The following is a 144,179-nucleotide window of genomic DNA, read 5'->3' on the forward strand; positions in this document are numbered from 1 at the left end:
AAATGGCGGGCGCATACGCAGTGCAAGTACATTTCGAAATAAAAAAATAATAAATAACCCCCCCCCCTTATCACCCCCATAGGTAGGGACAATAATAAAATAAAGAAAATATTTCTTTTTCTTTTTCCACTAGGGTTAGGGTTAGAACTAGGGGTAGGGTTAGGCTTAGGGGTAGGGTTAGGGGTAGGGTTAGGTTTATGGCATGTGCACACAGTGCGGATTTGGCTGCGGATCCGCGGCGGATCCGCAGCGGATTGGCCGCGGATCCGCAGCGGATTGGCCACGGATCCGCAGCGGATTGGCCGCTGCGAATTCGTAGCAGTTTTCCATCAGGTTTACAGTACCATGTACACCTATGGAAAACCAAATCCACTGTGCCCATGGTTCGGAAAATTCCGTGCAGAAACGCTGCGTTGTATTTACCGCAGCATGTCAATTCTTTGTGCAGATTCCGCAGCGTTTTACACCTGTTCCTCAATAGGAATCCACAGGTGAAATCCGCACAAAAAAACACTGGAAATCCGCTGTAAATCCGCAGGTAAAATGCAGTGCCTTTTACCTGCAGATTTTTCAAAAATCGTGCAGAAAAATCTCACACGAATCCGCAACGTGGGCACATAGCCTTAGGGTTAGGGTTGGAATTAGAGTTAGGGTTGGAATTAGGGCTAGGGTTAGAAATAGTGTTAAGATTAGGCTTGTGGTTAGGGTTACGGATAGGGTTAGGGGTGTGTTGGGGTTACAGTTGTGGTTAGGGTTGGGATTAGGGTTAGGGTTGGGATTAGGGTTAGGATTAGGGTTGGAATTAGGGTTATGGGTGTGTTGGGGTTAGGGTTGTGGTTAGGGGTGTGTTGGGGTTAGGGTTGTGATTAGGGTTATGGCTACAGTTGGGATTAGGATTAGGGGTGTGTTGGGGTTAGTGTTGAAGTTAGAATTGAGGGGTTTCCACTGTTTAGGCACATCAGGGGTCTCCAAACGCAACATGGCGCCACCATTGATTCCAGCCAATCTTGCGTTCAAAAAGTCAAATGGTGCTCCCTCCCTTCCAAGCCCCGACGTGCGCCCAAACAGTGGTTTACCCCCACATATGGGGTACCAGCATACTCAGGAAAAACTGTGCTACAACTGTTGGGGTCCAATTTCTCCTGTTACCCTTGCAAAAATAAAAAATTACTTGCTTAAACATAATTTTTTGAGGAAAGAACAATTATTTTTTATTTTCACGGCTCTGCGTTATAAACTTCTGTGAAGCACTTGGGGGTTGAAAGTGCTCACCACACATCTAGATAAGTTCCTTGGGGGGTCTAGTTTCCAAAATGGAGTCACTTGTGGGGTGTTTCTACTGTTTAGGCACATCAGGGGCTCTGCAAACGCAACCTGACGCCCGCAGAGCATTCCATCAAAGTTTGCATTTCAAAACGTCACTACTTCCCTTCCGAACCCCGGCATGTGCCCAAACAGTGGTTTACCCCCACATATGGGGTATCAGCGTACTCAGGAGAAACTGGACAACAACTTTTGGGGTCCAATTTCTCCTGTTACCCTTGGGAAAATAAAAAATTGTGGGCTAAAAAATCATTTTTGAGAAAAGAAAAATTATTTTTTATTTTCATGGCTCTGCGTTATAAACTTCTGTGAAGCACTTGGGGGTTCAAAGTGCTCACCACACATCTATATTAGTTCCTTGGGAGGTCTAGTTTCCAAAATGGGGTCACTTGTGTGGGAGCTCCAATGTTTAGGCACACAGGGGCTCTTCAAACGCGACATGGTGTCCTCTAATGATTGGAGCTAATTTTCCATTCAAAAAGCCAAATGGCATGCCTTCCCTTCTGAGCCCTGCCTTGCGCCCAAACAGTGGTTTACCCCCACATATGGGGTATCATCGTACTCAGGACAAACTGAACAACAACATTTGGGGTCCAATTTCTCCTATTACCCTTGGGAAAATAAAAAATTCTGGGCTAAAAATCATTTTTGAGGAAAGAAAAATTATTTTTTATTTTCACGGCTCTGCGTTATAAACTTCTGTGAAGCACCTGGGGGTTATAAGTGCTCACTATGCATCTAGATAAGTTCCTTGGGGGGTCTAGTTTCCAAAATGGGGTCACTTGTAGGGGAGCTCCAATGTTTAGGCACACAGGGGCTCTCCAAACGCGACATGGTGTCCACTAACGATTGGAGCTAATTTTCCATTCAAAAAGTCAAATGGCACGCCTCCCCTTCCGAGCCTTGCCGTGCACCCAAACAGTGGTTTACCCCCACATATGAGGTATCGGCGTACTCAGGAGAAATTGCCCAACAAATTTAGGATCCATTTTATCCTGTTGCCCATGTCAAAATGAAAAAATTGAGGCTAAAAGAAATTTTGTGTGAAAAAAAAGTACTTTTTCATTTTTACGGATCAATTTGTGAAGCACTTGAGGGTTTAAAGTGCTCACTATGCTTCTAGATAAGTTCCTTATGGGGTCTAGTTTCCAAAATGGGGTCACTTCTGGGGGAGCTCCAATGTTTAGGCACACAGGGGCTCTCCAAACATGACTTGGTGTCCGCTAGCGATAGAAATAATTTTTCATTCAAAAAGTCAAATGGTGCTCCTTCCCTTCCGAGCCTTACCATGTGCCCAAACAGTGGTTTACCCCCACATGTGAGGTATCGGTGTACTCAGGAGAAATTGTCCAACAAATTTTAGGATCCATTTTATCCTGTTGCCCATGTGAAAATGAAAAAATTGAGGCTAAAATAATTTTTTTGTGAAAAAAAATTACTTTTTCATTTTTACGGATCAATTTGTGAAGCACCTGGGGGTTTAAAGTGCTCACTATGCTTTTAGATAAGTTCCTTGGGGGGTCTAGTTTCCAAAATTGGGTCACTTGTGGGGGAGCTCCAATGTTTAGGCACACGGGGGCTCTCCAAACGCGACATGGTGTCCGCTAAAGATTGGAGCCAATTTTTCATTCAAAAAGTCAAATGGCGCTCCTTCCCTTCCGAGCCCTGCCGGGCGCCCAAACAGTGGTTTACCCCCACATATGAGGTATCAGCGTACTCAGGACAAATTGGACAACAAAGTTCGTGGTCCAGATTCTCCTTTTACCCTTGGGAAAATAAAAAAATTGTTGCTAAAAGATCATTTTTGTGACTAAAAAGTTAAATGTTCATTTTTTACTTCCATGTTGCTTCTGCTGCTGTGAAACACCTGAAGGGTTAATAAACTTCTTGAATGTGGTTTTGAGCACCTTGAGGGGTGCAGTTTTTAGAATGGTGTCACTTTTGGGTATTTTCAGCCATATAGAACCCTCAAACTGACTTCAAATGTGAGGTGGTCCCTAAAAAAAATGGTTTTGTAAATTTTGTTGTAAAAATGAGAAATCACTGGTCAAATTTTAACCCTTATAACTTCCTAGCAAAAAAAAAATTTGTTTCCAAAATTGTGCTGATGTAAAGTAGACATGTGGGAAACGTTATTTATTAACTATTTTGTGTCACATAACTCTCTGGTTTAACAGAATAAAAATTAAAAATGTGAAAATTGCGAAATTTTCAAAATTTTCACCAAATTTCCGTTTTTTTCACAAATAAACTCAGAAATTATCGACCTAAATTTACCACTAGCATGAAGCCCAATATGTCACGAAAAAACAGTCTCAGAATCGCTAGGATCCGTTGAAGCGTTCCCGAGTTATTACCTCATAACGGGACACTGGTCAGAATTGCAAAAAACGGCAAGGTCATTAAGGCCAAAATAGACTGGGTCATGAAGGGGTTAATCCAGAAAAAAAATTCAACACTTTTTTGGAGTGATATATAACACCAAAATGTACCACAAAACACATAATACTTTATTGATCACACAATATATATTAATTTTTCACCCCCCAAAAAAAAAACTGGCGCAGCTTTATATTTTCCAAGGAACTGCAAAGCCCTACTCCCTGTCTGCAAACTGTATTCTGCCACTCTCCCTGGTCCTGCAACTCCCTCATCCCTCCCTAGACTAGATGCAGAACATGTGTGAGTCACATATGTGAATCAACACTACAAGCCTCTGATTTGTTATACTGCAAACATGTACGCCTGGACAAGCACTCTCTCCATCCAATACGAACTGTCACAGAGCTATGCAATGATGTCAGTATGCCGAGCCTGCTGGCGACTGTCCTTTTATAATCACTGATGATGTCACATGGCCAGCCAATCACAGTAATGTCACTACCATGATGGCTTCAGCATTACAGTGACTTGCAGGCAATCCCTGCATGTTTATTGGCTGTGTAACAGGCGGGGCGGAGCGGGGATTCGAGTTTGAAATCGAGCAGCGGTTAATGCTTGCCATGTAATGACCACATCTGAGCACTCAGATACTCGAGTGATATCTCAGTGTCACCGAGCACATTCGCTCATCCCTAAATTCTACACTACAATATGTAAAATGTTTAGGGGTGCGCATTCATAGAAAATAATATTCTCACTGCATTTTAAATAGTGTATAGAGGACTGGAGACAGAAGAAAGAAGATGATAATACGGTGAAAAGAAGGCATCTTTATGTTACGCGACAGGTGGCAATCCAAACACTCACATCTGTCTATTTTTCACAACTGTGAGATTGCTTTTCCTATGTCTGTGATCAATCTTTATAAAACAAATGACACTTTAGGAAAATTAAAAGGGAAATGAAATGTTGGTACCATAATTGTCATTAACACATGGGTTGTGAAAAACTGCGCCATAGAAACGTCTGTGAAAATGTAACTTGCTGGAGTGAAGGAAACTTTTCAGTCACTTTGGAGATCGTATTTAATATGGCAGAGTTGAGTCACTTGCTAAATTAAACAATTAATTGACTCTGCTTAATGAGAAATGAAATGTATTAAGAAAAAAAATGATTCCCTTGGCTTATCATGACATGATGTGAATGGTTCTGATATAAAACCGCTGCATAAAACATATTATCTAAATAGAATAATTAGCTGCTCTGTAATAAGTAAAATTACAATGATTAATTTCATATGTTTTAATGGCAGAAGTATTATATTATGCATTAGTATTATGTAGTAGAAGTAATTTTAATTAATACGGTTTTATGTGGATGACAAAGTATAATTCTTTCCGCTTTACTAAAATAACTAGCTTCCAAAAATAAACACTGCACCCTACAATTCTTCATCATTTTTTTGCTGCTTTTGTGTGGATCCCTAACCATAGAGACAATACATTATATAAGCACTAGTGTTGAGCAATACCTTCCGATATTCAAAAGTATCGGTATCGGATTGGATCGGCCGATATCCAAAAAATATCGGATATCGCCGATACCCGATACCAATACAAGTCAATGGGACACAAATATCGGTAGCGATCCTGGATGGTTCCCAGGGTCTGAAGGAGAGGAAACTCTCCTTCAGGCCCTGGGATCCATATTCATGTAAAAAATAAAGAATAAAAATAAAAAATATGGATATACTCACCCCTCCGACGGACCCTGGCTCTCACCGGTGCAAGCGTGTGCCTCCGTTCCTAAGAATGCAGTGACGTCGCAGTCACATGAGCGGTCACGGGACCAATCACAAGACCGCGACGTCATCGCAGGTCCTACACTCACTGCATTCTTAGGAACGGAGGCTGCCGATTGCACCGCTGAGGTCCAGGGTCCGTCGGAGGGGTGAGTATATCCATATTTTTTATTTTTATTCTTTATTTTTTGCTTGAATATGGATCCCAGGGCCTGAAGGAGATTCTCCTCTCCTCCAGACCCTGGGAACCATATGCACCGCACACGCCTGGGAACTTATAGGAACTTCCGATTCCGATTTCCGATATCACAAAAATATCGGAACTCGGTATCGGAATTCCGATACAGCGAATATCGGCCAATACCCGATATTTGCAGTATCGGAATGCTCAACACTAATAAGCACCTGACCCCACTATCACAATAGTTGACACCTCAGTGCAACGGCCCATGATTGATTGGCCCGATGATTATGTATCATTTCACACTTATATATCAATCTCTGGTTATGCATGGATGTGTGAGCTGTTGGGTTTTCCAGTGCCATTTTCTGCTTTGGTGCATAATGGGTATGTGCCCCACTCTAGGGCTTCCATATACAGAATTGGGGTTTCTTTATCTGAGACAACCCTTTTATAATTAAAGTATTAAGTACTCTATACTCTTTTATTTAAGTCCTATTATTATGAAGAACATTTGAATTCATAATTTCTTACACAAAATGGTTATTCCCAAAATTAAAAGTTATGACTAGTGATGAGGGAGTATACTCGTTACTCAGGTGGTCTCCGAGTATTTTGGCGTGCTCGGAGATTTAGTTTTCGTCGCCGCAGCTGCATGATTTGCGACTGCTAGACAACCTGAATACATGTGGGGGTTGCCTGTTTATTAAGGAATTCCCACATGTATTCAGAATGTCTAGCAGTCGCAGATCATGCAAACTAAATCTCCGAGCACTCACAAATACTCAGAGACCACCCGAGCATGCTCGGGGAAACCCGAGTAACGAGTATACTCGCTCATCACTAGTTATGACCTATCCAAAAGATAGAGGATGGGGCTCAGATTGTTTGGCCCTTGAAAATGGTCAGTACAGAGTTCAGAGATTGGCTATATCTGGCATGCACTGACAGTACTCCATTAATTTCACAGCCTATTTTTTAGAATTAATTGGGGTCTATCTGGTCAGACCCCCAAGCGATCCTGATGTTGTCACCTATCTTTTCAATAGGTGATAACTTTTGATGCTGGGAATTAAACTTTAAAGGGAACCTGTCAATTCCAATAATGTTATAAGCCTGCAGATATAGGGTTAATCTGCAGGTTAATAACATTATAAAGGTGCCTGGTTGCCATACTGTAAGTGCGGTACCTGGCAGAAAATGAACTTTATTTCTCCTGGGAACTGCCGGCTTTAAGTCATTGAGACATGCCTGGAGCAATACAGTTTCCGCTCACAGCGCTGTGCACACCCCGGCACTGAATGACAGCTCACTCAGCAGTGCATCAGTGCAGAGCTGGCTGTCAATAAGTCCCGGTGTGTGCTTACAGTCATCACTCACAGTATGGTGAACACTGACTGTAATTGCTCTGGACTTGCGTGCATGACTGAAAGCTGGCTGCAAACAGAAGAAGAAAAGTTAATTTTCTCCTGGGTGCCGCACCTTCAAGTTCTGCGGCCGGACACCTTCAAAACATGATGAAAATGCAGAGTAACTCTATATCTGTAGATTAGTAGTGTTATCGGACCTCACAAATTTATTTGAAGGTTACATTCACCCATGGCATTTTTGCAGCTTTTTTGTGTGTTTTTATTTATTTCTATTTACAGTATCAGCAAAGTGAATGAGACTTGGTGAATAATGGTGAATAGCGCTCCTTAGCCGCTGGTGCCGCTGGTGATTCCATCCTTGTTCTTGTATTTTATTTATCTTTGATAATAAAGATTTTTCTGGATTTTTCCACATTTTTCTCGCTGGATTTCGAATCCTTTTCCTACTGAAAACTTTTCAAAAAGCCTCTTACAAATGTTACATTACAAAGGGGAGGACAACATTCAGAAAAATAAACAAACATACAAGGCTATGAAAAGTATTTACCCCTACTGCATATGCGTAATAAAGTAAAGGTTCATACCGTTGGTTCAACCTTGGTAGCTACACAGGGACTCAAGAGGAAAGGGGGCCACTACCACGTCCAAAGTAGGTGGAATTCTGCATTATGATGAGCTATTGGACTACAAAGGACCCATATATTCTTATACAGGGGTCCCCAATTGTCTGTGTCCGCTCCTCCTTAAACTTGATGTAATATTAGGCAAAGCAAACTCCAGTAACCCCATAACATAGTTCCTACATTTTATTTATGAGAAAAATAACTCAATAATGTGTGTCGCCCATGTGAAAAATGAAGTTACAATGTAATATGTCAGTAGACATGTGTCTTTTACTAGTTCCCGGAGAAACTGCATCCTAGCTCGAAGAAAAAACTCCACCTCAGCATGTACCATTAAGCACACTGCGAGCCAGCTGAGAGGAAGAGAAAATTGTATAGTAATAGAAAGTGAAATCGTTCACACCACTGAACAAGAAGACAGGAGAGCCAAAATGGTCAACAATAAAACACCGGGGATGTAGCGTTCTGCAAAACACACGGCTGCCCACAGGGAGGCCCACACTTTATTTGAAAGCCAGTATACCGGAAGATGACATGATTGCCGGTGCAGAATGGAAAAAGGAAAAAAACTCCAGGACAAATATAGCCTGTTCTGCCGACAATGGAAAATAATGAAAGGCTGCATATGTCTACCTATGTAGAAAAAGATTAGTATGTATATACAGAGTGTATAGCGCACCATATGGCTACAATTGCATCACATTGGTATCCAGTTGAATTCCATCACTGTTTAGAAAATTGTGACTATGTATCGAGTGTTACACTTTCTTATATACTACAGTGATGCTTGAAAGTTAGTGAAACCGTCAAAATGTTCCATATTTCTGTCTAAATTTGATCTAAATCTACATCAGATTATAGAACATGTTCTAAAAGTAGATAAAGAGAGCCAAATAGAATAAACAAGTCAAAAATAGTAGACTTTTTCATTATCTAAATGAGGAAAATCATCCAATATCACGTCTGAGACTGTCAAAAGTCAATGAACCTTTATTATTGGCAGATGATTTGAAAGAGAAATTAGAGTCAATTAGCCAGGTGTGAGGGGGTGACCTGTTTTTCTAAGACCAGAAATCTATCCAAATCTGATCTTCCCAACACATGCTTTTGGAAGTATATTCACATGAGCAAAAGAGATTTTGGAGGACTTCAGAAGAGTTGTAGATGCTTATCAGGCTAGAAATATATACAAACCAATCTCTAAAGAGTTTGGACTATATCAATCCACAGTCAGGAAAAATTCAAGGCCACAACTACCCTCACCAGGGGTGGTCAACCAAGAAAGATCACTCTAAGAGCAAGGCATAATTGTACACAAGGTCTTAATGTAACCCAATGAAACTAAAGGTTTTGTCGTGATTAGGGTTGAGCGACCTTTAGTTTTTTAGGGTCGAGTCGGAATTCGAGTCTCCCTCTCTCTCTCTCTCTCTCTCTCTCTCTCTCTCTCTCTCTCTCCCCGTCCCAGCACAGAAAATTTCGTTTTGCACATTCCAAATCCCTACTGCGCACAAGTGATAACATGACGATAGGCGTTCACTCCCCTAAGACCTATGTCATCACTCTGCCCACGCTCATTAATTGGCTAAAAAAAATGGCGCTAAACGCGTCATACGAAACGCGACTTTGGCGCCAAGATCGCGTACCGCATGGCCGACCCCGCACAGGGATCGTGTCGGGTTTCATGAGACGCCGACTTTGCCAAAAGTCGGCGACTTATGAAAATGAACGACCCGTTTCGCTCAACCCTAGTCGTGATTCCTCTGCTCAGTGTGTCTTGTACACAGTAAATTACAATTTTGCTGCCCTATGGAATCAGGGTCATACTGAGCTGTAAGTTTGGTGAGTGATAGTTCAGTAGTCCAATCTAGTGCTTGCTGAGCTGTCAATATTTGATAGAAAGCTCAGACGCCTAATCTGGGACTGGATGGTGCTGAGCTTCCTTCTGGTGTTCCCAGTTCTTTGTGATTATCTAGCTATTTACCTAAGCTGTCAGACCCAGACCTCTGCCAGTCATGGCTTTCAGTTCAGTGGTGTGTTTTCTCTTTGCTCTGAACTCAGACATTCTGATCTTTTGCTGCCGGACCTTGGATTTACCTTTTGACTACCCTTTTGCATTACTTATAAGCAATGGATGGATATAGATGTGAGAGACGACAGGTATTTAAGAGAATTTTTGTGAAAGTGGTAATACTAAAAGTTAACCTTTAATCAATATTGTTAAAAACACAAAACACTAACAAACAAGTAAATCCCTAGGGATAATCATTGTGTAATTGGAACAAAACACTGTAAATATACCTGAAACACAATAAGTGTACTATGCCCCCTAAGAGGAGCTTGATAGTGATTAGCGAATATGTTCGGAAAACGATAGCCAAGTATAAATTCGGCACTAATATGGCACATTCGGATTCGGAACACAAGCAAATTTTATAAAACTGGGAAAAATCGGTAACATTCGGTAAAAAGTGTGGGAAAATATTTGCGTTGTCACAAAAGTATTTTCAGCACTTTAGCAATGATAATGGTGGTGTATCATGAGCAATTGGCACATGTTTGATGAGGGGAAGGGGTTTGCAGAGCTTAGAGGCACGGCTTTCTTGTAAACAGTCATTTTTTTTTCCTAACATTGCGGCTAGCCAATCAGGGTGCAGGAAACACCCACTATGTCCTGACACAACAGCTGGTGTCATTGGGTGCTCAAATTACATGTCCTTCTCCATATAGATAGCGGACATCTTGTTTTAGCTCCATTTTGACACTGTAACAGTGCAGAGAGGCTGTTCCTGATGCTGGTACTGTTAACAGCAAGATTTTAACTAGTTGGTTAGGTGGTTGTATATTAGTCAGCTAGTGTAGCTAGCTAGTGTCCAGGAAGGCTGTTAAATTTACCTTCCAGCATTTTTATTTTTTTGTGGCCATTACTGAGGTTGTTGTGAATTCCGTTCTTGGGCTCCCTCCGGTGGTTGTAAATGGCACTTTTGTGAATTCTGCCCTTGGGCTCCCTCCGGTGGTTTTAAGTGGAACTGCTGCTCCTTGGATTTAGCTTAGCAGCTGCTTCCACTGATCGTCTCTCCTGCTCTGCTATTTAGACTGGCTCTGATCTTCAGCCTGTGCCAGCTGTCAATGTTTCTTGGTTGGATTCAGATCTCTCCTTGGATTTCCTTGTTAGCCGGTCCAGTTCAGCAAAGATAAGTCCTTGCATGTTCATTTGTTGTCCACTTGCTGTGGACTTAATCGTTCAGCTCATTTTATGTTTGCTCTAGTCCAGCTTGTCAGTATTCCATATTCAGTTAAGCTGGAAGCTCTGGGGAAGCAGATTTGCCCTCCACACCGTTAGTCAGGTGTGGAGATTTTTTGTAAACTCTGTGATGGAATTTTCTAGCTTTTAATACTGACCGCATAGTATCCTTTCCTATTCTGTCTATCTAGTTAGAAGTGGCCTCCTTTGCTAAATCCTGATTTCATTCTGTGTATGTCATTTCCCTCTCTACTCACAGTTCATATTTGTGGGGGGCTGTCTGTCCTTTGGGAATTTTCTCTGAGGCAAGATAGCTTTCCTGTTTCCAAAGTAAAAGGACAGCGCTCCAACCAGGTGTTTATAGTCCAATAAGAAAAATCTTTATTTCAGCCATGGTAAAAAAACAGCAACGTTTCGACCGATCAACCGGTCTTTTTCAAGCATAAAACATAGTGTGCTGGGCAATCTTAAGTAGTGTGGACACCACACAGGGAGCCAATCACCACTAAGTGCCCACCCATTTTCACTTATCTTTATATACAACTTTAAAAACACATAAATAACAAACATCAGACCAATGTATATACATTGGTAAAATAAATACATTTCATCACCGTGCAGAAAACTACAATATCAAAACAGTACTCCTGAAAAAACGTGGTGTTTACCTCCCAACTTCCGGGGGCTGTCTGTCCTTTGGGAATTTTCTCTGAGGCAAGATAGCTTTCCTGTTTCCATCTTTAGGGGTAGTTAGCTCTCCGGCTGTGACGAGATTTCTAGGGAGTGACAGGAACATTCCACGGCTACTTCTAGTGTTGTGTTAGGTTCAGGAACTGCAGTCAGTAAAGATGCCATCTCCTCAGAGCTCGTCCATGTTGCTCCTTAACCACCAGGTCATAACAGTACAGCTGGCCAGCAATGTATTGAATGCATCTCAAAAGAGGGGAAAAAAAAGTTCTGAACCATTTTTTTTCTCTGCAGCCTGTTTTGTCTTTTTTTTCCCCTTAATCTCTGGGTGGTTCAGGATTTTGGCGCTGACATGGATGTTCAGGGTTTGTTCTCTCATGTGGATCAACTTCCTGCAAGGGTACAGAGTATCCAAGATTATGTTGTTCAGACTCCGGTTTTGGAGCCTAGAATTCCTACTCCTGATTTGTTTTTTGGGGATAGATCTAAGTTTTTGAACTATAAAAATAACTGCAGATTGTTTTTTGCTTTGAGACCTCGTTCCTCTGGTGACCCCATTCAGCAGGTGAAAATTGTCATCTCTCTGCTGCGTGGAGACCCTCAGGATTGGGCATTCTCCCTTGAGTCAGGGGATCCGGCATTACTTAATGTAGACGCATTTTTTCAAGCGCTGGGATTACTGTATGATGAACCTAATTCTGTGGATCAGGCAGAAAAGACCTTGTTGGCCCTGTGTCAGGGTCAGGAAGCGGCAGAATTATACTGCCAGAAATTTAGAAAGTGGTCTGTGCTCACTAAATGGAATGAAGATGCTCTGGCTGCAATTTTCAGAATGGGTCTTTCTGAAGCCCTTAAAGATGTTATGGTGGGGTTCCCCACGCCTGTTGGTTTGAACGAATCTACGTCTCTAGCCAGATTGATCGGCGCCTGCGCGAGCGCAAGGTTGTGCACCATGTGGCAGTGTCCTCTGGGCAGAGTCCTGAGCCTATGCAATGTGATAGGATTTGGACTAGAGCAGAACGGCAGGAATTCAGACGTCAGAATGGGCTGTGTTTTTACTGTGGTGATTCTGCTCATGCTATTTCTGATTGCCCTAAACGTACTAAGAGGGTCGATGGGTCTGTTACCATTAGTACTGTGCAGCCTAAATTTCTCTTGTCTGTTACCCTGATTTGCTCATTGTCGTCCTTTTCTGTCATGGCATTTGTGGATTCAGGCGCTGCCCTGAACTTAATGGACTTAGAGTTCACCAGACGCTGTGGTTTTTCTTTACAGCCTTTGCAGAGCCCTATTCCCTTAAGGGGCATTGATGCTACACCATTGGCCAAGAATAAACCTCAGTACTGGACTCAGCTGACCATGTGCATGGCTCCAGCACATCAGGAAGATTGTCGTTTTCTGGTGTTGCATAATTTGCATGATGTGGTTGTACTGGGTTTTCCATGGTTACAGGTACATAATCCAGTGCTGGATTGGAAATCTATGGCTTTGACTAGTTTGGGGTTGTCAAGGGGTTCATAGTGACGTTCCTTTGATGTAAATTTCCTCAACCCTCTCTTCTGAAGTTCCTGAGTTTTTGTCAGATTTCCAGGATGTATTTGATGAGCCCAAGTCCAGTTCCCTTCCTCCTCATAGGGACTGTGATTGTGCTATTAACTTGATTCCTGGCTGTAAGTTCCCTAAGGGCCGACTTTTCAATCTGTCTGTGCCAGAGCATGCCGCCATGCGGAGTTATGTTAAGGAGTCTTTGGAGAAGGGGCATATTCGGCCCTCTTCGTCACCATTGGGAGCAGGATTCTTCTTTGTTGCCAAGAAGGATGGCTCCTTGAGACCCTGTATTGATTATCGCCTTCTTAATAAGATCACGGTCAAATTCCAATACCCTTTACCTTTGCTTTCTGATTTGTTTGCTTGGATTAAGGGGGCTAGTTGGTTTACTAAGATTGACCTTCGAGGGGCGTATAATCTTGTTTGTATTAAACAGGGTGACGAATGGAAAACTGCATTTAATACGCCCGAAGGCCATTTTGAATACCTTGTGATGCCATTCGGGCTCTCTAATGCCCCATCTGTGTTTCAGTCCTTTATGCATGATATCTTCCGGAATTATCTTGATAAATTCATGATTGTATATTTGGATGATATTTTGATTTTTTTCGACGATTGGGAGTCTCATGTGAGACAGGTCAGGATGGTATTTCAGATCCTTCGTGCTAACACTTTATTTGTGAAGGGGTCTAAATGCCTATTTGGAGTTCAGAAGGTTTCTTTTTTGGGTTTTATTTTTTCTCCCTCGGCTATAGAAATGGATCCTGTTAAGGTCCAAGCCATTCATGATTGGATTCAACCCACTTCTGTGAAGAGCCTTCAAAAATTTTTGGGCTTTGCTAATTTTTATTTCCGTTTCATTGCCAACTTTTCCAGTGTTGTTAAGCCCCTGACCAATTTGACAAAGAAAGGCGCTGATGTGATGAATTGGTCCTCTGCAGCTGTTGAGGCCTTTCAGGAGCTTAAACGTCGATTTACTTCTGCCCTGTGTTGCGTCAGCTGGATGTTTCTCTTCCTTTTCAGGTTGAGGTTGACGCTTCTGAGATTGGGGCAGGGGCCGTTTTGTCTCAGAGAAGTTCCGATGGTTCTTTGATGAAACCGTGTGCCTTCTTCTCCAGAAAGTTTTCGCCTGTGGAGCGTAATTATGATGTCGGCAATCGGGAGTTGTTGGCTATGAAGTGGGCATTTGAGGAGTGGCGACATTGGCTTGAGGGAGCCAAGCACCGCATTGTGGTCTTGACCGATCATAAGAATCTGATATACCTCGAGTCTACCAAGCGGTTGAATCCTAGACAGGCTCGATGGTCCCTGTTTTTCTCCCGTTTTGATTTTGTGGTCTCGTATCTTCCGGGATCTAAGAATGTTAAGGCTGATGCCCTCTCTAGGAGTTTTTTGCTGATTCTCCGGGAGTCCTTGAGCCGGTTGGTATTCTCAAGGAGGGGGTGATTCTTTCTGCCATCTCCCCTGATTTACGGTGGGTGCTTCAGGAATATCAGGATGATAAACCTGACCGCTGTCCAGTGGGGAAACTGTTTGTTCCTGATAGATGGACTAGTAAGGTAATTTCTGAGGTTCATTGTTCGGTGTTGGCTGGTCATCCTTGGATTTTTGGTACCAGAAATTTGGTTGCTAGGTCCTTCTGGTGGCCTTCCTTGTCGCGGGATGTGCGTTCTTTTGTGCAGTCCTGTGGGACTTGTGCCCGGGCCAAGCCTTGCTGTTCCCGCGCTAGTGGGTTGCTTTTGCCTTTACCGGTCCCTGAGAGGCCTTGGACGCATATTTCCATGGATTTTATTTCAGATCTTCCTGTCTCCCAGAAGATGTCTGTTATCTGGGTGGTTTGTGACTGGTTTTCTAAGATGGTCCATTTGGTACCTTTGCCTAAATTGCCTTCCTCCTCTGATTTGGTTCCATTGTTTTTTCAGCATGTGGTTCGTTTGCATGGCATTCCGGAGAATATTATGTCTGACTGAGGTTCTCAGTTTGTTTCTATGTTTTGGCGGTCCTTTTGTGCTAGGATGGGCATTGATTTGTCTTTTTCTTCGGCGTTTCATCCTCAGACAAATGGCCAAACTGAGCAAACCAATCAGACCTTGGAAACCTATTTGAGATGCTTTGTGTCTTCTGATCAGGATGATTGGGTGGCCTTCTTGCCGTTGGCCGAGTTTGCCCTTAATAATCGGGCTAGTTTGGCTACTTTGGTTTCGCCTTTTTTTTGTAATTTTGGTTTTCATCCTCGTTTTTCTTCAGGGCAGGTTGAGCCTTCGGATTGTCCTGGTGTGGATTCTGTGGTGGACAGGTTACAGCAGATTTGGACTCAGGTGGTGGACAATTTGACGTTGTCTCAGGAAAAGGCGCAACGTTTTGCTAACCGCCGTCGGTGTGTTGGTCCCCGGCTTCGTGTTGGGGATTTAGTTTGGTTATCTTCTCGTCATGTTCCTATGAAGGTTTCTTCCCCTAAGTTCAAGCCTCGCTTTATTGGTCCCTATAAGATTTCTGAGATTATTAATCCGGTATCTTTTCGTTTGGCCCTTCCTGCCTCCTTTGCCATCCATAATGTTTTCCATAGATCTTTGTTGCGGAGATATGTGGTGCCCGTTGTTCCCTCTGTTGATCCTCCTGCCCCGGTGTTGGTTGAGGGGGAGTTGGAATATGTGGTCGAGAAGATTTTGGATTCTCGTTTTTCGAGGCGGAGGCTTCAGTATCTTGTCAAGTGGAAGGGTTATGGCCAGGAGGATAATTCTTGGGTTGTTGCCTCCGATGTCCATGCCGACGATTTGGTTCGTGCCTTTCACTTGGCTCGTCCTGATCGGCCTGGGGGCTATGGTGAGGGTTCGGTGACCCCTCCTCAAGGGGGGGTACTGTTGTGAATTCTGTTCTTGGGCTCCCTCCGGTGGTTGTAAATGGCACTTTTGTGAATTCTGCCCTTGGGCTCCCTCCGGTGGTTTTAAGTGGAACTGCTGCTCCTTGGATTTAGCTTAGCAGCTGCTTCCACTGATCGTCTCTCCTGCTCTGCTATTTAGCCTGGCTCTGATCTTCAGCCTGTGCCAGCTGTCAATGTTTCTTGGTTGGATTCAGATCTCTCCTTGGATTTCCTTGTTAGCCGGTCCAGTTCAGCAAAGATAAGTCCTTGCATGTTCATTTGTTGTCCACTTTCTGTGGACTTAATCGTTCAGCTCATTTTATGTTTGCTCTAGTCCAGCTTGTCAGTATTCCATATTCAGTTAAGCTGGAAGCTCTGGGGAAGCAGATTTGCCCTCCACACCGTTAGTCAGGTGTGGAGATTTTTTGTAAACTCTGTGATGGAATTTTCTAGCTTTTAATACTGACCACATAGTATCCTTTCCTATTCTGTCTATCTAGTTAGAAGTGGCCTTCTTTGCTAAATCCTGATTTCATTCTGTGTATGTCATTTCCCTCTCTACTCACAGTTCATATTTGTGGGGGGCTGTCTGTCCTTTGGGAATTTTCTCTGAGGCAAGATAGCTTTCCTGTTTCCATCTTTAGGGGTAGTTAGCTCTCCGGCTGTGACGAGATTTCTAGGGAGTGACAGGAACATTCCACGGCTACTTCTAGTGTTGTGTTAGGTTCAGGAACTGCGGTCAGTAAAGATACCATCTCCTCATAGCTCATCCATGTTGCTCCTTAACCACCAGGTCATAACATGAGGTCCACAGACAAAGCCATTAGGGCACATGTCCTACAAGTGTGTTGTGCACTGCTTCTATTGTGCTCCATCCACAAGTATAACATTCTAATTAATATTTTTTCACTAGTTAAATGTGAAACAGCCTGCTGTATCCCACCTTGTCATTTAGTGCTGTTTTTCTGCTGATAAACAGGATACATCCCGCTATATCCAACCTTTTCATTTCGTGGCGTTGAAATTGTTCTGTGTGCAGAGCTGTTGCACATTAAAATTAATTTGTTTTATTTGTTTTACAAACATGATACAGCTGCCAGGATCTGAGTTTGAAATTGTTTTCAGCCTATCTTCTAGATTATGTGCATCTTTGGCATCCAATTTCTCATGGGCATCTTGTATACTTAGCTTGAGACACGCATCTGTTACACCTATCTTCTGACAAGCATCAAGCGATCTCTGGTAATTGGTGCTGGGTAAATGAGTAATCATTGTTGGCTGGATCCTAGATCTCGTACTTCCCATAGCCACTCTGTTATTGATCCTGTTGTACGCTCCGATTCCCGCTGTCATCATGGCCCTTTTCCTGATCAGTTCATGTAAGGACACGTCGGCCATATTTCTCCAGCATTAGTAGATAAACGTGTGCACAGCATATAGTTTGTGGTGCTCAGGTAGGTTCCAACACCTTAATTATGTGTAAAAAAACCTGGCACTCAACTTGTACGTGGAAGTAAATTTATTTTCCAGCAACAAAAACCAGCAACAAAACGTTTCGGTCATCCATTAGACCTTCATCAGTTACTATAGGTGCAATAGAAACAATATACAGGAAAAAAAATATAAAGTAAATAAAACAAAAATAAAGTATGTACAAAACTGGACTTCCAGTATATATATATAACATGGCGGGGTATATGGTACAAAAATCGATACAGGGAAACAAACAGTATAGAACCAACCAATCTTGGCACAATATTCCTGAGAAAGAGAGTGGCTAGATAATAAGAGAGAGATCAGAGATCAGCTATCCTCCTATATTCTAGATTCTGCACTTGCGTCCACCTTCCCCTTGGTAATCGCCATTAATATGTAATCATTTTGTGCTTTATACCTATCAGGCTGTCTCATATAGATCACCCCTCCATATTCATTAAGGGTATGTCTTTCTCCACTTACACTAAACACCGCACCTACACTCACCGGCCACTTTATTAGGTACACCATGCTAGTAACGGGTTGGACCCCTTTTGCCTTCAGAACTGCCTCAATTCTTCGTGGCATAGATTCAACAAGGTGCTGGAAGCATTCCTCAGAGATTTTGGTCCATATTGACATGATGGCATCACACAGTTGCCGCAGATTTGTCGGCTGCACATCCCAAAGATGCTCCATACAAAGCAGGATGGATCCATGCTTTCATGTTGTTTACGCCAAATTCTGACCCTACCATCCGAAAGTCGCAGCAGAAATCGAGACTCATCAGACCAAGCAACTTTTTTCCAATCTTCTACTGTCCAATTTCGATGAGCTTGTACAAATTGTAGCCTCAGTTTCCTGTTCTTAGCTGAAAGGAGTGGTACCCGGTGTGGTCTTCTGCTGCTGTAGCCCATCTGCCTCAAAGTTCAACACACTGTGCGTTCAGAGATGCTCTTAGGCCTACCTTGGTTGTAACGGGTGGCGATTTGAGTCACTGTTGCCTTTCTATCAGCTCGAACCAGTCTGCCCATTCTCCTCTGACCTCTGGCATCAACAAGGCATTTCCGCCCACAGAACTGCCGCTCACTGGATTTTTTTTCTTTTTCGGACCATTCTCTGTAAACCCTAGAGATGATTGTGCGTGAAAATCCCAGTAGATCAGCAGTTTCTGAAATACTCAGACCAGCCCTTCTGGCACCAACAACCATGCCACGTTCAAAGGCACTCAAATCACCTTTCTTCCCCACACTGATGCTCGGTTTGAACTGCAGGAGATTGTCTTGACCATGTCTACATGCCTAAATGCACTGAGTTGCCGCCATGTGATTGGCTGATTAGAAATTAAGTGTTAACAAGAAGTTGGACAGGTGTACCTAATAAAGTGGCCAGTGAGTGTATATGGCTCACCACTTATGTAAATCTAACCCCTCATTGCAGAAGTGTACCCCTATATGCCTATACTGGCATGTCCCTTCCAGGCACCATCCACCACATGGTATGTGATCTCTGATCTCTCTCTTATTATCTAGCCACTCTCTTTCTCAGGAATATTGTGCCAAGATTGGTTGGTTCTATACTGTTTGTTTCCCTGTATCGATTTTTGTACCATATACCCCGCCATGTTATATATATACTGGAAGTCCAGTTTTGTACATACTTTATTTTTGTTTTATTTACTTTATATTTTTTTTCCTGTATATTGTTTCTATTGCACCTATAGTAACTGATGAAGGTCTAATGGATGACCGAAACGTTTTGTTGCTGGTTTTTGTTGCTGGAAAATAAATTTACTTCCACGTACAAGTTGAGTGCCAGGTTTTTTTACACATATTTCTCCAGCAAACCTGCACCTTACCAGCAGCAACTGTAGGAAAGAGGGCGTTCCAATGCCTTGGACAATCTTCTAAATTATAGAGGCGTCATCCACACTAAAAAAAAATTATTTAATGTTACTAACCGAATACAAAAGGGGAGATCTCAGTTTGAAATTGTTTTAAGCATCTAGTCAATGTTATAAAGGCCTCATTGACAGGCCTCCAAAAATTTATTCTATTACTAATGTCATACAGTAGGAGACATGTCACTTTGAAATTGTTTGTAGCATCTACTCAATGTTATACAGGCCTTATCAACAGGCCCAAAAAATTATTCGGTTACTAACGTCATACAGTAGGGGACATCTCACTTTGAAATTGTTTGGAGCATCTAATCAATGTTATATAGGCCTTATCGACAGGCCCAAAAAAATTCTTCTGTTACTAAATGTCATACAGTAGGGGACATGTCACTTTGAAATTGTTTGTAGCATCTATTCAATGCTATACAGTCCTTATCGAAAGGCCCAAAAAATTCTTCTGTTACTAACGTCAAATCACTCTGAAATTGTTTGGAACATCCAGTCAATGTTGTACATGCCTTATCGATAGGCACGCCCCAAAATTCTTCTGTTACTAAACGTCATACAGTAGGGGACATCTCACTTTGAAATTGTTTGGAGCATCTAGTCAATGTTATACAGGTCTTATTGACAGGTCCCCCCAAAATTCTTCTCTTACTAACGTCATACAGTAGGGGACATGTCACTTTGAAATTATTTGTAGCATCTTGTCAATGTTATACAGGCCTTATCGACAGGCCCCCAAAAATTATTCTGTTACTAATGTCAAACAGTAGTTGACATGTCACTTTGAAATTGTTTGGAGCATCTAGTCAATGTTATAAAGGCCTCATCCACACCAAAAAAAAATCTGTTACTAATGTCATACAGTAGGGGACATCTCCAAAAATTTTTGCAGCAGATCTACTTTGTCATACAGGTCAAATTGACACTGAAACAATTCTTTCTGCTGTGAGTAACGTGATTAATCACGCCACAAGTCACCTTCAAATTTTGTGCTGCTGAAATTCAGTTGTGCGCAGAGGTTGAAATCTATTTTCAGTTGCTAATAGTGTGCTCCTACCACACTATCTGAGCAACATGACTGGGAAAAAAACAAGGTCGTGGAGGAAGGGGGATTAGACTTAGTGTTCGAGGGTGTATGTGGGGTAGTTATTAATGTTTCTGAAAGCACTAGTGATCTACTAACGTGACGTCCTATCCAAAGACAACTGCGAATTTCTGTTACTGGATGTTGTAGCATTTAGTGTGCTGCATTGTTCTTGCGTAATTGCAGTCTCTGATATCTTTAGTGGGGCTTATGTGCCTGCTGTTGCTGCTGCTGGAGATGTTAGCAATAATTTGTGGAAATGTGAACAGTCCTGCTTGCGTGTCCATCTGCTGGGTTGGGTGTAGTGGAAGACCTGTCGGTCACTATTATACTATTTCTGAACATTTCTGTGCCTGAAAGGCTATCACTGCGATTCAAGCTGTGTGCCTTACTGCTGTGTTGGGGAAAACCACTGTCAAGATTGTCTTCCAGCATGTTTTGATATACTCATAGGAGAGTCCCTTTCTAGGGGGGAAACGACAGGCAAAATTTACTTTTGTATTGTGGCTAGAACACACTGGCAGCCCAGTAGTCAGCATTATTTGGAATCATAACTATACGGGTAACAATCATGTGCTGCAATAAGGTGCTCATGGGTCGGTGTCTTTCATGAGGTCCAACTCCACAGAGTGTTGGTGGTGGTATAACACTCAAGCTTTCTTCGTCCATCCCCTCCTGACAACCACAGACAACATAGAGGTAATCATTATCGTCTTCATCTCCTAACTGTTGCGTGTACATCACCTCTTCCTTCTCATCCTTTTCATGGTCCTTCTCCATTTGTTCCTACCATGGCAAACATCTGTGAGACGACAGACCTGAACTTATAGATATTGTTAACCCTAAAGGTATCATCCTCTGCTTCCTCCTCTTCCCCCCAGGGCCACCACCACCACCTGTCCACCCGCGCTATTTAAAGTGTGCTCCAGCATGTTGTAATAGGGATATTGATGTCGGCATCATCACCGCTAACCATCTTAGTAGCCATTTGGAAAACATACAGAAGGGCGCAGAGGTCCTTCATCTGTATCCAGTACGCAAGTGTGAATTACACCTTGTCCATACTGCGTTGTGCCAGGCTATGAAAAATATCATCCTGCACTAGGTCTCGGCACTGCTGCCATAGTCGATGCAACATGTGCAGAGTTTAATTCCATGGTGTGGTCATATCACATATCAACCGGTTAACCGGTAGTCAGAAAGATCTCTATACCAATTAAAGTGGAATGGTGGAAATCCACACAACAGTGATTTCTGCAGCAGCACATCCAAACAAAAAGAACAAGCAGTCATAAGGTCCCATAAAAATGTATACATTTTATTAAATACAAAAATAATACTGGGATTGATAGGAACAATGCGCACAGTCAGTGGCCACACATCAAAAACAGGCTTCTAGGACACACCCCTTGAGATTGGCACTCCGAAACACGCGTCGGGGTGGGCTGACGGTCCTCCACTTCTGCATCTATTAGGTACTTTACCGTGACCATTGCTTTGTGACTGCGTGTATGATATTAACCATTTAATCATGTAGGCACTAGCCTTGATGTGCTTGCAGTCCTTTTGATACCTGCCACCATAGCTATGAGTTGTAAAGTCGATGCAGGGGTGGTTGGTCCTAGAAGCCTGTTTTTGATGTATGGCCACTGAGTGTGTGCATGCTGGGAGTAGTAGTTTTACCACAGATTACTGACACTGCATGCTGGGAGTAGTAGTTTTACCACAGATTACTGACACTGCATGCTGCGAGTAGTAGATTCATCACAGATTACTGACACTGCATGCTGGGAGTAGTAGATTTATCACAGATTACTGACACTGCATGCTGGGAGTAGTAGATTTATCACAGATTACTGACACTGCATGCTGGGAGTAGTAGATTTATCACAGATTACTGACACTGCATGCTGGGAGTAGTAGATTTATCACAGATTACTGACACTGCACGCTGGGAGTAGTAGATTCATCACAGATTACTGACACTGCATGCTGTGAGTAGTAGATTTATCACAGATTACTGACACTGCATGCTGGGAGTGGTAGTTTTACCACAGATTACTGACACTGCATGCTGTGTTAGTAATCTGTGATAAAACGATACTGATGTTTACACCACGTGACCCCGGACATTTCCACACATCTCAATCCAGGTTGTAAGCTTCGTCATTTCAGGAGGGAGCACATCAGGAGTGCAGACCTCCCGACCGTCCTGGATCCAGCGGGACAGTCCCGATTTTGAGACTGTCCCGGTCGGGATCTTACTTTTCCTGGACTGCACTGAGGTTGTACCAGCCTCAGGAGAAACTACAGAAGCAGCGCAGTGAGCATGGACACGTGGGTCACATGACTGCGATAAGTCAGAACTTGTCTAGTCGGGAACCTGAACCCTGCGCCCTCTACTCGAAGTATCACACACGTCGCCGCTCTGTGCGCAGCGTACACCAAGTACTTCTGTTATATACAGTCTGCTCCGCACACCTCGTACACATGCGGCTCCACACACCTCGTACAACACATCTCCGCTCCATACACCTCATACACACGCGGCTCCACTCTGTACACCCCGTACACACTCGGCTCAGCTCCATACACCTCGTACACACATGGCTCTGCTATATCCACACTCTGCTGTGTCTGCAAAAGATGAGACAATTGTGTCTTCTCCTCATAGTCCTGTATGCTCTATTCTGGCTGCTGTCTGAGTCCTTCTGTGTGCCTGCTTCTTCACTGCTGTGATATGATATGCAAGGTACACTGGGTCTAAGAGAGTAGCCACAACGGAGCACACAGGAACTGCTGCTTCTGGAGGTCACTGTTCTTCTTGCTATGGCTGCCGAAATTACCTCAGGAGTAAGTAAGCAGGGCGATGAGCTGAGCTCTCTCTGAACAATGAGAAGAGGGAGAGACAGAGAGGGCGTGTCCTGATACAAGAAGGGGCGTGTCCTGATACAAGAGGGGGCGTGTCCGCTGCTTCTCACTAGTACAATGCAGGAAAAGAAGATCCCGGCCGGGACAGAGGGACAGAGTCTCAAAATCGGGACGGTTGGGAGGCATGAATTAAGGCAGAGGTTGAGGGCGCAGGTGGATGCCCTAGAGGAGGTGTAGGAGGCAGAAGCCCTGCAGGAACTGTTACATACAGATGTTTGTTCCGCAAGCCCTGAGGATTCCACGACTTGGTGTTTAGTGACACCTTGGTGTTTACTGCTTTAGTTCTCCATCCCCTGGTGTGTACAATTTTAGTTCTTCAACCCAAGCTGTTTAGTAGTTTAGTTCTCCAATCCCTGTTGTCTATTAGTTTAGTTATCCATCTTATGGTGTGTAGTGGTTTATTTCTCCGTCCCCAAGTGCCCTGCAAGCCTCATATCATTCTGCAGTCTGCTATGTACCGTAATACATAGAAGCTGCAAAAGTCAAACAAAGCAAACAATCTAATAAAACCCTATTGTAAAAATGTACTTCAGCTAAAAATACACACATGTAAAGGGAATCAGCAGGTTTTTGATATGTAATCTTATGGCAGCATGATGTAGGGGCAGAGATCCTGAATTAAGTGATGTATCTCTTATTAGGCTGGGGATTGTTGTTTCAACACAATCAGCAAGAAATTATCACTACCCAGAGAACAGCTTCCTTGCATCCTGGTCAAACTTTGCCCCAAAACTGTTAATCAGGAGTGTGGGCAGGGTTAACTTTCTGAGCTCTGCTACAAATAAGAATTCTGATTGTATCACAACTGCTGCACCCAGTAAACGAAGTTATACATTGTTGGAATCAGGGTCTCTTTCTCTACATTATGCTGCTCTTAGATGAGGTAGCAAAAACCGGCTGACAGATTCCCTTTAAGCCCCCCAAACATATCAAGAGCATCAGAATTTCAGGTCTTCTTTATACTTTCTGTAAATGATTTCATATATAAATACTCAATTCTATATGATAGATTCAATCAGTAATTTTTTTCTAAGATCAGAATAACATTTTTATTTATACAGAATAACACTTTTGTTTATACACTTGTTACAATGGCGGCACTCCAACTCCTCTCAGCTTTAGAAAGGGACTCAGAATGTTCTGTATAACCTCAATGGCTTGTTCTGAGAAAACGCGGCGTAAGTCCAGTAGCAGGTAGTCAGGGTAGAGTGTATGGAAGAGTCGCATCAAGAAGAAGAAGAGCAGAAGGAAGATGACAATACAAAAAAAACACTGCAGAAACTCCAGCGCCATGTTACATATCCTGAAAAAGACTCAGTGTTAAGGCTCATGCATACATACCATATACACTCGAGTATAAGCCGAGAATTTCAGCCCCAAAAAATGGGCTGAAAGTGCCTCTCTCGGCTTATACTCGAGTCATGGTCGGCGGGTGAGGGGGAGCGACGACTGTCAAATACTCACCTGCTCCTGGCGCTCCTGACTCGGTCCCTGCATGTCCCACGGTGTTCGGGTGCTGCAGCTTCTTCCCCTGTTCAGCGGTCACTGGTACCGCTCATTAAAGTAATGAATATGGACTCCACTCCCATAGGGGTGGGGCCGGATATTCATTACTGTAATGAGTGGTATCAAGTGACCGCCCATTAAGGGAAGAAGCTGCCACGCCCGGAGACCGTGGGACATGCAGGGACCGTGTCAGGAGCGCTGGGAACAGGTGAGTATTTCATATTCACCTTTCCACTGCCTCCCCGTACTAGTGTGCGCGCCGCCCTCTGCCTGAACAGTTACTGTGGAGAGACGGGATGTTGAGGAGCAGCGACGAGAGGTGAGTATGTAATTTATTTATTTTTGTTAGTGCAGCAGCAGCAGCATTACATGTGGCACAATGTTATATGCAGCATCTATGGGGCCATCATTAACTGCATGAAGCATTATATGGGGCATCTATGGGGCCATAACTGCATGAAGCATGATATGGGGCATCTATGGGGCCATAACTGCATGGAGCATTATATGGGGCATCTATGGGGCCATAACTGCATGAAGCATTATATGGGGCATCTATGGGGCCATAACTGCATGGAGCATTATATGGGGCATCTATGGGGCCATAACTGCATGAAGCATTATATAGAGCATCCATGGGGCCATAAAGAACTGCCTGGAGCATTATATGGGGCATCTATGGGGCCATAATGAACTGCATGGAGCATTATATGGGGCATCTATGGGACCATAAATAACTGCATAGAGCATTTTATGGGGCATCTATGGGGCCATAATGAACTGCATGGAGCATTATATGGGGCATATTTGTATATGGAGCATCTTATGGGGCCATAAAGAAATGCATAGGGCATTATATAGGGCATCTATGGGGCCATAAAGAACTGCATGGAGCATTATATGGGGCATCTATGGGGCCATAAAGAACTGCATGGAGCATTATATGGGGCATCTATGGGGCCATAATGAACTGCATGGAGCATTATATGGGGCATCTATGGGGCCATATGGGGCCATAATGAACTGCATGGAGCACTATATGGGGCATCTATGGGGCCATAAATAACTGCATAGAGCATTATATGGGGCATCTATGGGGCCATAATGAACTGCATGGAGCACTATATGGGGCATCTATGGGGCCATAAATAACTGCATAGAGCATTATATGGGGCATCTATGGGGCCATAATGAACTGCATGGAGCATTATATGGGGCATCTTATGGGGCCATAAAGAAATGCATGGGGCATTATATAGGGCATCTATGGGGCAATAAAGAACTGCATGGAGCATTATATGGGGCATCTATGGGGCCATAAAGAACTGCATGGAGCATTATATGGGGCATTTATGGGGCCATAATGAACTGCATGGAGCATTATATGGGGCATCTATGGGGCCATAACTGCATGGAGCATTATATGGGGCATCTATGGGGCCATAATGAACTGCATGGAGCATTATATCAGGCATATTTGTATATGGAGCATCTTATGGGGCCATAATGAACTGCATGGAGCATTATATGGGGCTCCTGATTCAATATGGATATTCAAAAACACTTAACCTACTGATGCATCAATTAATTTTACTTTTATTGGTGTCTATTTTTATTTTTGACATTTACCGGTAGCTGCTGCATTTTCCACCCTAGGCTTATACTCGAGTCAATAAGTTTTCCCAGTTTTTTTGCAAAATTAGGGGGGTCGGCTTATACTCAGGTCAGCTTATACTCGAGTATATACGGTAGATCAAGATCAGCTGAATTAGCTGATGTCGGCGGGATAGGCTGACAGTCTAATGTGTATGGGGGCTTCCCAGCTCTCCTCCAATAGATGATGTCAGAGAAGAGAAGGATCCGGCCTGCTGAATTTTAGGGGATGATCCTTTTGGTCTCTGAGAGATAAGTTGGTGCAGGAGGAATCTAGGAGATGCACTCACATAGAGAACACTGGTCCGTCAAGTAGAGTTGCCAACCATCCAGAAATTCCAGAACAGTCCATACAAATAGGTCTCTTTTTTGCTCTGTCCGTAAAAAAAAAAATTGAAGCAGTCCGTGATTTTTTAAAATCTGAAGAAACTTATACAGATGATTTTGACTGTAATTTTCATCATTTTACATTTAACATAGAATGCAGCTGATGTCTTCATATCAGAATTATGGGCTGTCGACAAATATCACTTATAATCATATGGATTTCCTTTGGTTTTCCAATGTGTCCGTCAAAAATATTGTCTGTCCATAATTTTTTGATGACCCATCCTGAAAAACTAAAAAGTCATGCTGGCAACCCAGGTCGAGAGAGATAGCATGCAGCCAAATGATCTTACCTTTTGTGAAAAAAACCCTGCTCCTTCATTTGTGCCTGTTCTAGCTGCTTCTCCTGGAAAACATAACAGATGCTCTGAATGGCTAAAGCCACTTTCCATAAACTGAACACTTCTGCCCCTCAGTTCAAAATATGAGTTGGGGTCTGCAAAGCAGTAGTGATGAGCGAGTGTACTCGTTGCTCAGGTTTGCCCGAGCATGCTCTGGTGGTCTCCGAGTATTTGTGAGTGCTCGGACATTTATTTTTTGTTGAGGCAGCTGCATGATTTGCAGCTGCTGGACAGCCTGAATACATGTGGGAGTTGCTTGGTTGCTAGGAGAACAAAGCAGAAGGAGGTAGGGGATCGATGCATTGCAGAAGACATCTTGAGAATAGCCAACTGCCACCCCTTGCTTCAAAGGTGATGATGTTATGGCGGCTGAGGGTCATGTGAAGGATGAAGAATCACCACTTTAGGACCTGCAGGTATCACGTTAGTGATGGTTCTAGATACTGTATAGGAAACTATTGGTTATTTCATTCTGCTGACACAATTCCAGCTCTGAGTATACAGAGCGGCAGCTGTAACCACGCTTCCGGGGATGAGGTTACAGCCGCCATACAGAGCAGTGACTGTAGCCGAATGCTGCCGGAGAGAATACAGTTAATTTTCTTCCCGCACCATTCAGATACATGCAGGTTGGTAACACTATTAGCCTGCTAATTAAGCCCATATGTGCAGGTTAGCACCATGTTTTCTGGTGACAGGCTCCCTATAAAATTTGGGTTAACCCCTTTAATAATTGGGTGACTGTAATTACTAGTTAGGTTCGTTTATGGTGGGTCACAAAAGCCACCATTATAAATCAATGTTATCAAAATGATGGGTCTCCACTCACCAGATTGATCTGCATTATCTCACACATTATTGTATCGCTGGCTCTTGTGCTCTCAATAAAATCGCACTCCTCAATTTCCTTCCTCCTAAAAGAGAGGTCGGTTATACAAACCATGCGGTCTCTTTACAGACTCATCACAGTCACAGGTGCCCTTAAGGAAGGCTATACTTCTACAGCCATTTATCAAAAGATAACATAGGGTAACTGGCATTGATCCAATAGATAAAATAAATAGGTGTACTCCTCATAAAACAACAATTTTTGTGCATCTTTTCTTAGAACTTTCCATTTTATCCCTGTTTGATTCCTCCATGAAATTTACCAATGAACTGACAAATTAATATTACTATACCATTTGAACAACCTGGTACATAAAGTGTGTTAACTAACAAATTAAAGCTGCACTCTGAAACGCTATGATATGTATATTGAATATGTGAAATTGGAACGACATAACAGCTGTAGAAAATAAGTCATAAAATGAAGGTACTTAGCACGCTGATATTTGGAGTACATGCCTTATGACTGAGCACTCCTCCTCCCATCAGCCCAGGGAGATTTTAAAAAGAGCTTGATCCTACCTGGTTTATCACCACAGAGAGGAGCCAGAAAACTGCAGCATCTGATTTCTCCTACTCCTGCACTGTTTAGAAGCACCTTCACCTTCTTGGAAGCTTTCCTGCATTAAAGCTCAGCTGTGCACTGTTAGCCGCTCCCATCTCCTATATAATGTGGGCCCTGGCTAGCACTCATTATCAGATATAGCTTATGCTGCATGGTTAGGAGATGGTGGTTTGTTGTTGTTGTTTGAGAAGTCGTTTGGTGGATTTATCTGAGACTGTTGCTAGGTTTTGGGTGTGTGTTAATTCCTTTCCTTCTCCTACTTTGGTTTTACCCAATCCTCCACTCCCCAGTGTTTACCTCTGTTGCTTGTTTGAGTATGTTTGTATGATTGGTAGTTTCCTTTATCCCTGTTTGTATTACCTTGTTAGTCTGGTTGGTGTATTACAATACGCTATTACTTACCTCTTCACTGGGTTGGGTGAAGGGTACAGACTGAGGGCAGATTCAGGAGCTAGGGAAACGTACTTGGCCCAGGTGTCTTCACCATCGGAAGTAATCTGGGTAACAGGGCGGGCTAGGGCACCCCTAGCGTTAGGAACAGGGAAGGAGCCCTTGGCCCCCAGACACCCAACAAGAGAGTCATGACATCTAATATATAAAGCTGAATGTGTGTGTGTATGTGTGTATGTGTGTTGTGAATTCTGTTTTTGGGCTCCCTCTGGTGGTTACTGGTGGTACTGGCTGACTTTTGTCTTGCACCTGTTCCCATCAGGAATCTGGGAGTTTCCTATTTAGTCTGGCTTCTCAGTCATTCTAGTGCCGGCAATCAATGTTACCAGAGCACCTCTGTTGCTTGCTACCTGCTCCAAGTCTGCAATTCAGCTAAGTTGGATCTTTGGCATTTTTTGTGTTTGTTTGTCCAGCACGCATTTATATTTCTCTTGCTGCTGGAAGCTCTAGTGATCTGAAATTACTACTCCGGTGTCATGAGTTGATAACGGAGTTAAAGTAATTTCAGGATGGCTGTTTAGGGTTTTGAGGTGACCGCGAAGTCCTCTTTTGTATTTTCTGCTATCTAGTCAGAGGGCCTCTCTTTGCTGAATCTATATTCATACTGCGTACGTGTTTTCCTCTTACCTAACCGTTATTATATGTGGGGGGCTACTATCACTTTTGGGGTTTCCCTGGAGGCAAGCCAGGTCTGTGTATTCCTCTACTAGGAGTAACTAGATCTCCGGCTGGTGCGAGGTGTCTAGGGATAATCGTAGGCACACCCCCTGGCTACTATTAGTTGCGTGTTAGGTTCAGCGTCGCGGTCATCTGAGATTCCATCATTCCTAGAGCTAGTCCGTTTTTGCCTGAGTCCCTGCCATTGGGAACCATGACATATGTGTGTTTGTCCAGGATTGGCATCTGCACCTTCGCAGCTACAGCCACAAAATTTTGCACAGTCACACGTCTGGACCCCGAGAGCATCATAGGCTATGTTGTGAGACAAAATTTTAACCCCGTGCATTCCAATTCACCAAGCAATTTTGCCCCTATCTACATAATGGGGAAAAAGTGAAAGGAAAAGTGTTAGAGGCAAATTGACAGCCAGGAGGAGATGGCATACAGGTATATACTATATACAGGGGAGATGATATACAGCTATATATTATATACAGGAGGAGATGACATACAGGTATATACTATATACAGGGGAGATGACTTACAGGTATATCTAATATATAAAACTGAATGTGTGTGTGTGTGTATGTGTGTATGTCCGGGATTGGCATCTGCACCGTCGTAGCTACAGCCACAAAATGTTGCACAGTCACACGTCTGGACCCTGAGAGCGTCATAGGCTATGTTGTGAGGTGAAATTTTAACCCCACGCATTCCAATTCACCAAACAATTTTGCCCCTATCTTCATAATGGGGAAAAAGTGAAAGGAAAAGTGTTGGAGGCAAATTGACAGCTGCCAGATGTGAACAAGGGGGACTTAAAGAGTGAGAGTGATGGCGCCAAAGAGTATATACCGTACAGTTGCTAAGGTGGGGCCCCGACATGGGATACTCACCACACACGGGGATATGAACACACACACAAAATGCGCCACACACTACCACGTGCTTGAACACATATCACCCTCAGCACACATTTCACCACACATACACCAACCTCGCCACATAAAAGTCGAAACAAAAAGTCGCCGCTCAAAACTCGCCACGCGCAAAACTCGCCACATGCAAAACTAGGCTCACGCAAAACTCGCCACACGTACAAAAGTTGCAACACATGCAAAAGTTGCCTCACACAAAACTTGCACATACTCAAAACGCACCACACATAAAATTTGCCACGCGCAAAACTTGCTGCACACAACGTGCTACACTAACCTGTCACATGCAACTCGACACAGAAAAAGTGGCAACACGCACGTGGCTACGCAAAACTCATCTCACAAAAGTCGCTACATGCATGTCGCCACACGCAACTCAACACACACAACTTGACACATGAAACTCACCCTAAAACACACACAAGTCTGGTATTATCCTTCAAAAATAAAAATCTGATTTATAAGCAGACAAAATACAAGAGCAACAACTGTACCATATAGGAATCCGGCAGCTGTCAGTCACATGACCAGTCTATTATGTGTATGTGTGAGCTAATATATACTGCCAGGGGGGTGGGCTTCCTGTTGGCTGGGGATTTATCAGGCTGCCAATTTAGCTTACAAATACTGAGGTAAAAATACTGACCAAATAACGTGTGAATGAGGTCTAATACAGGAGGAGATGACACACAGGTATATACTATATACAGGAGGAGATGACATAAAGGTATATACTATATACAGGAGGAGATGACACACACAAATATATTATATACAGGGGAGATGACACATAGGTATATACTATATACAGGAGGAGATGACACACTGGTATATACTATATACAGGGGAGATGACACACAGGTATATACTATATACAGCGGAGATGACACACAGGTATATACTATATACAGGAGGAGATGACATATAGGTACATACTATATACAGGGGAGATGACACACAGATATATACTATATAGAGGAGGAGATGACACACAGGTATATACTATATACTGGAGGAGATGACACACAGGTATATAGTATATACAGGGGAGATGACACACGTATATACCATATACAGGAGGAGATGACACACAGATATATACTATATACAGGAGCAGATGACACACAGGTATATACTATATACAGGAGGAGATGACACACATGTATATACTATATACAGGAGGAGATGACATACAGGTACATACTATATACAGGAGGAGATGACACAGGTATATACTATATACAGGAGCAGATGACACACAGGTATATACTATATACAGGAGGAGATGACTTACAGGTATATACTATATACAGGAGGAGATGATACACGTATATACTATATACAGGAGGAGATGACATACAGGTATACACTATATAAAAGAGGAGATGACACATAGGTATATAGAGGAGGAGATGACATACAGCAGGTATATACTATATACAGGGGAGATGACATACAGGTATATACTATATACAGGAGATGACATACAGGTATATACTATATATAGGAGGAGATGACACATAGGTATATACAATATACAGGAGGAGATGACATTCAGCAGGTATATACTATTTACAGGGGAGATGACATACAGGTATATACTATATACAGGAGATGACATATAGGTGTATACTATGTATAAGGTAGATGACAAACATGTATATATTGAGGGGAAAATGAGAGGTGTGAGGTGAAAATGAGGGGCGTGAGGTGAAAACGTAAAGGTGTGAGTGCAAAATGAGAGGAGTGAGGGAAAATAGTGGAGTGATCGGAAAATGACAGATGTGAGGTCGAAATGACGAGTGTTAGGGGGAATGAGAGGAGTGAGGGGGGAATGAGAGGAGTGAGGGGGAAAATAAGAGGAGTGAGGGGGAAAATGAGAGGTGTAAGGGAGAAAATGAGAGATGTGAGGGGGAAAATGAGAGGCGTGATGGGAAAATAAGAGAAGTGAGGTGCTATAACTAACCACAGATATTTACTATGCCCAGGCAACACCGGGCTCTTCAGCTAGTTGCCTATATAATTGTAGGCTTTCAGCCCAGAAGAGGCATCTTGTTAGATTTAGGGTCCCAACAAAGAGGTGCGCCTTGTTGCTGGCAGTTGGGCTCACATGAATTCGCCAAATTATGCCCTAAGTACCTTTATTTTCTTAACTTATTTTCTACAGCAGTAATGCAATTCCAGTGTCATGCACTCAATGTATATATAATAGCATTTTAGAGTACAGCTTTAATTTGTTAGTTATATATAGAGTGGCTCTCTTAGCTTGTCCCTGTTCACATTTGTCTTTTTCTATTTGGAAAAGCCAGTCAGGTTTTTTTTTTAAATATATTTTGATATGTATAAAATGTGCTAACCATTTGGTTGGAAATGGAACAAATACATAATCCTATATAGCACTCGGTATCTGTGCTATTTTGCTGCCATTTGTGCTTCCCTGTTTTTTTATGCCTCCCTCAGTTGCCTTGTCTACTGTCAGCACTTCTTGCAGTTCTCTCAAGAGCTGCTTGCATGTATTGTACTGGCTGAGTACGCCAGAAGTTTGGGTTGTAACTTTCCTTCTCTGATTTTATCCTACCCTCTACTCAGCTAATCAACACAACAATTCTACCAGAGCGGAATTCTGCAGGCAATTATCAAATACATGAAATGTCATTTTCAAATACCGGCAGGCGAAACAGTGCTGCGATCAAAGGAAGAGAACTGCCCTGAGAGGTAAGTATGAGGTTTTTATTTTATGACGGACAGTGAAGGTGTTGTCCAGTAGTGGAAAACCACTTTAAATCTGCATTGCTAATGTGCTGTAAGAAACAAGGAGTCAAGTGAAGTAACGGTGGGAATAGAGATAGACATTGCAGTAAACCTGGAAGGAGTAGAACATCGGGAGAATAGAAGTGCAAATATGCTATAAGAAATTAGGATCCAGTTTGATGAACACCTAGATGGGCTGCACTGCAGGAGTAAATCAATTCTTCAGAAATAATGATGAGGAAAAGGCTTTTTATTCACGTGTTTCAACTCCATACTAGCATCTTTTTCAAATGAAAAAAAATGTGATAAATGAATGGAAGAAGAAGAGCTGACCTGTTGATGTGGAGCAGTCAGTGACCACTCTGAGCCAGCGTCAGGTTGAATAGGCAGGTATGGTCCTCTGTTAGCAACTATCTGCCTGTTAGTTTTTAGGCCCATGGTGGTGTGGTGCTCCTGAGGGTCCAGTCGCCACAGAGGTACTGCACCTCATCCAGAGGTGTGGTACTCTGCTCTCGGGGAAGGAGGGGACACTACTCAAGGCCCACACACTTGCATCCAACATCACATCACTTTAGCCTGGCAAGATGGGCAGACCCTAGAGAAAGGGGCGGGATCTCGCTCAGGCAAGAAGAGTAGTGACAGTTGGAGGGAAAGTGGGAGTCTGTGAGAGGAAGTAGATGGAGTGAGATGCGCAGAAGGGAGCTCCCAGAGAGAAGGAGCAAGAGAAAGGTGAAGCTACAGAAAGAAGAGAAAGAAGGGGTCCTAGGGGCACGGGTAGTGAGAGCTCCACCCGTGGGGCCTGTTTTCACGCCGACTATAGTTGGGTGGAGGGACCAGTCCGCAGTGGGGGAACTGGCCCCCAAGACTAGTGGAGAACTACAAGGCTCAGCTAGCAAGCCAGAGGCTGTGCTATCTGTATATTCGCTAAAAAGGCAGCCACATAGGATCAAGGGGACCAGAAAGACATCGCCCAACAAGATCCGGGGCTGCTGGCTTGGGACACTGTGTGGTGAAGGCACAGGGTAGGAGAGGTGAGAGCCAGCACATTGAGACGGACAGGAAAGGAACATAAAAAGAGGGTTCTGGAAAAGTGCACCCAAGTTACCAGAGAGCTGGCTGAGCCACAGATAAGGAGGACACAGCACTCCAGCTGGGGACTGCATCAAAGAACCATGGGTAAAGCTGTGGAAACTGCACCTTGCTGTGCCCTCAGAATTATTACTGCATCATCTGCCCTACACTACAACACCCACCATCACATTTTACATCATAACTGCCCTGGGGACTCATTCTACCCGTGGAGAGCTGTACCAACTCTGCTGCATCACCATCTTCCCCAGAGGACCTGAACTGCAGCGTCGGCCACCATCTCATTGCCGAATACCATGGGTGGCGTCAGGAACAATTCCCTTTTTCCCATAAACTTTATTTCATTTCATTTTCATTTTTTATTGGACGCCCAGGGCCACGGACCGGGTCACTGCTGTCGTGACCACCCCCTTAAGAACCATCCGACCCGGCTCAGAGTACCCCACGGTCCTAGTGGGCGCGCCAGTGGTCCTGGATAACCCCTTTAAAGCAATCTTTCCTTGGTTAAGAAAGTATGTAACACTTTTGGCTAAATTGGCAATTGAATAAGCATAAGTTTGTTGAAATGGGAACGACCATTTAATGATGAAAATGGAAGGTATGTCAGTTGTTCATCAGTATTTTGCACCTATGCTTTCTCCGCCATTATCATGGGGGCTGTTGCTTCCTGCAGCATAAGTATATTGCTATTGGGATCAAGTATGGGTAATTATGGCTGCATATTTCTTTGGAGGCCAATTGTGCCCAATTTCTGCTATCTGGATATTACTCAGACACTCGCTTACCAAATATTATTTAACTTTATAGAAATATGTAATACAAGAACAATGAATGAGCCACAGAGTGATTACTGACATTGCAATTTCCTGGTAGGATTCTTCCAGCTGGCACTGTAATTCTTGGATTTTATTGCTTAGAACCTAGAAAAATATTGAAGTTTAACAAGGAGTCTCCCAGCAAAGTACATAAGTTCTATCAGTATTATAGTAATATACTTTACCTCTTTCATAGATATGTATTGGTCCATTGTCACTTTCATTTCTTCTAAGATGGAGTCATTCTAGAATGAATAAAATGAATATACTAGAATATGACCAATTCTCCGGTGACCAAATCTGTGACCCAATATTGAGGTTACGCTGAAGACACTCACTTGGAAGGAACCTTGGAGACAATTGATTAGACCGAAATGGTCTGTGTAAGGAGTGGTGTGTGTAAGGAGGAAGACTGGGCTACGGGTGCCTGTATTGTGTCGGGTCCAGAACTGCTGTTGCTACACCCAGTGTTGCCGGGGGAAAGAATGAGAGACTGGACAGGTCCCATGACCCGGGAGAGGGAGCGTGGCTCAGCGAGCAGTGTGCAGGAAGCGTGGGAAAGAGCTTGCAGTTTCCCACCGGCAGCGTGAGCAGAGGAAAGTGTGCGGTGTGTTCCGCAGCGTGAGAGGCAGCATGGAGTCGAGCCCTTACAGAGCTTAAGCGAGCGCTCCAGTCAGACAGTGAGTGTGCAGAGCGCCGTGCGCCCGGCTGGTAAGAGGGCATGCAAAGGAGCGTGTACCAAGTGCGGGACCCCGAGGTGCGTTTCCCACTGCTGAAAGTAAAGCCGCAGCACCAGCACGCATGTTGGACAGAGACTCCTGCAGCGCTCTCCACTTTGGCTGCACAGATTTATGGACTAGGGGCTCAGCGGGTAAAACCAGTGACCTCCCGTTGCCGCCAGAAGCTGGACTGTGAGTTGCTGTAATTTATCTTAGGACACCACGCCGGCTGTTGCTGGTACTACAACCCCCATCAGACTGTATTCAGATGAGGACCAGAGAAGACCACGATAAGTGCCATTTACATATTAGACTGTCGCGTTAACCCTCTGTTTACCCCCCTTGGCACTTATCGTGGTCTTCTCTGGTCCTCATCTGAAACATTAAACATTGTTTAATGTCACTAGCTCCCTGTGAGGAGACCATTGCCATCCTTCTTTTAACCAATTAAACAACTTTGTTATGCAGCCTTGTTCTGCAATCCCTGCATTACTGCATTCCCGCACCTGCTTACATGTGCACAATGATCACAACAAAGTATAAAATATAGTTATGCACAAGTGCTGTATAAATGGAAGGCTGGCCCTCAGAATTAGTTCTTCTAGTTACCAAGGAAGCCTGGTCCCAGTTTGTCTACAGTGGTTTCATCATATAATGGTTTTGAAATCCAGGACATTGATTACTGTTTCAAAAATAACCATAATTTTAGAGTACAGGGTCTCCCATTGAAGATGGAAGAAGAAACTGACCACCGACTGCTCACTGACCTCTTGACAGTTGTTCTCCTTTTCATTGAGCTCCAGACTCATTTCATCCAAAGAGCTCTGTGGAACAAATGAAATACTGTATAACCGATGAAGCTGAAAACGATATCGCACAACTCCTCAATACAATCAATACACTATAAAAACATTTTTCAGATTTTTACAGCACAAAATTAGGATGAAATAATCCAACACTCATGCATTATCTTGATCCATTTAAGAGAACACAATTTCAAGTATTGACCAACGTCCTCTTAGAAGCAGGTCTACTGTATAGTGAAACCAGCCATTTGTGAACTGCACTATCTTAAATATACAGTGGCTAACTTTAGTTCACATCTCAAGAAATGGAGTTTTTATTGCTGGACTCTGTAAGTTTTTCTTAAATGGTCAACAAACTGTGCATAAAATAATAAAATAAGGGAATATAAGAAACGCTGTAATATATCTTATCATAGAAATATGCTTGTTTTTCCATAAAAGAGACATTTCTTTCAACCACCCCCTTGTCTCCTGAACTCACTACTTGATCTGAAATATATCTGAAATCCTGTCTTCGTTCAAAGAAAATGGCATCAGATTGCATGTGCTTATTGAAGAGGTGAAGCATTGTGAGAAAGTTAGAGAGACACAATCAGACCGTGATGCTGAGTCACTGCTCATCTACAAGCCGTGATATTGGATAGTCAAAATCCAGGAGGATAAGTCATAAACAGAAAGAAGAGATAAAGGCATAGTCAGCTAACGGTCCAAGGTCAGAAAACCAGGAGGATAGTGGATCAGAGCAGAAGTGGTTAAACAGATGGATGGACAGAGCGAGGTCCAAGGTCAGGCAACAAAAGATCAACACACAGAATGCAAGGCACAGAGAGAGACAAACCACACAATAGCTGTTTCGAGAAAATACATGTCAGGTATGTTTTGTTTTCATAGGAAAAATGTCACAAGCAGAGATATCTGCCACCAGCGTACTCCATTTTCCTCAATGTAAAAACATGTACTGTTGACTTGCATGTATACGGATGGTCAAGGGGAAGCTTATTAAGTATCTGGCTGACAGGTTATATGACCTGGTTAGAAAAAGCATGAAGGTAACTCCTTGAAAGTTTTGGAAAATAATCTCATGCTCTAAAACATTAATTTTGGAAACATGTTCAGTTTTGTGTGGATCATTAGTGACACCAGAAAATGTATGACTGAATGAAAGACTGAATGACGTCAACCATTATCTAATCCTTTGCTGTTGGATCTCTTAGTTTCCACTAGCTACTGTACCAAAAATCTACATTAATGGGGTAGTTGTTTCCACCACAAGGACACCTTTTGCTAAAATATCTTCAGTTTTGACAAGTTCTTGAATCTTTCCCCATTAATCTAACCTCTAGTTCCAGGAACTGTTGCTCCAACTTGGTGACATCCTTACGCAATGAACTGTTCTCCAGTTCAGAGGCATAGATCTATGAAATAAAGAATTATAGACATAAAAAAATCATAATACTAACTTGTTAGGTGACTTTCATACATTTTATATTTATTAAAAAAATGAATCTTTAGCTTGCACCATCATCTCATTTTTAAATCCAATATTTTGTGCTGATTAATTTCCTAATAAGTCTTTAAAGTGGCCCGAGCTCAGGTTTTATTTGCTATAGAGCTCCAAACCACTACAATTAGATGATAATATTTAGCTGTTGGTTGTGGTATTTTTTAACATCTTGAAGCATCACAACATTCCTGTACATCAAGGATTCCATTACATAAAGGCTAGATAATCCATATACATAGTGTGCTTCTGGATGATAGAGTAGGTACAGAAGCTGCACCTCTAAGCAGAGGAACTTGGAGTTAATCAATACACTGTAAGCTTCATTTAGAACCAGCTGAAGGTAGCCGGTATATTTTACTTGCAAGAGATCTCTCACCAGATTTCACAATACATTTTAAATACATTATTAAATAGATATCTTAGAACCAATGAGGCTGGTGTACTTGGTGAAAATCCATGGCTACATAATCCTTTATGAAAATTTTATGCTAAACTCTGCCTACATTGCCTGATTGACAGCCCCTCAGTGTCCCTCCTCCCTGCTGAGATCTCACACTGCTCGGTATAATCTGCAGCTGCCAGTCAGTCTGAATAGGTGGTGATTGAATATGCATGGATTCATGAACTCTTTTATTCTTTAGCTGGACTGGTTAAAATACTGTTCCTAATATTAGGATTACACAACCAGCCTGACATGGGTTTTCAAAGTAAGCACAGCAAATCAAATAGATTTATTGAATAATGTAGAACAGAGTTTTGTATTGTGAAATCTCATGACAAAATTTATGACGATGATTTGGAGCTGTGTGTTAGAAATATGGGTCTACAATTTCTTAGTATAAAGCTATATTATGAAATTAATCGACACAGAACATTTTTAGAAACACTGAAAAAAACATACATGGAAGACAGATTCCATTTAAGGGCGAAATGAAAAGAGGAAGCTTCATGTAAAGAAAAAAAAATGTCAGTAATAAGAAAAGCACAATGCTTTACCCAGGAGAGGTGGGATAATGCTGTAAAAACACAGGTTTGAGGAATGCCTACCTTGGTTAAGAGTTGATCGGCTTTCTCTTCCATCTCAACACATCTTTTCTCCTGGCCGAAAACATTGTAGTAAGTATCTGACACAGTCATATACTGTTATAACTTTTATTAACATATGAAAATAATTGAAAAAAAAATGACAAACCCAGAGATAAAACCCCCATCTGGTATACTCTCTCCATACAAAGAAGGCAAAAACATGCCTCTCCCCAAAGTGGATACCATTCGTTTCTTAGGACTTCAGTGGGCAGTCCTATTTTGTGACTGACAACAGTCATCCACTGGACACCAATGTACAAAAAGAGCATTGATTTATATGATTAAAAAACAAGTTATACTGAATCTCTTCCCCAAAACCTATATATCAATCTTCTCAGCTCCTCCTACTATGATGTCCACATGTCAAATCTGACAGGTGTACTTTAAATCGACACCAAGAAAGTAGTCATGGAGTTTTGTCCCAATGTAATGCGCTTCTTTAACAGGTACATATTGGTATATATTCTATACTTGTAGATATCGATCATACCAGTTGCTTCTTCCCTTGGTAAGCCATTTGCTCTGAATTTTTGTCCATCTCCAGCCTTTTTTTCAGCTTGTTTGCCTCTTCTAACAGATCCAGGAACTCAGCTGTCTCTTTCTGCAGACTATACAGAAAAGTGCCAGGTAAGAATATCTTTCATTTACTGGACTGGTACAGCTACAACAGGTTGAACTTAGGGATGGGCGAACTCGAACGATAATAGAGGTGTCTTATAGATGCCTCTCTATTACTAACCGGTGGGCTTGATGTCAGCTTACATTACAAACCTCACATCAACCCCACAAATATTATCTCACTTGCCACCACACCAGGGCAAATGGGAAGAGCTGGTCAAAATGCCAGAATTGGCACATCGAATAGATAAACCTTTTCGGGGGCAGCTGCAGGCTGATATTTTTAGGCTGGGGAGGGCCAATATCCATGGACCCTTCCCAGTCTGAGAATATCAGCTCTCAGTTGTCTGCTTTACCTTGACTGGTTTTTAAATTACTTATTTAATTTTTTTTTTAAACCCACAAGGGACCCCTCTATTTTTGATAACCAGCCAATATAAAATTGACAGCTGGGTGCTGCAGCCAACAGCTGTCCACTTTACCTGCGCTGGTTAGATAAAATAGATGGGTCACCATGGCATTTTTTCTTTTACTGTATATATTGCACAGGGGCTGACTGGTGAATACTCTCACCATTGTATGCCTACTATCAGCGAGACCAGGCGTATGATGATGAGAGTAGTATTCTCATCATCCGACGCATGTGACCGTCGGAAACCTTTTTACCACCGGTCATAGCTGCTGGCTCACATGCCATCATCTGTGTGACAGCGAAGGAACCGCAGCGCTATGATGGGCGGTAACAAACTTACCCCCAATCAGAGCCTGTGTTTCTTGTTTCTGACACACAGATGACAGCTTGGGAAACACCAGATATTCCGGCCTCCCCATTCATTTGATGGGTCTGGGTTCGGGTTCGAGTTCTGGCATCGTTCTGTTACCTGAACTGAACTCTTTTTTAAATGTTTTGCCGAACCCAATGGACCTGAACATCCATGGGTCCGCCCATCACTAGTTGAACTTAATTCTGTTCATTTTTATTATTATTGCTTTACATTAATTTTTATCACTTAATATTGAAAAGAACCAAGTTTGTTGGCTTTTGCTAATCCATGCTATGATAGGGCTTATTGTAACATGTACTTTTATCAGTAGCAACTAATCAATCCCATATCATTTACTATTTTTCACAAAGTTTATAAATCACACTGCTCCATATATTCAGCCCCTGTACCTTCATCAGCAGCTTATAACACAGACCCCCTAACAGTTTGATGTCCCCACCCAGCATGATGCCCCTACAAAGTCCAACACAGTATGATGTCCCTACAAAGCCCCCACTGTTGTGGATTCTGTTTGTGGGCTCCCTCTGGTGGTTACTGCTGGTACTGGGTGACTTTGGTGGGTTGCGGCCTTTGGTTTCCACCTGTCCATCAGAGGCTGGGTGTTTCCTATTTTACCTGGCCTTTCTGTCATTCCCTTGCCGGCTATCAATGTATTCAGATGTGCTCTGTTTGGTTCCTGCCTACCTGCTCCCAGATCTTTCAGGATAAGCTAAGTGCTGATTTTCAGTTGTTTGTTTTTTTGTCCAGCTTGCTTATTATGTCTCTATGCTAGCTGGTAGCTCTAGTGGACTGAGGTTCTCCCCATGTGCCATGAGTTGGCACATAGTTACATAGTTACATAGTTATTGAGGTTGAAGGAAGACTTTAAGTCCATCTAGTTCAACCCATAGCCTAACCTAACATGCCCTAACATGTTGATCCAGAGGAAGGCAAAAAAAACCCCATGTGGCAAAGAGTAACTCCACCATGGGGAAAAAAATTCCTTCCCGACTCCACATACGGCAATCAGACTAGTTCCCTGGATCAACGCCTTATCAAAGGCGGTTCTTGTAATCTCAGGATGGTTTTTTGATTAGGGTTTTTTGCTGACCGCTCAGTCCCCTTTTGTATCGTTCTGCTTTCTAGTTTACAGCGGGCCTCTATTTGCTAAAACTATATATATCATCTCTATGTGTGTGCCTTCCTCTCATTTCACCGTCAATACATGTGAGGGGGCAACTATATCTTTTGGGGTTCATTCCTCTGGAGGCAAGTGAGGTCTTTATTTTCTCTGCAGTACTAGTTAGCTCTTAGGCTGGTGCGTGGCGTCTAGAACCAACGTAGGCACGCTCCCTGGCTATCTCTAGTTGCGTTTGTCAGGCGTAGGGCAGCGGTCAGCCCAGGTTCCATCACCCTAGAGCTCGTCCGTTATCTATTTGTACTTTGCTTGTCCTGTGCTATCCCTAGCCATTGGGGATTCATGACACCCCACATCTTATGGTGTCCACACACAGCTCCCCAGAATATGATGTGCCCACACAGTCATATAAACAGTATGATGTCCCCTCAAGCAGTATGACGTCCCCACAAAGCACCTCACACAGAATAATGTCAACCGATACCTTATGACATCTACACACAGCTCCCCTCAGAGTATAATGTCCTCACATAGCCCCCCAACAGTATGATGTCTCCGCACAGCCCTCCACACAGAATTATGTCCCCACACAGCCTATCCCACAATATGGTGTCTTCATGCAGCCCCCCACACAGTATGAAGTCACCAGTTACCCATAAGTACTGACAAATGAAAAAAACTAAAATAAAACTACTCACCTAACCCCTTTCCATTGCTGCTCTGGTCTGGTAGTGCACTGAGATCCGCACAGCAGATACACAAAAAGTGAAATTGTGCTAGGAACAGAGTAATACACCAATATTGATAAAAAATGTATTTTTATTTAACAAATATAAAAAGACAACTTGGAGAGACAAACACCAAAATGACAGATATAAAAGACTAACATTTTGTTGGTGAGTTAATCAGGGAAAGAGTCACAGATACACAGAGATATATATATATATATATATATATATATATATATATATATATATATATATATATATACGGTATATACGTACATGAATGCATAGTCTACTGATGGCCATATATTGATCATACATATACACAGTATAATTCAACAATGTACACATATAGGTACATATATCTGTGAACTTAACTAATTTTCCAAAGGAAGAATTTTAACCCTTTAAAGTATGGCACACATATAGAAGTTTTCCAGTAAATAAGGAGTGAAAAAGTATATGGAAGTACAAGTCAAAGGTTCAAATACCTGAGTGCATAAAAGTAATCCGCTCACCCACCAAAAGACCCGACGCACGTTTCACCATTGCTTCGTCTTTTATGCCTGTCATTTTGGTATTAGTCTTTTAACACTGCCTTTTAATATTTGTTAAATAAAAATGTATTTTATTATTAATACCAGTGTATTCTTTTCCAGGCAGATTTTCCTTTTTTGAGTATTTTTATATCTCTGTGACTGATGGGGACCAAAAAATGTATATACTAATACTAAACTTCCGAAAATGTGTTAGTTAATAATGTCATACACACAGGTTCAATGGCTAAAGAGAGAGCTGATACTGGTAAAATTGAGATGACAGGTGGAGGGCAGCCACTGTATCCAGCATTCTGGTTGTCCCAGCCAGAAAGCAGCACCAAAGGGTTACATTTGGCCTGCAGGTCACACTTTGCCCAGTTCTGGCTTAGAACCATGTGAATATAGGGACAAATTTAGAATTAATTGCTAACAGTAGACTTTACTGAAATGAAAGAAAAGTTTATTGAGACCCTAAAAAACTCTAGAATATTAGACATTTCCCTGCCATGTCTAAGGAGTCTCTATGGAGTTTCTTTTCTTTCCTACCTCTTGTTCTCCTCCTGCAGTGATGACCGCTTCTGCAAAAGTATCTGCACTTCTGTTTCTGCTGTATCCAGGCCCTCTTGTAGATGTTCGTGCAATATCTTCACTTTTTTCCATTGTTTTACCTTTTCTTTGAGTTTGTGAGTTGTTGTATCCCTGTGGAGCGCAGGACCAGAGAAGATGCAGGTAAATACAGACAGTCACTCGTGTATGAAGAAGAGATGAGCACGTACAAATCCTCCAGGTTTGTCTGCAGAATCCAGGAGTTTGTCCACGGGAGCCATGAGTAAATGATTAGCAGTCTCTAGGGTTAATCTAATAGATATCAGCACAGATAAAAGAAGTATGGCAGAAATTGTAGCCAGAGACTTAAAGGCAAAATTACCCAGTGTTAAACGCAGTTATTTTTTATTTTTGAACATATTATTTTTTACATTTGCCATAATAATATCTATATTAAAAAAATCTGAAATCTCGGCCAATCACAGTAACTAAAGCTGGAGTTACACTAAACGACTTACCAACGATCACGACCAGCGATACGACCTGGCCGTGATCGTTGGTAAGTCGTTGTGTGGTCGCTGGGGAGCTGTCACACAGACAACTCTCTCCAGCGACCAACGATCAGGGGAACGACTTCGGCATCGTTGAAACTGTCTTCAACGATGCCGAAGTCCCCCTGCAGCACCCGGGTAACCAGGGTAAACATCGGGTTACTAAGTGCAGGGCCGCGCTTAGTAACCCGATATTTACCCTGGTTACCATTGTAAAAGTAAAAAAAAAAAACCAGTACATACTCACATTCTGATGTCTGTCACGTCCCCCGCCGGCGTCCACAGGGTTAAAACTGCTTTCGGCAAGAGCGCTGCTAATATGCATACGCTGCTGCCGAGAGCTTCCCTGAATGTGTCAGCACCGGCAGTAACAGCGGTGACGTCACCGCTGTGCTCTGCTTTACGGCCGGCGCTGACACAGTCAGTGCAGGGAAGCTCTCGGCAGCAGCGCATGCATATTAGCAGCGCTCTTGCCGAAAGCAGTTTTAACCCTGTGGACGCTGGGGGACGTGACAGACATCAGAATGTGAGTATGTACTGTTTTTTTTTTTACTTTTACAATGGTAACCAGGGTAAATATCGGGTTACTAAGCGCGGCCCTGCACTTAGTAACCCGATATTTACCCTGGTTACAAGTGAACACATCGCTGGATCGGCGTCACACACGCCGATCCAGCGATGACAGCGGGTGATCAGCGACCAAAAAAAGGTCCTGATCATTCCCATCAACCAACGATCTCCCAGCAGGGGCCTGATCGTTGGTGCTGTCACACATAACGAGATCGTTAGCGGGATCGTTGCTACATCACCAAAAGCGTGATGTTGCAACGATATCGTTAACGATATCGTTATGTGTGACTCAGCCTTAAGTCTAATACTAGACTTCTGGCTCTTTTCACCAATCACATGGCCATAGACAGCAAAACACCAGCTGTGAGCTCTGTATACAGGAGAGCTTTTAGGGCATGTTCTGAGCTAAGCAATGGACTTTTTTCTGGGATGGGATAGAAATCTAGCCGTGAACATCACCTATTGTGGAAGGTGGATACAGTGCTAACTACAGTACTATACGTATATAGAGAGGTGTTACCTTTTATTACAATTCTGGCTGTAATGATAATGAGACTGCTGAAAAGTCTTGTGTACAGAAGTGATCTCATGAAGGTATAAACTGATGCCTTAGATGTCTGCATTGGATATATTGAAATACAACTTGTCTAATTCTTTTTCCCCCTAAAAGTTATCTGTGGGAAAGAATCAGGAGACTCCCATACAAGTTAGAGAGTAGCTCCCTCTCATCGAAATAGAAAGCTTATTTGCTGCTCTTATATATATAAATGTATATATATATATATATATATATATATATATATATATATATATATATATATATATAGTAGTATAGTGACCAGGGCCGGACTGGGACTAAAATTCAGCCCTGGCATTTGAAGTTACACAGGCCCACTTGTCACATGGTGACTGTATAATATCTTTGTACACTTGTAGGCAGGGCCGGTTTTAGGCAAAGTGGGGCCCTAGGCAAAGTTTAAAATGGGTCCCCAAATGCTAACATATTGCACATCACACAGAAGCCTTTCTGTTGTATTTACGTGCGCTGAGTTCAGGCCGCTAAACGAGTTTGATCGACAATACTGAAGTTGTTCAACGCTTGTTTCCCGGCCTCTTTCCACCAGCTGAGGAATAATGATGAGACAGAACGATCACTAATAGATCACCATACAGTATCATGTTTTCAGCAGCACATCTACAGTTTACACTGGCAATGTGCTGCTGACAACAAGGCTTTTTGTTCCAGCAAAAACAATCCGAATATGCAGCATTTTACTTGTTTAGTAAAATACACCCCATAGTCCTCCATATATTATAATGTGCTCCATAGTCCTCCATATAGTATAATACACTCCCTATAGTCCTCCATATATTAAAATACACTGCTCAGTCCTCCACATAGTATAATACACTCCTCATAGTCCTCCATATAGCATAATACAATCCTCATAGTCCTCCATATAGCATAATACAATCCTCATAGTGCTCCATATAGTATAATGCACCGCCACAGTCATCCATGTAGTACAATTCACTTCCCATAGTATAATGCACCCCATAGTTCTTCATATAGTATAACGTATTCCCCATAGTCCTCGATACAGTATAATGCAGCCCACATATAGTATAATGCAGCCACCCCAGAGTATAATGCAGCCACCCCACAGAGTATAATGCAGCCACCCCAGAGTATGTAACCCCCATAGAATATAATACAGCCCACCTCCCCATAATATATAATGTAGCCCCCCATAGAATATAATGCAGCCCCCCATAGTATATAACGCAGCCTCCCCCATAGAATATAATATACCCCCACAATAGTATATAACACAGCCACATAGTACATAACATGGCCTCCCCCATAGAATATAATATACTCCCCATAGTATATAGCAAAGCCCGCATATTATATAGCACAAACCGCATAGTATACAGCACAGCCTGCATACTATAGCACAGCTCGCGTAGTAGATAACACAGCCCACACAGCAGTATTCAGCACAGACCACACAGTAGTATACAGCACAGACCACACAGTAGTATACAGCACAGCCCACGTAGAAGTATACAGCACAGTCCACACAGTAGTATACAGCACAGCCCACAGAGTAATATATACAGCACAGCCCACAAAGTAATATATACAGCACAGCCCACAAAGTAATATATACAGCACAGCCCACAGAGAACTATATACAGCACAGCCCACAGAGAACTATACACAGCACAGCCCACAGAGAACTATATACAGCACAGCCCAGAGAGTACTATATACAGAACAGCCCACAGAGTACTATATACAGAACAGCCCACAGAGTACTATATATAGCACAGCCCACAGAGTACTATATACAGCACAGCCCACAGAGTACTATACACAGCACAGCCCACAGAGTACTATATACAGCACAGCCCAGAGAGTACTATATACAGCACAGCCCACAGAGTACTATATACAGCACAGCCCAGAGAGTACTATATAAAGCACAGCCCACAGAGTACTATATACAGCACAGCCCAGAGTACTATATACAGCACAGCCCACAGAGTACTATACACAGCACAGCCCAGAGTACTATATACAGCACAGCCCACAGAGTACTATATACAGCACAGCCCACAGAGTACTATATACAGCACAGCCCACAGAGAACTATATACAGCACACAGTAGTATACAGCACAGAGCACAGCCCACAGAGAACTATATACAGCCCACAGTAGTATACAGCACAGAGCACAGCCCACAGAGAACTATATACAGCACAGAGCACAGCCCACAGAGAACTATATACAGCCCACAGTAGCATACAGCACAGAGCACAGCCCACAGATAACTATATACAGCCCACAGTAGTATACAGCACAGAGCACAGCCCACAGAGAACTATATACAGCACAGAGCACAGCCCACAGAGAACTATATACAGCCCACAGTAGCATACAGCACAGAGCACAGCCCACAGAGAACTATATACAGCACAGAGCACAGCCCACAGAGAACTATATACAGCCCACAGTAGCATACAGCACAGAGCACAGCCCACAGATAACTATATACAGCCCACAGTAGTATACAGCACAGAGCACAGCCCACAGAGAGCTATATACAGCCCACAGTAGTATACAGCACAGAGCACAGCCCACAGAGAGCTATATACAGCCCACAGTAGTATACAGCACAGAGCACAGCCCACAGAGAACTATATACAGCCCACAGCAGTATACAGCACAGAGCACAGCCCACAGAGAACTATATACAGCCCACAGCAGTATACAGCACAGAGCACAGCCCACAGAGAACTATATATAGCACAGAGCACACAGTAGTATACAGCACAGAGCACAGCCCACAGAGAGCTATATACAGCCCACAGCAGTATACAGCACAGAGCACAGCCCACAGAGAACTATATACAGCCCACAGTAGTATACAGCACAGAGCACAGCCCACAGAGAGCTATATACAGCCCACAGCAGTATACAGCACAGAGCACAGCCCACAGAGAACTATATACAGCCCACAGTAGTATACAGCACAGAGCACAGCCCACAGAGAACTATATACAGCCCACAGCAGTATACAGCACAGAGCACAGCCCACAGAGAACTATGTACAGCCCACAGTAGTATACAGCACAGAGCACAGCCCACAGAGTACTATATACAGCCCACAGTAGTATACAGCACAGAGCACAGCCCACAGAGAACTATATACAGCCCACAGCAGTATACAGCACAGAGCACAGCCCACAGAGAACTATATACAGCCCACAGTAGTATACAGCACAGAGCACAGCATACAGAGAACTATATACAGCCCACAGCAGTATACAGCACAGAGCACAGCCCACAGAGAACTATATATAGCACAGAGCACACAGTAGTATACAGCACAGAGCACAGCCCACAGAGAGCTATATACAGCCCACAGCAGTATACAGCACAGAGCACAGCCCACAGAGAACTATATACAGCCCACAGTAGTATACAGCACAGAGCACAGCCCACAGAGAACTATATACAGCCCACAGTAGTATACAGCACAGAGCACAGCCCACAGAGAACTATATACAGCCCACAGTAGTATACAGCAGAGCACAGCCCACAGAGAACTATATGCAGCCCACAGTAGTATACAGCAGAGCACAGCCCACAGAGAACTATATGCAGCACACAGTAGTATACAGCACAGAGCACAGCCCACAGAGAACTATATACAGCCCACAGCAGTATACAGCACAGAGCACAGCCCACAGAGAACTATATACAGCCCACAGCAGTATACAGCACAGAGCACAGCCCACAGAGAACTATATACAGCCCACATCTCTTCTCTTCCTCCCCTCACCTCCTCCGAGAATGGCCCCACAGTCCAGAAAAAAAAAAAAACTCTCCTCACCTTTCCTCGTGCCCAGCGTTGCTTCCTGGTTCCTGCTCCTGTCTCAGCAGCTGCAGTCTGCCCGGGACACAGCAGGTGCGCGATGATATGACATCATCGCGCACCCGCAGTGTCAGAGGCAGAGCGGGGAATGATGGGAGAGGAGCGTCTGTAGACGCTCTCTCCTCCATCATTGCATTCAACTGTACCGGCGTCTATACGCCGGTATAGTTGAATGCGACGGCGGGGGCGGCGGATTGAGCGGCCCACCACTGGCACCGGCCCTTCTGGCATTTGCCAGAAGTGCCCTATGGCCAGTCCGGCCCTGATAGTGACCCCTGTGGCAGCTAGGAGGAGCTGTGTGTGCTCCTTGGGATATGCATGGAGGCATATTTGTCATTATAATCGTGGTGAAACAGTGACTAGCAGTGTTGTGAATGGCCGATATGTGTCGCAGAGGGAGTCTGCGTGGTAAGTCTGATGCAATGTTGTTCTGGGACCTGTAGTCCCTCAAGAGTGTGTATATCTATGGTGTAGTTGTAAGGGAGACTTATTAGGCTAGTTGTGTGAGGTGGGCGGGACAAACTAGCCACACAAATGCACTCCCATCTAGGGGAGTGGTTAGTACTATATAATGTGACTGAGGTTTGGTCACATGGGCTCTGAGTGTGGATCTGAATGGTCTGTGCTGGAAGGTCCTGGAGAGAGCCCCATGTGTTGGGAGTGTCGGCTCCCTGAAGAGCACATGGCGGGGGCTCTGGACCTCGCATAGACCAGACTGTGGAACGGATGGAGATCCGTGTTGCACTGACTGGGGTCAGAGTGAGAATGTCTGAAGGATGCCTCTGAGGAAGAGAGGTATCCGAGAACCTGTGTGGCAATGGCAGGTAACGAATGGAGATTCGTGTTGTACTGACCGGGGTCAGAGAAAAGGAAAGACAGAGTGTGAATGTCTGCAGGATGCCTCTAAGGAAGAGAGGTATCCGAGAACCTGTGCGGCACCCACAGGTAACGGGAAGGAACCGTGTTGTACTGACCAGTGTCAGAGTGAAAGAAAGAGAGAGACATTGTGTCTGGGGCACCTCTGAGGCCAAGAGGTGTCCTGGAACCCGTGAAGGTTGCCAACAGGTAACGGTCTGAAAACCGTGTGTAATGCTGACCGGGGTCAGAGACAAACTGTGGTAAAGTCCAGATACTGTTCAAGCTGTTACTAAGTCCCTGTGGATGAGGTTTATGTTGTGCGAAATTAACCTAAGAGACTGTGTTTTTGATAGAAAACCGTGCCTGAGTGCATTAATCCCGTGCCAAGTGAGTGTCCCCCAAGACACGTAGTAGGCGCTATGCTACAATATATATATATATATATATATATATATATATATATATATATATATATATATATATATATATACATATATGTAACTTTTGGAAGGCAAAGAAGTTACAGTGCAAGGGCAAATGTTTTTTTATTCCCTATTTTTCAGTATTACTTAGACATGACACAGGATTACACTACTTATAATGGCACATTGACTTTATAAAGGGAGAATGTTGATGACAAAGTGGTTGTGTCCAATTGAGCTTTTTGTGTGCTAAACATAGGCATAGATAAAGCTGACATAACAGATGTTCGGGAAGCCACATGAAGGAAAGAACATTATTCTTTTTTGTAGGGAATATCAAGTTAGCGCCTAACTGCTGTCTTATTTCTGCTGACTCTTTATTTAGAATATGTGGTATATGCGTACAATAGGCAAGAGGTGGTGAGTTCTCCTTCAATGGAAGTCTTCAAACAGAGGCTGGACAGACATCTGCCTGAGATGGGTTAGTGAATCCAGCACGAGCAGAGGGTTGGACATGATGACCCTGGAGGTCCCTCCCAACTGTAACATTCTATGATTCTATAATATACTACTATTTATTTCATGAGTGTTGGTCATGTAAAAAAATAAAAATAAAGGCGCTAGCCGACTTTTGGAAAAGTAATAAAATAGCAGATGTTATAAAATAATTAAAAACAATACCCTACTCACTCCTTAATTATGCCTCCTTTGCTGATCCAGCACAGATGCTCTGTTGGTCCCCCTGGCCTTTACATATCACAAGTACGTTCTCTACCAGGAGTACAGGACGCGACTATTGAGGCCTCTGTGGCTTATATGTTAGTGAATTATAAAGACCAGAAGAACGCCAGGGCTTCTGCACAGGACCGGAAGACATTGAAGATAGTGATTTTCTTTTGCTGATTTATAACATTTGCTGCTGTTTTATTTTTTCTAAGGTTGGATTATTTGCACTTCTAAGGTTCAGGTAATAGTTGTCTGAGTGGTGGGACCCATTCCTGACTTTTCCTTGGGCACATTAAGTTTATTTTCCACCCTCTGAATGAGTATTAGTATTTCAGGGCACAGCTTCTGTATCAAAGCCCATCAATTTGCCAGGGTATATGTGAGGACTGACTTACAAAGTTGTATCATCCACATCTAGGTCGGAAGTGACTGAAGTCATGGTCTCCATCTAGCAATGACAGAAAACAATTATTATTTTATTATGACTATGAAAATAAAGAATCTGAGACCGAAAAGTGATTCTCACTGGTGGACAAAGAAAGGGGGAGGATGCACAGGGCTAGGAAGGATGGGATGTCCAGAAGTGTAAAGGGGTTTTCCAGTGAAGACAGGTTATCACCAATCCATCGGATAGCTGACACTTGATTGCCGGAACAATGGATTTTTATGTGTGCTCAATCGACTCTCGACTCATTCTCTATGGATCTGCCGGAATAAAAGTCAATGGACGGGTGATAACTTATCTTCACAGGACAGTCCACGTCAAGTGGCAGAACTGGGAACCTTTATCCCCAATAGGCCACTTTTACTCTCATTTGAATGGAGCAGCAGTGAGCAATCATCACTGATCACTGATCCATTCATTCTCATGGTTCTGCGAATCGGCGATCAACTTTTCCGGCAGCTCCAAAGAAAATGAATGCAGCATCGGTCGAGCATGCGCTCTATTATAAAAAGGATAAAAGTCCACTCTGCAAATGGGGCACTTTTGATTTGGTCCAGCTTTATTTGTACTAAGTCAAATCTTCCTGACCATACAAAGCATGTTTTGGGAGTCGTGCTAATATCTAGCATTTACAAGTGTGCAGAATTATTAAGCAAGTGAGTATTTTGATCATGTCATCATTTTTTTGCAGATTTTCCAGTTCCAAGTTGTATCATCTTGAATGCTTATTGGTGTGGAACATATCAGGTGATGTGTATTTGCCTTTGTATTAGGAAGGTATGTCCTAAGGATACATCACCCTTTATCATACGGTGAAGAAATATTATGGGCCAAAAAAGAGATTTAACTGACTGAAAAGTCTAAAATTGTTAAAAGTCTTACAGAGGGATAAAGTGCTACAGTAATTTCAAACAGTAAAGTAGCATGATCATAGAACCATCAAAAGTTTTGTTGCAAGTGGTCAACACGATCACAAAAAAGTAATGTTGAAAAAAAAAAGCCAAAGATATGAGACCAATCAAACACACAGAGATGAGAAACCCATTATCCTCCAGTGCTGTCATATTACAGAGCTGCAGCCTCCCTGGAGTGCCCAGGAGTATAAGGTGTTCAGTGCTCAGATACATGGCCGAGGTAAGGAGGCTGAACTCCGACCACCACTGAACTAGACACAGAAGGAGAAATGTCAAGACTGGGTCAACAAATATCTGAAGACAGATTTCTCAAAATTGTGGGGACTTATGAGCTGAGAGTGACTCTTGATGGACCAGATGGACGTGCCTGTGGCTGGATCGGTAACGAGCACCGACCTCCACTTCCACTCAGAAGCCAAGAACTTAAATGTGGAGAACTGCTATAGGCTGGTGTTAGCATAAATTAGCTACTTGGACCGTTGGACTGAAAATGGACTCCAAATCATTTCCAAATGCTCCACCACATGCATCGAAGTCTCCACTGCTCAGTTGCCATCAAATGCCTTAAAGATGAAAGAATGATTACATGACCTAATGATCACCAGACCTAAACCCTATTGGGAACTTATGGGCCTTTCTTATATGGGAGATTTACAGTTAAGGAACACAGTCACCTCTCCGCACAGTGTCATTTCATGCAATAAAATGCAAATTAATTATGTAGAAAACATACAATGTGATTTTCTGGATTTTTTTTTTGGTTTCTGTCTTTTAGAGTTGAAGTGTACCTACGATAAAAATTACAGACCTCTTCATTCTTTGTAGGTGGGAAAACTTGCAAAATCGGATGAGTATCAAATACGTATTTTTCCCACTGTATATTAGTAACGTAGTTATTAAGGTTGAAGGAAGACTTTAAGTCCATCTAGTTCAACCCATAGCCTAACCTAACATGCCCTAACATGTTGATCCAGGGGATGGCAAAAAAAAAAACATGTGGCAAATAGTAAGATCCACTTTGGGGAAAAAAAATTCCTTCCCGACACCACATACGGCAATCAGACTAGTTCCCTGGATCAACGCCTTATCAAGGAATCTAGTGTATATAACCTGTAACATTATAGTTTTCCAGAAAGGCATCCAGTCCCCTCTTAAATTTAAGTAATGAATCACTCATTACAACATCATACGGCAGAGAATTCCATAGTCTCACTGCTCTTACAGTAAAGAATCCGCGTCTGTTATTATGCTTAAACCTTTTTTCCTCCAGACATAGAGGATGCCCCCTTGTCCCTGTCTCAGGTCTATGATTATAAAGATCATCAGAAAGGTCTTTGTACTGTCCCCTCATATATTTATACATTAACATAAGATCACCCCTTAGTCTTCGTTTTTCCAAAATAAACAGCCCCAAGTGTAATAACCTATCTTGGTATTGCAGACCCCCCAGTCCTCTAATAACCTTGGTCGCTCTTCTCTGCACCCGCTCCAGTTCAGCTATGTCTTTCTTATACACCGGAGACCAGAACTGTGCACAGTATTCTAAGTGTGGTCGAACTAGTGACTTGTATAGAGGTAAAATTATGTTCTCCTCATGCGCATCTATGCCTCTTTTAATGCATCCCATTATTTTATTTGCCTTTGTAGCAGCTGCCTGACACTGGCCACTGAATATGAGTTTGTCATCCACCCATACTCCTAGGTCTTTTTCATTGATGGTTTTGCCCAGAGTTTTAGAATTAAGCACATAGTTATTCATCCTATTACTTCTACCCAAGTGCATGACCTTACATTTATCCCCATTAAAGCTCATTTGCCATTTATCAGCCCAAGCTTCTAGTTTAAATAAATCATCCTGTAATATAAAATTGTCCTCCTCTGTATTGATTACCTTGCAGAGTTTAGTGTAATCTGCAAATATTGAAATTCTACTCTGAATGCCCCCTACAAGGTCATTAATAAATATGTTAAAAAGAAGAGGGCCCAATACTGACCCCTGTGGTACCCCACTGCTAACCGCGACCCAGTCCGAGTGTGCTCCATTAATAACCACCCTTTGTTTCCTATCCCTGAGCCAGCTCTTAACACACTTACACATATTTTCCCCTATCCCCATTATTCTCACTTTATGTATCAACCTTTTGTGTGGCACCGTATCAAAAGCTTTTGAAAAGTCCATATACACTACGTCCACTGGGTTCCCTTGGTCCCTTACCTCTTCATAGAAATTGATCAGATTAGTCTGACATGAACGGTCCCTAGTAAACCTGTGCTGATACTGGGTCATGAGGTTATTCCTCTTCAGATACTCCAGTATAGCATCCCTTAGAATGCCCTCCAGGATTTTACCCACAGTAGAGGTTAAGCTTACTGGCCTATAATTACCGAGTTCAGTTTTTGTCCCCTTTTTGAATATTGGCACCACATTTGCTATACGCCAGTCCTGTGGTACAGACCCTGTTATTATGGAGTCTTTAAAGATTAAAAATAATGGTCTATCAATGACTGTACTTAATTCCTGCAGTACTCGGGGGTGTATCCCATCCGGGACCGGAGATTTGTCAGTTTTAGTGATTTTTAGACGCCGCCATACTTCCTGCTGGGTTAAGCAGGTGACATTTAATGGGGAATTTTTGTTATCATTGATCATATTGTCTGCCATGGAATTTTCTTGTGTAAATACTGATGAAAAAAAGTCATTGAGCATATTGGCTTTTTCCTCATCCTCATCCACCATTTCACCCAGACTATTTTTAAGGGGGCCAACACTATAATTTTTTAGTTTCTTTCTATTTACGTAGTTAAAGAATATTTTGGGATTATTATTACTCTCTCTGTCTCAATCTTTGCTGCCTTGATTTGCTTTTTACAGGATTTATTTAATTTTCTATATTTATTTAATGCCTCCTCACTACTTACTTCCTTTAATTCTCTAAATGCTTTCTTTTTGTCCCTTATTGCGCCCCTTACAGCTCTATTTAGCCATATTGGTTTCCTCCTATTTCTAGTATGTTTATTCCCATACGGTATATACTGTGCACAGGTCCTATCCAGGACGCTAATAAACGTCTCCCATTTTCTTTGTGTATTTTTATGTCTCAGGATATCGTCCCAGTTTATTGCACCAAGATCCTCTCTCATCCGTTGGAAATTTGCCCTCCTGAAGTTTAGTGTCCTTGTCACCCCTCTACTACACATCTTATTAAAGGATACACGAAAACTTATTATTTTGTGATCACTATTCCCCAAGTGACCCCCAACCCTTATATTTGATATGCGGTCTGGCCTGTTGGTTAATATTAGGTCTAGCAGTGCCCCCCTTCTTGTTGGGTCCTGAACCAGTTGTGAAAGGTAATTGTCTCTCATAGTTGTCAAAAACCGATTACCTTTGCTGGAACTGCAGGTTTCTGTTCCCCAATCTATTTCAGGGTAGATGAAGTCCCCCATAATAATGACTTCTCCTTGAGTCGCAGTTTCATCTATTTGCTTTACGAGGATATTCTCCATTGTTTCCGTTATTTTTGGAGATTTATAACAAACCCCTATCAGTAATTTTTTTTTTTTCCCCTCCCCTTATCTCCATTCACAGGGACTCTACATTTTCATTAAATTCACCTATATTATCACGCCGGATGGGTTTTAAGGACGATTTTACATATAGACACACTCCTCCCCCTCGCTTATCCATTCGGTCATTTCTGAACAGACTATAGCCCTGCAAGTTAACAGCCCAGTCATGGCTCTCATCCAGCCACGTCTCAGATATCCTCACCATGTCATAATTATGCTCTAGCAACATTAATTCTAATTCGTCCATTTTGTTGGCGAGGCTTCTGGCATTAGTATACATGCACTTTATGTATCTCTCTGTACCTCTATTCTTTCTTAAATTATTAATTGATCTAACCCCACCCCCCATGCCACCGCCACCCCCAACTTCCTTATTTGTGCCCAGGTCTCTGTCTGCACTATCTTCCCCTCCTATAAAATGAATACCCTCCCCCCTTTCCCTAGTTTAAACACTCCTCCAACCTTCTAGCCATTTTCTCCCCAGCACAGCTGCACCTTCCCCATTGAGGTGCAGCCCGTCCCTAGCGTAGATCCTGTAGCCAACTGAGAAGTCGGCCCAGTTCTGCAGGAACCCAAACCCCTCCTTCCTACACCAATTCTTGAGCCACTTATTAACCTCCCTAATCTCCCGTTGCCTCTCTTGTGTGGCACGTGGTACAGGCAGTATTTCGGAAAATACCACGTTGGAGGTCCTTGCTTTCAGCTTGCAGCCTAATTCCCTGAAATCATCTTTAAGGACCTTCCACCTACCTCTAACTTTGTCATTTGTGCCAATGTGCACCATGACCGCTGGGTCCTCACCAGTTCCTCCCAGTAATCTGTCCACCCGATCAGCCATGTGTTGGACTTGAGCACCAGGTAGGCAGCACACCGTTCAACGATCCCTGTCTTTGTGACAGATTGCCCTATCTGTTCCCCTAATAATTGAGTCCCCCACTACCAGCACCTGTCTGGCCTTCCCTGCTCTCCTATTTCCCTCCTTACTGTAGCAGTCACTCCTCCGGCTTTCAGAGGACATGCCTGGCTGCAGCAGTGCTACACTTGAACTGGCACCCCCCTCATCTGCCAACTTAGCAAACTTATTGGGGTGTGCCAGATCAGAACTAGCCTCCCTGGCACTCTTCCCTCTACCCCGCTTCCTAACTGTCACCCAGCTTACTGCCTCACTGTCCTGCAGCTCCATCCTACCATCCACTGCCTCATCTATTTCATTGAGCGTCTGCTCAGTGAGCAGAAGACTCCTCTCCATATTGTCTATGGATCTCAGTGTTGCCAGCTGCACATTTAGATTCAGAATCTGGGCTTCCAAATGCTCAATGTGCTCACATCTCGCACAGCAGTATGCACCCTTGACCGGCTGATCAAGGACTGCATACATGTGGCAAGATGTGCACTGGCTGGCATTAACAATAGCGGAGCACATTTCCTAATGGGGATTGCACCAGACAGAAACGTTAAAAAAAAAAAAAAATGCAAAGTGTAATAATTATAGGGGATAACTCAGGAGACTCTTTGCGTGGAACAAGACAACTACAGGACACAGTTTTATAAGTGGTAAAGTCTATATTATCACACGGTGATTCAAACAGGTGCAGAGAGAAATTCAAGTCCACAACACTTGGTGTAAATATTAAACTCAGCTTAGCAGTCTATAGGAAACTTCAGAGGAAAATGCAATCACGCAGAAAGTCTATGAAGCACAATTATTCTTGAGGATACTTGACACGAATAAGTCCTTGCCCAGTCCAAAACACAGATAGATAAACTTATAAGGCAGTTCAAATAATATCTTAGCTCAACCAGGGAGGCCTGGGTAATAGTCTCAGGTTTTTGCAGAGCAGCAGCAGCTTACATGTCCAGCAAATGCAGATGGAAGTAAACATGAGCAGCAGATGAAGGAGGATTACTGGAATTGGTGTATGCAGCAGAGTAGCAGGATCACCACACAGGTTCACAGGAGCAGGTAAATAGCCAGGGAGCCACCAGAGGTCAGGAGCTGGATGCAAGGCAGAATACTCTAGCACAGACTGAAGGCTGGGGTGGAGTTTTATAGCAGGAAGACACAGTGCACATGAGACCAAAGACGCCATCTTGGAAAAGGGCAGTAATGCACAAAAGATAATAAAAAATGTTCAGAGTCCTGGCACAAAGTATTAATAAGATACAGACAGCAATTCAGTAATTCCTCCCTTGGAAACTCCCTGAATCCAAAGTCACTGAATCACAAGTCACACTTACCGCCGTTCACACTTACGCTCAGGTCACACTCAGCTCGTTCACACTCGCTAAGCTGAAGATTTAAAGATTTTTTTTTTCTCCTCAGCAGCAATCCACCTTGCTGTTCAATGCACTTCCAAAAAGGTCACTGATATTGGTTTTTGAAATGTCAGAAATGTATTTTTGCACGTTTCGAGTAGTTTGGTTATTATTCTCACTGCAACATATGAAAATAAACAACTGACATGGGAAAATATATCTTTATCAGTTAGTTGCTCAATAATTACTGTATGCACACATAGATATTCTCCTAAGGAAGACAAAACCTCACTTTTACTTCCTTAAATATTCAGGTTTCTCAACGTTTTGGAATGACCGACTGTAGTTGTTCAATAATAAAATTAATTGTGTAAATGACAAATTGCATAATATTTGTGCGCACCGTATAGGTATGGTATATTGTAGCAGTCCGTTATGTTTGGCTTCATGCAATACATCAGCTTTCTGTCTATACAATAGAGATATCATATAAGATAGTAAAGTAGTAAATTATAATAAAACACAGGAAAAATGTAAGATTGGGGTAATAGTCTTGAAAATAAAAACAGAATATGCCCAATTTAATGTTTTACTTGTACCCTATACTTTGACATGTGGATATTGAAATGTCTCTTTACAATTATGCAACATTCAGAATAAATCTGAACTCCTAGTAGAGGCAGTGAGAGTCCTGATTACCTTCAGGGGCTAAGTGACAGTCATAGGTATAGATGTCCAGATAGAGACAAAGCTGTCACTCATCGGGCGGGCGGGTGAAGCAGGACTCTCACTGTCTTTTCAAGGAGTCCAAACAAAATCTACTCTGCTTATTACTCAGAAATCCAGTTTCAAGTGCGAAAACCTAAGTATCATAAGGAATAGCATTCACTAATTTACAATTGGCACTCAAGTTATAGAAATGTGTAAAGAGGACCATCACTGTGTAGAGTTTCTCACATCTTTCAGTATTGTAACCTCTGGTAGTTGCAGTTTCCGGTAGTAACAGTTGAAGTCTGTGCTTGATCCTGACCACTACACTTATGGCCGACTCTACATACCTACACAGTACAATGATGGTGGATGGTATCCATAATTACTTGTGTGAACAGCTAATTATCAGAAAATAACCCCTTATTTACAAGCATGCTCCTGGCCTCAAGGACCATAAGTGCATAACGGTGATTTCTACCTTTGGGCCACAATTTCCACCGCGTTTTCTTAATCTCCTGTATATCCGGACTTCCATAGTTGTTGTCTCGAGCTCCACCACCGGGAGACAATTCTTCTGGGAAATATTCCACTTCATAAGAAAAATGCTTATTGTGAACCCTAAGACTAGGTTAACATGAAGGGTTTTTTTTTAGAGGATTTTGACGCAGATCCAATCTAAAATCCATTAAAAAAACACTTTAAATATTCTTCCTATACATTTCAAGGAAAATCGAAATTAGGGGGACTTTTCGGAGCATTTTTCTCCACAAAATGTTTACATTTTCTCAGTAGGAAAAAAAAGTGAAGGAGGGTTCGATGTGAAAATCTGCTCCAAACTTGACACTGTCAGGTCAAACGGCTGCAAAGCACCATGTATAAAGACAAAAATCTTCAAAAACTAAAGAAAAGGCAGAGTTCCCGGAGACTGATTACTCTTGAAAAACTTGTTGGATTTCTCAGCCAATATAGAAACAACATCTGAACATGTCCTTTCCCCCTATTCCCTTCATGCCAGTTTCCTTCTTTAAAAAAATTTCTAGTTTTGGCACGAGAAGCATTGGTGCAAAAATGTTGGATCTAAAAGTCCTTTTGTGCTGACAATGTCAGTACCCTTTAAAAGCGAGCATGGCTCATAAAAGGGGTGAGAAAAATAATGTTTGACAGAAAACTAGAACACGTTGTCACTGAAATCTACATGTGGCCAAAGTGGGTGTAGAAGTCATTTTCTCACATGTCACATGCCTCCTAATAAATTTGGTGCACCTGACTCCAATAGATTATGGCTAACGATGAGAGGTATGTATGTAACGCCACTCTGGTGGAAGATGAGGCCCCTAATCAATTTGGCGCATCTTACACCAACAAACTTTTCTTCAGGACTGAGGTCAGATGCACAAAGCTTTATAAATCAGTGAGCGGGGCTAAGCAGCAACACCAGACATGGCCAAAAGAGGAAATGAGTCTCATCTGTAAACACTACCTGTTGCCTATGGCAACCAATCAGAGCTCAACTTTCATGTGCTTTTAGCAGTTTAAAAAAAATGAAAGCTAAGCTCTGATTGGTTTTCGTGGGCAACACAGAGTGTGAAAGATAGATGGATGGACGGATGGATAGATAGATTATAGATACCGTGCCTTGCGAAAGTATTCGGCCCCCTGGAACTTTTCAACCTTTTCCTACATATCATGCTTCAAACATAAAGATACCAAATGTAAATTTTTGGTGAAGAATCAACAACAAGTGGAACACAATTGTGAAGTTGAACGAAGTTTATTGGTTATTTTACATTTTTGTGGAAATTCAAAAACTTAAAAGTGGGGCGTGCAATATTATTCAGCCCCTTCACTTTCAGTGCAGCAAACTCACTCCAGAAGTTAATTGTGGATCTCTGAATGATCCAATGTTGTCCTAAATGCCTAATGATGATAAGTATAATCCACCTGTGTGTAATCAAGTCTCCGTATAAATGCACCTGCTCTGTGAAAGACTCAGGGTTCTGTTTGAAGCACAGAGAGCATCATGAAGACCAAGGAACACAACAGGCAGGTCCGTGATACTGTTGTGGAGAAGTTTAAAGCCGGATTTGGATACAAAATGATTTCCAAAACTTTAAACATCCCAAGGAACACTGTGCAAGCGATCATATTGAAATGGAAGGAGTATCATACCACTGCAAATCTACCAAGACCCGGCCGTCCCTCTAAACTTTCATCTCAAACAAGGAGAAGACTGATCAGAGATGCAGCCAAGAGGACCATGATCACTCTGGATGAACTGCAGAGATCTACAGCTGAGGTGAGACAGTCTGTCCATAGGACAACAATCAGTCGTACACTGCACAAATCTGGCCTTTACGGAAGAGTGGCAAGAAGAAAGCCATTTCTCATAGATATCCTTAAAAACTGTCGTTTAAAGTTTACAAAAAGCCACCTGGGAGACACCAAACATGTGGAAGAAGGTGCTCTGGTCAGATGAAACCAAAATCGAACTTTTTGGCAATAACGCCAAACGATATGTTTGGCGTAAAGGCAACACAGCTCATTACCCTGAACACACCATTCCCAATGTCAAACATGGTGGTGGCAGCATCATGGTTTGGGCCTGCTTTTCTTCAGCAGGGACAGGGAGGATGGTTAAAATTGATGGGAAGATGGATGGAGCCAAATATATTCTTGAAGAAAACCTGTTGGAGTCTGCAAAAGACCTGAGACTGGGACAGAGATTTGTCTTCCAACAAGACAATGATCCCAAAGATAAAGCAAAATCTACAATGGAATGGTTCACAAATAAACGTATCCAGGTGTTAGAACGGCCAAGTCAAAGTCCAGACCTCAATCCAATCGAGAATCTGTGGAAAGAGCTGAAAACTGCTGTTCACAAATGATCTCCATCAAACCTCACTGAGCTCGAGCTGTTTGCCAAGGAAGAATGGGCAAGAATTTCAGTCTCTCGATGTACAAAACTGATAGAGACATAACCCAAGCGACTAGCAGCTGTAATCGCAGCAAAAGGTGGCGCAACAAAGTATTAAGTTAAAGGGGCCGAATAATATTGCACGCCCTTTTAAGTTTTTGAATTTCCACAAAAATTTAAAATAACCAATAAATTGCATTCAACTTCACAATTGTGTTCCACTTGTTGTTGATTCTTCACCAAAAATTTACATTTGGTATCTTTATGTTTGAAGCATGGTATGTGGGAAAAGGTGGAAAAGTTCCAGGGGGCCGAATACTTTCGCAAGGCACTGTATAATAGATAGATAGATAGATAGATAGATAGATAGATAGATAGATAGATAGATAGATATGAGATAGATAAATAGATAGATGGATAGATAGATACATGCAATAGAGAGATAGATAATAGATAGATGATAAATAGATAGAAACATAGATTAGATAGATAGATAGATAGATAGATAGATAGATAGATAATAGATGATAGATAGATAGATAGATAGATAGATAGATAGATAGATAGATAGATAGATAGATAGATAGATGTCATGTCAGCAGCACTAGTATTCTGCCCTCCCTGCGCCTTTACACCCTCAGAGAAGACTATCAATAACTGTACGGTCACCGGACTGTCACAATGATTTCGGGCTATACTTGATGAGCAATGGTTTCTGCAGCAGTAATTTCTCTCCGTGCTTTCGCTGAGCACATAAGATTGGATTTTTATACAAACTCGAACCGAAGACTACATCCTGGACATGATTGTATCCCAGCACCTCCTGGCGAGGGACGTCAATAAAACTACATAAACATATGAAAAAGAGCAAAAAAAAAACCAAATCTCTGTTAATGCCGAATTGAATTTTTCCTATTTTATTACCTAAACTTTACCAGCTAATATCTCCACAATGGAGGGAGAAATTAAAAAAAAAAAAAGTATGCAACCCTATAGCCATTATTCCATGATGTGGCCAGGTTAGCATACTCAGTCTGGTGAAAGGTTCTCCTTGATGAGGTTATATGTGTGCCCCGTTTATTAGGGTATGTGCGCATGTTGCGGATTCTCTGCGGATCCGCAGCGTTTTTTGCAGTGCAGAAACGCTGCAGATCCGCAATTGATTTACAGTACAATGTAAATCAATGAGAAAAAAAAATGCTGTGCACACTTTGCGGAAAATCCGCTGCGGAAACGCTGCGGTTTAAAAGAAGTAGCATGTCACTTCTTTTTTGTGAATCTGCAGCGTTTTTGTACCCATTCCATTATAGAAAACCGCAGGGGTAAAAAACGCAGCAAATCTGCAGCAAAAACGCACAAAAAAACGATGCGGAACCGCACAGAAAACCGCAGGTGCGTTTTCTGCCAGGAGAGGCAGAATCCGCACCAGAAATTCCTAAGCCGAATCCGCAATGTGTGCACATAGCCTCAGTGCTATGGAGTGTCAGGGCACATGTTCCACCAGCCGTATCATTCGGGTCCTTTTGGGCTTCTTGCAGAACCAAGGAAGAGCGTGGAATACAAGTCCATTGTTAGGCCGGGGTCACATGAGCGGATGTCCTCTCATGCATGAGAATCGGGCCGATTATCCAAATTACACTCTACTAAAACTCCGTCAGTGCGTGATTCGAGTGTCAGTGCGCCGTGCTCCGACCCTCTCGCATAAGAGAATCAATGCACAGGTGAGGAGGAGACGGAGAAGGTAATTCCTCCATCTCCTTCATTGCCGGCGTCTGCGGAAATTGGACTGCACTCAGATGACATCCGAGTGCAGTCCGCTGTTTCACTCTCACCAATGGACTTGTATGGGTGAGTGTGTTCCGATTCTCGGATGCTGTGATTGATTTCTCATGCTGGATCGGCACTGCACCATAATATAACACTGGGCCGAGTGCTATCAGATAAAGCACAGCTTAGCACTCGACCGTGTCTTCAGATTTCTAATATTACCAAGTAAAGATCGGAAATTAACCCTTTCTGTGTAATACTTCCAACCCAGTGCAAAATATTCAATTCGGGGGAAAAAATGTAATAGTTGCAATTTAATTTCCAATTACTGGATTAATGCAACCTGTTTTATTAATTAAGTGATTTTGTAAGGAGTGATGAGGCAGCAATTTTATTCATAGATCTCTTCATTTTGCTGACTCTGGGAAGTTGGATAATTATTTGCTATGATGGCAGGAAGCATTGTTTTATTACTTCTGTTATGTCTGCTGATTATACGGATCTTAGCTCAATATTTGCATTACTTTCAGATGAAATTATCGTAGCACGAAGTCTACAGAATATTTTCTGGACGGACTATTTGCGACTCGTCTTATCTGTTTTATTTTAACTCCAAATTTGTTATTTCTAAGCAAACACTCTTTTAGGTAAATATCCATTTATAAAAAAAAATCTGCAGAAAAATATATATTTAGGCTCCACGTGCATGTCTCATTGAAACAAAGATAACTCGAGTTACTGTATCAGTTAAAATGAATATTTTTTACTATTTTTTGCTGCTAATGGTAAAAATATGAAAAAATAAAACTTTCTAATAAAAAGGCGACTGCCTAAATAATGACCTTCTGCTCATCCAACTGAAATCCCAAGCAATCATTTGTGACCACCAGAGCAGCTATTATAACATTTCGGGCCCCATACAGCTCCATAATCAGGGCCCCTGGCATCCATTCTAAGATTTCCTTTTTCTTCTTGATCTCTGAAAGGATAAATTCTATGACACCCAAATTGCCTGTAGCCTCCATCTTGCTGAACCCATACAATCTTCTCCCTGCACAGGGGATTTAGGCTAGGACTCCTCACTGACAGTTTGAGACCCACAAAATTGCAGTAAAACTAGAACACAGTTCCCCATTAAAAAAAAAAAAAGGTTGATAGGAAAACGATGACGTTGTTTTATCTATCGTTTACACAGTTAGAAGATTTGTTGTCTAAAGGGTTTGGGGTCCGTCAGTCCACTGTCAGACCAATTGCGTACAAAAGGAGAAAATTAAGACTATTATTACCTTCTCCAAGAGTGGTTAACCAATAAAGATCACTCCAAGAGCAAGCTGTATAATTGCCTGCCAGGTCACAAAGGAACCCAAGGTAACCTGTAAGTAGCTAAAGGTCTCACTCACATTAGCTATTGCTAATGTTCATGAGTCCACCATTAGGAGGACACTGAACAATAATGGTGTGCATAACCGATTTACAAGGAGAAAGCCATTACTCTCCATAAAGAACATTTGCAGTTTAATAAAGACCACCTAGATAACCCAGAAGGCTATTGCAGCATTTGTTTTGTAAATGGATGAGGCCAAATAGAGCATTTTAGTTTAAAGGAGATGCATTATGTTTGGTGAAAGAAAAGCCTCATACTAACTGTGAAGCATGGTGGTGGATTATGGTTTGGGCTTCTTTTCCTGCATTTAGGCCAGGCTTGTCATCATCGAGGGAACAATGAATTGTGAATAATACCTGCAAATTCTAAATAAAAATGTCAGGACATCTGTCCATGAGCTGAATCCCAAAAGAACATTGGTCATGCAGCAAAATAATTATAGACATTTTTTTTTCTTACTTAAGTGTTTGAAATTGGGGCTAATGACTTTTGACGAAAGCTGCACTAAAAAATTGTCCCCACTCAAATTATCTACCTTCTATTTCCATTTCCCCCTCCACCACTACCATCAATATCATTAGCAAAAAAGGGACCCTTTATGAGTCTTACCCCTATATAATGACCTTAGAGTGTGTATGGACGACTGTTACATGGCATCATCTTCTACTGTGGCCAAGCTTAATTTTAGGGGTGCTGAGCCTATTGATTTGCTCTTCAAAATAAGCGGCGGTCAAAGTATCTTTCACACAAAGCTCTGCCGTAAAAAAAGTAGCATTGCCGCATGTTTATGAGTTATGGCTGGTTTTAGACTATAAATTATGGAGTTATTAATTCATGGTCCAGGGGTTTTTCTGAAGATCAGACGCCATAAAGCCTGGCATAGTCATGACTCTACTCTATAAATTACTGTGTTCGGCCCATTCTGTCCACCTTTCCGATTTATACTAATATCTCCTTCCCTCCACACCATGACCTCTGTTGGCTTTTATTAAAATAATCATCCCTGGACAGTCCCGGCATGGAAGTCTGAGCGAAGATGCAGCCGGTGGAGATGAATTAGACCATTGTGTATTAAATGAAGTATGTTACAACTGTCAGGCGGACGGCACGCCTAATGTCATTTCCAAGACTTTAAAAAGGTTTCCAGCTGAAGGCGCGAAGGAAAAGCCATGCAAATCACTGACATGAAAAATGAAGGTCAGCGCTTCTGAGTAAGAAGAAGGCTTAACGTCTCTTTCAGTAGTTCATTTCGGTAAGAGTGCGGTGACAAAGTGTGCAACCGGCGCAGGTTCATTTCCATCCTGCAGGCTTTAATGCTTGCCTTATTAACTCTTTCCTCTTTATGCCAGTAACCGATATCACATGCAGAAATTGTTCGTCTCTAGACCTATAGAGGTGCGCCTCGTTCTTTATGTTATATTAGACATTTTTTGCTTTCTGTTTTCAGTTCCAGTTTCTAATTTAAGTGGTAACCTCTTCTTGACAATCCCTTTCCATTTGCCCCTTTAGAATATATGGATGTAATAGAGTGAGGTCCTCTATTTGATACCCTTCTCCATTAGTCAGAGGGAAGGACTGCCCGTAAAGGGAATCTATCACCAGGTTTTCACCATACAAAGTATGGCCCGCCATATATATGTCCCCAATACACTCTGCAAGGCAAAAAAAATAGTTATTATACTCATTGACAGCGCGATCCATCTGATGGGCGTCTCTGGTTTTGATCCGGCATCTCCTATCTTCTTGTGATCACGGTCCTCCTTCCCTGCTTCATGTGGATGACACATCCTACGTCACACACACTGTCCCCAATACACACCTGCAAAGTCGCACCTCTCTCTACCCTGAAGAGGACAGAGTAATGTACTGTAGTGTGCCTGCAACGGCTTTACCTATGGGTCATCGGCACTCTTTGGCCTTTCCCCCACATGCGCCCTACCGAACTTTGCTTGGCCCTCAGCAGGACATAGAGAAGTGCCTCTGCCTAGGAGCGTAATGGAGGACACTGTGTGGATGATGTAGGACGCGTCATCTACATGAAGAAGGACAGGAGGACGGCGATCGTTAGAAGAGAGGAAGCCAGGGATGCCCATCGGACCGGACCACGTTGTAGGTGAGTATAATAAAAGCTATTTTTGTGCCTTGCAGAGTGGATTGGAGACATATATACAGCATACTAGAATGCTGTAACCAAGGGCTGAAAGATGATGGCCGTACTTTATATGGGGAAAGCCAAGTGACAGTTTTCCTTTATGAGGAACCTGTCACCAGAAAAAACGCTATTAACATGCAGATATGGGGTTAATCTGCATGTTAATTGCGTTAATAACCTGCCCCTGCCTGTAACAAATGCTGCGGGGAGAAATTGAACTTTATTCCACCTGGCAGCATTTGGGCACCGGCGCGGGTTCTCAATTGGTGCTCTCAATAGCAACACAGCCCTCTTCAAAAGTGCGGGCTCATCACTGCAGCCCAGGAGCAGAGAGACAAAGACACACGCCCAATTTCTGTCATCTGTTTTGCCATCTCTGCTGCTTGAGATGGATTACACCTGACAACAGGGAGTGGAGCAATTCAGAAAGGAGACACTGGTAGGAGAACTGGTAGGACAACATAGTGTTTTACATAAAATGATTTTCAGATTGTCTATCACATTGATTCCCAACCTTTGTTACCTCTAAAGAAGCCACACTCAGCTCTGATAGAGGGTCGCAAGCTACTGTACATCCAGGGCCCCATGAGTAGTAACATCCAGCTCCTGCTTGCCCCCTTCCCCTACAGCTGTGGCACCCAAGTCCTTGTTACCAGTACAAGAACAACCAAAGCTTCCCATAGAAATCACATGGAGCCAGCATCCTTATACCCAGGGGTTCCCATCTTACCCACCTTTGGTATTTTTGCATCGAGCACTCTCACATCCAGCTTCAGTCACCTCCTCTGACTCAGGATCATCCTATCTCCGGCTTCCCTTATCCCTACACTATATGCACATCCATATCTGCTTTCCTGTGCAAAGCTAATCACAAAAGTCACCACTTGGAGTCCTGCTCTTCATAACTATTTTCTAGACCTGGTGTTGATGCCCCAAGCTGACAGACACGAGTAACACATTATGGGCCCGCGAGTCACATGGGGACCCCTGGTCTATCACATTATCAAATTGTCTTAAAGTACAGTGACCAATAAGAGTATTAATGGAGGTTTCTGCTCCAGATTCCACTAGTGATATATCTATTATGTCTTGGAGAAATACTGCACCGAAAAATTCCCCTAAACTGCTTCCCTTTTGGTTTATTTGATTTTTTCTTTGTGGCACAGTAACACAAAAAATTTAGGCATACTTTAGCGTATGAGCAGACTGCGTTTTTTAGATACTGGCACAGCCGGCAAATTTTCCCAAGCGATGCCACCATAATACTTTTATATAAAACACTCTTATAAACATAACAATGTTTTTTTTAATTGCAATTTTTGGAAAGGCATTGTGGTTTTAACCTGAATAGGAAAGCCGCTATAAATGATGCTAAATCCACAAAGAATCTCCTGTAAATGAACTTTTATGAGATTTGCAGAGACAATTTCCTGGTAGGTATTTGTCAAAAAGACCTTACCTTCTTCGCACATGAATAGCAGTGCATGCGGAAAATGCAGTCCCCATATAATAAAGGTATGTGCTTGGGATGTCATGTATTTGCATTTCTAACATGAATCTGCATCATTTATTATAGTACATACCAAGCGCATCTACATATCACTGTAATTAAATGTTAATGATCTGCATTTCCAGGCATATCATACCGATAAGGCTTTTCCTGGCAGATAAGTTATCGTACGTCTCAGGCTTCAAAGCAAGACAAATATATTTCACCCACAGATGTCTGATTAGAAAGATATTTATCTTCTTAGATTAGAATAAATTGCCTGCAGCCGTGTCTTGGGTTCCTGGTTGTGTGAGGTGACAATAGCGGTTTCTGAAGGTTGGAAATGTGATTGATGGAACATTGTGAATTCAGGATAAAGCTACGTGGCTGGTGCGGAGAACATGCGGGATGCAATAATTACATGCAGCGTAGATTGCTCCTCCAAAGTGAGATAGATGTGTCTGTATCTGTTGTCATAAGAATCAATGATAAGAGTGTCAGAAAAAAGGGGGAGACGTTACCTGGAAATAACAGGTTTCATTGTGTTCTAATATTACTGGATAAATCTTATGACAAGCAGGAATTAGTCGTAGTATAGTAGTAGTAGTGCCGACAATGCTGCCATGATCAATACCACAATACACATTACTAGAAGACTTGTAGATACAGTAAACTGGAAATAATGGAGCTTCTGAATTATTTTGTCACATACAAGGAGGTGAGTACCCTAAATTTACACCTCCCCATGGAGATCCAGTGGTGACCACAGAGCAGAAGAGCTGGAGGCACGTCCATCTTTGCAATTGGCGAGAATGGGACCAGAATAAACCATGCACGTCACTTTAAAATCATGTAACTGGGGTTCCTGCAACCCCTTTACATCTTCATAGGTGCATCGGAGACCTGCCCAGGCGTGCAGTCAGGGATCTGGAGACGTCCAAGTGAAGCCAGCGCATGCGCATTACATGATTTGCGCTGCTGGTCTCTGGTTTCACTGTGATGGCACAAGACTTCGAGTACCGTGTAGATGACGTTGTGACTTCATCCATTTTCATTCAGATAGAATAGACAGCGCTTGAATTGATCGTGACAGCATGGATCGCAATCTGTATCCGCCCATTGAACCAGACCACACAATTTACAGTCAATGTGTGGTATGTATAAACCACATGTCGGGGAACCTATGAGGATATGAAGGGGTTGCCCCGTACCCCATTTACATTATTTTAATGGTGTTGGGTATGGTATATAAGGCAAAAAACTGGTGACCCTTTAAGGGTGTCTTTAAATTATATATATATATATATATATATATATATATATATATATATATATATATATATAAACAGATTTACTAAAGAAGACTGTCCTACTATTTACAACACTTTTATTATTTATACCATAAAAAGGGGGAGTAAGGAATATATAGAGTTACAGGGAGGGGAGTGGACGGTGGGGCTGACCCTGTCGCAGTCTCACACACTTCCCCTACCTTGCCGCAGAGACTAGCACCCTAGTATTGCGATATGGCGATATGTAAACACTAAAATATGTGATAAGGTGACAATATCCGTGAAGACAATAATATATCTACTATATAATTGTCTAAGGGGTACTTCCGTCTGTCTGTCCCGGAAATCCCGCGTCGCTGATTGGTCTCGCCAGCTGCCTGTCATGGCTGCCGCGACCAATCAGCGACAGGCACAGTCCGATTAGTCCCTCCCTACTTCCGTCCAGTCAGTGCCCGGCGCCCGCTCCATACTCCCCCCCCCAGTCACGGCTCACACAGGGTTAATGCCAGCAGTAACGGAGCGCGTTATGCCGCGGGTAACTCACTCTGTTACCGCCGCTATTTACCCTGTGTGACCAAGTTTTTACTATTGATGCTGCCTATGCAGCGTCAATAGTAAAAAGATCTAATGTTAAAAATAATAAAAAAAAATAAAAAATCATTATATACTCACCTTCCGCCGCCTTTCCCGCTCCTCGCGACGCTCCGGTGACCGATCCATGCAAGCGGCAGGTTCCAGTGGCAAGGATGGTATGCGACAAGGACCTGCCATGACGTCACGGTCATGTGACCGCAACGTCATCACAGGTCCTGCATGCCTGCGTGAGAAGGACCTGCCATGACATCACGGTTACGTGACCGGACCGCGGCGTCATCACAGGTCCTGCCCTCATACCAACCCTGGGACCGGAAGCTGGACTACAAGGGGCCCTCGGAAGGTAAGTATATGTTTATTTTTTATTTTTAAACCTGTGACATACGTGGCTGGGCAATATACTACGTGACTGGCCAATATACTACGCGGCTGGGCAATATACTATGTAGCTGGGCAATATACTATGTGACTCGCCAATATACTATGTGGCTGGGCAATATAATACGTGGCTCTGTGCTGTATACTACGTCGCTGTGCAATATACTACGTGGCTCTGTGCTGTATACTATGTCACTGGGCAGTATACTATGTCACTGGGCAATATAATACGTGGCTGGGCAATATACTATGTTGCTGGGCAATATACTACGTCACTGGGCAATATACTACATGGCTGGGCAATATACTACGTGGCTGGGCAATATACTACGTGGTTGGGCAATATACTACGTGGTTGGGCAATATACTACGTGGCTGGCAAATATACTATGTGGGCTGTGCAATATACTACGTGGCTGGGCAATATACTACGTCACTGGGCAATATACTACATGGCTGAGCAATATACTACGTGGACATGCATATTCTAGAATACCCGATGTGTTAGAATCAGGCCACCATCTAGTATATATATATATATATTTATATTTCATACAGAGCTACATAGCAGAAAAGGCGGTAATTCAATTGTCGGCTTTTGCTAAATCATTACTGAACTTGGCAGGATATGAGACATGGTTTACATACAGTAAACCATTTCATATCCGTTAGATTTGTACATATCCCTCACTACTAATGTTAGAAGTGTTTGTGTGTAAAATTTGGGAGCTAACTATCCACTCTTAAAACGTTACCTCGCCACTTTAAAGAATTCCACAACTGTGACAGAGCAGGTCTTAGGGTTTTGGGTATTGATGCCCTTAACATTAATATTCGTGGTGGAGGTTTGTCCAAGAGATTGGGTAGGCTAGAGACAAGATGGATTTGGCAACTCAATACAGTTCAACCATCTGGTTTGAACGAAAGCCTCTTGTTTGCGCCCTTCTTGTAGTCGGTTTGGTTGCTGCGTATTGTAAAGTTGTGCTCTTTCCTGCATCTGCTGCTTTTAGTTGTGATTTTAATATTTCTCCTCTCTCCTATTTCTAGTGATATAATTGTGTTTCTGCGTTCATACGAAGATGGATATGGATAGCCTGTATGCTGAATTATGTAGTCCTGGCCCTGTTCAGTGATCTGTGCATGTTATATTAAAAATGTATATGTTATAGTGTTGCATATGGGTATATGTTCGGATTATGTTATCTCTGTTTATATATGCATTGGTTGATTTGCATGTTTTTGGGCTCTAATGAGCGTCATAATAAATAAATAATTTCTGATGGTGCTTGTGATTCATATTTATATAATTCCATTAGCATTACTATTATTGTCATTCCATTATCATTAGGATTATTATTACTATTGATATATATACTTTCTTCATTATTATTGTTATGTTGATTAATTTTGTGATATATTTTGGATATTGATGTCATTTATCTGTATTCTATATGGTTTGTATAATACTAATGCATTAATGACAGGGGCTATATGCTCCGAATGTATATATATATATATATATATATATATATATAAATATATATATATATATATATATATATATATATATATATATTCCATTACTCTATGTTGCTCTATTGTTATACTTAATAGCCCCTTTGAGTATGTTCTACTCTATTGTTGCCCATATGGTTGTGCCGTATGCATAAATGTGTCGGTCATACATATGTGGGCATAATTTTCCCAAAGGTAAAATGGCCGCGGCAGAGTTTTTACGCATGCGCAGATCACTAGTAGGCGGCGCTTTCCGGCTGTCCTCTGACGTTTTGGTCGCATGGGCCCGTGCGTACCAGCGTCATCGGACATGTTTGGATTGTGAGCACCGATTGGTATGTATGCAGACCTGTCAACTATAAAAGGAGGGGGATATTTTACTTCGGCACGCCCCCCTTGAGGAAGGATATTCCGAAACGCGCGTCGGGTGGGTGGGAGTCAGCACGGTGCATTGCTCTCTGGTATCAGGTATGATAATGTTCTGCCAAAACTCTCGTTATGTTAAGATTTGTTTAGTTACATTGTTTTCTACATAGGAATGGTACGGCTCTTTGATTGTCTTATGCCGGTACCACAGCTGACTTTGGCTTCAATATTAGTGATATACTTGTGCCGCCCTGTCTCCCTACTGCCGTGTGCAGGCGATTGCTGATTTTATCTTGTGTTGTCATTTTAGACTGGTTGTTACTCTAATAAAGTTTTGATGGATTTATAAATTGTTTGGACTAGTACACTGTTTTTTCATGTGGTTATCTAGTTCCTATAGTGTGTCCTGCACATCCAGATATTTGGGCTTCGGTAATTGCTATTGATATTATAATGATCTGCTGTGTAAGAAGCCTTGTATGTTTTCCGCTTTTCTAGACAACCTATCAGGCAATGGCAGCAACTATGAATGCCGGTAAGCAAGGAAAAGGAAGTTCCAGCAACTATAATACTGACATAATGCTGAAGGAAAGGAACTTTTCAGTCAAGACACATTGATGGCAAGTTACAGAGCATGATAATAGAAACATTTCCTAAAGTGGCGTAACTTTCATGAATTTGATGGGTGAACACAGCCACACCAAGTACCACCCATGCTCTGCCCATCTCTGCCTAGGTTCATGTGGATGTATCTGGCCAGGACTAAAGCATAAATGTCAAAAGTTGCACATTTTTTGCTCAATTTCTTAGTATAAAAACATTGTGACTTATTAAGGTGATTTACTCCAGAATTCCGTTGTAAATGCCATAATGAATCAGGATTAATATGTTTTCTACATACCGTATATGTGTATTTCATATTATAAAGGTGTGCACTGAATGCACCTATGGCATGTGTGTATTGTATATCTTTATGAAAATTTGCGTTGTATATATAAATGTTTGGACAGCGTGTGGGTATTGTACATCTATATACAGAACAAAAGCATTTAATATAGGTGAAAGTTCCATATACTGTATAAGGCCTCCTTCATTTGCCCATGTTTTCAGTACGTGGGGCATCCGTTCTTTTCATTAATGCCACACGTACCTGTTGCAACCTATGCTGCTGGGCACATGCCTTTCAGGCCAATACAAGTCTAGGAGAAGCTTTGTAATTTATTTTTCCTTTGCCATACCGGAAAAACACTGATGACACACTGATGATATACTGAGGACATACTGATGGCACACCGATGGCACACTGATGGCACCATTATGGCATCAGTGTGTCATCAGTGTGCCATCAGTATGCCATCAGTATGCCATCAGTATGTCCTCAGTGTGCCATCAGAGTGCCATCAGTGTGCCATCAGTGTGTCATCAGTGTGCCATCAGTATGTCATCAATATGCCATCAGTGTGTCATCAGAGTGCCATCAATATGCCATCAGTGTGTCATCAGAGTGCCATCAGTGTGCCATCAGTGTGCCATCAGTGTGCTATCAGTATGCCATCAGTATGTCCTCAGTGTGCCATCAGAGTGCCATCAGTGTGCCATCAGTGTGTCATCAGTGTGCCATCAGTGTGCCATCAATATGCCATCAGTCTGTCATCAGAGTGCCATCAATATGCCATCAGTGTGTCATCAGTGTGTCATTAGTTTGCCATCAGCGTGTCATCAATGTGCCATCAGTGTGTCATTAGTGTGCCATCAGTGTGTCATCAGTGGTTTTTTTTCGGTATGGCAAATCACACTGATGACACACTGATGGCACACTGATGACACACTGATGACACACTGATGGTACACTGATGGTACACTGATGAAACACTGATGACACACTGATGGTACACTGATGGTACACTGATGGCACACTATGACATACTGATGGCACAATGATGACATACTTTTGGCACACTAAAGGCATACTAATGACCCACTGATGGCACACTGATAGCACACTAATGGCATACTAATGACACACTGAAGACACACTGATAGTACACTGATGACATACTGATGGTACACTGATGGCACACTGATGGTACACTGATGACACACTGATGACACACTGTTGGCATACTAATGATACACTGAAGATACACTGATAGCACACTGATGACACACTGATGGCACACTGATGACACACTGAAGACACACTGATGACACACTGATGACACACTGATAGCACACTGATGATATACTGATTATACATTGATGACACACTAAAGGCACACTGATCCAAAATACTGATAACCCCTGTACTGTTGCTTCCGGTACAGCTATGGTGAGTATTTGGTCAGTATTTCACATCAGTTTTTGTAAGTCAAGGCCAAAGAAATAAAGGTGCACTCTGTAGCGCTATAGCATGTAAACATGAAATATCTTACATTTGAATTGCACTACTGCACTAGATAATAAGGAAAAATGGAGGTGGGGGAGTAGCAGCGGCAGAGGAGCAGGTCACGGGAGGCAGAAGCTGGCAGCTGCGGCTCACACGTGTACCCAATATTAAAGAAAATGAAGTCAGATGCACTGCGAGAAAGCAGAGGGATGGTGATTATAATTGTTTATTTTTTTATGTGTACGCCGTGATGGGGGCCATATATACCAGGATGGGGAGGTCATGTATACCTGGGGACATATATATCTGGATGTGAACTTATATATCAGAATGAGGTGGCCATATATACAAGAATGGGGATCATATATACCAGGATGGGGGACATAACCCCTATAACAGTGTCAGAAGCAGATCCCCCCATAACAGTGCATCATGACCACATTTTTTGCTTGCATTTTTTTTCTATTTTCCTCCTCTAAAACCTAAGTGCGTCTTATGGTCCAGTACGTCTTATAGTCTGAAAAGCCAGTAATTTGCCCACTTCATGCAAGCCCAGCAGTCGACAACAAGGCGATCTATGTGCTAAGCATCTCCATTTTTTCTTATTATCTAGAGCAGTAATGTAATTCATATATCATATACAGGTATTTCATGTTAACATGCTATAGCGCTACATAGTGCAACTTTATTTGTTTGTTATGTATGGAGATGAGATGGCTACTCTTAGTTTGCACCTGTACACACCAGTCTTCTGTTTGGAAGTGACAGTCAGTCTTTTGAAATTTGTAAGCCCAAACCAGCAGGGGTAAAAAATAAAGAAGTGGTGACGTGCTTCTTTTACAGTTTTTCTCTGGTTGTTCCACTCCTGGTTTTGGCTTACAGATACTGATGTAAAATACTGACCAAATACTGATACTGTGACCGTAGCCTTCTGGCTTTATACGGACGTGTGAAGGGGCCTAAGTAAGAGTAGCACTGAGGGACTATGGAAGATGGCATTGTCCAGATGGGTCTGATAAGAAATACTCAGGTTTCTTTCTTTTACTTGAAATAAAATGTACGTGCTGTTATACTTCATTCCCTTTGTAGGAAAGGAAAGTCCAGGACCCTTCAAATAAAGTCTGTGTATTCACCCAGTGCAACCACCAGGCATTCCCAGAGAGTTAGTGTCTGTTAGTTATATCATCACATGTGTGCATGAGCAATAGGTCCAATCATATATACAATTTACAAATCAGTAATATGACTACACAGAGATCATATCACAGAGAGTCATATTACTGATTTGACTACATAGAGATCATAAAAAGTATCCATTATCATCAAGCTTTACTATAGAGAAGGAAAACATACCGGTGCGTAAGGAGGTAAACGGCATGTGACAGTTGGACGGGCGCATGCGCTAGCTGCGTGAGCTTCATGGTGCAAGACAGTAATGAGACCCTGGAGGAAAGGCGGCCACCACACTCAAGAGATCAAGGCACTTGATAAAAAAAGCAAAGAGAAGAAAGTGAGGGTCTCAAAAGTACATAAAACTTTTATTAACCCTAGAACGCGTACCTGGGGCCTCGCAGGCCTGCTAGGTTAATTGTTTTCTATTATCTGTAAAACTACATTAGTTAGAATTTTGAAACTCAAGGTAATCCTCAGGTATATAGTTGTTAGTAATATCCAGTTGTTCATATATTTTTATGTTATAGGCATCTCGTATAGCAACGCTTTTTTTGTGACTACCCCAGATTCACGTACCTGGGGCCTTTGAGGCCTGCTTTGGTTTACATGTACTCCTCAGTCTTTTTGTCTGTACTGTTGTTGGGGAAGAACTTATGACTCAGTCTTTATGACTATTGGTCGATGGCTGTTGCTGGGAAGAGTGTGGATTCTGCCTGACATGGTAATGTGATCCTGGAAGGGAGTTTCCCCTCACAAAGTAACGTGATTATGATGTCAGTACAGGTCCTTTAGTCCTAAATCCTAGTTGCTGGAGAGACTTTGGAGGAAGAAGTCAGCTTTCTTTGGTCTGTAACAAAGAACCTTTCTGAGCTCCAAAACCAGAGGCTTCTACTGCACTTACAAGAAAGTGATCTGTTGAAGGTAAGAGTAGGGGGGCTGTACTTTACCCTAAGCACACAAACACTAACAAAGTCTCTCGGTTTCTGCAATGAGGCAACAATGGTGTCCTATAAAGCCAAGAAAGAAAAATCTGTGATATTACTGAGCACAATGCATCACGATGAAAGTATTGACACCAATGACAGGAAACAAAAACCTGAAATTATACTTCATTATAATAAGACAAAAGGAGGTGTCGACAAGATGGACGAAATGATTACTGAATATTCGTGTAAAAGGCAGACTAAACGTTGGCCTGTTGCCCTTTTTTCCAATATCCTTGATGTGTCATCCCTCAATAGCTATATTGTTTATTGTCAAACTAATCCAGAATTCCATGCCAACAGGAAGGACAATAGACGTATATTTTTGACAGAACTTTGTTATGAACTTTTGATGCCTACTATGCTAGAGAGAAGCAGCACAAAATGCTTATCAAGGCAAATTACAGAGGCAATGATCCGATGTGGAATATGCTTTCAGGAACAGCCAGAGCAAAGAGAAAAAAAAAGAAAGCGCTGCTATATTTGTCCAGCAAAGAAAGAAAGAAAATTAGAGCGTTTCTGTTCTACTTGCGGACAAAATGTATGCAGGGAACATTCTGAAGAAAAAATAATATGCAAGAATTGTCGGGGGAATATGTAAAGTGGAAAATAAATATTCCTGCACCAAGTTTGCTACAGACTTTATGTAAAAACTTTTTATAAGAAAAAATGTATCCATCATAAAAAATTGTACTGAGTGAATATATTGGGCGTGCCCGTTTAGTTACATTTTTGTTGTTTTATGTACATAATTTTTTTTTTGGAATTATACACATCTTAGGCTATGTTCCAAGTAGCGCTGGGGTTCACCAGAATGTGATCCATAATGGATCTGACCTCCTGGTAACTCCAGCTAAGGCTGATGGAATGCCGGGATTCCACCAGCCTTAGCTGAGGTCACCAGGAGGTCAGATCCATTACGGATCCCCTCCTGGTGGACCCCAGCGCTAGTGGGAATGCATCCTTACTTTGCAAATTTAAAATAAACTTTGAAAAGTATTTTTATTTGAGTTATTCCATGTTATTTGCACACAGGCCTAAAAGGCCCCAGGTACGTGAATATGGGGTAGTCACAAAAAAAGCGTTGCTATACGAAATGCCTATAACATAAAAATATACGAACAACTGGAAATTACTAACAACTATATAGCTGAGGAATACCTAGAGTTTCAAAATTGTAACTAAAGTAGTTTTACAGAAAATAATAAAAAAGTAACCTGACAGGCCTGCGAGGCCCCAGGTACGCGTTCTACCAGCCTTAGCCGGGGTCACCAGGAGGTCAGATCCATTACGAAATCCCATCCAGGCGGACCCCAGAGCTAGTGGGAATGCATGCTTACTTTCAAATAACTTTGAAAAAAAAAATGTTTTGAGTTATTCCATGTTATTTGAAAACAGGCCTCAAAGGCCCCAGGTACGTAATAGTGTAGATTTCTATGGTCACGCATTCTAGGCAATGAGACCCTGGAGGAAAGGCGGCCACCACACTCAAGAGATCAAGGCACTTGATAAAAAAAGCAAAGAGAAGAAAGTGAGGGTCTCAAAAGTACATAAAACTTTTATTAAGTACTCAAAAAAGCGCCACTCCAGCATTTCTTTTTTATTTTACAGCTGGAGTAATGTCATTAATCTAAGTTCCCTGCACCTGCACAGAGGTGACTTCGCAATGTAAGTCTATGAGAGCCAGAAGGAGGCCAGAAATAGGGTCTCATAGACTTATATTGAGAGCTTGTGACCGTTACCTCTGATGTCCGATCAGTCACAAGATGGCGGTCCGGGACCGGAGCGGTAGCAACAACAGGTGAAGACAGTGGCTGGTGAGTATAATACTAGTGTCAAGGAACTTAGATTAGAAGCACCATTCCAGTGCTGAAATTAAAAAAAACGCTGAAGTGGTGCTTTAAAATACCTCCAGGTACATCCAAGAAACAAGATGGGATGGCCATGAGAGAGAAATCACTCAGAAACTCTGCCACTGACCCGACAGGAACCTAAAAGAAATCTAGAAACCATATGTAAAGGAATACTTGTAGTCACTGCCCCATAGGTAAAAAAACAATAAATTACAACTCTAATTCAAGTGTGTAAGTATATCCCAATTACCAGCCTGTAGCAGCACACAATGTGCCAACCAAACAACCAAAATATCAAAATCGCCTTTTAATCCCAATCTTAAATAATAAAGACTGAATCAGAAATGGATCAACAGCAGGAGGAATGAAGTATCAAAAAGTATCAAAGTCATGATGGCGATCATACATGTGAGGGGACGCTAAATAAAAGTGTTAGAGCTGGAGAAAATCTCACACGTTTCGCCAACAGCCAGTGGCATCCTCAGGGCTGTTTTTTTCAAAAAGGAAATAGACATCGAAACACAACTTGAAAGACACCATTATAACATTATAAGATCCACTATGAGATCCAGCACTGTGTTTTGTTTCAGCAGAAGCCACAGTGCAGATGTGAACAGCTTAAAATATAGTCACACTTTTCGTGTATTATTAGCTGCTGCCTTTCTCCATTATACATTTAGAATATGTGTAAAATCTTATCTCCCTCACACCTGACATACACTTTTGTAGCAGAAGGAAAGGTAAATTCAGAAATTAGTTCTATAGAATCTATTCCAAGTACAGACGTATTCCTAATGTACCTGTACAATGATTGCCGGAAACAGAGGGCAGGCGCCAGGCTGGAATATCAACTTATGAAGCACATGGTATTGAGAACAATGCAACCATCCTATCTACATCAGCCGCTTCTGAAAATAAAGCATTGAGCAATGGACACAATTCACATTCACAAATCCAGCACTATATAAATTAGGACTGTGCAGACATACATCAAAAGTAGAGGGTTGCAAATGGGAAAGCCCAGACAGATGACACAAAGTATTCCATGTGTGCAAAGCCAACAGGTAAGTGGACATGCACAGAACAAGCGGTGGATACCGCGTTCACCACGCTGCCTTCTATCCTGACCTTTTACAGAAAGCTAGCTTACTCTCCGGGACACTGTGTCCACTTTTTCTTTCCCTTTCCCTACGCAGTTGACACATTGATGAAGGTCGTGTGAGACCGAAACGTCTGTACTTATTTATGGACTGCAATTGAAATCAAGAAATTTGTTCAAAAATTCCTTTGAGTGCCAAATTTTTGATATATTTAGATTTGACACAAGGACATACCTAAATTAAATCTATTTCAAGAAAAAAAACTATACAACATTTCAGTTTGAATCTGTACAATTAAGCTTGACCGAACTTCACATATAGGCCCCGGTTCGTTGTTTGCCATTGTTTAGGGTTCCTTTTCTTTTTTTTGTCTTGCAGCACTCGCCTTCCAAATGGTGCACGAGGGTCATAAATTTGGCTCAAAATCAAATATTCTCTTTATTTTTGGTTTCTTTTCTTTTCTATTCTTTTTTTGGTTTATTTTCATCCTTAAGGGTATGTGCACACGTTGCGGATTTGCCTGCGGATCCGTAGCAGATTGGCCGCTGCGGATTCGCAGCAGTTTTCCATCAGGTTTACAGTACCATGTAAACCTATGGAAAACCAAAATCCGCAGTGCCCATGGTGTGGAAAATATCGCGCAGAAATGCTGCGTTGTATTTTCTCCAGCATGTCAATTCTTAGTGCGGATTCCGCAGCGTTTTACATCTGTTCCTTTATAGGATTCCGCAAGTGTAAAAACGCACAAAAAACGCAGGAAATCTGAAGTAAATTCACGGGTAATCGGCAGGTAAAACGCAGTGCGTTTTACCTGCGGATTTTTCAAAAATTGAGCGGAAAAATCTGCACAGAAATCCGCAACGTGTGCACATAGCCTAACTGTTTTTTTGTGTGACTTTTTAGCTGCAAAAAATATCTCAAATCCTTTGAAATGTAGCATGCTGTGACCATTTGTTAGAAAATAAAAACTCCTCCAAAAACCTTACTCCAGGCAGGGACTGAAGTAAGATGTGCCAACAAAAGTGACATTTGAAAAAAAGCTGCATATCAAAAATCTTTCTAAGGGTATGTGTCCACGTTCTGGAAACGCTGCGTTTTTGACGCAGCGCTGAGCCGCAGCGTCAAAAACGCAGCATCCAGATGTTACAGCATAGTGGAGAGGATTTAATGAAATCCTGTCTCCACTGTGCATTAAAAAACGCATGCGTTTTTCCCGCAAAAACGCACATGCGTTGCGTTTTTTCAGAACGCAGCATGTTGCTACAATGAGCAAAACACGCAGGAACACCGCAGGTGACCTGCCAGTGACCTCAGGTGCATTTTTGGTCAGGATTTTACCTGCATAAAATCCTGACCAAAGCCTGAAGCAAACCTGACCGTGGACACATAAGGGTATGTGCACACGTTGCGGATTGGCCTCCGGAATTTTCTGCACAGAATCTGCATCTCTTGGCAGAAAATGCAGGCCAAAATGCTTGAGGATTTAATGCACATTGATGCGGATTTCTTGTGGATTACTTGCAGATTTGTTGTGGATTGTCATGCGTTTTTTGATGTGCAGATTTGCCGTACTCAATGTATAGTCAATGGCTGCAGAAATGCTGCATTTCCATACAAAGAATCAACATGCTGTGGAAAAAAAAACAACGAATCCACGCAGATTTTTCCGCAGCATGTGCACAGCAATTCTCAAATTCCCATTGACTATCATTGTTACTGTACTACACTGTGGATTTGATGCAATTCCGCACGTTCAAAAATGCTGCGGAAACGCATCAAAATCCGCAACGTGTGCACAGCCTAAAGCCTCTTTCACACGTCCTCATACTTCCGGTACCAGAAAAACCAGTACCGGAGATATCAATGTCCGTGTGTACAGGTGTGTAATACTCATGGCATAAATGTGCCACCTGTGTGCCGAATCAGTGCCACACGCCCCGTTGCCTGGGATGCGATACTGTTCGCGCTGTTTCCCTGAGCCGAGTGCTGAAGACAGCTCGCATTAATGTCCCCTGCTCTGCCTGCGATCCGCGCCAGCAGGGGAGAATGTTGAGAGTTGTATTCAGCTGATAACACCGAGAGCCCTACATTATGCTGCTCTCAGATTAAACAGCATAAACCTGCTAATGGATCCCCTTTAATAACACTTATTGAAATGTAAGCGCCCCTTTACATGATCACATCTACTAATCAACACAAATCATGTGAAATAGCTTGTGCACACTTCACACTGCGCATGCGCCATTTACTGAAAATTTCACATCAAGTTGAAGATCATTGGCCAAGAAGGATATAATAAAGAGAATAATCAGATAAACTGGACCTTGATCACGTCTAATGAACAAAATAGTCCTACACCACAGCAGAACTTAAATGACCCCATAAAAAGTCAAAAAGACGCATCGGGTGAAAGCTTCAGCACTGCATTATCTTTTATTTCACAGAAACCTCTTATCACTATTATTAGCTGCTGTTTTCCTCCTTTACGTATTTAGAATATCACCGTCCCATCTTTATATATATAAAATCTTATCTCAGAGCCCAACAAGACTGAGACACCTTTTTTTTGCAGCATCATGATCGAAGCCAACTGCAGAAATTAGTTCTCCAGAATCTGTACATCTGAGGAAATGTTTTATTAGAGGAATTGTAATTCACTGCCAACTAATTCCGTTTGATAAATCGCCTGCTTCATTTGCCAACTTTATTCAGAAAATATGTAACTGGCAGAAAGAGGTTGATGGGCCTAAAGAAATTACAGTATTGTGCTGACTCACACAAATGTGCAAGCATTTATTAAAAATATGAGTGCTGCCGTTCCTGTAAAGCTTCCCCGACACTGCGGAGAGCGCGAGGATTAGAAAAAGCAATGATTAAATTGCTTAACAGCATCTGATTTCCTGGGGGATCTTCAGTGCAATGTTTTATTATCAATATTCTATCAGAAAATATAATAACCGAAATGTGATCCGCATTGTCCAGGAACACGTAAACTACAAGTCTCATTATCAGTTGTATCAGATATTACAGAGTATTGTTATCACCGTACAACCGGACCAACGCATTTATGGAGATTGTCACGAGCAAAAGTTTGGATACTGACAAAGTTTCATTGTTTTGCTCACCGAGCCACTTAGTTATCACTGTTCCCTGATGACAAGGTGCTCCATCGTGCTCGAAAAATCAATGTTCATCACCAAATTGCTCTTTGATTGTTTGATGAACTTGTTTTTTGGAGGATGTTAAGATCCCATTCGTTATTCGTGGCTGTGTTCTTAGGCAAAATTGTGAGAGTGCCCCCTGCATGGATGAAAAGCCCCCACACACATGAATGGTCTCAAGATGCTTTATTGTTGGCATGGCACAAGGCTCATGTTAGCGCTCACCTTGTCTTTTCCGGACAATCATTCTTCCGGATGTCTGAAACAGCCCTAAGAGATTTTCATCAGAGAAAATAACTTTACCCCAAATCTTCTGCAGTCAAATCCTTGAACTTGTTATTTTTTTCTGATGAAGGCCCCTCTAAAGATAGGAAGAAGGAATTTAGAAGGTTATCCCCAGTGGACCAGTGGAGACACTGATGATGATGTCTGAAAAGCACAGTAGAAATTAACGGCGGACAATATTCTCCAGACAGTCTTTCCAGCAGATGTCACAAATATCTCTGATGAAACCATCTTCAGACTATATGAAACATCTGGAAGAATGATTGTCTGCTGAAGAAAAGGTGAGTACAACATCTTGAGATCATTCATGTGTGGGGCGGTTTCATCAAAGGGAGCGGGCTCAATCCCAAGTTTACATTAGAATGCTTAGTGGTTAAAGAACGGGATCTAACCATCCTTCCAGGGCAACTTGGTGATAAACAATTCATTTTTCATGCATGATGGAGACCATCTCACAAAGCAAAAAGTTATAGTACAGTACTCGAGTATAAGCCGACCCGAGTATAAGCCGAGACCCCTAATTTTGCCACAAAAAAATGGGAAAACAACAGAGATGCCGCCAAAACCCACATGCTCCAGGTATCATATCCCTTCTTTACTCACACATCAACTCTCCAACCCACAGGCGGTGCCTGAGCTACACCTCTCACTGGGAGTCTGATATTGGTTCAACCCTGACGGACTCGGAATGGATCCAGATTTGGTCTTCCTCCACTGGAGGCTTGCTTAACACCCTCATGCTAGAGACCAAATACAAAGTACTTACAAGATGGTACTTGACCCCAGCTAGAGTGGCGAAGGCAGTCGCTAATTACTCTCCAAACTGTTTTCGGGGATGTAACTCTATAGGAGATATGCTTCATATTTGGTGGCTATGCCCAACGGCTCAAAGGTTTTGGACCAGGGTATACTACTTGATTCTCTCAATAACAAATATCAACCTTAGAAAAAAAACCTGGGAAGCCCTACTAAACAAGCGTATCCCCAATATTTCTAAATATTCCCGAGCCCTTATCACGTTTATTTTCTTAGCAGCCAAACAAACTATAGCCTCGGCTTGGAAAAAACCTGGCTTGGATTTGTCGGGAGTTAAAACTCGTCTATCATGGTACATGGTAAACGAAAAATTATCAGCTATACTCACTGACAAAGTAGAGAGATTCAAACTTACTTGGCTCCCCTGGGCAGAATACGCCAGCTACACCCCTTTCGCTATTCCGGTATCTCGACTATCTAACCGTAGTCCTCAGGCTTCTGATTAAAATTACCCAAATGGGTATGGATTTATTATAACCTCTTCTCGGGTCCCCCTTCCCTTCCCCCTCCCCTAACCCTTGTCCCCCCTTTTGTGTGTGTTTTTGTCGTTGTTACACTCGTCCTTTGATATGACTCCGATATGCAAACTTCAATAAAAATGTATTGTTTAAAAAAAAATGGGAAAACTAAATGACTCGAGTATAAGCCTAGGGTGGGAAATGCAACAGCTACAGGTAAATTTCAAAAATAAAAATAGATACCAATAAAAGTAAAATTAATTGAGACATCAGTAGGTTAAGTGTTTTTGAATATCCATATTGAATTAGGAGCCCCATATAATGCACCATACAGTTCATGATGGGCCCCATAAGATGATCCATATTAAAATATGCCCCATACAATGCCGCACAAAGGTTAATAATGGCCCCATAAGATGCTCCATAGAAACATTTACCCCATACAATGCTGTATAAAGGTTGATTATGGCCCCATAAGATGCTTGATAGAAAATGTGCCCCATACAATGCAGCATAAAGGTTGATGGCTCCATAAGATGCTCCATAGATTATGTCCCATACAATGCTGTATAAAGGTTGATGGCCCCATAAGATGCTCCATAGATTATGCCCCATATGCTGTTGCTGAGATTAAAATTAAAAAAATCACATACTCACCTCTCGTCGCTCAGGTCCCCGGCACTTGCGATATTCACCTGTCCTCGTTTCACCACTGCGCGCCGCTCTGTCTTCCAGCTCTCTGACTGTTCAGGCAGAGGGTGGCTAACTACGTAATCGTGCCCTCTGACCTGAACATCACAGGCAGAGGACGCGGAAGATGGAGCGGCGCGCAGTGGTGGAACGGGGTCAGGTGAATATCGTGCAATGCTCACCCTCCCTCATTATACTCACCTTCTCCCGGCGCAGTCCCTGCCAGCTTCTCACTGTCAGATGGTCTCCGGGAGCCGGCAGCTTCTTCCTACGTTCAGCGGTCACATCGTACCCACTCATTAAAGTAATGAATATGCATCCATATTTATTACTTTAATGAGCGGTACCACGTGACCGCTGAACACAGGAAGAGCTGCCGGCGCCTGGAGACCATCGGAGATGCATTGACCACGCCAGGAGCAGGTGAGTATGTGACAGCCGCCACTCCCCCTCCCCCGCCGACCCCCTGGGACATCGACTCGAGTATAAGCTGAGAGGGGCACTTTCAGCCTAAAAAAACAAAACCACAGAAATTGTGATAAACTCCAAGCACTGATTAGGCAAGAATCGGTAGTCATCAGAGAGGATTTGACCTAGAAGTTGATATCCAGCATGTCAAGGTGAAGGGGAGAAGTCTAGAAAAATAAGGGTCAACACTGTAAATATTGAGTCTTTGCAGAAACTTGATGCATTTGTCAATAAAAGTTTTAAAAATAATAAAATGCTTCTAATTTTACTTCAGTAACTATAGAAACATCTAATGAAAAGATCAAAAAACACGAAAGCGATAAACTTTGTGGCAACCACAATTTATGTCAGTCTCAAAACTTTTGGCCATGGCTGTTTCTTCCCTTGTTAGTTTAGATTTCCTACAAATACAACTCTATATATTCTTCTCCTAATCCATAGATCACCATACCTACAATATGTAAATGTCATCAAAGAGGATCTTTAAAGGGTCAGGGCGATTTTACTAATCAATGTAATAGTATGGCTGTATAGGTCAGAGAACAATAATACAAATGATGATACCTGCTGCGCCATTGGTGAGAAATGAAGCTTTGAAGCCCCATGCAAATAAGCCCGGAAGTGCACTGGGGGCGTATCAATGGACTGAGACTCTGAGAGTGTATTAACACTCCCTGAATGCACTTCTAGACTAATTTGCATGAGGATTTCTCAGCATTGGCACATCGGATAACTACAACATCTTTACTGTTGTTCTACAATCTGTACAATACTAGAGTCAGTTGTAAAACTCCTGTTATGTCACAGTATCAACATAACTTAATTAGCACCAAACAAAAAAATGCTAATTCAGCGGGACTAGTCTTTCAGAATACTATCTTGCAGAGATTTTTACACAAATAATATTTATCACCTAGCCAGAAATATCTGTCTGCTGAGACCTTCACCAATAACTGGCACATAGGCCTAGAAGTCTCAGTCCTTTTAGCTGAGATTGGAATTGAGAATGAATATACCAAGCCACCATTCTTCCTACTATCACTGAATAGGGGTTAATAGTGGCACATGGGTGCCTCTGCTCCAGCTATTGTCTACCAGGCTGCCAAACTCTGTATTCAGCGCTCTCCATCAATCCCATAGGCAATTAATGGAGCAGCAACGAGCATGTATGACCATCGACCATACCAACCCATTCGTAAAAATGGTGGCTCAGAGTACCCTTTCTAGTGATCACAGGGGTCTCAAAAGTGTCAGATATCTAAAATTTTAACTGTTCATAGTAGGTATAGGCGAGCACTAAAATGCTCAGATTCTCATTACTCAAACGAGCAATTTCTAATGCTCAGATGCTCATTTCAAGTAACGAGTATATTGGGAATCAATGGGAAATCTAAGCATTTTTCCGGCAGACCCTACAAGAAGGTCTGGCTGCAGTAAAAATGTAGAAATGGATGGAAAAAGTGAATGGAAGGAGAACAGCATGAGGAAGACCCCTAGAAGCAGCTCTGACTCCCAGATCCCTGCTGAGAACAATGGTGTCACACTTTTACTCCACTTTAAGGACTGACAATAAGACATTCAAAATCTATGAGAAATTGGAGTTTGCAGGAAAAAAAGTTAAGAAACATTGTTTCCTGTATAATAACTTGTATAATATATGAGTACAAATTTAAAAAGAGTTTAAAAAAATAATTTAAGCAAACCAAAATTGATTTTTTTATTAATTTATATAAATTTTTTATTTAAAAATTGGAAATTAAGTAAAGAACTGCCAAAAAATAAATGGAAGAGGGACTCAGATATACAGACATTCTGATCAAATTGTCATATAGTGGTACTCCTAGACTCATAAAGACTATGCAATAAGTGCAAAGCCTGCCAAAAATTACAAGCAGGGTCATCCATACACTCTTGAAGGCACCAACTGTAGTGCCTCACTCAAATATTGTGAACAAAGTGTATATGTGGTACTCCTACTCTCATAAAAGCTCTGCACACAGGCAAAGCCTGCCAAAAATTACAAGCAGGGTCACCCATATACCCTTCAAGGCACCAACTGTGGTACTTCATTCAACTATTAAGCCAGTGTAGTTGTGGCACTTCTACACTCTTAAAGGCTTTGCATACAGCGTAACACCATGAAAAAATGATAGGGAGGGTAATACAGTCATCTATAGACCCTTGAAGGTAACAACTGGTGGGCCTCATTCAAATACTGAAGATTAAAAACACTTTATATGCTGCTGTCAACTGGTTGTGTCATTCTGTGCAAGCCGGGTGTAGCCTCCCTCTTTTAAGCTGGAAATTACGTTTAAAGGCTTCCCCAATGCCTTTGGCTGTGAAACCACCCCATATCATCAGGCTTCCTAAACAAAACTTGACAGCTCCTTTGATTTATTGATCTGTTAGCCTCTTTTTCCCTTGTTTCTTCAAGACTCATTTACACTCATCAGAGCCTAGACTATTGACTTTCATCTCATTGCTTCAAATCATCCATTTCCAATCTTCTACTGTCCACTTTTCGTACTTTTTTGCAAACTCGAGCTGACGTTTCTTATGACGACATTGAAGTCGAGGCTTCTTCACCTTTTTTTGGGCCACCATTCCAGACTTGCATAATGTGCATCATATGGTGCTTGCATAGATGTTTTTGATCTCACTGTTATGAAGCATACGAGCCACCTTCACTGCCATGTTTTTCGAGCCAGAACTGATAGACCTTGTGATGAGCCAACTTGTTGACTCCGATATTTTGCCTGGACATCCACCTCTTGGCTTTTGAATGGATGGATGGACTTCATTTTGCTTACTTACAACTGTCATGGCACTCACATAATGCAGTTTGGCAATTATCTTGGTTATCTTGATAGCCTGCTATCGATGAGCTGATTGATGCTGTTTCTCTTTTCTTGGGAAATTTTCTTCATGGCTGCTCCTCAATTTGAATCAGTGACCTATGCTCTTTGGAATCAACCTTATAACACACTGAGCTATTAGGGATTGTGAGAACAGGTTGTATTTTGTAGTATACAGGAAGAAAAACGATTTCTCCACCACCAGCAGCAAAACAGTAACAATGCAGTGACATGACATGAATCTGCATAACTAATCATATGCTAAATAGTTGCAAGTCAAATTTATGTATGCGATATCCAAGATGATTTTCTATAAAAAGATGGTAGTTACTAGTGATGAGCGAGTATACTCGTTACTCTAGATTTCCTGAGCATGCTTGTGTGGTCTCCGAGTATTTCGGTGTGCTTGGAGACTTAGTTTATGTCGACACAGCTGGATGATTTGCGGCTGCTAGACAGCTTGAATACATGTGGGGATTGGCTGTTTGTTTGGCTGTTTCCACACTCATAGAGGCTTTGCACAAAGTACAAAGTCAGGAAAAAATTAAAAGGAGGGTCATCCAGTCATCCACAGACTCCTGAAAGGCAAAAACTGGCAAGTCTCATTCAAATATTTAAAAAATGTAATTGATGTACTCCAGCCTCCTATACTCGTAAAGGATTTGCACAAATTGCAAAGCCAGGAAATAATTACAAGGAGGTTAATACAGTAATCCTCTTCAGGTATCTGTTTCATCTTCTCCTTCCTGGAAAGGCTGGGGGGACTACCTCCACCTCTTTCCTGGAACCCAATTTCCAGGTACCTGGGCTATAGGTGACCCAGCTTCGGGTAGTGCCCAAGTCTCCAACATGTAGAAATAGGCAACAGACCTGCACCATCGCTTGCTCCTGCAGAAGAGGTGGGGATTCCCAAGGACAGTCCAATCCCACAGGGGTGGTAGCGCCATCTCGAGCCGCCTGGAGGAGCTTCTCGCAAGACCGTTCAATTCTTAAGAAGGATTCATCCTGCTTCCCTTTTTTTGGATCACACCCACTGCATACCAGCGATGTTGCCCCTCCATTTTGAGGAACGTGATGCTGGTTCCAGCCGTCAGCTCTTGAGTAATTGAATCCAGAAATAGTTTTCAACACTTTTTTGGAGTGTTATGTAACACTGATATGCAACATGAAGCAAGTATCATGGTTGGACAAGCACTCTCTCCCTCTAATAAGAACTGTCCCTGAGCTGTGCAATGGTGGTAGTGAGGGGAGCGCAGTGGTGCTGATCCTTTTATAACCATTGATATAGTAATTCGGCCAGTCAATCACAGCAATTCAAATACCAACTTGGCTACGGCATTACAGTGAAAAGTCAATCCTCACATCCTTATTGGCTGTGTAACCAGTACCAAACATGCGGGGTGGGGATTCAAGTTTCAAATTCGATTACCAGCTAATGCTTGCCGAATGCGGAGCACATCCTAGCACCCAGATACTCGAGTGATATCCGAGTATCACCAAGCACGTTCGCTCATCCCAAGTTCACATATTTAATTGTATTTGTCAGAAAACCGTAATAATCCTGGAATTTTAGGATGCCATTACACCACAAATTGACTAACACCATTGGTGTCACTAAAGAGCTGAATACCCACATTCCACTTTTCCAGTAGTCGTAATCCTAGTTTTGTGGGTAGAAAGCAATATCTCACAGCGGTCAAGTATTCTATGAGGTTATGAGACTGAATCTAATCAGAGCAATGGCTCAGAGGTTGAATGGGGCTATGCTGAAGTTCCCTGCACCACAGGATGAGCGGAGGTTTGCTGTGCATGAAGAAAAAAGTGAAGGTGGCACAGCACTACATCAGAGCAGCACCACCTTCATTCTCAGGATCAGTGAGAGTTTCAGAGATCGGATCAAAACTAATTGTAAAGTATATCCTAATGATATGCCATCACTCAGGGAGGGGAGTAATAAAACAAAACCTTTTTTTTTACTTATTAAAGACAACAAGCTTTTCATAGAAATCAAAAAAATGAAAGTGGATATTCCCCTTAAGTATAAAAACATGCTGCAATTATGTATCTGCAAGGCCAATAATGAGTGAAGCTGGCCATCGTTAGAATCTGGTGTAATGATAAAAATGATTAATTAGTGACTTTACTTTCCAAAGCTGCCAGCGGATACATAGTTGCTCGTGGTCGTGGCTCAGCTTTTTATTTCCTTGCCTACAGTATAATGTGATTTATTATAATAACACAACAGAAAACACAATGGAGTTCCGGTAAATGTGTCCAATTCTTGCCAGATACTTTGCTCACTTAGGCCTTGACAAAACAAAGATTCATGATATAAAAGACGTCCTGACATCATCTTCTTCTCCACTGGGAGACTCTACTCGTACAACACTGACACAATTCTGCAGATGCAAATGCAACATTATGTCATCACAGGTTATGTTGGGTTACTGTATATTAATTGTGCGGTATTTCCCCTTTTAACATAATGTAAAGCAATCAGCAGTTAATTTTGCCTTATGGTTTAGTTATTTCTAGATATTAGAGAAAGAACCACTATGGCCAAAAGTTTCCGCACAAGGGTTGTCACTAAGATTTCCCTGGCTCCTGAATAGCAAATAAATAAATCCTGCACATCTAGGAAGATTTCCCACTAAAGGGGTATTTTCATTGTTGGACTGGGGTGTCATGGCCTACCAGCAACATTGGCTCTGGGGATCACTGTTCAGCAAAATGCAAATATTACATTAACCATTCACGAATGTACCTCTGTTTCTGTATAATCATTAGTTGAGTAGTTTAGTAAATGAATGATGTTTTTTTAGTGCAAAAGTGAAATAAAGTGTATTGTTCCAACTACTGCTTATGTAGAAAGTTGTGGAGCCCATCCTGTGCCATAGCTGAATGCACTTCGATCTCATCCGCCCACAGGGGTCCACCGGGGAATTAACCTTCTCTTCCGTGGGCCAGTCCGAGACTACATATTCCTATCTGATATTGTACATTTGAGGCTAATTCACAGGATGTGTCATAAATGTATAGTAGATGAAAACCCCAGGAAAGGGACCTGCAACTATTGCAAAAAAGGGGCCCATTCATTTGTATGGGAACTCTGACCACTTCTCCACAGGCAGCTCTATGTGATGAGCCTCCATTCTCACGATGCGAGAGTAAATAAAAAATAATCCACACTCAGATTTTAACCACTTTTCAGATAAAACAAAATGACATTTGTCAATATAATCTCCCCTCTTTTCAATACACTTTTTCTATATGTCAACAGGATTCTGTATTACTTCATTAAAAATTAGTTTTGGGTGAGTTGCGAGCTACGAAAGCACCACTGTCTTTACCTCTTCATAAGGGCTCATTCAGACATCAGTGATGTTCTCACATGAGAACACTGGTCTCAGTTTCATCGGTGTTTTGTTCCAAATATTTGGAAGAATATCCTTTTCTTGACTAAAACCCAGCAGATAAAGATGAACGTGATCATTCTCCACATCTTACGTTTCATTTCAATTTTCAGGCGAAACATCCATTTTCTTATGTAGCTCAGAATCATGACTTCAATTTTTTTAATGGCATGACCTGGCTGAGAAAAGTGACATCCCTCCGGAATGCAGCACTTTCCTTATTGATGGTGACCGCAGTGTGTCTGAGCCGAGTTAGCTCATTTCTCCGACACATGGCTGCCCTCGGTATCTTGTATCGTGGACACGTCTCTGCTAATGGGCTGAATCTCATCTTGTTTTTCTAGCTCCTAACTTTCTTTAGGGCATTTGTGTTTGTCATGATAATAATGGGCTGGATATAGAATTTAGGGCATTTCTTTTCTCCATTGTCCACATATTGTAAACTGTGATATGGATAATTCTGTATTCTTTATCTAACAGAGACATTTTTGTTTCTTTTTGTTAAAACCTTTGTCAGAGACCATAGGTATTCTGGCTGCCTAACTTAAAGTTACTAAACCCCACTGTAACATCTGTAACAGCCCACCATACACCATGAACAATTTTTCACACTGGTGTCCTTTTATGCGGCAGAAGGGTTGTTGAGGTCCTCAGACACCAACAAATCCCAAATGCAACCACTCTATATTACTAGTCCCAGTGTCGAGCACTGCGGACTAGTGCTGTCTCTTCTTCTGTACATTGGTTTGCCACGGAAAATTGATGCACTCAGTTGAGATCATCCACCCAAGTCATTTATACATAACACAAACAGCTGGACACTGCCTGAGTATTCAGGTAGCTGGTGTTCCTTATGCAACATCCCACCACCACCCTAACCTCATCTCTGTAATTTCAATCATAGTTATTCCAGCACTGTTACATAAAGCTACTGTTGGGCTCCCATGGTGGGGTGGATCGTCTAAGCCCAGGTCCAGGCGGGCACACTGATCCCGAGTGTTGATGCAGCAGCACGAAGTCACCTGTGGAGAGAGGACTTTGATCACTAGAAACCACAGGCAGACGGGTGCAGAGAAGACACAGGAAAGTCCAAACCACCGCACGCAGAGGCAGGACAGGAGCAGATAGCGGTGCACAGAAAAATTAACTGGACTAAGGGTCTTAATGTTCATTAACAATATTTTATGGGAATAAAGCAATACACCACCATAAGGTATTTTTATACACAACCTCATTTTAATAAACTGAGGAAAAAGAATGTAATATTGCAAGAAAATTATTTATTAAAATATACACATTTTAATGATAAGTTATTTAAAAAAATACATTAATAAAATTTCAAGCATAGAGGAAGCAACAAAGGAATGCATTGTTATGTTATGGACAGACCTGAGTTGGAGTAGTGATATTGCAACCACTAGGGGCAACACCAGCAGGTAGCATCGTCAGGAAATAGCCAGAGGTCAGTGCGCGGAGCAGCAGTATAGTTGGGAGGATAAGCATTTATCGTAGTCAGGAAACAGCCAGAGGCCGAAACACGGAGCAGCAGTATAGTGGGGAGGGTAAGCAGGTGTCTCAGTCAGGAAATAGCCAGAGGTTGGTACATGGTAGCAGCAGTAGAACATTGAGGATAAGCAGCAGGTGGAAAAAAGCTAGACTAAAGGCTGCAAGCTCAATAATATTGCAATGAAGGAAGTGCAGTGCCAGGTTTAAGTAGGGTGTTCAATCAGGAGATCACAGGGTTAAGACAACCAGGAACTTGAGGTGGAGACAATCAAGAACTCAGGGTGGAGACAATCAGGAACAATACAGGTACTAGTATCTGGTTTAGCAAGGAAGTGTTCAGCTCAGAGAGAAGAGCTGCCTCCTGGTGCACAAGAGCTGCTGGGTTCGAGTACTGACACTTAATATCATGACACATGTGTGTTTCTTAGTAGGCCTTAAATAGACCTAGGCAGATGATGTCATGGGCGCACACCAGGCCACTTCAAAAATCCAATGTGAAGCACAGCAGAGATCAGCAGACCCAGGGGAAGGAAACAGAGCTACACTGTACAACTCTGCTATTCCAGACAACTTGCTTTCAGCACTGCTCAGGACCAACATCAGGGCATTACTGTCCTTACTGGCATATGGGGCCACAGGAGCAAGATTTGGCCATTCTCTCAGTGACTGAACATGCGTCCTAAGACGAACGTTCAGTTGAAATGTATTGCCGTGCAGGACCCTCTTCCTCCACTGCAATAGGAGCCACCAGCCCATAAGAGGCTGGCAGCTAATGTTGGCGTGCATGTTGCTGGTTCAGGAAGAGGACGCCGCTGGATTGCGGCCAGTAAGGAGAAACTTTTTTTTAAACTAAAATCTGCAATATGGGGAGACATATGGGGGAACAAGATGGAGATACTGTATATGGGGGGCAGCATGAAGACATATGTGGAGGCAGGATGGAGACATATGGGGATAAGGCTGGAGACATATGGGGCAAAGTTAAGAGGACATATATGGGGCAGGATGGAGACATATGTGGCCAGGATAGGAAGACATATATGGGACCATGATGGGAGGACATATGAGGCCAGGAAGGAGATTCATGGGGCCATGACGAGAGGACATATGGGAGCAGAATGGAGACACATGGGGCAAGGAATGAGACACATGGGGACCAGGATGGGGGATGTTATCACAGGAAGGTGCCAGGATGTAGGACATTATTACTGTAGGAGGTATAGGAAGGGAAACCGAATGTGAGAGTTTAAGGAAAAATATGCAAACTAACTCTACGCAGCAATCTCCAGGAAAACTCTCCAACTGCCAACTCTGAACATTGAACTTTCCTCTACACCACCAAACCAGGAAGTAGAACTATCACTGGCAACTCCCAAGTGCCAGTGGCAAGCGTATAAACCAGAAGGGAGTGGCCAACACAGAACAGCTGAGGCAACTCAGGATGGAGAGCTCCAGTAAATCAACTGGACTGATTAAGCCTTGCCATGACAGCATGAAACCTGCAATGTTTAATGGGATGGTGAAGCAGTTCTAATAAGTGCATGAGTTTGTATAATCAGATGCAGCAATCTTCTGGACCCTCTCTGTCGCAGTATCTCCATGACACTTATATCTGAATTATGACTGCATTAATGTGAGAAAACAAGCTGGGAAGGAGTAATGACTGAGCGGATTGTGGGAACCTTTACATTTTTCAAAATAAGAATGAAGAAAACGCCAAAGCACTCACCAATCTTGCAGTTCAGCGAGTCTTTATTGCTTCATGTAAACATATCTTCACGGCACGGGGGAGGAAAAAATGGAGTGCAGGAGTGCAGCGGACGAGACAATACACTCTCCTCATTATTTCTTTACATTTTTCAGTTATGCTTGAAATATCACATTGGGATTTGGGAAACATTATTTGAAATTCATAGAATGAAATGGAAGTAAATACTAAATCTATGACTGAGACTGAGGATCACTAAAACTGTGGAGATCCTGTAACCTAGTCAGAGGTTCTCCAAAAAGCAACAACAGCATGAGATAACACTTTTACATAAGGGAAGGCAAAATTAGTACCCATGTCAGACTCCTAGGAGCAAGGTATGGGCAAAACAGTCACCAAATATAGGCAAAATTCTGGTGACACAAAAAGCTTCACCCTTATTGACCAAGGGTCTTAACAGGCAGGGAATGTGTCGTCAAAAAATTAACTCAAGTTTTATGTTGACAAATTTGCCAATTTTTTTTATGATCTTATTTTTTCATACTACCCATATATTATGTATTATTGTACTCAGTATATGGATACAAAAATATTATAGCTATATATTTATACATATTAAAATGTATATATATATATATATATATATATATATATATATATATATTGCCATTGTCTCACTGGCCACTAGGCCTAATACTAGACTCATACTTCCTGTGGACACAAGCAGCAACTGAGTGGATCTTACCATATTGACACAAGTATTTTCTAATTTTGCTGTGATCTGGGTAAAGGTCATCGAAAAGGAAGAGGTAGGAGGGAAGCTGTGCCATCACCTATTGGGAATAGCACATCGGGAACCAGATCCTGTGTTTTCAGCTGTGTATAGAGGTGTAACTTGGCATTTTAATCCTATCTGTGATACTAATGAGACTGCTGAAAAGTCATCTTTTTCAAAACAGGAAGTATGAGTCTAGTATTAGAACTGGTGGCCAGTGTAAAAATTGCAAGATTTCTGTGGGTTTTTTCATTTTAAATATACACAGTGATGTTGAAATTTTTTTTAAAAAAAGAACACCAAAAAAAAGGAAATACATCCATGTAAAATAAAACCTTGCTTACAGAATGGGTCGTTTTCTTATGACATATTCCCTTTAGGAAAGAGTGGGACAAGGGCAGAAGTACTGAATCTTTGCACAGACTTTGATGCTGGACCTGACAATTCTGACTCCCTAGAATATCACTGTATGCGAGAGGTCTCAGGCTGAGATGTTTCACTTGATCCATCTTTATTAAAAGCATCCTTGCACGTTTCTCCCATCACTTATACTCCCACACGGATTCCATTTCGTAAAGACGAGAACTGTGGCCTATTTCCATCAGTCCGGTCTAATAATAAAAGGATTAACTGTGTATGAAATGAAGCATATTCCAGCGAAGAAGCTAATGCAACAGTTAAATGGATTGCAGAAGCAGCATTACTGCACGGCACTTAATGTTCATTACGAGCTTCCATACCGTCCGAGTGGATTGCTTTACTCCACGGCTATTAAACAATATATGAGTTTTTTTTTATATCTCCGCATTATGTTCTCTCACATTTGGACTTCATTTTCGTGCACGTTGAATAAAAAAAAAGCAGAATTTTAAAGGCAAACAACATTTATAAACATATCAAGGTTTTATATTAAGAAATGCACTCAATTTGCCCTGCCAAAAATACATGGAGATTGCGGAATCTGTTGGCAGGGTTTCTCCCCCAAAATGAATTTTTTTATGTGCATGTAGCTCTTTTAAAGCCAAAACCGATAATACTTTTGCCAGTCCATTCCTCGCTTACTAAGAAATCAGCGCTTTAATTGATATGTAAATGAGGCTAAAAACTAAGGTCGATCCGAAGCCACTGCCACTCCAGATCTATTCCCGCTCCAGTGCCGCCTTCTCCTATTTGACTGACAGCCTCTATGATGTGTGACCACACTCAAAGGAGTCATCAATCAAAAAGGAGAAGGCGGAGAATAGAGCTGGAGTGACAGAGGCTTCAGATCTACAAATAGTTCTTCAGTCTGATTCAAACACAGATTTCTCAGTAATGGTGGAATGGTACAGCCATGTAAAGGTGTAACTGGACTAGCCTCTGTAAAAGCTATATACATATATAAATAGTTTGGGGAGCAAAATCCTGCTAACAGATTCGCTTTTAAAGGACCTGTAGAGTAGAGTTGAGGAGAAAGTTTAGCAGGATCCAGGTCCAGTGACCACATCAGTAGTCAATGACCACTGCACCAGAGCTCTGTGTACCTCCTCCTACCTGGCAACATGCCCGGCACCTCCTCTAAGTAGTAGGTCTGGTGCAACATCTTCATTGCAGTGCTGGACGAGGCTTCTGAAGAACTTTTTCCTGAACTCTACTGTATAGCATTCAAAACAATTTTCTTTTCCCAACAAACAGTCCAACTCTTGTCCAAGGCCGTGCCTCATATTCCAGCTGTGTATACAGCGCTACCAGACGCGGCCTATAGACAAGATTGCGCTCTTCCTTGGAAAAACAATAAACTGATGGCAGAGCCTCCAGAAATGTCATCCGAGCTATTGACTGCCCTGACTTTTATAGTAAGATATGAAAAAATCCCTGCGCTGCCAAGATGCTGATGTATATACTGTCTAGCACAAGCACAACGGAGTCAGCTCTCCTGACATTTGTGTTTAAGTAGATACTTCTATTCCCCATTAGTGATGCGCGAGGCATCAGCTTTCAGACACCTCTATTATGGCTCCTCACCCTTTTCATGGTATCTCACCATTCATGGATGAATGATCTCTTCACGTGCAAGAATAAGTTTCAATCCTTTGCTCAGTTGTTTTACCCCTTGTCCCTCTAAAGGTGGAACCCCTTCTTCAGGTGGGCTGGTGTCCATCGCCTGGTACAAACTACAATAACAGCTCAGGCTGGAGCTTCTACCTTACTGAATTGTTGCCCTTAAAGAGCCCAAGAATGGTGCAGCTAATTAGTAAATGCATACTCACCTCCACTTGCTAGCTAACTATAGCGCTGGTGTTTCCTGCAGCAGTTTCTTCTTTCAGTGTATCTGACCGCTTCCTGTTCTTGGAGATGCTAAAGGGCACATAAGGAAGTTACTCTGTTATCCCTATACTTACTCATAACCCGACCAAGTCACCTGCACAAACCCTCATTACCTAATAAAGTATTGCAATTACTTTCTTGATTATAAGGATGTAATACTGCCCAGCAGCAGCCTCCTGCTGGCCGTACACAGCACAATATACAGTGGGTACGGAAAGTATTCAGACCCCTTTACATTTTTCACTCTTTGTTTCATTGCAGCCATTTGGTAAACTCAAAAAATTTCTTTTTCTCATTAATGTACACTCTGCACCTCATTTTGACTGAAAAAAACAGAAATGTAGACATTTTTGCAAATGTATTAAAAAAGAAAAACTGAAATATCCCATGGTCGTAAGTCTTCAGACCCTTTGCTCAGTATTGAGTAGAAGCACCTTTTGAGCTAGTACAGCCATTAGTGTTCTTGGGAATGATGCAAATAGTTTTTCACCCCTGGATATGGGGATCCTCTGCCATTCTTCCTTGCAGATCCTCTCCAGTTCCGTCAGGTTGGATGGTGAACGTTGGTGGACAGCCATTTTCAGGTCTCTCCAGAAATGGTCAATTGGGTTTGAGTCAGGGCTCTGGCTGGGCCAGTCAAGAATGGTCACAGAGTTGTTCTGAAGCCACTCCTTTGTAATTTTAGCTGTGGGTTTAGGGTCATTGTCTTGTTGGAAGGTGAACCTTCAGCCACGTATGAGGTCCAGAGCACTCTGGAAGAGGTTTTCATCCAGGATATCTCTGTACTTGTCCACATTCATGTTTCCTTCAATGACAACCAGTCATCCTGTCCCTGCAGCTGAAAAACACCACCATAGCATGATGCTGCCACCACCATGTTTCACTGTTGGGATTGTACTGGGCAGGGGATGAGCAGTGTCTGGTTTTCGACACACATACCGCTTAGAATTATCACCAGAAAGGTCTATCTTCATCTTATCAGACCAGAAATTCTTATGTCTCATAGTCTGGGAATCCTTCATGTGTTTTTTAGCAAACTCTATGCTGGCTTTCATATGTCTAGCACTGAGGAGAGACTTCAGTCGGGTCACTCTGCCATAAAGGCCCGACTGGTGGAGGGCTGCAGTGATAGTTGACTTTGTGTAGCTTTCTCCCATCTCCCTACACCATCTCTGGAGCTCAGCCATAGTGATCTTTGGGTTCTTCTTTACCTCTCTCACCAAGGCTCTTCTCCCACGATTGCTCAGTTTGGCTGGACGGCCAGGTGTAGGAAGACTTCTGGTGGTCCCAAACTTCTTCCATTTAAGGATTATGGTGGCCACTGTGCTCTTAGGAACCTTGAGTACTGCAGAAATTCTTTTGTAACCTTGGCCAGATCTGTGCCTTGCCAAAATTCTGTCTCTGAGCTCTTTGGCCAGTTCCTTTGACCTCCTGATTCTCATTTGGTCTGACATGCACTGTGAGCTGTGAGGTCTTATATAGACAGGTGTGTGCCTTTCCAAATCAAGTCCTATCAGTTTAATTAAAGGGAACCTGTCACCCCGTTTTTTCAATATGAGCTAAAAATAGCTTTAAATAGGGCCTGAGCTGTGCTTTATAACTGTGTCTTTATTGTCCCCTGATTCCCCACCTTTGCTGCCAAAATACCTTAGTAAAGTCGCCGTTTTCGCCTGTCAATCACGGCGATCTGGTTAAATGGGTGTTGTGAATTCGCTGTTTCTCCCCCACCTCTTGCTTTTCCCTAAGTAATTTCTTCCCGGCGCTTGCGTAGTGTTTCGCGCCTGCGCAGTTAAGTCTAATGTCGCGCCTGCGCATTATGCTTTGCCCAACTGTGGGCATAGCATACAGGTCGTCTCTGCGCATGCGCGGCTCTTCTCTGTAACCTGTGTGCCCCGGAAGTCTGGCTATGCAAATGGTGTTGTCCTGGATGCCGGTAAAATTTCCCCATCCAGAGCTTCTTGCGTAAGTTTTGTAAGAAAATCGCTCATCTACAAAACTTACACAAGAATGTAAGTATTTTTACTGCAACCGGACCAATCTTAAAGGGTTTTTCTATGAACAAAAGTTTATTTTAATCAATGGATATTGGAATAATAATAAGTTGCACAATTGGGTGTGTTTAAATAAAAATGTTCCTGTGCTGAGATAATCTCAGAAATGGCTGTGTCTGACCATGCAGGGACATGGTCTGTTCATTCCACAGCTCCTGGGCAGGGGAGGAAGCAAAAGAGAGTATACAGTCAGGACAGTATGGGATCACAGAGGATTCTTTCTGTGAGGCAAAACATTTCACTGGCTGTTTGTAAACCGCTTTTTACTTCAAAGGTTCTCTGAACCTGTAATTTTCCCAACCTGACATTCCTTCATGTGAGAGAATCGGATCACAGTAAGATGACGCTGGGATTAAAGTCTGAGAGTTTGAGCCGACTGTCATTAGCATAATTGGCCTGATTCTCTCATATGAGTGAATTGAAAGCCACGTGACCCCGGCCTAAGGCATCTTCTGACGGAACATCCTGACATCTTCAGCCCCACATCCTGACTAGAATTCAAAACGTCATGACACTGCCCTGCAACGACGTGACATGACATGAGCTTCCGCAACGTTTTGATATTGTATAAGGTCTAGTCAAGTGGAGAGGGTAGATGACTGAAGACTGGACTAGGGTAGAGAGGGGCTGCCGGACACTACTGTACAGTATTTTGCTGGTTTTGTGAGAAGCAAATTTACCCAAAATCAAATATAACTGAATCCACGAATTTTGAAAAATTCTAACATTAATTGGATTTGTTTAGAAGTGATTCTCTCATTTCAGTACCTGAAAGTGGCATTTATGTAAAGCTGGCTCTGTGCTTTTAAGAGGACGTATTTTTCAAACCCTCTTACAAGGGTACCATTTGGGACTGATAGGGCATGTGACCTGGGTGCCAAGTGCGTGGGGACTTTTACCATTAGAGAACCGATTTCTCTTGTTTTTGGTGTTGAGGCAAATGACTGATGTGGGAAAGAATCAGTTGTGATAAAGCATAAACTTCTCCAAAATAAAAAATGAAATTCCCAGTTTTCTATTTAAAGGAGACTACTAGAAGTAGAAATGTGAATTTAACTGACTTGTCCTCTTTAAAAAGAATTAGTCTCCAGCTGTTTGCTACTTCATCTGAGAGCAGTATGATGTAGGGGCAGAAACCCTGATTCCAGTGATGTATCACTAAGGCTGGTTTCACATTTGCGTTTGTTGCCACAGCGTTTGTACCGCATATAAACGCATGCGTCATGTTTTCCTATATTTAACATTAAAAACGCATGCGGTTTTTTTGTTCGCGTTTCGCCGCGTTTGACAACGCATGCGTCGTCTCGTCGTTTGCGGCTTGGCGCGGAAATGCAACATGTAGTAATTTCTAGAGGCATCTATTTGCCGCCAGGAAACGCATGCGGTCTATTGCGCAAGGATTGCGACCAAAAAACGCATTGCTGTCTATGTAAACGCATGCGTTTTTTAGCACATGCGTTTGGTTGCGTTTTCGAACGCATGCGTTTCAATTGAGAAAAACATGTCTAGACACTGATAAGCCACCCCCCACCATCAAGGTGATAAAAGGGAGGGTGTGGACAGTTGCAGGTCACTTCTCAGCAGACAGCCAAGCAGAGCAGATGGACCACAGTGGACAGCCAAGCTGAGCAGACGGACCACAGCACCTTGGAGCAAACAAGCCTCAGAACAATGTGAGTATATCCTAGCCAATGCCTTTATTTTCTATTTTCTGTCTCTACATGTCCTAATTTCTGCAATTTCTTTCTTTCTACATGCATCAGAATGTCTTCTTCGGATTCTTCATCTGGTGAGGAGTTTCGACCAGGACAGTCGGAAGTGGAGCATGTCAGTGAGGTGAGTACTTGCCTCGTCAGATTGGTAAGTATTCACTGTTACATCGACACATGTGACAATTTAAATTTTTCTTTTTTTAGAGCTCTTCTACTGCGGCAGAGACAGGGCAGGAGCAGAGGAGTCAAGGTCCAGTGGAAAGACGACAGCGGGTACGTATACAAGGCTGACTGTCCTCAGTGTAATATTCTTGAATCTTCCTTTCTTTCCATTCTTATTTCTTTACTTTTTTCTTCTGGAATCCTTTTGTATGTTGACTTTACTATTCATGCCATTTCTCTGCATTTTTTTTCTTTCTTTTCCTTCTGTTAATTGAGCAAACTGTAATGACTTTCTTTAATTTTTAGGTTTCACAACGGGAGGATGATCTTATCGAGAATGACCTCCTCATCCCCCTGGTCCAGGAGAGAGTCCCGTTGTGGGACACCCGGGATCCACTGCACTCAAACAATGTGACGATCCGGCGGTTATGGAATGAGGTGGCCCAAGCGATGTGGGATGGCTGGAACAACGCCCCGACACGGGTCCGAGCTGCATTTGGTAAGTATTGCACTGCAGTGTGAAGCAGCAGAGACCTTGGCCGTGCTCACTCGACTGTGTGTGATGAAAGAAACTCTCTGGAGTTTCTCTCATCACACACAGTTGTGTGAGCATGGCCAAAAGTACTTTTTATGACCACCATTTTTTTTTTAACAGTATCCAAAGTCAAAACACGTTGGCGTTCGATGAAGGACCGCTTCAACAAGGACCTGCGTCAAGAGAGCCGTGTTGCCAGTGGTTCAGGAGCAAGGATCAGACGCTACAAATACCATCGCGTTCTGTCATTTTTAAGACCGGTCCTTGCCCAGAGAACGTAAGTATTTATCACGTGCATTAGGTTGTATTGTATTGCCAAAATCTGTATTTTTACATTCCACAGGATTTTGCGTCTGTTAAATTTTTGATAGTAATTTTCTTTTTCTTTTTTCACAGCACATACAGCACTACTGTTGGCCCAGGTTCTGGAGCGGCCCTTCATCCGACAGCCACGGACCCGTCCCAGCCATCTAGCAGCGCAGCAGCAAGTGGGCCTTCCACACTAACTGGAGACCAGGGAGCTGGTCCATCAGGTCTTCCCCTTTCGCAGTCCTCTTCCACTGCCCCTTTTTTTGGGGCTCCTCCTGGCAGCGGCAGAGGGCTTCGGACAGGTCACTCATGCCCAAGTTTTTGCACTTGAGCGAGCTTGGTTTTACAGGAAGCAATCAAGGCTTTGGGTGACCGAATGGATGTTTCACATAGCCTCTTGAATGCACATATCCAGGAGGTCAGCAAAAGCCTTGATCAAGTAAAAGCCGACCTCCAGAGGCCAGCACATCATTTTTTAACCAAATTGAGCAGGGCATGTTGGAACACCTTACTCCTGATCTCCAGCTGAGTGTCATGCAGGCCTGCAATGCTGCTTACGTGCAGGCTATGCAGCAGAGTCGGTATTTCCAGCAGACAGTGGGGGCATATCCACCTGTGCCTTCACTGTCACGCTTGACCACAATGTCGACCTCTGCTGCATCCCACTACACGGCCACCTCAATTCCTTCCACAGCCGGACACCACTACAGCACCACCACCATGCCAAGTGCAGTTGGACATCCCACCGCCACCACCATGACGTCCTTGGACCTCCTCCACTGACACCATGATGCAGCAGGACCCTGGCATGGCCTTCCGTACCGCCACCTCCACGATGCAGCAGGACCCTGGCATGGCCTTCCGTACCGCCACCTCCATGATGCAGCAGGACCCTGGCATGGTCTTCCGTACCGCCACCTCCACGATGCAGCAGGAAACTGGCATGGCCTTCCATACCGCCACCTCCACGATGCAGCAGGACCCTGGCATGGGCTTCCGTACCGCCACCTCCACGATGCAGCAGGACCCTGGCATGGCCTTCCGCTCTACAAGCGCTATGGACTCTGGCATGGCTGCACGCTCTACAAGCACTATGGACTCTGGCATGGCTGCACGCTCTACGAGCACTATGGACTCTGGCATGGCTGCACGCTCTACGAGCACTATGGACTCTGGCATGGCTGCACGCTCTACGAGCACTATGGACTCTGGCATGGCTGCACGCTCTACGAGCACTATGGACTCTGGCATGGCTGCACGATCTACGAGCACTATGGACTCTGACACAGTGCAGCCGGACCCTGACAGGTCACCCACCACCACGCCACGCCATATGAGCCCACCAAGACCTCCCACAACCAGGCAAACCAAAAAAAACACAGAAAAAAAAAACAGAGGACTCTTAGCATTCCTCCCCCTTCACCTCCCAATGTGTCTGTAATGTCAGGTTTGTCTCACCCTTCCAGTGCGTCTCAAGCCTCTCATGTGTCAAGCCCCATCCCCGAACTTCCAGACCCTTCTAGTTTCATTGCCCCTTCTCCTGCCACCTCTGCGTCCTCCATGGTTAGCCTGGCCTCAGTTCTTCACACCCCCCGTTTACATCACTCTACACCAAGCCGGCGCAGTAAATACATTTTTGAGTTGTTTACAAAATAAAAAAAGTTTGATTTGGCACAATTATGTTTGGTTTCTTGTGTCTTCCGCCGCCGGCAACACACACCGAGCGCCAAGAAACTTCGCCACACACTTACTTTTTGGGGCCACATCATATCTCCAGTAGTTAAAAATAAAAAGACTGCAGCTTTGTGTGTCTTTAGTATACAGATATGAGGTGGGCCAAAAAATATTACATGTATCTCCATAATCTCTTTTTGTCTGTGCCTAGTGTGGCAGTCTGAAGAGAAAATGGTGGAAATACAGTGCAGACCTCTACTGAACAGGTCAGGTGTCAAAAAACTCATTAGTTATGACACCTGACCTGTTGATTAGAGAACTGCCTTGTATAACCACCATTTTCTCTTCTTCATACATAATCTATTACACACAACTTAAGGGACAATGGTGGTCACACACTACATATCTATGCTCACCTGCACAGGTGTCAGAAATAGTGAATTCATGAGCCTGTATATGTTTATCATGAATTCATTATTTCTGACACCTGACTTGATGAGTATAGATAGTGTGACAGTGATTGTCTCTTCAGTTTGTGTCCAATGGATACAGGAGAAGAGAATCATGACGCAATGACGTCAACAAGCTTACCAATAAAGCAACATGGCTGCCACTACTAGCAGTATGTGCCCAGTGTTGTATATCAGTATTTGTAAGCCAAAACAAGGAGTGAACAATTAGAGGTAAATTATGATATTAGCATAATAACTAGCACTTCTGCTTTTATCACCCACTCCTGGTTTTGGATTACAAAATCTGATATTAAATACAGATCAAATATTGCAAGTTTAGGACAGCCTTGGTTTGGAGAGGAAAAAGATAGGAGACACTGTCAACTCAACCAAAAGTAAAGTTTATTAATGAGAAATATTATTATCATTGTAGAAAATTACTGGTACAGATGTAATTACAACAGGGCATTTACACAACATTGTCCTGCCATGACACACGTCTAATATCTGAATCAAAAAAGGCAGCAAATTGGTCCCGCATGTGACCAACTGCTGCAGTTGACCGCAGCGGGTGATGCTGGAAATCGGCAGTGGGTGTGCAACTGGTTCATCCAGTTCAATGTTGGGTTGCTCCTTAACCATTATATAATTATGCAGAACCACACAGGCTTTGACCACCTCGTCGACTGTCTCCACTTTTAGATTTATGGCTGATGCAAGAATGCGCCATTTAGCGACCAGAATGCCAAAGGTACACTCTACTGTTCTTCGGGCCCTGGTCAGTCTGTAGTTAAAGATCCTTCTAGTCTTGTTCAAGTCCCGACTGGAATAGGGCTTCAGTAGGTTTTCACACATCTGAAAGGCCTCATCCCCCCAAATGGCATCGGTGGTCCTTGAGTGTTGGGAAGAGGTTGTGGCGGGGGAAAATTGAAATTGTTGCCATACACACGGCGGCCCATATCCGAGTTCTTGAAAGTCTGGGAATCGTTGCCACGTCCAAAAGCTCCAATGTCCACGGCGATGAAGCAACAGTTCGCATCGGCAATTGCCATGAGCACAACAGAAAAATATTTTTTGTAATTGAAGTACTCCGATCCTGTTCTGGCTGGTTTGGTAATGCGGATGTGCTTTCCATCCACCGCTCCTAAACAGTTGGGGAAATCACACACACTCCAGAATTTCTCCGCAATTTCAAGCCACATTTCCTGGGTGGGTAGGGGTATAAACTCATCCCAGAGTACATTCCACAAAGCCCGGCAGGTGTCCGCAACTATTCCGGACAGGGTGGATATTCCAAGCCGGTATTGGAAGTGGAGGGATGATAAACTCTCTCCGGTGGCCAGAAATCTGTAAGAAAAACAAACACAAAAAACATTACAATCTATTCTATTTATGGTGTGGGTACGCTAAAGAAAGAAAGGAAAATACCCAAAAAATACATGTCAGAAAACACTAAATTTGGACTATCATTGGTTTAGATTTTGAACGTACGTTAATGTAACCAGCAGACGTTCCTCCAGTGGAATCGCTGTATGGAGCTGGGTGTCCTGTCGCCGTATGGCTCCTTGGACACGAGACAACAAATCCCGGAACGAGTCTTGCGACATTTGTGTGTATTCCTGGAATTTCTCCAGGTTGGCATTAAGCTCGGCATAGAGCGTGTGGTAGGCTCCACAGCTCTCACGTAATTCGATAATGGGGTGCCTCCAAAAACGCCTACGTTGTCTCCTTCTCCATCTTTGGCGATTTCTGTCTTGCTCCCAAGCAAAAGCACAGGCAAGAAACAGCTTGAAGCTCAAATCCAGGTTGAAATAAAAGCTCTCCATGCGAAGATCCATCATGACACAGGATACAGTAGCAAACTGTTAAAATTTCAGTAGCCCTAGAGACTATATATAGAGATCACATAATACACGCCCTCTGTAGTCCCATTGGCGTTGTCTGGTTATCTTGATTTTTCTCTTGTGAAATTTCTCATCATGCGCACCAAAAACGCAAACGCAGGAAAAAACGCATGTAAACGCGTTGTACGCATTAATATGCGTTTTTTCCACCACTTGCAGATGCTTTTTAAACGCTGCGGATTTAAACGCAAATGTGAAACTAGCCTTACAGGGCTACTTGCTGCAGTTTTGAAAAAATCACTGCTTCATTTACTGCAGATCTCCCAGTTCTCTGAATGATGCTCTGTATAACCCCGCTCACACCATCGACTGGCAGCTTTCTGTGTACACTGTGCATAGGCAGAAAGTGTCAGCCAATCAGTGATGGGGGCGGAGTTATACACAGCTCATGAATATGGAGCATTTCTGGTAAAAAAATGGTGACAGATTTCCTTTAAAACTAAGAAAAGGCTTATACTCCGCCTTTACATATATTATATCCATTTGTCCTGATAAGTCTCTAGATGAATTCCTTACTCAGCAGATTTCCATTTTGACATTTGAACAAATCTCTCATTTTCCCATGCCAGAAATGTATATGTGATGCGGCTAGCATAATTTACGAGTTCTCCACATTTGGCATTATTTTTACATATATTTCCTGAAAAGATGATAATGTTTAGTGTATGAGAATTAATGGAAAATATACCTGCAGCCCATTAAGCTTTCTTTTGTTAGGAAGTGCTGATATAGACGTGATATCAGCAGAAGTGCCATCTCCCCGCACTTATTCATGGCTTATAGCAATCCAAAAGAAAATTAATTAACATTACCCTCCCATAAATCTCAACGGTATTAGCTAAAATGCCAATTCCGTAATCACTTTTCATTAAAGCCAAAAATACTAATTAAAATTGATTTTTGTCTGTGCTTTGGTAAACTGCTGGCAGAACGCGAGGCTTAACTGTTCGTGTGAAGTCGGGGTCTCTCCGTAAAGTAGATTCTGCAGGTAGACTGATACCACGTCCCATAAGAAATTATTGCATTCTAATAATGCATCAGACATTGCTGTTTCACCATTAAAATTACGTGATAATGTGCTGAAGCCTCCAGGGTGACGTTTGCTGATGAATCCACTATTTTTGCAATTCAAATGTCTAGGCAAATTGAAAAATTATTGATTTTTGAAAAGCTTTACCCTAAGAAAAAGTAGGATATGAAACGATGATTTCTGACTTTTGAATTTAAATAGTATACTAAATTATAGAAAATGGATCATTAAAAAATATATTATGGAATTGTGTTAATCTGGCAATCTATTGTTAAAAAATTCTAAAATAAACCGACATGTGAAAGAAAAGTAGCCAATAATCCATATTTACAAGCATTATATCCAAATATTCTGGGACTACAAAATTAATTATTTCTTTGGATTCGTTAATTAATTTCAGGTCAGTGGGGAGATCATCTGATTGAGGGTGCCAGTGATCTCCACCTTCCCGCCAGTGATCACAAGGCACAGCGCCACGCATTCTGTAGTGGCTGTGTCAGGTATTGCAGCCTATTCAACTGTAACACCAAAACTATTGACCTGTATGCAACATAGCACTTTAATTTAGACATTCGATGTGGATGCCAAGATCACACCCCACCAATCTTTTATTAATTGTCTATGCCCTGGATAGACTATTAAATTTGTAGGCTCAAACATCTCATTTGATGTTGGTTCCCTGCATATGAGGGTACATTAATAGTGATCTACCAATCATTAACATGCCAAACCTGTCAGACTAAAGGCCCCCCATGCATTTTGATAAAAATTGTATGAAATTACCAATTTTGGAGGGTTCTAATATGTGTAGGACCTGCTGACTCTCTCTGGACTGATGATGTCAGGAGATAGAAGGATCCACCCATGGGAATTTCGATGACTGATCCTTTTTTCACCAGGGAAATAAGTTTCCTCCAGATAAGCAGGGCAGCGGCTTTCTCATAGAAAAGATGGGAGCTCTCAGTCGAGTGTTTCTGAGCATGGGGAGGTCTGGAGAGATAACTCCTTGAAGAAGCCAAGGCGAAACGTACATTGGAGTCCGGGAATCTTTACCTCTTGATCAGTCTCTTCCTACACATTGTATTTTTATAATGACTTGAACTGATTTTTTTCTGAAATATTTATTCATGTTACACCCTATAAATCTAGTTAGTAGGTGAATACTTTTCAGGATGAATCTATCTTACTCAGTACAACATTTTCAATGCACAGCCAACTACTCATTACAGAGCATAATGCTGACTATATATTATCCCCATGTATGATGCGTTTTTCATGAACTTTGTTTTTTGTGCCACTCTCCACACATTTTAATATTTCCATGTATTATTAAAATAGAGTTTATAGTTATTTTTTGAGTGGCTAATTGTGTCATATATGAATTTTACAGCTAAAACCTGGGTAAATACCATCCAAAATGGCGAATACTTTTTCAGTAGATAGGAGAGATCTAAACAAAATGGTTGAAATTGCACATTTATGTTGAACCTCAAATGAACATAATTTCCAATGTTCCCCAGTTTCAGGGCCAATAATTAAAAATGTTATCCAGAATTATAGGACTGGTCGTCAATATCACTGATTCTCCCGATCATTTGATTGAAGGGACTTCAGCACTCCAGTGAGCACCAAGTTTTCCTCACTGTTTATGAGATCCATTTTTGGGGTAGGCCTCTGCTATATTTCCATCTTGAACAACGATACCCTTGACGTCCAGCTCGTGCAGATAATGGCTAGGCCTACGAAGCTTCCTTGTGGTCTAAAATGATGTTAGTAGAGATCTGCTCTTGGAAACATTGAGAATAAAGAAAATATTTCCCAGAAATATCACCACTTATGATCGAACACCTTCCCTTGGAAGTAATGCCGTTCTATAGGGATATTTCATTGTGTATTTTGTGATCGATTGAGCAAACAGAATCCAAAAGTGGAAATATGATGAAGAAATCAGCAATATGCAGTAATGCTCAACAGGGCATAGTGCCGCACGGTGGTGGCTCCGTAATGCAGAGCGTAATTGGAGGTGGCGCAACAGTGCAAAGTAAAGTTCTTGATGACCCAATTCCAAAATATGAGAAGCCAAGATCAATCCGAGATGCTGACGACTGCTCCGCGCGCTCGGCTGTGAACTATTTGTAGGCTATTATTTGGCTTTCCCGCTGTTGTTGCTGAATGTCTCGCCACACAAGTACCTCTCTGTGAGTTTACCGCCCCACTTGGCTTCCAGTTTACGCTCCTCAGAATTGTTATAGAAAAACATTCCTAAAATTTCATTTCGTGACATTCCTATAGATGCAGCACAAAGACAATTTTCACCCTTCTGATGGACTTTGCACTTGTCCTAAATTGGCAATTTCTTTATTGAACGCCGCTCTCTTATTTATAGATGTAATCAAAAAGAAAAACCTGGAAGAAAAAAACTCTTTAAAGTAATAGTAAAATAAGAAAAAAAATCTCAGTATGATTATTACTATTGGCAATACAAGACTGTTGCTATGGCGACATCAAGAGCTCGGGCCGCCCGTGACACAATGGATTTGATTTCCGATCTCATTTACAGCACCATTGGCCACAAACACTCTGAACCTTAAACAATGAAGTTTTATCAGAATATTACAGTAATATGGCCGCCGTACTGTCACAAAACAAGATAAAGAAACAATAATCATATATTGCCTTTGGAGGATTGATCTCATTTGACACCTGTGTACGTGGAACGAGGACTGCGGCATCCAATAAAGATATGTGTTATGTGCGGAAGAACAAAGGTCCGTGTCAAATAATATGGTTTATACCAGAAGAATCGCGCTCATTCCTGGGCAATTATTCAGATTTATCTCTAAAAGCCAGCTGTCGGGTTGCTAGGAAAATATCAACTTTTTGGTGGTCATTTGGAGACCGCAGGTGTGAAGAAAAATATGTGTTTGCATTGCAAATGAATACTTGTATGCCAAGACTGTGAATTATAATAACAAAAAAAGCCACAAATCCCTTTTGTCCACATTGTCTAAACCAAACAAGGCAAGAAAATGTTAACCCGGGTGGCTCAATGGCCGCCTTCATTTCATTCTTCTGGATAAAAACTGATTTGCAAGCAATGTGAAAAAAAAGGGAACCATATATTCTTGTTGAAAAGATTTTAGGAGAGAGATTAAATCTAGTTCTTCCACAGCATCAAAATCAGCCGTGAAAGAGAACTTGTCATAACATATGTGAACCACTCCATACGTTGTAAGGAGGTGGCGGGGACCCTCACGTGCCTTCTCTCTCCTGGACGCTGTTCGCACGGTTACATGCGGCACCTCATTGTTATTGATGGGATATGTAATGTTTATATACTATGGTGTTATGCACTGTTTGTAAGATTAGGGCTAGAACAGGATTTTAGGTAGTATAGGACAACAGTGGTGTAGAATAGAGGGGGGCACATTAGCGATAGAGGACAGCTAAGAAAGGAGTTGTCAGGACTCTGAACATTTTTTATTACCTTTTTGTGCATTACTGCCCTTTTCCAAGATGGCGTCTTTGGCCTCATGTGCACTGTGTCTTCCTGCTATAAAACTCCACCCCAGCCTTCAGTCTGTGCTAGAGTATTCTGCCTTGCATCCAGCTCCTGATCTCTGGTGAGTCCCTGGCTATATACCTGCTCCTGTGAACCTGTGGCGTTATCCTGCTACTCTGCTCTGAGTTCCTGCTGCATACACCAGTTCCAGTCATCTTCCTTCATCTGCTGCTCCTGTTTACTTCCATCTGCATTTGCTGGACATGTAAGCTGTTTCTGCTCTGCAAGAACCTGAGACTATTACCCCGACCTCCCTGGTTGAGCTAAGATATTATTTGAGCTGCCTTATAAGCATATCTATCTGTGTTTTGGACTAAGCAAGGACTTATTCGTGTCAAGTATCCTCAAGAATAATTGTGCTTCATAGACTTTCTGCGTGATTGCATTTTCCTCTGAAGTTTCCTGTAGACTGCTGAGCTGCGTTTAATATTTACACCAAGTGTTGTGGACTTGAGTTTCTCTCTGCACCTGTTTGAATCACCGTGTGATAATATAGACTTTACCACTTATAAAACTGTGTCCTGTAGTTGTCTTGTTCCACGCAAAGAGTCTCCTGAGTTATCCCCTATAATTATTGCAGGAGTTTGAGAAAGGCATCACAGTTAAATAAATGGGAGGGGCAGCATAGAGCAGGAAAGTATAATCAGGATACTTCCTGATTAAAGGCAAAAGCTCGGGCAGCCTGTCCAGGGCAGGTCTTGTGAGCAGTAGTGAAGCAGAGTGTTACAGGCCATGGGGATAAAGCGGTTGTTGCATTAAGGGGCCCCAGGTGAAGAACAGTGCTGATAGGCACCAGCTTGACAGGACCATCCCCAAGCAGGATCCGGGGTCTATGACTGGGGCAGGAGCAGCTGAGATAGTGTTCCCGGCACCTTCTTCCCACTGGAGCCGGACGAGGAGCTGATAAGGAGCAGGTGACAGGAGAGGCACAAATGGGACATGGACCATCCAAGGATACAGTTGGGCTTCCCAGGAAAAGGAAGCTGATAGAGAAGATAGGGCCTGTAAGGACAGCAGGGGAAAAAATGAAGATGACTCTGTTTTTGCCTTGTGCTACCAATTTGATGAATGTACTACTGTCCAGTAAAGCTGTGTTGCTTGAAAAGACTTGTGACTCTGAACCAATTTGTGAAGCCAGAGTGACAGCACCTGAGAAGAACCTGACTGACCATAAGTGTTTTGCAGCGCACACTTTACACACAGCAAGAGATACATTACTTTTCATCTGTGGGGTGCCAGAGTGTGGGAACAGAACAGACCATTGCCACGACTACCACCCTGGCTGTCTTACAACGTCAAGCCTGGACCATCCTCAGAGGCTCCAGTACTGTAGATAATCCTGTCCTTGATCAACTGGATTCATGTGACTGCTACTGCCAATTACTGGACTCAGCATGTATATGGCAAAAGAACGTGGAGGCCAGTGATTGGCTGCAGCGATCACATGCAGGAAAGGAACTATGATGTCTGGTGATAATGTAAACGGTGCATCAGTACATAGCAGAGGGTACCCAGCACTTGAATGGAGAATGAGTACACATGTTTTTGCCTCTTCCCAACTCCTGTCATTTGTGCACAACACATGTCGAGTGCAGGCGTACGGAGCAGGCTCAGGACCCGAGCCTGCACCATACATGGCAAATGCCAGTCATGTTATACAGCCAGCATTGGCCTCTACAGCAGAGATTGGCACCAACTCGGATCTCTTTTATTTAGTCACTAAAATGCTGCTTTAAATCTCTGAGAATCACAAAGATTGTGAATCTTATTGGAGCCTATTGAGTTGGTGTGAATTGATTCACAGGACTCAGTTCAACGGCCACATGAGTCATCAGCTGCTGCCAGAAAAAGCCCAAGAACCTGCGTCCTACCTGCTGGCATCCTCGGCTCATCTTTTAATTGGCTGGACTGCACAATGTTACGTGCATCACGCCGCGTCAATGACATCGCACTACACAGGTTAATCAGAAGATGAGCCGAGGATGCTGACAGGTAGTATGTGGTTTGCTGACCCACCATCTAACAGCCATTTTTTTAGGCAGGTTCCAAGAGGAACCATTGGGTTCATTCAGACTACTGTTTTTCATATATGTACTCCACCCAAGATTTCCACTATGGGGCTTTTTTATCGCAGAACACTTGTATTCCCAAAACAATGTAGACATGTCCGGTTTTGAAGTGACAGATCAAACGCGCCCATTTAAATGTAAGGGTCCGTTAAAACAAAGGACAGCATAGCAATACCATCTTAGTGTCATCCGAGTGCTGTCTATTTTTACTATTTAATGGAAAGGGCTCAGCTTTGATTGACAGACGGTCTGGAAAGTGAAGCAATGTTGGGCAGGACTTTAAACAAGGCTGAAAGGGTGTGCTAGCATCTTGTAGACTGTGAGGTGTCCCTTCTGCTTCACCATCCTCTTCATTAAAAGCAGCACCATGGGTGGCCAATTTTCTTATTCATACTAAGGACATCCTCATTACTTTTTGATCCTTGTCCATTTTTACCATTAGGACTTGCTCACATCACCATACACATCGGACCAATGTTATTCAGTGGGGCAGTGCTAATTTTTTTTCACTGACAGATCTGATGTGATTTCACTCTGAAATCAGATTACATGCACCCATTAAAAGACAATGGGTGTGTGGAAAATCATTGGACTGCATTCGGATAACATCTGGGTGCATCATCACAGTGAGCTACGATTCTCTCATCTCAGAGAATCAGGTCACACTATGCAGATGTAACGGTGCCCAGGGTGGTAGCCGTAGGAGAGTGTCCTGAGTCCGACACACTGACAACTTACAGAAAACAGGGGCCTAATTTGGGTGTGTGTGTGTGTTTGTGTGTGTGTGTGTGTGTGTGTGTGTGTGTGTGTGTGTGTGTGTGTGTGTGTGTGTGTGTGTGTGTGTGTGTGTGTGGCTGTTGTTACTGTGGACTCCTCCTGACTCCTCTGGTCCGCCACGCTTAATGTGGCTGTGATACCCTGAGACCCCAGGAATGGGAGACCACAACATTGTATAAAAACAAGTTTGACTTTACTGTTCGGTTTAGTCATCAACAAAGCACAGCAGGAGATGCAGACATCTTACTTTGGGTGACAGAGCAGTGGCATGTCTTCAACAAATATTTCCAGCGCACAGTTGAAGTAGTAGTAGAGTGATGGACTTGTAAGCTTCCTAGACAGCTATGACACTTTAGCTGCTATTTTTCTCTGCTCACTATCTTCAGCCCACTTTTCAGGAACCACATAAAATTGTATGTTCCCTCAGCCTTGCTGCATTGTCTTTTCACTTAGACAAGAGGGGTGTCCTTGCTTCCCTCGTTGTCCGAACCACTTACTAACTGAAATCTACTTCCAGAGATTTCCATATCTCTTCCCCATGATGGGCTGCTCTTAACTCTCACACTGTCTCTGTTCCACTGCTGCTGGCAAAACTTAACCTTTCATCTAGTTCTAAACAGTGACATCTAGTGACCGGGAGTTAGTATTGCAGCCTACATAGAAATTAGTAATTGGTATCACAAGAACACATATCAGGAACAAAACATTATTCACATTCTATACCACAGCAGCATTGAAGTCTTCAGGGGAACACGGCAACTGGCCCATCTCCTTACACTGACACTAGAGTAAAACTCTGATCAAAGTTTAATCAGAGTTCCATTAATATAATCGACTCAATTATCTCGGATGGGAGAATCTATGGTTGTGTGACCCTTGCCTTAGCATGGAATCAGTGCTTCTAGTATTAAAAACAATCATTCCAAGCTTCTGCTATCCAATAAGCAATAAAAAAGACAGCACTAGGATGACACATGAATGGCAGCTGTGTGTTTTTTTTCCCCAGACCCATTGATTTGAAGAAGCAAGTTTGATCCATGATTGCTATCAAAAACAAGACTCCATTAGTACTATTTTTTGCGAACACTCGGGCCTAAAAAAAACCCTGTAAAAAATATGAATAGAACATATGCATTAAAAATTGATGTCTTTATGGGGCCATACTCCTGGGCATGGGTAGGTAGATAGTATCGACAGATTCCCTTTATTCCCTTTATATTAATATGCAAATTGACTCTTCAGAGAAAAAGAGGACTTAACTCTATAGCGCCACCTGTTGGAAGTAGCGATCCTACAAGTCACAATCAACCCTTTAACGAGTCGTGCAATATGACAGGATAAAAGCCAAATCAGTATCTCAATTCGCAGACACGGTGTTTCGGGCTGTTGGCCCTCGTCAGTGCGAAGCATGAGAACTGATTTGGCTAGGTGAGAGGCTCTGGAGTGAGGTCTAAGGGGTAGCGTTTCTCCTTATGGAGAGTGACATACCAGCTCTGGCTTATCAAGGTAAGGAGGCTTATTCGCCACGCAATGCTCCGCTGGGAAATTTAATATTATATAGGCAGAGAAAACACCATTCTTAATGAAGCACACTGGAGTAAAATGCCCCATGTTCATGAAGAGGGACATGCTTCTCAATAAATGTGTCGCTCCTTACAAGTGTCGCGCACCTCTGTCAAAAACCTTACTACAGTCCGACTAGAGGAAATTTCTGGTGTAAATTCTGATTAATTTGCCAGGTGTCCCATTGAATCTTCCCCCCACTTTAGTGTAGTTGGCCCTGACTGTCATAAAAATGCCAAAGGTTGCAAGATTTGACACTTCAAGATGTTTTACGCCAGTTTTCTAGCATAAACACCATGGTGAATAGTGACAATAATCCTTAGTTATAGCAAAGTATACTATAGTGCAAGCTCAAAAACAGAATTAAAAAAATAACTAAATGCTATGTTCTGTGATAAAAAGGGTCATCGTGTCCAACCTCCTGGTCAATCATCCCACACAGATGTTGGTCCAGCCTCTGTTTGAAGACTTCCATTGAAGGAGAACTCACCACCTTTCATGACAGCCTGCTCCACTCATTGATCACCCTCACTGTCACAAAGTTTTTTCTAATATCTAATCTGTATCTCCTCCCTTTTAGTTTAATCCCATTGTTTCTCATGTTTCCATGTGCAAATGAGAATAAAGATGATCCTTCTACACTGTGACATCCCTTCAGATATTTGTAGACAGCTAATAAGTCTCATCTTAGCCTTCTTTTTTGCAAGCTAAACATTCCCAGATCCTTTACCCGTTCCCCGAAGGACATACTTTGCAGTCTGCTCACCATCCTGGTAGCTCTTCTCTGAACTTTCTCCAGTTTTTCAATGTCTTTTTTATTTGTATTTAATTATTTTTTTTTTTTATTTTTTTTAGTGTGTTTTATTTTGATGCCTCCAGACACTGTAGTTTAAACATGGCGGAATAAAGATTTTTTTTTCACCTGGATTGGACGCTGTTCCTCTTTTCTTCTTGATTACTGTAGATAGTTTAGACTAGTAATATATGAATATTACGTTACTACTTGCACCACATATTTCACATTTTCTATTTTATACAATTTTTATGCTTATTCTCATACAAAGTGCTAATTCTCTATTTACATTAGCATAAAGAAATGCTGATAAATATTAACCTTTCATCTCACTCTGCCGGGGAGCAGGGGCTAATTTTTTATCTCCTTTACGAAATAATTTACAAATGTTCCTTCGTGTAGAGGCTGAAAGTCTATAAGTGAATATTGTAAAATATAATGAGTTACGATGTCAATGACCCAACTCATAAAAATAAAAAGCATACATCTATTTAATATTCTACACTTATGTAGTTGCCCAATGAATTTTAATGGAAACACGACAAAAGCGAAGACTGGAGGCAGTCGGCTGAACTTCCAGCATGATCAAAGTTTCATCAGAAAGAAAAAAACATAGAATAAGACATAAACAGATGAACGGGAGAGATTGAAGGAGTCTCTATCTCCCTTCAGCACTGTGCGAGGAGAAAGCAAAGAGCAAGGGTTTCGTAGCTGCTGGAGAGGAATGACTGACGAGACAAAGGCCCTCGAAACAACTAAAGAAAGAGCATGGAAGTGAATGCACCCCGAGGAACAATAAGGAGGTGAGCGCAGGACAAAGAAACTAATAAACGGAGCTGTATGGAATAAAAATGTCAAAAAGCAAATGTAAAGAAAAAAAATATATACATTGTAATTAGGTTTCACAAAAAATCCTGTTCACTTAATAATTACGTGAATGTTGTTTCTTAATTTTTGCATTTTTTTAATAAAAGGATCCTATTGTGACAACTTCTATTCAGTTTAAAGATCAGCTGATCAGCACCACAGGTCTGACTTCACAAGATCAACTTTGTACAATGGTAGGAGAGAGTTTGTCCTTGCCATTGTCCAAGTGAGTGAAAGACAATTTCAGCATCGACAGTGCTCGCAGAATGCTGATGAAGAGAGACCCTCCACACTGGCACTACATTAGTGTATAATATATCAGCAGAAGATATCTTTATTTTTCTTCTTGCACCCAGCACCTTCCTTGTCCATCATGTATTGGTCTGGATTCTATAGATCAGCAAATCTTTTGAAATTCATCCCCACATTTTTTTTTATCAAATATTGCAAAAAAATTTGATTTGCGGCAAATCAATTTACGCAAACCTAAATTTTGGAAATATTGTAATTGCTCAGGCTGGGGACCGCAATGCCACTGATGCTGTGTGCATGCACATGCAGTGTGCATGGACCAGATGACCCAGGAGGTCCTTTCCAACTCTACCGTTCTATAACTAAACAACAATGCGGTACGTGGAATAAAGGATTATGTCCTTTGTGCGCACTTTGTGAGCGGAGTCAGCATGCTCCAGTCCTACTGACGACAAGAGCTTTGGCAGCCTCTGCCCTTCAAGTGATGTTTATATGTCCCACAGCCTCTCCTTTGATGTACTTGTTCCTGGCCCTTCCTGTGATGCATGTACACCCAGCGTCTTCTGTGATGTATGTGACCCCAGTGTCTCCTGTGATGCATGTTCCCCCAGCGTGGAGGACTATGGGGAGTGCATTATACTGTATGGAGGACTATGAGGTGTGCATTATACTGTATGGAGGACTATGAGGAGTACATTATACTGTATGGAGGACTATGGGGAGTACGTTATACTATATGGAGGACTATGGGATGTGCCTTTTACTATGTGTACTATATGGAGGACTAGGGGGGTGCATTATACTATATGGAGGACTATGGGGTGTATTATACTATATGGAGGATTATGGTGGTGCATTATAGTTTTTGGAGGACTATGGGGTGTGTATTATACTGTATAAAGGACTGTGGGAAGTGCATTATACTAGATGGAGGATTATGGGGTGCATTATACTGTGTGAAAGACTATAGGGAGTGCATTATACAATATGGAAGACTATGGGGTGTGCATTATATTACATTAATGACTATATGGATGGCAATTATACTATATGGAGGACTATGGAGAGTGAAATATACTATATAGAGGACTATGGAGTATATTACACTATATGGAAGACTATAGGGTGCATTATACTACATGGAGGACTATGGAATGCATTATACTATATGGAGGACTACGGGGTGCATTATACTATATGGAAGACTATAAGGGTGCATTATACTATTTGGAAGACAATGAGGGTGCCTTACACTATATGGAGCACTATGGGGAGTGCATTGTACTATATGGAGGACTATGGGGAGTGCATTATACTATATGGAGGACTATGGGGTGCATTACACTATATGGAGGACTACGGGGAGTGCATTGCACTATATGGAGGACTATGAGGAGTGCAGTATACTATATGGAGGACTATGAGGAGTGCATTATATTATAAGGAGGACTATGGGGCCCATTATGCTATATGGAGAACTATAGCACTGTATAATACTATATGGAAGGCAGTGTGGGTACCAATTTTATTATATGGAAGGCAATGGGACCATTATAATGAGACCATTTTATTTGGAGGGCTATGTGGGCCCATTAGACTATGGAGGGTGGCTGTGTGGGGACCATTTATTTGGAGGGCTATGTGGAAGCCATTCAAATATTTGAAGAACCATTATAATATTTGCAGACTATGTGGGGGCCATTATAATATTTGGAAGGCCATCATAATATTTGGTAGGCTATGTGGGGGACATTATAATATTTAGAGGGCTGTGTGGGGTCCATCATACTGTTTGGAGGGCAGTGTGGGGGCCATTTTACTGTTTCTACGGCTATATGAGGTACATTATACTAGGTTTCTGTGTGTATGTGCTCTGTCCATGCATGTGTTGGTATGTTTGCACTCCGTCTATGCATGTATCAGTATGTCTGTGCTCCATATATGCATGCCTGTGTATGTAGGTGCTCTTTATACATGTATCTATATGTACATACATGCCTGTACATAAGTGCTCTGTGTATATGTTCTCTATGTATAAGTGTGGTTGCTAAGTGTATTATTATTTATTTATATAGCACAATTGATTCCATGGTGCTGTACATGAGACAGGGTTACATCAAAATACAAATATCACTTACATTAAACAAATTAACAATGACAGACTGATACAGAGGGGTGAGGACCCTGCCCTTGCTGGCTTACATTATACAGGATTATGGGGAAGGAGACAGTAGGTTGGGGGTTGCAGTAGCTCCGATGATGTTGAGGTGGCCGTGTGGTCATTACAGGTTGTAAGCTTTTTTGAAGAGATAGGTTTTCAGGTTCCGTTTGAAGGATCCAAGTGTGGTGGTTAACCCGACGTGTTGGGGTACAGAATTCCAGAGGATGGGGGATATTCGGGAGAAGTCTCGGAGGCGATTGGGTGAGGAGTAAATTACTGTGGAGAAGAGAAGGAGGTCTTGGGAGGACCGGAGATTACGTGACGGAAGATATTGAGAGATTAGTTCAGAAATGTATGGAGGAGAAAGATTATGGATGGCTTTGTAGGTCAGGGTTAAGTTTAAACTGGATATGCTGGGAAATTGGGAGCCAGTGAAGGGATTTGCAAAGAGGGGAAGCAGGAGTGTAGCGAGGAGAGAGATTAATTAGTCGGGCAGCAGAGTTAAGGACGGACTGGAGGGGTGTGAGAGTGTTAGAAGGTAGGCCACAGAGGAGGATGTTGCAGTAGTTGAGGTGGGAGATGATTAGGGCATGCACAAGCATTTTGGTAGAGAGAGGGTTGAGGAAAGGACAGATTCTGAAAATATTTTTGGGGACAGACTGATCTATTGGTCATCGTTTTGTCCCCATCGTTCTTCATCAGCCTGTGTAAAGAGATCGGGAAACAAAAACCGAAGGACTTCCATATTGTTGTTCATGCTCTTTTAACGTCCTGAACTCAGCCCATGTAAATGCAATATAAATGTTTCTGTGTGATGTGGAATATGTTAGTGGAGCGGCCCCCAGACGCAGGACAACAGGGTACTCGAATCCGGGTCTCTCGGTCCTGAGGATGTCACGGTGGCCCGACCCGGTCCGTGGTCCTGCTAAGGGGTGCCCAATAAAAAGTGTAGGTGGTAGTGTAGGTCACAGTAAATAACGAGGACACAGGGTTGCAGTCTCTTTACCTCTTTACTGAAGGCTTCGGCATTCGCAATCCAGAGCACTGTTAACAGGGCTGGCTGAGACCGGCCGGTCCGAAGGCACATCCAGAGTTCCCTTTGCAGGTGGAAATCAGTGCCTACCTACTAGCGCCTGGGTGTTGTAGTACTTCCCTGCTGAGCACCACGGGATAGTCCTCACAAATGTCGTGTATGTTTCTGTTCTTTCTCTCCATCCCCCAGATGATATGGATAGGATGCACCCGTATGACGGGGTAGGCCTGGAGTTATTTTATAGGGACGCTAGAGACGCCCCTCTCCCACAATTGCCTCCGTTGTCTTCATTAGGTGATTTAGGTGAGGCAGCCAACCTAAAATTAACTGCCCTGCCGTTGGTTTGAAGTAATGCGTAGAGCCCAATACTTCCTCGGCGTTCCGGCCACCGGCTACGCGCCTCAGTAGGATGTTGCGGATCTCGGGGCACGACTCCTTCTGGTTCTATCGCCTTTGTGCTGTGATCTCGTTTCTCACTTCTCCACAATATACTTCGCTTCGTGTCCTCTCTTAAGATGCCTCCGCAATGAAGTGCAGGCGCAGCTCCGTAACGATCTGTCCTTTTGCTAGGCCTCTGTCAGGATCCCACCCCAGACAGGGACCCCCCTGGATCTTCCCAAGCAACGCTCTTCTCTCACTAGATGTTACCTGGGCAAAACCCAGTCAGCTTCTCCCTAACTTCCTATCCAACCCCCAGTTTTACCAGAGTTTGAGGAGTGGCCTAATACATAGAACCCTTTGCTCCCCCTGGTGGCCGGAGTGTGAAGTGTAATGTGTGACTGTGATACCTGGTCAGGTGAACTCCTTTAGTGCCATCAGATGTACCGTCACTCCCCTTAGTGGCGGAGCGACAGTACTGCAACGACCAGGACTCTGGGGCGCTGCACTAGCATTTTGGATCCCACTTTATATTTATGTCCAGGGCCTCACTTTAGGTAAAACAGACCCTGCAGCCATCACATTAGGGGTGAATTAATTAAATGTTTGATCAATTATAGCAGGGTAAATTTCAAGTTGATAATTTTGAACGGCCTCCGAGTGATGGTATAAATATCCAAATGGCAGCTGGGAGACAAAAGAATTGCCATACTTGATCTAATGTGTGAGGAGGCCCCCTGATTCTTCCCTAGAAGATGATGCCGAGGGAAATGAAAGGATGGGCAGTTAGAATTTTCATTCCTAATACATTTGTTTTCATGAAAGAGAAGTCACCGACAAAGATGTTTGGCAGTGGCCTTTTCCTCTCTTCTCATTGAAAACACATGAGTGTATGTTAGAACATGATAAAACAAACAGGCATGGATAGATGACACCTCACACAAAGAATCAGCTGAAAGAGGCCTTGCCTGTGGCAACAGTATCTTCACTTATGCTTCCTCCCGCTGCCAGAAGCTGTGTGTGTGACAATCAGCTGCAGCATCTCTATATGGTCGGACACAGCGAGTTGCACAGTACACAGCTGGGGCACATTTATTACGTCATCTCAGGGCAGCAACATTTTTTTAAACACATCCAATTTCGGAACTTCTTAATATTCAACAGTCTATTGATTAAAATGTGTTTGTGGGACAAACCCATTGAAACCACTCTCCTTTCAGGGAGGCTCCACCTCTTTGTCGGATAAGCTACAGAAAGTGTCTAGAGTACATATTAATTATGGTGCAAGCCATAAAAGAATTCTTTAGATTGAGATATCTTCCCCCACTGTGTCATTGAATGAAACCTGTTTTGTTGAAAATGGTATCTGATCTGCAGACAAGATGTTATAGAGCAGGATGAGCTGTTGAGATTATTGTACATTTTTGACAAGGCTGTCAATCGCATTGTTCTTCCTGAGATAAGCTGCCGGACGGCTTGTCAGTCAGCAGCCTTGTCATAGAGAACACAGGAGGGCTTGGCTGAGCAAGGGTTCCTATGTATGAGAGAGTCAGCTGAGATGGCCAAACTATCGGTTGAAGCATTGTTCGGTCGACAGTCATGTACAGTGGGGCAAAAAAGTATTTAGTCAGTCAGCAATAGTGCAAGTTCCACCACTTAAAAAGATGAGAGGCGTCTGTAATTTACATCATAGGTAGACCTCAACTATGGGAGACAAACTGAGAAAAAAAATCCAGAAAATCACATTGTCTGTTTTTTTATCATTTTATTTGCATATTATGGTGGAAAATAAGTATTTGGTCAGAAACAAAATTTCATCTCAATACTTTGTAATACATCCTTTGTTGGCAATGACAGAGGTCAAACGTTTTCTGTAAGTCTTCACAAGGTTGCCACACACTGTTGTTGGTATGTTGGCCCATTCCTCCATGCAGATCTCCTCTAGAGCAGTGATGTTTTTGGCTTTTCGCTTGGCAACACGGACTTTCAACTCCCTCCAAAGGTTTTCTATAGGGTTGAGATCTGGAGACTGGCTAGGCCACTCCAGGTCCTTGAAATGCTTCTTACGAAGCCACTCTTCGTTGCCCTGGCGGTGTGCTTTGGATCATTGTCATGTTGAAAGACCCAGCCACGTTTCATCTTCAATGCCCTTGCTGATGGAAGGAGGTTTGCACTCAAAATCTCACGATACATGGCCCCATTCATTCTTTCATGTATCCGGATCAGTCGTCCTGGCCCCTTTGCAGAGAAACAGCCCCAAAGCATGATGTTTCCACCACCATGCTTTACAGTAGGTATGGTGTTTGATGGATGCAACTCAGTATTCTTTTTCCTCCAAACACGACAAGTTGTGTTTCTACCAAACAGTTCCAGTTTGGTTTCATCAGACCATAGGACATTCTCCCAAAACTCCTCTGGATCATCCAAATGCTCTCTAGCAAACTTCAGACGGGCCCGGACATGTACTGGCTTAAGCAGTGGGACATGTCTGGCACTGCAGGATCTGAGTCCATGGTGGCGTAGTGTGTTACTTATGGTAGGCCTTGTTACATTGGTCCCAGCTCTCTGCAGTTCATTCACTAGGTCCCCCCGCATGGTTCTGGGATTTTTGCTCACCGTTCTTGTGATCATTCTGACCCCACGGGGTGGGATTTTGCGTGGAGCCCCAGATCGAGGGAGATTATCAGTGGTCTTGAATGTCTTCCATTTTCTAATTATTGCTCCCACTATTGATTTCTTCACTCCAAGCTGGTTGGCTATTGCAGATTCAGTCTTCCCAGCCTGGTGCAGGGCTACAATTTTGTTTCTGGTGTCCTTTGACAGTTCTTTGGTCTTCACCATAGTGGAGTTTGGAGTCAGACTGTTTGAGGGTGTGCACAGGTGTCTTTTTATACTGATAACAAGTTTAAACAGGTGCCATTACTACAGGTAATGAGTGGAGGAAAGAGGAGACTCTTAAAGAAGAAGTTACAGGTCTGTGAGAGCCAGAAATCTTGATTGTTTGTTTCTGACCAAATACTTATTTTCCACCATAATATGCAAATAAAATGTTAAAAAAACAGACAATGTGATTTTCTGTATTTTCTTTTCTCAGTTTGTCTCCCATAGTTGAGGTCTACCTATGATGTAAATTACAGACGCCTCTCATCTTTTTAAGTGGTGGAACTTGCACTATTGCTGACTGACTAAATACTTCTTTGCCCCACTGTATATGGTCAGCCTTAAGCCACATTCAAGCTCAGTATTTGGTCAGTGTTTTACCTCAGTATTTCTATGCCAAAACCAGGAGTGGGTGATAAATGCAGAAGTGGTGCACATGTTTCTATTATACTTTTCCTGTGATTGTTCCACTCCTGGTTTTGGCTTACAAATACTGAAGTAAAATACTGATCAATTACTGACTGTGTGAACGTCGCCACCGAGGGTCCCTAACACTACGAAGCAAGAGCTGCAATTTGTCTACAACGACCAAATCATCACCAGGTTGTATGTCTATGGTTGCAATGTCGCACAAGACCCACACTGGTGGATTTTTTTTCAGGTATCACGATAGACTGCGGGTCACAAAACAAACCACTTGACCATCATTTGATGTGATTTCAGATTGTGACACAAGGATCTTCATGTTATATCCAGTGTCTCTGGGTAGCGCCAGTCTAAGGCTTCTTTCACACTTCAGTTGTTTGGCGTCAGTCTGCTCCGACATAGTGACGGATCGACGAATCCGTCACAATTGTTGAGAAAACGGTTCTAACGGATCCGTTTTTTTGACGGATCAGTTACTTGGGGGTTGTCTGGGAAAAGTATCCACTTTTTGGAGCATGCGCAATTGAAAAAGCGGATTGGGGCGACGGATCCGCCGAAATGACGGTCGCGCCGGATCTGTCGCCCATAGGCGGCCATTCTATGGAATGGCGGACGCGACGGATCCGTCGCGAACCGCCATTTCGGTGCAGACAAAAACCGTTATAATGTCCGTCAATGTCTAAACAACGTCCGCCAAATTTTGACGGATCCGTCTCATGGCAGATGGAACGGACAACCATCCGCCACCATCCGTCGCTAATGCATGTCTATGGAAAATAGCGGATCCGCCAAAAAAAATGGCGGGTCCGCTATTTGAGGAAAATGGCGGTTTCAGACTGACGCCAAAAGACTGAAGTGTGAAAGAGGCCTTAGGGTGCAGACAGACATATTTCTTGTTCCAGGATCGTATCACAGTGCACGGACTGGCTCGGGACCTTTCCTGACCTGCGCGTGACAGTGTGATGTATTTCTATGCAGGAGACCCAACGTTCAGTCCTAGGATCCATGCACGAGAAATACGCTGTCTGTCTGCACTCTGAATGGACCCGTGTTAATTTCATCTCTACATATCTATATTTTATCCTATGTTTTTATTATTTTTTTATCCTAACAGCTGAACTGTTCTGATCCTCACGCTCCACAATGGCCGCCTATTGTATAATCGTGTAAAATGGATCCATTTCAAAAAGAAAACATATTATAATCTCAACAACTGGATGAACGATTCCACATTTTCCAGTTCCTAAAAACAACACCATATGTCCGAAGATAATGACCAAACCATATCACGGATAGCCCCGAATCAAGTATTACAGCTGAATTACCGTGCCTTCCTCTTGTCTGTGTTTTCACTTAGGCTTACATGTCTCACCCTTAATTTAATCTACCTTTTTCCTCGTATATTTCCTATAAATTGATAGTAAATTGGTTCCCTTAATTGTTTGTGCAGACACATCAGACTCAACGTAAATGAATCAATTGAGAATCGCACATCTCATTTCTTCAGGTCAAATCAATCCGTCTCAGATAAGCTACAGCTGTTACAGCGTGGAGGAAGCGCTCTCTGCAATGTGAGCGCTTAAGACGACTCTGCCGGAGGAACCCAGATAGATAGAAAAGGTACATTATGGTAATTCGAGGAGCTATAGTACATGTTCAATGCTCAGTTTATTTTTCTGAAAAGTTATCTCCAAAAAATTAACAGGAAAAATGTCAATATAGAAGAGAGCCACTTGTCTCATGTAATATGATGTCCGATCTTTTTAACTCCTTTAGGACATGGCCTACTTTGGATATCTATCTGATCAGCAACATATGCTTCCCAACACTGAAAATGCATCATCAAGAATGAAAAGTATGGAAATCACAGAATGGATAGACATATTAATGATATGCAAATGTTGAAAAAATGGAAACAAAATTTTCAAAACATCCCAATCTATTAAGTATCGAGTATGAGTGTCACGTGCAGATATCCCTGCACTTACACGTCTTGGCTGCTATCAATGAGGTTGTTAATGGCTGTCTGAGGAATGTTCTACAAACTGAATGGACTTGGTCACACAAATTATCAAGATCCACAGCTGGCAGCTCACTATGCCAACCAAAGACACCCCAGATGTGGTCAATGGGAGACAAGTCTGGAGACGCTGAAGGCCATGCTAACACGTTTAGGCCACATAGGCTATTCACAGTAGCACGAGTAACATGTGGCAAGGAGTATCATAATACTTAATACAAAATAAATCAAGATGTTTTGATTTTTTGTCTCATATGTTCATCATTTGTGTATCATTATCATTTCTATCCATCTTGTGATTTCCATAATTCCATGACTTTTTCTTCTCAGTGTTCCAATTACCATGTTGAGGAGTGTGTATCACCTATTCATAGGATAGGTGATATTTTTGGAGGCTCGACCACTTAGACTTCCACCGTTCATGAAAACTTGGTCCCATGGGTGAACGAAGCATTACTTAGCATATGTGACAACTGCTTCATTAACTATAGGAATTATTGACAAGATAAGAGGTTTAGGCAACTGAAGTATGGATGACCTGACCTCAGGATGGGTTGATGGGTTATTAGTGTCAGATACGGTAGATGGGGTGCCAACACATGGTACCCTCACCAGTTATCTGATACCTGGGAAAGTATACCATGTGTGGAGTGGGAACATACAGCTCCATTCACAGTATATTGGCCTTTCTTGAGTATTTCAGCCAGGGCGGCCACTAGGAATTTGGGGGCCACATACTGGCAAAATTTTCGGTGTCCCCATTGAGACTCCACCCAGGCTCCACCCCTCATACCATCCACAGTCCCATTGCCCTCTCTTGCAAAAACTCCACTTCTGCACCACATACTCACCAATCACACATTTACAGTTCCCATCACCACATACTTGGCCAGCAGCTTTTGTTTTGGCAAAATTATTTTTTAATCCACCATCAAGACAAGGTGGACTCTTCTGGCCGGACTCTACTCTACTGTAACTTACTAAACATTTGTTAAAAAATCCAATACAATTTAGGTATATTTTTATTTATTTTTCAATTTTTAAATGACCAATAATATCACAAACAAGGAAAAATACCGCCACACCATGATCAGACACCATATTACTACCACATAGTGACCTATAATACCAAATATAAGAAACAAATACCGCCACATCATGTCCAGATCACATATTACCACCACATGGTGACCAATAATACCACACATGCAAGGGACAACTACCACCACACCATGACCAGACCACAAATTACCACCACAGTGACCAAATAATAGCACATACAAGGGACAAATACCACCACACCTTGGCCGGACAACATATTACCACCGCATAGTGACTGAATACTGCAATACTGATCATTAATAAAAAAAAACACAATACTATCACCATAAGTGCCATTATACACAGGAGATCTGTACTTAGTATGCAGTGTCTGTGTACAGGTAACACACTAACTCACCAGTGATTTCTCTTGGTGAAGTCCTTCAGCCTCGCTCTCCATCTTCATCCAGCACAGACCACCATCACTTCTTCCAGCCAGGGCTCGTCTCTGCAGGAAATAACATAGTTATCTAGAGCTCCGCTTGCAGAACACATTGCTTAATTTTTTCCCGACTTCTATACTACACCAGATGAAGAAAAAAAAGGTGACCTAGTGTCGCTCTACACAGTAACAGGACCACCCCCCCCCCCCCCATTTAAAACAGTATCCTCAAAAAATAAAATAAATACATCACTGCAGTAATAAGATTCCTTAATTAGCCCCTATGGTAATAATATCCGCATCCTGGCCCCATGTATCTCATTCCTGGCTCCAGCCAGTAAATGTCTGCACATCCAGTTGGAAGAATGTCTCAAGTGGGGTACCACAGGGCTCTGTCCTGGGACCTGTATTGTTCAACATCTTTACCAATGATTTAGATGAAGGAATTGAGGGTACACTAATTAAATTTGCTGATGCCACAAAGCTAGGAGGGATAGCTAATACTAGAGAAGAGAGAGAGAGGATTCAAAAAGATATAAATAAACTGGAGCAGTGGGCAGCAACTAACAGAATGGTTTTTAACAAGGAAAAATGCAAAGTACTACATCTGGGCAATAAAAATGAAAAAAGCATTTACAGAATGGGAGGCACAGGGCTAAACAACAGCACATGTGAAAAATACTTGGGTATACTAATAGATCACAGACTGAACATGAGTCAACAATGTGATGCAGCAGCAAAAAAGGCAAATGCAATTCTGGGATGTATTAACAGAAGCATACAGTCTAGATCACACAAAGTCATTATTGCCCTTTACTCCTCTTTGGTCAGACCTCACCTGGAATACTGTGACCAGCTTTGGGCACCACATTTTAAAAAAGACATCAATAAACTGGAGCAAGTTTCAGAGAAGAGCGACCAGAATGGTGACCGGTCTGCAAACAATGTCCTATGAGGAACGGTTGCAGGATTTGGGAATGTTTAGCTTGCAAAAAAGAAGACTGAGGGGAAACTTAATAGCTGTCTACAAATATCTCAAGGGATGTCACATTATAGAAGGATCATCTTTATTCTCATTTGCACAAGGAAAGACTAGAAGCAATGGGATGAAACTGAATGGGAGGAGACACAGATTAGATATTAGAGAAAACTTTTTGACAGTGAGGATGATCAATGAGTGGAACAGGCTGCCACGAGAGGTGGTGAGTTCTCCTTCAATGGAAGTCTTCAAACAGAGGCTGGACAGACATCTGTCTGGGATGGTTTAGTGAATCCTGCTTTGAGCAGGGGGTTGGACCAGATGACCCAGGAGGTCCCTTCCAACTCTATCATTCTACAATTCTATGATTCAATCTGAAAGAGATGACCTACGAGCGTAGGTCATAAATATCTTAAATATCTTAAATATCATAAATAATAGTCCCGTATAACTTTTTTTTATGTAACAGTGGTCACAAATGCTCATTAATGCTTCATAAACAGTCAGATTTGGGGCGCTCTCGTCAAAGGGGGTCTTACCTGTACCCCCACAATTCATTTATCTCGTGGATAAATGATAGAGGTTGTTTATGGGCCAAATTCTACAAAGAGGTCCCCAGTGGGAAGGTAATAAATTCTTTGAGCTAGAACACCCATTTAAAAAAAAAACTATGGCATGGCAGGGAGCTCCTTTTTACAGCACATCACAAAATACATATAATTTTTCAACTTTTTCTCCGTTATGATAGATCATTCTTTCTGGCTTCCTATTCCAATAAGTAAACTCTTTCCATGTCTTGTTTAAGGAGAACAGATGGACCGTCGGAGTCTGGGAAACATGCCTTGGCATTAGAGGCAGTTGTCTAGGAATGATAACTTGTTTAACCAGCCAGCATGTATTGATTAATCAGAATAATTTGTGGGTTAGATGATAGGCCAGATCCCCCAGTGATAATTTATGCTCAGAAGCCAATGGACTAAACAAACCATGTAACCTATAACAAACAGTAAGATATTTTATCTGGGCATTATCTTTTCCTAAAATAATGTATCATCAGAAAATCACTTAGGGTTTAAATCAGATTCTTATAGTAACATTTTTTTACAACTTTTTGGACATTTTTTATTTTATTTAAAAATTTTACAACCTGCATAAAAAAATTAGAAATCTTGCAATTTTCACAAGTGCTAATGAGGATATTCTAGGCTCATAATTCCTGTTATTTTAGGAAATTTACAGGAACATTAGCACCAATACACAGACTCAGATCCTGTTTTTTTTATTGAAGCATCTAATGTATGTGTGCAAATGTGATTGTGAAAGGAGGGGGGCAGGATTAGTTGTGATATAAGCTATTGTAAATAGTGGATCCTGAGTTATCAGCTGAATATAGAGTTGTTACAGGTCGTTGTGACCCTGCCTGTCATGATAATGAGACTTCTGAAAACTCTTCCTGAAAGAATGGGAAGTATGAGTCTAAGGCCACATTCACACGTTCAATATTTGGTCTGTATTGTACCTCAGAATTTGTGAGCCAAAACCAGGAGTGGAACAATCAGAGGAAAAGTATACTGAACATGGTCTAATAGCCAGAATGGAAAGTGTTAAAAAGACAAAATTAAATGTTTTAATACAAATTGTGATATGAAAAAAAGCAAATTGCCATAAAATAGAAAAAAAACACATGTAACAGAAAAACTTGATTAAGGTCATTTTCTGATGACACACTCTCTTTAACTTCTCAGCAATTTGTAATGTACATTTTCATCTCAAATCGTCTGCGAGGTTTATGTAGGGAGCCCAAGAGCCGAGCAATGGAGCCTTTGGATTACTATGGCTTTCGGAGGCCTCCATGGCTGCCATCTTAGGCTTCCCTTGAATCCCAGCCTAAGTTACACTATATAATACTATTACAAGTTTAAGTGCCTTAAGGCGACTTAAAAAATAAGGTAAAAACTTAAAATGAAATGTTGAAAAAATAAAAAAAATATGTAAATAGACATAACGTCTATGAAATGTAAAAAAAGGCAATTCGGCACAACTAGAAAACCTCAATGAAACTTTTTAGGACGGGCCATCGGGATATCGTTCTCTCTCTCAAACGCACATCGGCGTGTGAATAAGATCTTAGTTTGAAAATGTCTTTAAATAAATGCTATCAGGAGAAGACCACCCTTAGAAAAAAAATAGAATGAAATAGTTAAAATGTAATTGAGACATCCAGAGTTCGCATTACGTCAGATCCATCATTTATCACTACTCTCTGTTATGCTTATGGAGCCAAGGTTTCCAAATCATATGGGATTTAGTAAAGGGATCGCGCTCAATTGCGCCAAGTTTCTCCGTTAGATGCTGTCATTATTTTTTCAGACCTTTCACATTTTCATAAATGTGTGCCTAATTAAACGAAGAACTTAACACCAATTGAACAGGCTCGTTTTTAAGCCCTTGTGAATATTCTTCACTGATTAAGCAATTAAAATAAATTAGATAAGTGCACCTCATACTCGAGATGAGCGGTGTCAGTGTATGCATGTCATATGTTCGGAATGTCTTTTTCTTTAAAAAAAAAAACAATACCATGCTACCTTTTAGCTGTTAATAGAAAACCTGAAAAGACTGTTTGATTTAGAGAACCCGATTTTTGGATAGTTGATAGGGAGTGAGTAGGTCCTTTGTTCAGGACCCTCTTTTATTATCTTGTAAGTGCTCTACATTATCTAAAAAGTTCATTAATTTAAGATTACTTATGAAATCTTGACCCCAGGGGTATTTGGCCCAATGGGCCCCTACTAGAAACTTCCAAGAACTATGAAATTATTGTTCTATGGATATGTACAAGGTTCCCAGAATTGTGACCCAAACCACCCTGTTTGTCATGCCTATCTGTGGTAAGATATAAAACCTCTGGTTCCTGCACATAACTGATGTGGAATGTGGCTCCTCGACAAACAAAGGTTGAGGTCATGTATTATAGAAATTGTTGATTAATTTCACTAACGGCTCTGGCAAACAACCGTATTATCAGTCTGAGTGTGATCCGACAAAACATGGAATCTCGCAATTCTATGCTATGGAGTCATGCGCATGTCCAATTTTTACCTCAGACAGAGCTGGCCAAGGGAAAAGAATCACAGCATGCCTGAGTTTGAACCTATATTCAGATGGCACTTGGACATGCAAGTCAATGAGTCCATGGACTCACACAATGGAGGTGATGGGCATATTTTATTCCTCATCCGAGAGAATCGAAACACCGTCTGATCACACTCTGATCAAACTCTGATCAGAGTTTGAGTAGAATGTGATTTGTATAATCGATCCGATTCTCTTGGATGACATAATATACGCTCGTGTGACCCCAGCCTGAGAAATGTGTATTTATCATTAGGAGCCATTGTTCTGCTGCGTCGTGTCTGTATGTTTGGGTGAAGTGCACCAAGTGAGTGTTTTGGTGCATCATGTTTGTGACCCATGTTTGTGTCTCACCAAATGCATGAATGTAGAGAGACCTCTGAAGTAAAAGTGTAGGCATGGCTTTAATCAGCTACCGAGGAGCGCATCGGAGTCAAAAAAGAAGTAAAGAATTACTGAAGACTGAGGAGGAGGTTTGGAGCCCAGGTTTCTGCCATGAAGAGTTTCAGAATCTGATGCCTGAAAATCCTCATAGGGGTCACGAGAGAGAGAGAGAGAGAGAGAGAGAGAGTGCAGAGACCCATATACACTTTAGATAGTTGTTGGCTGAACAATGGTTAGACCAATCATATAGCCAGCAGCTATCTCCTTAATACATGGGAGCACTCGCTCTGCCAAGAGTTCTTGTGTTCTCTATCCGAGAGCCACTGCCAGACTTTTCTGGTGGCTGCTTATCTCTTAGGCTGCCGTCACACTATCAGTATTTGGTCAGTATTTTACATCAGTATTTGTAAGCCAAAACCAGGAGTGGAACAATTAGAGGAAAAGTATAATAGAAACATATGCACCACTTCTGCATTTATCACCCACTCCTGGTTTTGGCTTACACATACTGATGTAAAATACTGATAAATTACTGCTAGTGTGACGGCAGCCTTAGACTACAAAGAATTGTCAGTACGAAATCGGACATGCCAAAATGCTATCTCCACCAATATGATTTATTGCGAGACTGTCAGGAGGCATCGGTATGATGTTCTATCCTCACTATTTAACCCTGGAATAAACAGTACATGAATACAGAAATAATCAAAATCCTAATTGTGAGATAGCGCTTACTGCATGTGTGTTGTGACACTCACTTGAGAACGGGATTCAGTCACACAGGCACGTTTTTGTCTCACAAAATCAGTCCATGCAGTTTATTATGCAGTGACAAACCAGGTCATGCACAGTTCATTATATTTTTCTTCTTCAATTTTCTACATCCTGGCAGAGATGTCATTTCCGTGCTCGGATGATACCACCACAGCGATTTAACTTCTAATGGGTAAGTTGAATTAACTTTTTTGTACTTACAGTTCATTATATACTTCATGGAACACAATAGGCACCAACCGATAGCATTAAGTTCATTGACAGACACTACACCCGCCAGTCCTCCTTTGACTAGTTCCCGGGGTTGTCCATGCGCCGTATTAATGTCTCTATTTACACAACATTAGACAACATGAGATTGCAGTTGCTAAACACGCTGGTCGTCCTCTGACCAGTTACGGTGGGTGACCGCACAGTTCATTAACTGACCCCCTGTCAGTGCACACAGTTCCCCATACTCTGGGTTACCTTCCAGGAGCTCCTGCTCCACACGCTGACTCCTGTCAGTACTCTCTCTCCCAGGGAAGCTGCCGAACTGGGATCACCGTCCCAGACAATGCCCTGCTTACTAGGCCACCTGACAGTCCAGATCCTCAGACAGTCGGTAGCTCCCCAATGCAGTGCCATCACAGACTCTGCATACATGGCTTTCCACGTGCTATTCAGGAAGTCCTACTCCCAGAATCTTCCAACACAGGCCTCTCAGTGCACTATTCAGGGATCCGATCCTACTCCCAGGATCTCGCAACATACAAGTCTCTCAGTGCTCTATTCAGGGATCTTATCCTACTCCCAGGATCTCCCAACACACAAGTCTTCAGGCCCACGGCCTCTCAGTGTGCTGTTCAGGGATCCGGTCCAAACACAGGACCTCCCAACACACAAGCTGTCCAGGACTAACACACTCTCCATCACAGAGACCATATGACCCTACCATGGTCACCTTATGTAGCTGTAACCACTTCCATAGGTGGGAGAAGTGTGTAGTTAGCCAGACCCGCCCAGCTCTCTGAGTAACCCTGCAAGCCTCCCTTTACAAACTATACAAATACTTGTGGGACTACAGGTCCCAGAACAACAACAACATTACTTCAGCCTTACAGCGCAGACTCCCTCTGCAACACATACAGGCCATTTACAATCATGACGGACATTGTTTCATTATCACCATTAGAGATACGCCTCCATGCGTATCCCGAGGAGCACACACAGCACCCCCTAGCTGCAGTATGGGTCACTGCATCACATAATGGGCTGACATTAAGTCCTCTTTGTACTACTCCTCTCAAATACTTGCACAAGTGCAAGTATTTGAGAGGAGTAGTACAAAGAGGACTTAATGTCAGTCCATTAGGATTTTGATTATTTCTGTATTCAAGTACTGTTTATTCCAGGGTTAAATAGTGAGGAATCAGGATAGAACATCATACTGATTTCTCACTACTTATATATCTACTCCTCGGGCTGTTTGAATTTCATATTGTTTTTATGCACTATTGCACCTTCATTGCTGGTGGGTTATATTTTATACTTACCGAATAAAAGTTACATTTTAAAGTGTTTTTTTTTCAGTCAGTCAGTTTTGTAGTTCACCCTTTTCTTATTGTATTTTGTTAGACAGAGACTGTCAGGAGGCCCCCAATACACATTAGACTATCGACCGAACTTGTCGACATCGGTGGTTTTGGCCAACGTTAGTCTAGTGTATGCGAGCCTTAAGAGCCATAGAAGCAGGTGAGACTGGAGACAATGGCTATTTATTTTGGCTACAGCACTATAATAGACCCTGAGCAAGTCCAGCATTGTACTTAGTACTGCAAACCTCATGGTCGACTCTATAATTCATACAGTAAAGTGTTAGACGAATAGACACTGTAAGTGTTCATCTCTTAAGGTACCGTTACACTAAGCGACGCTCCAGCGATATAGACAACGATCCGACCTAAACTAGATCGCTGGAGCGTCGCTGTTAGGTCACTGTAGAGACGTCAAACACAGCAGCTCCAGAACGATGCAGGAGCGATCCAGTGACGTAACGGCGACTCACTTATCGTTCACGCTCCATGTAAAAACATTGCTGACATCGTTGCTTTTGCTGTCAAACATGACGATACATGCCGATCTAGCGACCAAATAAAGTTCTGGACTTCTAGCTCCGACCAGCGATATAACAGCGGGATCCAGATCGCTGCTGCGTGTCAAACTCAACAAGATCGCTATCCAGGACGCTGCAACGTCACGGATCGTTGTCGTTCTCGTTGGAAAGTTGTTTAGTGTGAAGGTACCTTTAGTGGTTTGGAGAAAACATCTTGGGGAGATAATAGATTTCAGTCTCCAGGACCATCAAAGACTGCAGAATATCCCTATACAAGTGGCTCTCTCAGGGAATGTCCACATTGAGTTATTTTGAGGTGGTCACAAATAACGAGTTTTCTAGTAGAAACCACTTCGGAACTGCTCTTTCTTTATGGAGTTTTGAAGGAGTTTTGAATTTCCTGAAGTGAATTTAGAGTTCTTGAGATGTCCTAGAAGAGTTTTTTTTCCTGAAGCTTTTATTGCAGTCCTTTGATTGGACAGCTCCTAGTTTGGAGTGGATTCCATCAGAAATAATTGATGCCTGAAGCTGGAAAAAAAAAGCTCAAAAATACTGAACATATTAACAACAAAGAAAAATAAAAATGAAAAAGAAGAGTTTTTTCAACATTTTTGAGCATTTTTTAGCCTGTTTTTTAGCAAGCCTGCTTCAAAAACTTTTAAAAATCCTCTGTGTGCACATATCCTAACAACTCATAGGCATGAGAGCCTCACTTTGACACATTGTTATACAGTTGCTTCAGGCAATCAAATTACTTGTGCACATTCTGACCCCCTGGATATTTTGTGGTCCAATGGACCCCAGTTAAAAACCTGCAAATATTCTTCAACTGTTCTACTGATCAAGTGCAGGTTTCCAACAAAGTGTGTGTGCAGAGACTGAATTTGTGTAACCATATATGTGACTGTAACCATTAATGTTTGCCATGCCTATCTGAGATTTAAAAAAATAACACTTCTGATCCCGGAACATCATTTCTGCAGCATTTCATTGGGGTGTAGTTTGTAGACACACATCTCATCACCTAAGAATAAGGCTAAGGAGACACAGCTGACATTCTTTCTGGTAGAGTTGTTCACTTTTCCATCTTTTCCCTCTGGCCCAGACTGACAAGACAAATTCTTCCAGCCAGGCCTGCAGGCTTGTTTGTTAGAGTATGTTGTGGAGGTGACAAAATTTTAATAGTTGGAAAGAAACGTGAAAGGAAAACAGATAACGAAGTACATTAAGTGCCCGTCTAAAAAGTAGGAATGCTTTTAAGAAAATCATTCCTAACAGAAACAAAGAAAACATTAGCAAAAATGATTCATATATCAATTACAAGTATGATCAACAATGTTTGAAAACTACTATAAGCTATAGAACTATAGAGTTAGGACAAAGGATGAAAGAAATTAGAAAAATACTGCAATAAAAGAAAAAACGTGATACAGTGCAGACAGAGGACAAGACCATCGTGTCCTCCTGCAATCTTCAGTTTCATGTGCTGTTTCTATAGAGTTTATAGGTACCCCAAGGCTCCCAGGGCTTAGCATGTGATGACTGAGATATTCTTTCAGGGATCGGAGAGAATGTTACAAGGACAAGGAACAATTTCAGAGTCAAGTTTAGAATAATAAAACTTTCGTAATAACAGGGTCAAGAACTATTTCCAACTAAGGAAGAAGAATAGGTCCAGATGGGGACAAGAATGATGTCAGACAGAGGTGAAGATGGAGATAGATCCTCATAAATGCCATCTTTGTGGTTAGGCCATAAAATAACAGGAAATTCATAAATGAACCGTAATTTAAATACATCATGGCTTATGGCTTCAAATACCTCCTCGTCTGGTTTTTGAAACACTTAAGACCAATTCCGTAGGGAATTGATGTTACAAGGTTTTCCATGTATAGTCCACATCTAGATTCTATGTTTCGGTCTTACAGTGGATTTTTTTTTATATTTCTTTACTTCTAGTTTTTATAATTTAGTGTATTGTGATGGTTTTTATTGCGTTTAAAGGCGGCTGGTTAAGACATCAGGCAATCTGAGTCTACAGAAAGAGGTCTCACATTTTGAGATGCACATCTATGAGTGGGAAAAAGAAGTTACTATGAATATATCTCTCAGGAGGACTGAAAATATCTGATACAAGATCAGACCCGGGGAGGGTGCATAAAGCTCAGTTTGTTTGTTTCTTAGACAAACTGAAGGTGGGGGACCATTTAAAGTCCATGAAGCACATGGACCTGAATGCAGAATCTCCAACAAGGCCACCACCTATCACGGGTCTTTACTAGTATGAGCCAAAGGAACCTTTGGGGCTTCCCTAGGACCTAGGGCCCGGGTGCAAGTGCAACTCCTGCATCCATGATAAGTAACTACTACATGAATATTACAGTATTAGCACCAATTACAGAAGTTTTAACTTTCTGACTCCTCGGGTCCGACCACTGGGAGTATAGCCAAGTACAGTGAGGAATGCAGAATGAATGGAGTGGTGGTATGTTTGCTCAGTGTTCTGTGAAGCTTCACTTTTGGGATTGGTGGGGTTCCCAGTGGTCAAACACAAAATATCCCCAATCCAGTATCATAACTGGCACAAACCCTTTTTTGTCAACCCACAGAGTTAGAAAATCACAGATTTCTTATTTTTTTGTTTTTTCTCCAGTCCAGTAGTAATAACATTGAAGGGGTTCCCTACATTGGACAATGCCTGTTTATGAGAAACGTCCATTGACCGTAGGAAATGTGTCCATCACCTTGTGATCAACAGTGCTCTGTGGGGGAACCTGATAGTAAGTGTTTATTTTTCCTGTAACGCCACCTCAGGGAAAAGTGTTACACGCTATAGGTACCTTCACACTAAGCGACTTTACAACGATAACGATAGCGATCCGTGACGTTGCAGCATCCTGGCTAGCTATATCGTTGTGTTTGACACGCAGCAGCGATCAGGATCCTGCTGTGAGATCGCTGGTCGTTGCTGAAAGTCCAGAACTTTATTTCGTCGCTGGATCTCCCGCTGACATCGCTGAATCGGTGTGTGTGACACCGATTCAGCGATGTCTTCACTGGTAACCAGGGTAAACATCGGGTTACTAAGCGCAGGGCCGCGCTTAGTAACCCGATGTTTAACCTGGTTACCATTGTAAAAGTAAAAAAAAAACACATACTCAAATTCCGGTGCCCGGCGTCCGCTTCCCTGCACTCCTCCTGCATCCTGTGTAAGTGCCGGCCGTAAAGCAGAGCGGTGACGTCACCGCTCTGCTCTGTGGGAGATGCCGGAGATGTTCGGCGCTGACACAGGATGCAGGAGGAGTGCAGGGAATCGGACGCCGGACACCGGAATGTGAGTATGTGTTTTTTTTTTTTACTTTTACAATGGTAACCAGGGTAAACATCGGGTTACTAAGCGCGGCCCTGCGCTTAGTAACCCGATGTTTACCCTGGTTACCCGGGGACTTCGGCATCGTTGGTCGCTGGAGAGCTGTATGTGTGACAGCTCTCCAGCGACCACACAGCGACTAAACAGCGACGCTGCAGCGATCGGCATCGTTGTCTGTATCGCTGCAGCGTCGCTTAGTGTGAAGGTACCATTAGTATTACACCTTTCACATTCAAATCTGTGGGTTGTGTGTATAACTTAGGACACTTTCTCCAGACTAAGGCCTCAATCAGACATCAGATTTTTTTCAAGTCCGAGAAAATGGGACCGAGCATTCTGATCAGAGCTTGGTCATAGTTCTATAAGAGTGGCCGATTTTTTAACGAACCCATTCACTTGCATTGTTGACTTTGATGTGACGCTTGGATCAAAATTAGACATGTCTTTGATATTTTCCTAGGTCCAAGAAAAAAATTGGACATGTGAACAGCCTCATAGATGATCACAGGTACTAGTGCTATCCATGAAAAATACGGATAGCACTCGTACGTGAAAATCGAACTTCTGGTTGAGGCCTGAGATTTTCTTTGTCACTGTTTTAGGTTCTGGCTTCTGAAATGAATACCCTACTAGTGTAAACTTACATAGATTTTCTAAACTGGACAGTCCACATAAATATCTACCTATAGAATTGAGCCTAGTAGAGTTATAATACTTAAATTGTAAGCTCCTCTGGTTCTAATTGGGATGATTAAACATGCTTAGCAGTACAAAAATTGGCTCTATTTAGTTATTGGCTAATAGATATATTTCTTTTAACCAGTTGTATTGATTTAGAAAATCTGAAAAAAAAAATCTAAAGTGGAATCTCATTAAGCAAACAAATCCTTCCTGACTCATTAGTTTCTTTCCTTCAATATATGGATTAGTCTGTACTGGAACATCGCTGCACTGCTCTCTGGCTCGTACAACCGTATATTTGGCTAATATGAAGCATAACTGGGAGATGAATCCATTACTGATTTCTTCTCGCCAATGCTGAATTGTAAAAGCAGATTTTTCATTCATTTGGCAAATAGTCACCACATCCTCCAAGATTTCCTGCTTTGAGCTCATTAGAGATGTAGATACTTCCCTTACTGTTACCAAAGTGTCACTTGGCTCCTGGAAAAATAATAATGTTCCAGCTGTAAAATTCACTATGGAGTTGTCAAAGTATCAAGTCATAAATGAATATCCATATGAGTCCTGAACGTGTTTGTTCTATTATATGATTTTATATATATATATATATATATATATATATATATATATATATATATATATATATATACACTCACTGGCCACTTTATTAGGTACACCTGTCCAACTTCTTGTTAACACTTAATTTCTAATCAGCCAATCACATGGCAGCAACTCAGTGCATTTAGGCATGTAGACATGGTCAAGACAATCTCCTGCAGTTCAAACCGAGCATCAGTATGGGGAAGAAAGGTGATTTGAGTGCCTTTGAACGTGGCATGGTTGTTGGTGCCAGAAGGGCTGGTCTGAGTATTTCAGAAACTGCTGATCTACTGGGATTTTCACGCACAACCATCTCTAGGGTTTACAGAGAATGGTCCGAAAAAGAAAAAAAATCCAGTGAGCGGCAGTTCTGTGGGCGGAAATGCCTTGTTGATGCCAGAGGTCAGAGGAGAATGGGCAGACTGGTTCGAGCTGATAGAAAGGCAACAGTGACTCAAATCGCCACCCGTTACAACCAAGGTAGGCCTAAGAGCATCTCTGAACGCACAGTGCGTCGAACTTTGAGGCAGATGGGCTACAGCAGCAGAAGACCACACCGGGTACCACTCCTTTCAGCTAAGAACAGGAAACTGAGGCTACAATTTGTACAAGCTCATCGAAATTGGACAGTAGAAGATTGGAAAAACGTTGCTTGGTCTGATGAGTCTCGATTTCTGCTGCGACATTCGGATGGTAGGGTCAGAATTTGGCGTAAACAACATGAAAGCATGGATCCATCCTGCCTTGTATGGAGCATCTTTGGGATGTGCAGCCGACAAATCTGCGGCAACTGTGTGATGCCATCATGTCAATATGGACCAAAATCTCTGAGGAATGCTTCCAGCACCTTGTTGAATCTATGCCACGAAGAATTGAGGCAGTTCTGAAGGCAAAAGGGGGTCCAACCCGTTACTAGCATGGTGTACCTAATAAAGTGGCCAGTGAGTGTATATATACACACTATATACATATATACAATACAGTGGGTACGTAAAGTATTCAGACTTCTTTAAATTTTTCACTCTTTGTTTCATTGCAGCCATTTGGTAAATTCAAAAAAGTTAATTTTTTTTCTCATCAATGTACACTGCACCCCAACTTGACTGAAAAAAACAGAAATGTAGACATTTTTGTATATTTATTAAAAAGGAAAAACTAAAATGTCACATGGTCATAAGTATTCAGACCCTTTTTTCAGACACTCATATTTAAGTCACATGCTGTCCATTTCCTTGTGATCCTCCTTGAGATGGTTCTACTCCTTCATTGGAGTCCAGCTGTGTTTAATTAAACTGATAGGACTTGACTTGGAAAGGCACACACCTGTCTATATAAGACCTCACAGCTCACAGTGCATGTCAGACCAAATGAGAATCATGAGATCAAAGGAACTGGCCAAGGAGCTCAGAGACAGATCTGGCAAGACACAGATCTGGCCAAGGTTACAACAGAATTTCTGCAGTACTCAAGGTTCCTAAGAGCACAGTGGCCTCCATAATCCTTAAATGGAAGAAGTTTGGGACCACCAGAAGTCTTCCTAGACCTGGCCTTCCAGCCAAACTGAGCAATCGTGGGAGAAGAGCCTTGGTGAGAGAGGTAAAGAAGAACCCCAAGATCACTGTGGCTGAGCTCCAGAGATGCAGTAGGGAGATTGGAGAAAGCTCCACAAAGTCAACTATCACTGCAGCCCTCCACCAGACAGGCCTTCATGGCAGAGTGGCCCGAAGAAAGTCTCTCCTCGGTGCAAGACATATGAAAGCCAGCATAGAGTTTGCTAACAAACACATGAAGGACTCCCAGACTATGAGAAATAAGATTCTCTGGTCTGATAAGACGAAGATAGACCTTTTTGGTGATAATTCTAAGCGGTATGTGTGGAGAAAACCAGGCACTGCTCATCACCTGCCCAATACAATCCCAACAGTGAAACATGGTGGTGGCGGCATCATGCAATTGGGCTGTTTTTCAGCTGCAAGGAAGGATGACTGGTTGCCATTGAAGAAAACACGAATGCGGCCAAGTACAGAGATATCCTGGATGAAAACCTCTTCCAGAGTGCTCTGGACCTCAGACTTAGCTGAAGGTTCACCTTCCAACCAGACTATGACCCTAAGCACACAGCTAAAATAACAAAGGAGTGGATTCACAACAAATCTGTGACCATTCTCGACTGTCCCAGCCAGAGCCCTGACCTAAACCCAATTAAGCATCTCTGGAGAGACCTGAAAATGGCTGTCCACCAACATTCACCACCCAACCTGACGGAACTGGAGAGGATCTGCAAGGAAGAATGGCAGAGGATCCCCAAATCAAGGTGTGAAAAACTTGTTGCATCATCCCCAAGAAGACTCATGGCTGTAATAGCTCAAAAGGTGCTTCTACTCAGCACCGAGCAAAGGGTGTGAATACTTATGGCCATGTGATATTTCAGTTTTTCTTTAATACATTTGCAAAAAATTCTACATTTCTGTTTTTTTTCCAGTCAAGATGGGGTACAATTCAGTTTGTCTGATTTTTCTCTTTATAGGTATATTTTTGAGTAAAATGTAAATTGTTCTTTTATTCTATAAACTTCTCACAACGTCTCCGAATTTCCAAGCAATAAATTTTGTATTTTTTTCTGACAAAGAAAAATGGTCAAAATTAAAAGCAAAACAGTGCTCTCAGAACTCAAATAATGCAAAGAAAACAAGTTCATAATCATTTAGAAACAACAATACTAATGTTTTAACTCAGGAAGAGTTAAGAAATCAATATTTTGTGGAATAACCATGATTTTTAATCACAGCTTTCATGCGTCTTGGCATGCTTTCCACCAGCCTTTCACACTGTTTCTGGCGCAAAAATTTAAGCAGTTCTTCTTTGTTTGATGGTTTGTGACTATCCATCATCCTCTTGATTACATTC

The 144,179-nt window shown here is 42.3% G+C and overlaps 1 protein-coding gene across 1 annotated transcript; it reads right to left on the reverse strand.

The window, feature by feature from the left end:
- Positions 1–24,446: 24,446 nt before the first annotated feature.
- On the reverse strand, positions 24,447–59,650 carry LOC143817938 (uncharacterized). The gene is made up of 13 exons (XM_077299404.1): positions 59,617–59,650; positions 51,870–51,922; positions 43,902–44,054; positions 40,062–40,179; positions 39,533–39,583; positions 38,319–38,396; positions 36,943–36,999; positions 35,642–35,701; positions 35,497–35,561; positions 28,130–28,214; positions 27,253–27,305; positions 26,863–26,946; positions 24,447–24,716 (listed from the first exon to the last, which is right to left on the reverse strand). Exons 2-13 carry the CDS (start codon positions 51,920–51,922, stop codon positions 24,500–24,502), a joined length of 1,074 nt encoding a protein of 357 aa, XP_077155519.1. The 5' UTR covers positions 59,617–59,650; the 3' UTR covers positions 24,447–24,499.
- Positions 59,651–144,179: the final 84,529 nt, after the last annotated feature.

This window comes from Ranitomeya variabilis, chromosome 3, assembly GCF_051348905.1.
Source record: "Ranitomeya variabilis isolate aRanVar5 chromosome 3, aRanVar5.hap1, whole genome shotgun sequence".
NCBI classification, from domain to species: domain Eukaryota; kingdom Metazoa; phylum Chordata; class Amphibia; order Anura; family Dendrobatidae; genus Ranitomeya; species Ranitomeya variabilis.

What these genes read in the sequence shown, in the direction of transcription:
- LOC143817938 (XM_077299404.1), bottom strand. Translation starts at nt 51,922, where the DNA reads ATGGAGACCATGACTTCAGTCACTTCCGACCTAGATGTGGATGATACA. An exon ending in ACCAAGGGAAGAAGCAACTG is followed by an intron (nt 39,584 to 40,061) that starts GTATGATCGATA and finishes GTTTTCGGCCAG; the next exon opens with GAGAAAAGATGTGTTGAGAT. An exon ending in AGGAGAACAACTGTCAAGAG is followed by an intron (nt 35,702 to 36,942) that starts GTCAGTGAGCAG and finishes TATTCATTCTAG; the next exon opens with AATGACTCCATCTTAGAAGA.